The sequence below is a fragment of the Oreochromis niloticus genome, linkage group LG7 (assembly GCF_001858045.2).
Source record: "Oreochromis niloticus isolate F11D_XX linkage group LG7, O_niloticus_UMD_NMBU, whole genome shotgun sequence".
In the NCBI taxonomy this organism is placed as follows: Eukaryota; Metazoa; Chordata; class Actinopteri; order Cichliformes; family Cichlidae; genus Oreochromis; species Oreochromis niloticus.
This window is the reverse complement of record NC_031972.2, coordinates 10,771,446-10,887,964: the sequence shown is the minus strand read 5'-3', so window position 1 is coordinate 10,887,964 and position 116,519 is coordinate 10,771,446. Positions and strand designations below refer to the sequence as shown.

General features: G+C 41.5%; 4 protein-coding genes and 1 long non-coding RNA gene across 10 annotated transcripts in view; 4 read left to right on the top strand and 1 right to left on the bottom strand.

Moving 5' to 3' along the window:
• Positions 1-3,527: 3,527 nt before the first annotated feature.
• On the top strand, positions 3,528-5,005 carry LOC112847552 (uncharacterized). Its single transcript, XR_003221148.1, has 2 exons — positions 3,528-4,413; positions 4,602-5,005. It is a non-coding gene; the product is annotated as an uncharacterized LOC112847552 (long non-coding RNA).
• A 7,369-nt stretch (positions 5,006-12,374) lies between these two features.
• Positions 12,375-71,396, top strand: rasgrf2a (Ras protein-specific guanine nucleotide-releasing factor 2a). Of its 5 annotated transcripts, XM_005457897.4 has the most exons (29): positions 12,375-13,230; positions 29,965-30,071; positions 32,389-32,536; positions 32,778-32,867; positions 32,945-33,198; positions 35,245-35,324; positions 38,414-38,607; positions 39,297-39,406; positions 41,115-41,233; positions 41,323-41,486; positions 42,914-42,980; positions 43,085-43,212; positions 43,297-43,379; positions 45,343-45,591; positions 45,778-45,870; positions 45,954-46,462; positions 49,164-49,289; positions 49,949-50,038; positions 56,340-56,446; positions 64,110-64,222; positions 65,182-65,242; positions 65,340-65,369; positions 65,590-65,693; positions 66,974-67,058; positions 67,647-67,844; positions 67,932-68,011; positions 68,099-68,216; positions 68,731-68,799; positions 69,023-71,396. In XM_005457897.4, the coding sequence occupies exons 1-29, from the start codon at positions 12,952-12,954 to the stop codon at positions 69,116-69,118; spliced, it is 3,951 nt and encodes a 1,316-aa protein (XP_005457954.1). In that variant the 5' UTR covers positions 12,375-12,951; the 3' UTR covers positions 69,119-71,396. The 5 variants fall into 5 exon arrangements, with proteins under 5 accessions (XP_005457954.1, XP_005457957.1, XP_005457956.1 ...); XM_005457900.4 differs by lacking the exon at positions 45,778-45,870; XM_005457899.4 differs by lacking the exon at positions 49,949-50,038.
• Positions 71,397-72,591: 1,195 nt separating this feature from the next.
• On the top strand, positions 72,592-81,523 carry ckmt2a (creatine kinase, mitochondrial 2a (sarcomeric)). The gene is made up of 10 exons (XM_003452968.4): positions 72,592-72,688; positions 74,203-74,379; positions 76,921-77,119; positions 77,621-77,716; positions 77,811-78,032; positions 78,830-78,915; positions 79,167-79,290; positions 80,298-80,432; positions 80,922-81,047; positions 81,167-81,523. Exons 2-10 carry the CDS (start codon positions 74,237-74,239, stop codon positions 81,281-81,283), a joined length of 1,248 nt encoding a protein of 415 aa, XP_003453016.1. The 5' UTR covers positions 72,592-72,688; positions 74,203-74,236; the 3' UTR covers positions 81,284-81,523.
• Positions 81,524-82,700: 1,177 nt separating this feature from the next.
• Positions 82,701-87,449, bottom strand: ube2l3a (ubiquitin-conjugating enzyme E2L 3a). Its single transcript, XM_003452967.5, has 4 exons — positions 87,296-87,449; positions 84,361-84,456; positions 83,632-83,818; positions 82,701-83,528 (listed from the first exon to the last, which is right to left on the bottom strand). Exons 1-4 carry the CDS (start codon positions 87,320-87,322, stop codon positions 83,374-83,376), a joined length of 465 nt encoding a protein of 154 aa, XP_003453015.1. The 5' UTR covers positions 87,323-87,449; the 3' UTR covers positions 82,701-83,373.
• A 1,712-nt stretch (positions 87,450-89,161) lies between these two features.
• zfyve16 (zinc finger, FYVE domain containing 16) overlaps positions 89,162-116,519 on the top strand; it is a 38,616-nt gene continuing 11,258 nt past the window's right edge. For both annotated transcript variants that reach the window (XR_002062666.2, XM_019360719.2), the window contains exons 1-12: positions 89,162-89,406; positions 93,378-93,487; positions 96,490-98,624; positions 100,793-100,889; positions 111,757-111,933; positions 112,023-112,162; positions 112,744-112,960; positions 113,155-113,277; positions 114,879-115,034; positions 115,125-115,349; positions 115,909-115,991; positions 116,334-116,438. Coding sequence is in view for 1 of the 2 variants with exons in the window: in XM_019360719.2 (XP_019216264.1) it covers positions 93,418-93,487; positions 96,490-98,624; positions 100,793-100,889; positions 111,757-111,933; positions 112,023-112,162; positions 112,744-112,960; positions 113,155-113,277; positions 114,879-115,034; positions 115,125-115,349; positions 115,909-115,991; positions 116,334-116,438 (3,528 nt within the window). In the remaining variant the exon portion in view is untranslated. The remainder of the gene's footprint in view (positions 89,407-93,377; positions 93,488-96,489; positions 98,625-100,792; positions 100,890-111,756; positions 111,934-112,022; positions 112,163-112,743; positions 112,961-113,154; positions 113,278-114,878; positions 115,035-115,124; positions 115,350-115,908; positions 115,992-116,333; positions 116,439-116,519) is intronic.

Genomic DNA, 116,519 nt, shown 5'->3' with positions numbered 1-116,519 from the left:
TATGATCCAACTGCTATAGGCAGAACCTGGACTCATCGCTGAAAACATCCTTCAGATTCCAGTGCACAAGTTGTTGATGCCAGTCCAAACATTCTTGATTGTGAACGGCACTCATAGCAGGCCTAGCTATGCTATACTAGCAGTCCTGTGAGACTGGAGACTGGCTGTATGCAGTCTGTTCTGGATTGCCTGGGTACACAGCTAGGTTGGCTGTATCTGGGTGTCAGCAACTCAAAACAAGAGTGAATAACAGAATAAGTTGTTTGGCATTGGCAGGGAACAGTTGGCAATTTTTTCATGGGTACAAACCACCCTTCTGCTGCTCAATACACAAATGCATTTTCATTACAAATGTGGCACCATTTAAGGGAAAGTAAACAGGCTTTCCAACAGTATATGATTTATTGCCAAGAAGCACTGTTACAACACTTAATACACTGATCAAGCATAAATTTCCTAACTTTTGTGCTAAGTTTAGCTATGAAATAAGAAAACAGTAATGTACATTCTGCAAAACTGGAAGCTATTACACTTTTTGCCAATAACATATGATTCACATTATGGTCAGTAATGTTTAGAGATGTATAGTATATGTTTCAGGCATAGTGGTAGGCATGTAGTAAATAGTAATCCTCCTTAATCCTTTGCTGGCTATATCTACAGTTGTCAGATGGAGATCTACAGAGAGTATTAAAACTCTGTATGACCACCCACTATGCGCTGCTGCTTGCACAACAAATAAAACAAAACACAGTTTAAAATGCTAAAGTACTTCATTTATTTTACTGACTAAAATGTAAAACACATTTTACTTTGTTTTGACAGGCAGAAGGAAAGAAGGAATGGCACACAGAAAATTTATGGATATAGTGAAGGATGTGCATGCAGAGGGTCTTTATGGTGCTCTTGCAAAGTACAGTTTTGATGAAGGGAAAGCTGAAATTAAGAAATCATTTTGGCCACAAATGAGTCTACACGTGGCTCTGTATACATACTCAACAGTTTTCATCACTTCAAAACAGAAATTAAAAAGAGAGTTACTTGTGGTGAAGACTATTTTAACAGCACTTTAACTGCTTTATTTTTTTCTGTTTGTCATCATCATTATTCTTATCATCACTACAAAAACCCACCTCTGAACTCTAGACATCTGTTAGATGTGTGATAAAGTAGCTATTTTCTAACAATGAACAACTTCCATGCATAAACCCCCAAACAAAACAGCCATAATAAAAGTAAACAATTATTACTGTTTTATTATTTTAAGATAACACTGTAAAACCTTGTCTTTATGAGTACATAAATGCCTCTGTTTACATTGTACATGAACACAAAGAGACATGCAATGGATTATACAGTCTTGCTACCTGTTTCACTCTCCTTTGCTGATGGAAGGTGTAAACAATGTACAATATGAATTATCCAACAGCAGATGTTGTGTAAAGATAAAAGAACACTTTCAGTACATTTGTTAGTTATTAAGGTACACACAGTGCATAAAAATAATTTGTTAGCTTCTTCACATAGTCTTTGCTGTATAATGTTTAGCTTTTCATTCTAAATGATACAGGTTCTTAGGCATTTAGTAAAGGAAACGCTTCACTGATGTACATTCAAAATTGTGCATTTATTACAGCATACTGCTACGGTGTATAACAAAGGTGTGTGCTGACAGTTGGTGAGATGATTATACTGCTTTTAAGCTTACAAATTCTCAGAATAAGCAGCATTCCCCTCCAAGCTAAATACAATTGAAACTGAGCAACGTGTGTCTGACGGCAGGCGCTGATGCAACATGTGCGTGCCCTTGTCCTTTCCTTTAACCTCACAGGGTTTGTTTGTCTATTTGCTCCTCCCCTTGTAGCTCTGCTCATGATATTAAGCTGCAAAGGGACTTTTTCCCCCCAACTGTCACCATTGCCACTGTCTGCCTGTGGACACAGTTGTCAGATGTGGCCTTTTAATGCTCTGAAACTGATCAGACATGACAGGATGAGGTTAATCTACCTCAGGAGTTAATGGGCTAGCTCACCAGGACTTCATAGTAGGCTGTTTACAAAAGCAGGGATTATGTATGTGCAATATCAATGCCTTACTTTCAGTCTTAACACATTCATTAATTCTCACTTTTTACCTTTTTAGCGGAGAAAGAATGTGCTTACTAAAACACTTCAGCATTACCAGTTGATCATTATAAACTTAGATTTAAGGAAGAGTTAAAAGGCAATACAACTAGGAGAAATTACACACACACACACATACACACACAGGTGCAAATACATAGAAAATACTTTCTACAGTTTTTCCAATTACATTTCTCCCTTATTAGCTTCTCATTATTGGCTTCATTCAGAACTGCATTTACAATCCATCTCCTCACACACTATATCTTGAATAATCAGGACCCATCATATCTTAAAGACCTTGTAGTATCTTATTGTCCTAAAAGAGGACTTCATTCTCACATTGTATGCTTACTTGTGGTTACTAGAATTTTCAGAACCCTCACTCAGTTATGCTGCACTGAGCTTAGGCTGTTGGGGGGCCTCCCATGATATACTGTTTCTTTTTCATTCATTTCTTTTCGCTTCTATATATATATATTTATAAACCTCTACTATATTTAATCATAAATACTTATTAACCTCTGGCTATTTCTTCCATAGGTTAATCTGGCTCTGGCTATTTCTTCCATAGTGTGTCTTTTGTCCAGTTTCTTTCTGCCCTCTCTCTCTCTTTCCCCTCACCCCCAACTGGTTGTGGGGAATGGCCGCCCCTCCGTGAGGCTGCTTCTGCCTGAGATTTTTTCTCTGTTAAAAGGCAGTTTTTCATTCACTCTATTGCCAGTAGCTTGGTCGTGGGGTTCCGTGTGCTTGATGGAGTTTCTTTCTAATATTGTAAGGTCTTTGATTTATAATATAAAGCACCTTGAACAGAGTCTTGCTGACAGTTTATGTGGGTTGTATGTAATTTTAATAGAATAAATATGGATTAAATTTGATTTTTAATAAAAAATCAAACGATGGCAGTGTTTTTCTACTTTTCACACTCACATTCACACCTATGGACAATTTAGAATTATCAATTAACCTAACCCCACTAACTCTATGTCTTTGGACTGTGGGAGGAAGCTGGAGTACCCAGAGAGAACACGGGGACGAAGGGAGAACATGTTAACTCCACATAGAAAGTTCCTGATCTAATGGTAAAATTGAACTCAGGGCCTTGCTGTGGAGGCAACAGTGCTAACCATAGCTGCTCCATGAAGTTATTCAAATTTCTATTATTTTACAGTTCTATTTTGACCCCCAGCTCTCAGAATATAACCTTTTTTAACAGTTCAAAGCAGAGTGGAGTGAAGTTAGACTTCATCATGGTAAACTGATACACAGGAAAATGGAGAGAGTAATTTTTCCAAAGTTAACATTATTTTCCTCTAAAAGAGTCATTTTTACTCATTTTGGATTGTAATCATTTCAATTGGCTGCCAGAGTTGGAGCAAAAAAACAGAGGAATTTCCATTGGAGTAATATGACATGACCATGCCCACTATCCCGCAGTGGAACAGAGACAACTGTCAGCGGTGAGCCAGGTAAGTGAGTAAAGTGCTCAATAATGATTGAATTTAGGATAAAATGGGGAATTTCTGTTCATCTGAAAGGTCTGTAAGTAACATTACAGCATGAGAGTTTGTGGGTCTTACATGCTGCATAATTGGCAAGGTTGATGCTTACGTTAGCTTCTGCTAAATTAATGTCGTTAGACTACTCACAGACAGCATTAAGGTATATATCACTAAACTAAATTTAGCATTGCTCAATAGCTGCTTTAGGTAGTATAATTGACCAGGGTAGTGTGTTTTTAGCAAATCCAGTGCACTAATGTTTTATCCAAAAAAGGTCGTTGAGCACATGTGTTTTACTCCAAACTGAGTCATGAAAATGGACTTTTTTACCTGATGTTCTGTTAGTAAAATGTGTGTTTTATCGAGGATTGACGTTTGTGGATGTTTCACCTGTTCAGTTAGAAAGCAGGTGTGGTTTACTCTGAATTGAGACACATACACGACTGTTTTCGCCTGATCTTTGGTTAGGAGCATGTGTGTTTAATGGAGTGAATCTTGTATGTGTACTACTGTTAGTTTAGCAAGCACGTGTGTTTTACTCGAATTGAAAAGTATACATGGTTGCAGTGTGCACAAGTGTGCAGTTTTAGATGTTTCTTTTAAGCCCTATGTGTTTTGTGTGTGCCTCTGTTTTGTTCAATTTTGTAAGTATTTGTAGTAAATCTAATTATTTAAAAATATCCTTTTCATATCATGAAGGATGCAAGCTGTGCCTGTGAAGTGCAGAGAACAACAGAAGTACATCAGTTTTGAGGGCCAGCTGACCTACAGATCATTTTTGGAATGCGGTGAGTAAAAAACATCAACATTTCCTGCGTGTTTCAAAGTGTGAATCAGTCAAGCTTTGGGGATGATGTTATAATAGCTGCTATACCAACTGTTTAGGTTTATTTTGCTCAATTTATTTAATTTCACTTTCTTTGCCTTGTTCTGGTGTTTATTTCAAATGTATAATGCAATTTTATTATGTTCACAGTTGCCAAGAAGTTCAACATCCCAAACATATGGCTTCTCTAAGATACTTGATCCAATTGTGAAGAATATGAAAATCCTGGAGAGGGATGGAATTACGATTGCCTTGCATGATGACCCAGTACATGGAACTATTGTCCAAGTTACTACTGACAACCTTGATCTTCACTGTCTGTTTGGTTTTCTAGAGTCATTTAGTGCCAGATATTGTTGCCACTTTTGTCTTGCTGAAAAAGAGGACTTTCAGAAAGAGTTTACAGAGGATTCACCCAAGATAATCATGCGAACTCAAGCACTTCATACTGAACATTGCCAAAAAATGGAGGCAAATCCCAGACTGCCTTATGTGATGGGTGTTAAACAGTCTTGGATTCTAAACTCATTGCAGTACTTCAATACATGTGAAAATTTCTCTGTTGATATTATGCACAATATCTTGGAGGGAGTCGCACAATATGAAATAAAACTGATTATGTTACATGCAATAGATCAGTATACAACAAAGGAAGTGGACATGAGAATTAAGAGCTTTAACTATGGCTAAATGGAACAAAACAACAAACCACCTACAGTGAAGTTGGGAGAGGACTCAAATGACTTGGAGTTAAATGCCATCCAGTCCTGGTTTTTACATCGGCATCTACCACTCATCTTTGGAGACTTAGTTTGTCCAAACGATCAGCACTGGTATTTGCTACTGTGTTTCACTGTGCCTTTTGATAGAATAATATGTAATAACTGAAGGTAGACATAGATGATTGAACTAAAAACTAGCTGTGAAAAGTATATTAAATTCAACTTTAAACTAACAAACAAATCCAACAATGGCAGAGGTGGTGCAGTGTTTGGCACTTTTCCCTTACAGCAACTATGTCTTGGGTCCAAATTTACAATCTGGCTGGGGCCTTTCTTTCTTCCTTTTTTTTCCTGGGGGGCCTTTCTGCATGGAGTTTGCACGTTCTTTGTATGCCTGTGTGGGTTCTCTACAGGTACTGTGACTGCTCCCACAGTCCTGAGATATGCAGTTAGTGGAGTAAGGTAAATTTGTGATTTTAAATTGGGTTTAGGTATGAATGTGAGTGCGAATGGTTGTCTGTCTCTCTGTGTTAGCCCTCTGCAGGGTGTACCCTGCGTCTTGCCCCATGGCACCAGCACCCCTGAAACCAGAAGAAGATGGATGCAATAAAAATAAAAAGTAGACAAGAGCTAGCTGAAATTATGCAGTGTGCTTACAAAACTATCCTAAATAAAATAAAAAAAAATAAAATACAGGAACTGCTTTTATTTTTACTTTTTGTCAGTCTGACATAAAGAAGAGGTTTCCTAAGGGGTTTTGAACAGAGATCCACACAAAATCCATGTGAACATAGTGCAATTACCATTTTAAAATATAAATAAAATGGCGCAAGGCTTACATATGTATATATATATATATATATACACACATATACATACAGGGAGTGCAGAATTATTAGGCAAGCTGTATTTTTGACGAATAATTTTATTATTGAACAACAACCATGTTCTCAATGAACCCAAAAAACTCATTAATGTCAAAGCTGAATGTTTTTGGAAGTAGTTTTTAGTTTGTTTTTAGTTTTAGCTATTTTAGGGGGATATCTGTGTGTGCAGGTGACTATTACTGTGCATAATTATTAGGCAACTTAACAAAAAACAAATATATACCCATTTCAATTATTTATTTTTACCAGTGAAACCAATATAACATCTCCACATTCACAAATATACATTTCTGACATTCAAAAACAAAACAAAAACAAATCAGCGACCAATATAGCCACCTTTCTTTGCAAGGACACTCAAAAGCCTGCCATCCATGGATTCTGTCAGTGTTTTGGTCTGTTCACCATCAACATTGCGTGCAGCAGCAACCACAGCGTCCCAGGCACTGTTCAGAGAGGTGTACTGTTTTCCCTCCTTGTAAATCTCACATTTGATGATGGACCACAGGTTCTCAATGGGATTCAGATCAGGTGAACAAGGAGGCCATGTCATTAGTTTTTCTTCTTTTATACCCTTTCTTGCCAGCCACGCTGTGGAGTACTTGGACGCGTGTGATGGAGCATTGTCCTGCATGAAAATCATGTTTTTCTTGAAGGATGCAGACTTCTTCCTGTACCACTGTTTGAAGAAGGTGTCTTCCAGAAACTGGCAGTAGGACTGGGAGTTGAGCTTGACTCCATCCTCAACCCGAAAAGGCCCCACAAGCTCATCTTTGATTATACCAGCCCAAACCAGTACTCCACCTCCACCTTGCTGGCGTCTGAGTCGGACTGGAGCTCTCTGCCCTTTACCATCCATCTGGCCCATCAAGACTCACTCTCATTTCATCAGTCCATAAAACCTTAGAAAAATCAGTCTTGAGATATTTCTTGGCCCAGTCTTGACGTTTCAGCTTGTGTGTCTTGTTCAGTGGTGGTCGTCTTTCAGCCTTTCTTACCTTGGCCATGTCTCTGAGTATTGCACACCTTGTGCTTTTGGGCACTCCAGTGATGTTGCAGCTCTGAAATATGGCCAAACTGGTGGCAAGTGGCATCTTGGCAGCTGCACGCTTGACTTTTCTCAGTTCATGGGCAGTTATTTTGCGCCTTGGTTTTTCCACGCGCTTCTTGCGACCCTGTTGACTATTTTGAATGAAACACTTGATTGTTCGATGATCACGCTTCAGAAGCTTTGCAATTTTAAGACTGCTGCATCCCTCTGCAAGATATCTCACTATTTTTGACTTTTCTGAGCCTGTCAAGTCCTTCTTTTGACCCATTTTGCCAAAGGAAAGGAAGTTGCCTAATAATTATGCACACCTGATATAGGGTGTTGATGTCATTAGACCACACCCCTTCTCATTACAGAGATGCACATCACCTAATATGCTTAATTGGTAGTAGGCTTTCGAGCCTATACAGCTTGGAGTAAGACAACATGCATGAAGAGGATGATGTGGACAAAATACTCATTTGCCTAATAATTCTGCACTCCCTGTATATGTAGGTGTACATATATATATGTTCACCTACATATTGTAGCGGGTCAGGGCTGTTTGGGGTTTGACAGCTATGTTCTGTTGTTCTAGGCGGCAGCGTTATGTTGCCATGGTTACAGGTGATGCTCTCTCTCTGCGACTGTGTGTTTCTGGGTGGAGAGAGCGCCATTTTGTTGATGTTGTTTTTCGCTGTTGAATGATAATAAACGGCTGTGCTCCCTGGCTAGCTCGCAGGAAGCAAGACCAAACGATACCTCTGTCTCCTCCTTGTCTGAGCTCGCCACATTGGTGTCAGAAGTGGGATAGCTCACCCTCACCGGAATGGAGAGAGACACTCAGAGGCTGGAGCAAGCCGTCGAGGAGAGCATTTGCTGCTTGGGAAGCTGGCGATCGAAGAGAGAGGAAGCGAGTGGCCATATAAGTCCCCCGACGGGTCCCGACAGCACGAGCGCACCACGGCAGCGGCCCGTCGTGACAGACGCTAGGACAATGCTTCATGGGCTGCCTCTGTCGACCGACACGCTGAGCCCCCGACAGCGAGCAGTGATGCCTACAACGCCAGCTAAGGTACCGAAACACAACGGGCTATCCCCGCTAGAGCCCTACCTCTCACAAGTCCGGCTAGCCACGAGGCATGGGGGCTGGAGTGACGAAGAGGCTGCTACGCACTGCAGGTACTGCTTGACCTAGCCCCGGCAGAGCAGCATGAACTCCAGGCCCTCACCATGGCACTCGAGAGGTGATTTGGGTAGCGGCACTCCACTGATCAGAGCAGGAAGCAGCTGACCAACCGGAGCCATCGGGCAGGGGAGAGCCTGGGTGCCTTTGCAGCTGATGTGTTGCTATATGCTCGCCGTGGCTACCCAGAGTTCCCAGCAGCAGCCCATGAGGAGCTTAGCCTGCATGCTTTTTTGCGAGGACTCTTTCCAGAGCAACTGCGCCAACACGTCCGGCTGGCTATGCCTCAAACTCTCCGTGAGGCGCTCCTTGAGGCTGAAAGGGCCGAGCTGGTGCTCGCCTCGCGACCTAACCAGCAGGTGATCCCCCCAAACTACCCCCAAATCAGAGCCGCAGACTGCAACAGGGAGGGGGAGGTCCCGGAGATATGCCAGCTGCAGCCCTCGCTGCCCTGGAGGCGTCCCCGTCGACCGACCGCTGCTACTGGTGCGATGAGCCTGGTCACGTGGCGTGCAACTGCCTGGCGCCCGCCCCAAAGACCAGAACTATGTGGCCTCAGGGAAATGAGAGGGGGAGCGGTGTAGCGAGGGGACCACCGCTCCAGCTTCCTGCCCCCCTCCAAGAACGATGCACGGTGACGGGCCTAGTCGGGCACCTCAAGGGACTCTACCTGAGCTGCTGTGTGGAGGACCAGCCCTGCCAGGCCCTGGTGGACACAGGGTCTACCATTTCCCTAATACAACCTGGTGTGTTCCCTGGAACGTCCGGGCCGCTTGTGATGGGTTGGTCGCCCACCGACACCCAGCTGATGACGGTGACGGGGGAGAGAACTGACATACGGGGGAAGACACCGTTGTGGATCCGAGTGAAGGATCTGGAGCTGGTGTACAACTTCTGGCTTGCTGACATCCAAGACCAGTGCATCATCGGCCTTGATCTGCTGACCCGCTGGGGGGCCTGCGTTGACAGCGCGAAGCTGGCTATCACTCTTGGTACAGAGACTCTGGCCCTCCAGTGCGGTCAAAAGCAGTGAAAGGAGGGGACCAGAGGCAGACAAGCCAGGCTTCAGGCAGCTGCTGCTCAACAGACTTCGGACGCCGGTGGCTCTGGACCATCTCTACTTGCCTCAGCCCCAGCCTCTAGGCCCAACAAACCTCCCTCGACCGAGACAACCCAAGCGGTTGATGACCAGCGGCAGCGGTTGAGGTGCCTCCTGGACGGGAATGTGGACATCATTGCCACTAGTGATGAAGACTGCAGGCAGACGCGGCTGGTTCAGCACCCACACCGGCTGCCCCTCTCGAAACGACAGGAGGAGTGGGCCCAGGAGGCACTGGGCATGGCTACTGCTCAGGCCACAGCCAGCAGAGGGGAATGGCTCCCGTTGACCACGCAGCAGCTGAAGCGGAAGCAGGAGGCTGATGCGACATTGGTTCAGGTGGGGCCTGGCTGGAGGCGGCGCGACGCCCAGACTGGACAGGGGTGTCAGGACAGGGGCCCGAAGTGAAGGCCTACTACTCCCAGTACAACAATCTGGAGACCCACGACGGCCTCCTATACCAGAGATGGCGGGCCCCCGGTCAGGGCAGGGGTCTCCTGCAGCTGTTGGTGCCTCGGTTGCTGCAGTCCCAGGTGCTCAAGCTTGTCCACGCCTCGGTGGGGGCCGGCCACTATGGAAATGCCAAAACTCGGTTCTACTGGCCTGGTTGTCGATGGGATGTGGAACTTCATGTGAACTGCTGTGACACCTGCACGCCACGGAAGGGCCCCACTCAACGCTCCACTGCCCCCCTGCAGCAGCACCGGGTGGGGGCCCCGATGCAGAGAGTGGGAGTAGACGTCCTAGGGCCTTTCCCCGTCACCGAGTTAGGGAACTGGCACGTGTTGGTGGCCAGGGACTGCTGCAGGAGGTGGAGGGAGCGGCCGCGGGTGGTTCATAACTACACCCGCCAGGCCCAGGCCAGCGCCGGAGTACGACAAAAAAGAGCCTGCGACAACAGGTGCCGAGGGGGAGCTTTCATGCCTGGCGACAAGGTTTGGGTGTACTGCCCGGTTCGTAAGAGGGGAGTGTCCCCCAGGCTGTGCAGTCACTGGCAAGGGCCGGTGGAGGTCGTGGAGCGGCTAACAGAAGTGGTGTACCATATCCGCATGAACGGCCCGGGGCGCATGGTGGTGTTGCACCAGGACAGACTCTCACCGTACCGCCTGCCCGCTCCAGCAGCCGCCGGGGCAGGGGATGCTGGTGGCACCCCATGTTCTGATCCGAGTGACTCTTCCCCTGCTGGTTGAGATCAGCCTGTGTGCCGAAAGAAGATACCTGAGCATTTGTGGGACTTTGTGTTGGGTAATGGGGTTGTCGGGGACGACTGACCCCTTAGGTGGGGGCTATGTAGGGCTGTTTGGGGTTTGACAGCTATTTTCTGTTGTTCCAGGGGGCAGCGTTATGTTGCCATGGTTACAGGTGACGCTCTCTCTCTGCGACTGTGGGTTTCTGGGTGGAGAGAGCCCCATTTTGTTGTTGATGTTTTTCGCTGTTGAATGATAATAAACGACTGTGCTCCCTGGCTAGCTCGCGGGAAGCAAGACCAAACGATACCTCTGTCTCCTCCTTGTCTGAGCTCGCCGCAATATATATATCACAGTATATAAGCTGGTGACTCATTTACAGAGCATTATCTGCACACAAGTGAAATGCAAGTCTGTGGCAGCTTAGCTCCATCAGTCATTTGTCTCCGCATGTGTGCGACACATACAAACACTGACTACTAAAGCATTACAACATCTGTTTCAGGCTGGATGGGACTTTCAACAGCCATCTTTTGATGCAAATAACCACAAAAATAGAAACTTCTGCTTTTGTCCACCTTACAAATGTGTGTTAGAAACGGACACACAGAGACACACACACACTTATTAGTGCTGAAGGCATATCTACTCTAAAGAGAACAACCATAAGTGTGATAAACAATTTTTTTTGTTATATTTTAAGACTCCTTGAGAACACAAGTGCTCAAAGTGATATGTTGATTTTAAAGGTCAAATCTTGATACAAATACACTTATGCTTAGACATCACTTACCATAACAACTTATTTTGTAAAAGAAATAACCTGATTTAGGTGATTTGGAGTCTGAAATGTATACCAGTCAGACTATCAGTCAGACTTTTGAAAAGTCACAGCAATATTTGCTATTTCATGCATCAAATTTCACCAAATGTTTTGGAGGACTGCAATTAACATTACTCATAGAGCCACATGACTAAGTTGAAATAAATCACCAGAGTTGTTAAAGAAGGCCTATCATGCTATTGTGATTTGCACATATCCATTTCTCTGGCCACTTTGTTAGGTTTACCTATCAACTGCTCCCTAACATAAATATCAATCAGCCACACATGGCACTAGTTTAGGTAGGAACCACAGACATGGTCAGAACGAACTGAAGTTCAAACTGACATGGGTTTTTAACATGGGCTGTTTTGTCTCAAAAACCCCAACACAGCCTGGTTTGAAACTGTTGATCTGCTGGAAGTTTTCTGCACAACCAACTCTAGGGTTAGACCGAAAATGCTTTGCTGATTTCAGAGGTCAGGGAATAATGCCCATGTAAACATGTAACACAATTAGGTTGAAATTGCTGGTAATGGACCCCCACCTCCCCCCACACCACACACACACACACACACACACACACACACAATTAATAGCAATACACCTTACATATATTTTGTTCGCTTGGCATTTGGAGAAAAACGTAAAAGATTTATCCGGTTTAATCTGGCCAGTGTACAAACTGCTAAGTAAAAAAAAAAAAAAATTCCCCAAGTTTCCTCTAAACAACAAACCTGTCAGCTGATGTCAACAAATCTGCGAACATTTTATACCATGTAAGAAAACCACGAAAGGAGGCAGATTTCATGAAAAATATCACTATCCACCTCAGAGAACCAACAAACTGGACCTGAGCAAAGCGGGAACCAGCCCTCAGCAGAGACTTTTTTTTCCTTTTTTTCTTTTCTTTCTTTCTTTCTTTTCTTTTTTTTTTTTTTTTTTTTTTTACAGCGAAACGTATGCTGTGTAAAGCTGTGGGTGTGTAAACTTTGGTGCACGCGTTCTGCCGGCTCGGGGCGTTTTTGCGCTGCCTAAATTGAACTCCTGCGAGGCTCCGCGCTCAGAGAGCAGCTCGCGGGCTGCGGCGATCTGTCTCTTTAAGTTGGTGTCAAAGCCGATTAGCGCTGATGTCCGCCGTGATTCTGTTTTTACCGTCTGTTGACTGAGTCTATTTCTGTGTGCTGTTGTTGGCGGTACTACACACCGTCGTTTTCCTCATTTTTTTAACCACCTGGACAAAAACACACTGGCTTGCTAGGTCATGTCCGAACTTTGCAGCATGGAGATGTGTTGAAGCGGTGCTGCTTTTCAACGGTTCAGCTTGACGGGGCAGATCACACTGGAGCCTGTATTTGACAGTCTGGTAAGAGTGATGCACTCTCCAACTTTTTATGCCATGGCAAGCCTGGATTACCTTTTTCTGCAGATGAGATGTTAACCACTTTCTCTTCAGTATCCATCCGGTAAAGATAACGGTAGCGATATCGAGGATCCGTGATGTGATACATATGTTTGCTCTTTGAAGTTGGGATCAAAATAAGAACAGGACTCAGTGTAAACATAATGCAGAAGAGCGTGCGGTACAATGAGGGCCACGCTCTGTATCTGTCAGTGGTTGCGCGCAAAGAGGGGACCAAGCGCGGCTATCTGAGCAAGAAGACCACAGAGAACAGCCGCTGGGCTGAGAAGTACTTCGCCCTCTACCAGAATGTGCTCTTCTACTTCGAGAACGACCAGAGCGCAAGGCCCTCAGGTATATACCTGCTGGAGGGATGCACGTGCGAGAGGGCACCGGCGCCCAAAGTGTCCGCCATCAGCAAGGATGCCATTGAGAAGCAGCAGGTGCGTCCCACAGTAAACGCGCTTTTAGCGTAAAAAAAACCTCCATTTCCTTTGCTCTTTCATTTCTATCTTTCTTGAGTCCCTTTAAAAAGTCCTCACCCCACATACACGGTGTCATGAGTCTTGCTTAGCGTTTCTTTATTTTCCCTCCCAAAACTCTAGCTATCAGGAATTCAAAAGGTAATTAGACATCCTTCATGATACAACCTCTAACTTATGGTGGAATGTCCCACCACACTGTCCCAAGTGTTATGTCCTAATTATACTTAAAAAGTATTTTCATTCGAAATTGTGTCTCTTTTGTACTCAGTACATACACGTTTACATCCAAATATATATTAAAAAATTACTTAAAATAATTAGTTTTTGGTTTGTGTAAAAACTGGCAGTTGCTCAACTATACTTATAATAATATGCAACACTAGGAAATGGTGAGTATTTTTAGGTATGAAAAGTTACACCATCATTCACAAGAGTTACTTAGTAAAAGTTCGGAGAGTTAGTTATTAACTTTACTGACTAACTAACTAACTAAATAAATACAAACATTTACAGTGCTTATAAAAACTTACAAACCCTTAGTAAGAATTATGTATAGCAGTTTTAGTTAGTAAAATAATTCTGTCACTATTTAAACACAGAAATTACAGCAGAAATTTCAAGAGAAACCTATTAAACAGGTCACACAAAGGTAGTTGTGTTTATTGTTGTATTCTTTTGTAATTTAAAGTCTATATGTCAGGCATGTTTGGCACACAGCATATTTGAGTTTAGCATATTTGATCATAAATATAATATACCTACACTACCAGTCAAAAGTTTTAGAAAACCCCAATCTTTCCAGTTTTTATGCAGTTTAATGTCTCATTGCTCAATGAAAGCATTGGCGGTGTTTTATGGCCCAGGCAAACCTGTTTGTCTTATTCTGACATCTTAGCAATGGCTTTCTTGCTTTAACTCATTCTGTCAAACCTGCAGCTCGAAGTCTTCTCTTCACAGTTGAAACTGAGACTTGTTTACTACGACCACAATTAGGCTGTGCTTGAAGCTGTTCTTCTGTGAGCAGCTTATCATGCTAGCTGTTAACTCTCAGAAACTTGTCCTCAGATTCAGTTGTGGCTTTGGGTCTGCCAAACCTCTTCCTATCAGAGTTTGCTCGAGCTTCTGAGTGCCTTTTGATGGTGAAGGAAACTGTACTCACTCACACCTTGACTTTCTTAACAATTTATCTGTGGGAAAGACCTACGTTTTTAAGTATTATGACGGTCTGTCTCTCTTCCACTGTTAATTCCCTTTTTTCACCATTTTTGTAGCAACACACTACTTTCTGCAGTACAATACTGTTCAACTGATGCTCATGAGGCTATGGTACCACATTGTGTTCCAATACTGCTTTTATACAGACAGAGGGGTTGGAAGTAATCCAGAAAAGTTGGAACACCTGTAGGAATTAGTAGCACGAGCTTTCAAGGCTTGATCAGCCTCCATGGCTGTAGTACAGCTTTAAATTGTTAACTCATTCTGTGTTTGTGCTGAATAACTATTTCACAAAAGCAGAAATAAAAGTCAAAATAGACTATGCTGTATCATACACATCATTGTAATGAACTATTGATTAATTAAAACTAATGTTGCAGCTAGAAAATGTTTTAATTACTTATAGACAGCTGGGTAGATTGATCTATAATAACACTACCAGTCAAAAGTTTGGACACACCTTCTCATTTTATGGTTTTTCTTTATTTTCATGACTATTTACATTGTAGACTGAACACATATGTAATTATGTAGTAAACTAAAAAGTGTGAAATAACTTAAAACATGCTTTATAGTTTAGATTCTTCAAAATAGCCATCCTTTGCTTTGATTACTGCTTTGCACACTCTTGGCATTCTCTTGATGAGCTTCATGACATAGTCACCTGAAATGGTTTTCCAACAGTCTTGCAGGAGTTCCCAGAGATGCTCAACATTTGTTGGCCCTTTTGCCTTCACTCTGCGATCCATCTCATCCTGAACTATCTCGACTGGGTTTAGGTCAGGTGGCTATGGATGCCAGGCCATCTGGTGGAGCACTCCATCACTCTCCTTCTTGGTCAGATAGCCCTTACACAGCCTAGAGGTGTGTGTGGGGTCATTGTCATGTTGGAAAGTAAATGATGGTCTAACTAAATGTAAACTGGATGGGATGGCATGACAGGATGCTGTGGTAGCCATGCTGGTTCAGTGTGCCTTCAGTTTTGAATAAATCCCCAACAGTGTCACCAGCACAGCACCCCCATAGCACCCCCGCACCATCACACCTTCTCCTCCATGCTTCACAGTGGGAAAAATGCATGTAGAGACCATTTGTTCACCTTTTCTGTGTCATACAAAGACACGGCAGATGCAACCAAAGATCTCAAATTTGGACTCATCAGAACAAAGCACAGATTTCCACTGGTCTAATGTCCATTCCTTGTGTTTCTTGGCCCAAATAAATCTCTTCTGCTTGTTGCTTTTCTTTAATAGTGGTTTAGCAGTTGTTTGACCATAAAGGCCCAATTTGCATAGTCTCCTCTGAACAGTTGATTTAGAGATGTGTCTGCTACTGGAACTCTGTGTGGCATTTATCTGGCCTCTAATCTGAGGTGCTGTTAACTTGCAATTTCTGAGGCTGGTGACTGGGATGAATTTATCCTCAGCAGCAGAGGTGACTCTTGATCTTCTTTTCCTGGGGTGGTCGCCATGTGAGCCAGTTTCGTCGTAGCGCCTGATGGTTTTGTCATTTCTCTTTACTTAGCCGATTGGTTCTTGCCAGAATATGAATTCTAACAGGTGTGAAATAGGACATCAGCTGTGTACCAACCTCACTTCTGCATAACACAACTGATGGTCCCAACCCCATTAAGAACACCAGAAATTCCTGGTTGCTGGTTTAGCTCACTGGGATGAGCAGGCGACCATATGCTACAAGGATGAGAACAGCCGGCCCGGGTTTGAATCTGACCTGCAGCCCTTTGCTGCATGTCTTCCCTCTCTCTTTCCTGTCATTCTTCACTGTACCTTTTCAAAAAAAGGCAAAAAAAAAAGATTTAAAAAAACGACAACAATTCCACAAATGAACCCTGACAGGGCCACTTGTTCTATTGAAGGTCACATGCAGTGCCAGAATAACAGTAATTTCACACAGAGTCATAGGTGGGGTTGCATTGGGTGTAGGGTGGCGATTGGGCAATTACTGCTTAGTTTAAGGTGGTGTGTGCCACCCCAAGGCCTTCCTGTGGTCAGGCTCTTGTTATGAGCAATTCAGTGACAGTGACAACAAGATGTTTGCAACCTTTAAGTAATATAGGCTGGTAATATTGGCTTGGTCAGGCTTTACTTAATGTTCTTAGTATGTATAGTAACATTGTAGATTTTTCTTTTTTTTAATTTTATGTGAGCTGATGTTCTTACATGTTATAATGAGTGTTGCTAACTAAAGTTAGAGGGGTTTAGAATATTAAACTGACACATGGGGGACATTGACCATCCTTGGAGCCATGCTAGTTGCTAGTGAAACTAAAGTCATAAACATCACTTCGCAGAATCATTTAATAACTAGTTTTTTTTTAAGTTACTTATTTTTGTCTGAGTAACAGTTTCTAACTCAAATATTCAGTTTACCATACTGAAAAACAAAGGAGGAAAAATACGCTCTTAAGTTTTTATATGCTTTGGCATTTTAATTTTGTAAAAAAATAAAACACCCTCTGTACTTGGTATGAGTGACAAATGTGATAAAAATTAATAATTTATTAAGTAAATAAATGAAAGACATTAAATGTTCAATAAACTTTTAGAATAAGAATATATAACAAAAACCTCAGAAGATAAATAAATCCCATTAGAAGAGATTTCACAGCTTTGAAATGTTCTGCTTTACAAATTGTTTACTTGAGCAATTATATATTCAAAGCAAAGCTTTGTGGATTTTGTGAAATATTTTCAAGGTTGCTCGCAGAAGCAATTTTAGAAGTTTGGTTTTATATGTTTGTGGTCGCAACATACATGGCTGGAAGTATTTTCTTACCTGGCTGTCTGTTCGTCTGTCCAGTTATCACAAATAGAGGGAATTTTCTGGTCAAAGGTCAAGGCCCCTGTAACTTAAAAAAATATATTTTGGGCTGTAACTCAAAACTTTAAGAGGAACACACTCACAAAAAATGCTTAAATAATTATTTGATGATCAGAAACATTGCAGATTGTTATTTCAGACTTAATATTTGAAGCATTAGAAGCAATTAGAAGAACAAGTTGTAATGGCCTTCTTGCAATGTTGTAGTCTTTGAGACTGGAGTTGCTGTAGGGTCTACATCACAGTACTTGTTGCTGAGAGGTTTCAGAAAGTAACCTCATTCATGGCACTGTTTGATCTCCAACTAATCAAGACCACCTTGTGATCTGACAGAGGGCTGAATATAAGGGCAGAGATTTTTTGATGGAAGAACTTTAAAGTCAGACAAAACATCAGAGACCATCAAAGCCCTCTGGTACAATTGAAAACTCAGCTTCTTTGATGTCCTCTCTCTTCACCAATACTCTGGTAGCAACATTAATTATACAATCACCAGCATTATATCGTCTTGATGGATGCTCAATCATCCAGGTAAGTAAATCCCAAAAGGTTGATTCTGTTCATCTGGATGTAGTGTTTTCAGTGGGAGTAACGTCTCTGACTGCAGGTTTCCCCAACCTTATAACCAGTACATTTGTACAATGACTGAAACTAGCCCACTGAATGAACAATGGGCTGTGAGGTCAGTTCCCAGGATACACCGTGGATAGGTGGCCAGTCGGTTGCAGGGCTAACACAGAGAGACCATTCCCACTCATGGGCAATTTAGAATCACCAATTGATCTAACCCCGCTAATTTCATGTCTTTGGACTGTGAGAGGAACCTGAAGTACCCAGAGAGAACCCACACAGACACAGGGAGAACATTCAATACGGAAGAGGATTAGGGCCACTGGAAAAAAAAAGAATTCTGACTTTAATCTCAGAATTCTGACTTTTTTCTCAGAATTCTGACTTTAATCTCAGAACTCTGAGAAAAAAGTCAGAATTCTGAGAGTAAAGTCAGAATTCTGAGAAAAAAGTCAGAATTCTGAGAAAAAAGTCAGAATTCTGACTTTAATCTCAGAACTCTGAGAAAAAAGTCAGAATTCTGAGAGTAAAGTTAGAATTCTGAGAAAAAAGTCAGAATTCTGAGAATAAAGTCAGAATTCTGAGATTAAAGTCAGAATTCTTCTTTTTTTTTTTTCCAGTGGCCCTAATACTCTTCCGTAATTCAAACATGAGAAGATTAAACCAAAACGATAAATCAGAACAATGAGCTGAAAGAGGCTAAAATGAACTGTCAAGTAATATTAAAATAATTGTTAAAACCGTTTGTTTGGAAAATACAAAGCAACTAAAACATCTTATTTTTTTTCTTCCCCCTTCTCACCATGTTTAATGCTAATGCTGCTGCCCATTATAGGCTACTCACCCATGTGCCACTTGACTGATGCGTTTCCATGGTGATAAAGTTGGTAGTTGGTGAAATGGCACATACAGTAAGTTTGACGTTACACAATCAGAGATATGAAAATATGGACGTTTTCTTGAAAGGATATTTAACTGAGGCTAAATGTGATAAATCACATTAGTGTGCTTTTAAATAATGAAAATTGATTCTGCTGTGAATATGTAATACTTTCTGTTTGTGAGTATGTATCCGACATGTGGTACTGCTCTAGGATGATGTTGTGCTAGACTAAGAATAGCATCCTTGCTTGTTGTTTTGCCTGCAGTCACTGTCTGAATACCAAGTCAACACAACTGCATCTCACACATAGATGCTGCTACGCACTAGTGCTACCTGTGCTATTGGGAGACTACCTTTTACTGTACTGTGAATGGTCTCTTCAACTGCCTTTCTAAGAATATGGTACACGTGTAACAACAAAAACTCCAAAATAAGTTAAGTGAAAAAGTCCAAAACAATATACGTATTTTAAATACTGCACAGTCCTCCTTGGTATGTGTTTACACAGTGAAGTTGTGATGTAAATCCTGTGTTTGATCATAATGCTTGATCTGTAATGCTTATTTCTACCTCAATATTTTTATTCTTGGATTCTAGTAAGGTAGCTTTGGATGATTCAGAGTTCAAAATAACCAAAGCTTGGGTGCTGCCCCACAACTCTTCCCTTCCCCTTGCCTTTTTTGATTGGCTCCTTCTTAGAAATGGAAGGTGGGCCTTTTGTGCACTGTGTGGACCATTTTCGGGATATCCACTTATACTGACAGACATTCAGGAATAGAAAAACTGTTTGCAACTGAGCTTTAATAGAAAATCTATTTAATCTATTTCAATAGTAATTTTTTTAAATAAATTTACTGTTTTAAAATTACTGTTAAAATTACTCTTTTTTGAACCACTTTTGATTTGGCTTATGTGCCAAAAGTACTTTGGTTAGAAAAATACAGTGAAATGTTGAAAAGTAAGCAGTTAGGACCAGGGGTGACTGGATAGCTAGTAGGATGCTGTGGCACAACCATTCATCAGAAAAACAGTTTAGTTTGTGTGACATACTCAGTAAGTCAGGCGACTTACACTTTGTTCCTCTAAACTGAAGAAAAGCTGTATGCTATTGTATTTTATCCTGTTTGTCGATCAACAGGGCATTGAGCCACTGAGCAGCTTCCATCTGACTTAATGTGGGGCTAACTTTGTAATGCAGTATCCAGTTCTCTTTCATAGATCCATCTTCTCAATATGACCTTTTGGGGGGTAACAGAAACATCACCCTGTCAACAGTGTGTCCGTTTGCTTTGGCAGTATGCACATCACTTTGTAAAGTAATTTAGGCCATCTCGTCCAAACTAATATGAAAATGACAATCATCATGTCACTCAATGATGAATCATAGGTATTGCCGTCATCACTGGTTCAATTACTGAAGAAATACAAATATTGATTTGGTTTAATGTATCCAAATAGAGTTTAGATGAAAGTTTTGGTGAACAAGGGAAAGTGCTTCAGATTATGTGTGAATGTAAATACTGTGAACGATTTTTGATGTTGTATTTAATTGTTGCATTACTGAGTTCAGTAATCATACCTCCTATTTTTTAATGTTCATGTCAGTTTACGTTCAGAAACAAGCAAAATGTCACAAAAACACTATGTGTGTTTTATTTCTTAGAGTGTTTAAACACTGAGTTCGGTTTCCAGTTTATAACCACTTTAGCTGACTTATTATCAGGATTAGTGCTTATGAATCACTTTTCTAACTAACGAAGGCCTCTCTTCACAAACAGCAGCTACTTATTACAACCTGGGACAGCTGAAATGTTAGCCAAAAAATGAGACAAGAAGTTACCTTAGCTCAGATCAACTAAGTATGTGCTTTAATCTTCCATGTTTGACACAAGCACACTGCAACATCTTCATTTCAACACTTTTTTATGAATCGAGTGGGGTACATGTGAATTTCTCAGTCCCAAACGTGTTTTTGTAATTACTTTGACATTTTATTTAATTACACATTATTTATACTTGCTCCTGTCACAGATGATATTATCTTTAAAAACAGATTTTAATGACATCCTAATAATATGGCTAATGTCTATTATATTTTTTATATAATTTAAAGACAATGATTCAGTAATGAAAATAACCAGTAATGAAAACCACACAAATATGTATTGCATAGTATAAAAAGCACCCCAATTGGGCAAGTATATTCACTGCGCAGACGCAGCTTGTGTCCTCAGGGCTCTCTGTGAGTGAAAGAGAGATGAAGGAAGTAACACAGCACCATTGTCCTGCAGTTCAGGTTGTGTTGAGAGTGGTCCTGGCTGTAAGCGGGAGGTCTCATGTCTGCATCGGTGCATAGCAGACTGATGAAGTGATTTTTTGTGACTGAACGCAGTGATGCTCGATGCAGGGCAAGGCAGCTTACAGCTCCCCATTTCTCACTCTGTCTGTCTGTCTGTTCGTCTCACTTATTGTTATCCTTGTGCTTAAAGCAGGCTTGTGACCAGGGAAGCCGCATTAGCAATGCAAGGATGCTGCACAAGCCTTGATGATTATGTAACCCCCCACCCCACCCCCCGACGCACACAAACAAGCCCTTAAGCCTCTCTGGTCTGTAGCCAACACACGCTAGCAAGTGTCCCTCACCCGCTTTTTGTTACATCATTACTATACAGACCTGCTTGCTCTCTGTGGCACCCTTTTAGCAAACTATATTGTCAGACAGAGGAAAGGAAAAAACAGATATTCAGCAAGTAATTTATATGTTTATTTAACCCATATCTCATGGATCAGAGAGTTGCAACTTTGTTAAGGATTTAATGTTTGGCAAATACAGATTATATTCACTTAAATACAACTCAGTTTAGTAACATACCCAAGGATACTTCGACACATGGGCTGGAGGAGACAGAGATTCATCCCCTAACCTCCAGATTGGTAGATGACCCACTCTACTGCCTGACCTAAGAGAAAATCTATCCTATTTCTCTGAATTAATAAAATAGTAATTCCAGAGGGAAATTTTCCTGGAAAATTAGTGCATAACCATGTTAAAATTTTTGCAGTCGTATTGGGTTAAGTTGTCCTTGAGAAAAAACAACAATTTATTTTGAATTCATATTAATTTATGCAGTTTATATTTTCTACTTTTAACATACTGCCTATTGAAAGTTTGTGTCACTCCTGGATAATTTTTTTCTTAATGTGAATTTTGTTGCATTTTTTTCTCCTGAGCCCATAGGGTCCCTAACGTTTATGAACTTACCAGTCTGGAACCTTGGTAAGCCCATAAAATATAACGCAGGGGCGTGTGTTAAAGCTCAGTTTTATTTCTTTTTATGACAAATGCAACAACACAAGTTATTTTATGTGAAATGTTGAAATACAGGGTTTAGCTAAGGTAGCTAGAGACATGCTAAGGTTTTCAGGTTACGTTATTGTTGCGTGTCTTTTGCTTTTAAATGGATAAGTACTCCCAAAACTGCCATGCAAAGGAGTTTGGCCTATTATGAAATCCAAGTCTTGATGAACTGCTGTTCCTTGTTACACGTGCTAACCTCATCAGTATGGTTTAGCAAACAGCTGAAGGGATAATGATGTGACAAATGAAAAAAAGAAAGACTGAAACATGCATCGAGTTACTGGTGACTGCTGTTTGAGTATTTGATGATGGGCTCATTCCTGTCATATTTCAGTTAGTGCATTTTTTTTAAACCTGTAAATAAAATATGAAATTTGAAATTATTTGAAAATGTGATATGGGATGGATTTCCACTATGATTTAAAGGGATTAGAATCTCGTATTCATGCATAAAGTGAAACTCAGGAGTCAGGATTTGTATTTGTGTCTTTGCTAAATTATGTATAGCCTTGTCAAATGCCCCAGTGAACTTAAATATGATAAGTACTTGTAAAAAATAGATTTAGCCTGCAGTATGTATGAGTAGAAGTCCCTACTGAGCTTAAATATTACAGTATTTCCATAAGCTTACGAGTCAAAGGTGGTATTGTTGTCTTCAAAAACGACACAAAAAGAGAACAAATTGGCTTTAAAATGAGAAGTTAGGCAGTCTTTTACCGCAGAGGCAGCAGCAGTCTATATCAACTGGGGGGCCAACTAATGCGAATGTTAAAAAAAATCTGCAAAAACCCTATGCATAATTATACTCATACATCCAGATTATATTTATAAAAATGTGATCAGAGTTCTATCTTAGATTGCAGAGGCGAAGTGGGAGAAAATGTTCTCTAAATGCAGATGGGGCTCAGCGACCTCACAGGATAGTTGATCCTCAACAAATTTCTATTTATTTTTTAAATTTTCCAGTAAGACCATGCTGTAAAACTAGCTTCACAAACAAATGAATGACTGTGAACATGCACGGCAGACCCAGTTGTGTTCTGTACATTTTTATTTGTTTGTGCACATCAACACCACCAACCCAGTCAGGACCCAGTCCAATATTTAAGATGGCAGGGCATGATTGTGGATGCCGCGCAGGTGCGTCCGCCTTCCCTGCACGGCACCACAGGCCATGCCCCACCACATACCCCCATCGCCCGATTGAGGCCAGGGAGCCATCCGGCCGAACCTACTCCCCTCCCCTGGCGAGCGGGAGAGAGAATCGGCCCGGACCGTCGGCATCCCCAGCCCCAGGTCCAGCGACAGGGAGGTGTGAGTTCAGGCGGCCGCCGGCAAATCCAGCAGCGCTGGCGAAGCTGATCCGGAGGTCGGCCGCGTGGCAGGTGGTCACGGCTCATAGGCGGCTGTGCCAACGTAGGATTAACTGGCATGCCGGCCTCTGGTGGAGATGAGGCCAGTCTGGCGGCGGCGGGGTCGCCCAGGCCTGGAGCAGCGTCGCCATCTCCGCTATTCTCCTTAGGTGGCACTCGGTCTTGTCCCGCAGTTCTTCCTACCGACGCCTGCTCCCGCTGCGTGCCCTCCAGCTCGGCCACCATTCTTGCCAGCTTCTCCCTCTGCTGGCCCAGTCCTGAGTCTGCCGTGCCTCCCCTCCTGGGTTTCGGCACCACTGTGAACATGCACGGCAGACCCAGTTCTGTACATTTTTATTGTTCTGTGCACATCAACATCAACACCACCAACCCCCAGTCAGGACCCAGTCCCATATTTAATATGGCGGGGCATGATTGTGGATGCCCCGCAGGTGCGTCCGCCTTCCCTGCACGGCACCACAGGTCACGCCCCACCACAATGATCTTTTTTAAATTTTAAAGATACATGTCGCGTCCCAAAGTTTTACCTGCACAGGGCATCCTCTGAGTGTCCTCGGCAGTCATGCTGGCTGCCACAATCACTGCAGAGGCACTAAATAGCACTTAGTAAAATGACTAAAAACCAGAAGTTGAAGTGTGTTTATGATTACCTTGTTCAGCCTTGAAACGATTAAGCTTTACAACTTTTTACAACTTTATCTTTGCCTGGCTCTAGAAGTACAAGCCTTGTCAAGGCCTTTGTGTAAATCACATAATTGGAACATAGGCATCTAGTAAATGGATAAGAAATACTTTTGAAGTGTAGTTTTCTGTTGTGTGCAGCCATTCCTGTGTAGGTTTCTAGGGATTGTCTTCTTTGAGACTACAATTCCTGACTTTCTCAATCATTTGGTCGAGTCTTGGGAGTTGTTCTAAGGGTCTTAAGACACATTTCTCACTAGTTTTCTTTCTAGATTCTTTGCAATCTTTCACGCCAAACCTCTTCCAGGATAGTTCTGTACTGTGTGGCTTTCTCAAGTGACAACTCTTGCTGAAGTTTTACACTGTGTACGGGGATAACCAAGGTAAAGAACATCATTGCACAGAAAAGTTTTTCATGGGCTAAAAATGTAGACCCTAGTAATTTTTTTCTGAAACAATAGTAACAATAATAACAATAATAACAATAATAATGATAATAATGATAATGATAATGATAATAATAATAATAATTTAAAGAAAACTAGTATGTTTAGAATTGCCCTTGTTGAAAATTTTGACAAAACCTAGTAATACCCTCCTAGGACCTGGTATCCACATATGTGAACATCACATTTTGGGATGTCTAGACCAAAATACTTAATTTTTCTCTACAAGGGCCTGATATCCACTTACGAGGACATTATACTGCCACTGTTCTATCAAAATTTAAAATGAATGTCCTCATATGTAGATCTCATTTTTCTCAGAAACAAAATTTAGGTAAAAAAAAAAAAAGTGGTAATTCTTTGTTTTTACATTCATCAGGTCCCAATCAACCCAAATAGCAAAGACAAATTAAAAATGCATGCCATGAAAGAGTTCGGGTCTAAGGAGGATACTAATCATTTTGTCCTCATCTTTACAGATGTATGTATGTAAGTGCATCTTTATGTACTTCGTATTATTTGCACTAATTCTCATTTTGAAGTGGAGTCCTTGTACTCTTCCAATTATCACCTCCTCTCATGAGGTAGCAGGGCTGTTTTCTGTGTGCTATTTTAGTGTTACTTGTGCTCTTTGTGCTGTTACTTGGGGCAAGAACTCTGATGAGGAAGCTGAATATGAAAATGTGAACCAAGTGTGAACCTTAGGGCTGCAGCCAACAGTTATTTTCATTAGTCTGTGGATACAAGGTGTATAACAATTGGCATAAATTATGGAATTTATCACCACAGCTGGAGGATGTTCATTCATCTTTTCTATTTTGTAGCCAATAAACAAATAACAGACTTGACACAAAAATTCTTGCTTTTGAGACATACAAGGAAAGTGGCTTTTTGAGGCATTGCTTACTGATAAAAAATAATATTCAAGCTGGTTCTAGTTTTCTCTTTTGAGAGATCAGCTTTATAGGACTCTTGTCATAGACAATTTCTTTCGATTTCCACCATAAATTTTCAGCTGGATTGAAATCTGGATGGGGTGTCTCAGGTGGTAGAGTGGGTCACCTATTCACTGGAAGGTTGGTGGTTCGATCCCAGGCTCCTCCAGTCTACATGCCAAATATCCTTGGGCAAGATATCAACCCCATGTTGCCCTCCGATGCATCCATCGGAGTGTGAATGCGAGTGAATGTTAGATAGAAGCACTACAAACCTTAGATAAAGTGCTTGTTTGAATGGGTATGATTGGGTGAATGCACGAGTTGTATAAAGCACTTTGAGTGCTCAGTGAGAGTAGAAAAGCGCTATATAAGAACCAGTCCATTTACCATTCATCCATCCATCTTTTTCCGCTTATCCGGGGCTGGGTCACTGGGGCAGCCCAAGTAGAGAAGCCCAGATCTCCCTCTCCCCAGCCACCTTCTCCAGCTTGTCCCGGGGAACACCAAGGCATTCTCAGGCCAGCCAAGAGATATAATCTCTCCTGCGTGTCCTGGATCTGCCCCGGGGCCTCCACCCGGTGGGACATGCCCGGAATACCTCATCCAGGAGGCGCCCAGGAGGCATCCTTGTCAGATGCCCGAACCACCTCAACTAGCTCCTTTCAATGTGAAGGAGCAGCAGCTCTACTCTGAGCCCCTCTTGGATGGCCGACTTCTCACCCTATCTCTAAGGGAGAGGCTATCCACCCTTTGGAGGAAGCCCATTTCCGCACTCGTATCCGCGATCTCGTTCTTTCAGTCACTACCCTTAGCTCGTGACCATAGGTGAGGGTAGGGACATAGATTGACTGGTAAATTGAGAGCTTCGCTTTTACACTCAGCTCTCTCTTCACCAGAACAGACCGGTACAGCATCCGCATCACTGCGGCCGCAGCACTAATCCGTCTGTCAATCCCCCACTCCCTTCTCCTGTCACTCGTGAACAAGACCCCGAGATATTTAAACTCCTCCACTTGGGGCAAGAACTCGTCCCTGACCCAGAGTGGGCACTCCACTCTTTTCCGGCTGAGGACCATGGCCTCAGATTTGGAGGTGCTTATTCTCATTCCCACCGCTTCACACTCAGCTGCCAACCGTTCCAAGGCAAGCTGGAGGCCACCAACCGATGAAGCCAACAGAACCACATCATCCGCGAAAAGCAGAGATGAGATTCTGAGACCACCCAAGTGAAAGCCTTCCGCCACTTGGCTACGCCTAGAAATTGTGTCCATAAAAATTATAAATAGCAGATGGCCACCAGCCACCCCCCCACCGAGCCTGGTTCCTCTGGAGGTTTCTTCCTGTTAAAGAGGAGTTTTTCCTTCCCACTGTCGCCAAACTGCTTGCTTATAGGGGGTCATATCATTGTTGGGTTGTTTTCTCTGTATGTATTATTGTAGGGTCTACCTTACAATATAAAGCACCTTGGGCGACTGTTGTTGTGATTTGGCACTATATAAATAAAATTGAATTGAATTGAATCAAAGACCGAGACTGTGACAAAGGGCAGCCCTGGTGGAGCCAATCACCAACTAGGAACGAGTCCGACTTATTGCCGGCTATGCGGACAACTTTCTCAGTCGAAATCAGCAGTGCTCCACCCGCACTATACACAGTGCAGGTAGAACACTGTTTTCCACCTCCTGAGTCGCCTGGCGGTTTGCCAGAATCTCTTCAAGGCAGTCCAAAAGTCTTTTTCCATGGTCTCTCCGAACTCCTCCCACACTCGAGTTTCTGTTTCAGCCACTGCCTGCGCCGCCTTCCGCTTGGCCTGTCGGTACATATCAGCTGCCTCCGAAGTCCCACAGGCTAACCAAGCCCGATAGGACTCCTTCTTCAGCTTGGTGGCTTATCTCACCTCTGGTGTCCACCATTTGGTTTGGGGGTTACCACCACGACAGGCACCAACCGCCTTGCGGTCGCAGCTCAGTGCAGCGGCTTCGGCAATGGAGGTGCTGAACATGGGCCATTCGGACTCATTGTCCCCAGTCTCCCTCGGAGTGCTGTTGAAGCTCTACTGTAGGTGTGCGTTGAAGATCTCACGGACCAGGGCCTCTGCTAGGCGTCCCCAGCACACCCTCACTATATGTTTAGGTGCGCCAGGTCTGTCCAGCGTCCTCCCCTGCCATCTGATCCAACTCACCACCAGGTGGTGATCAGTTGACAGCTCAGCCCCTCTCTTTACTGAAGTGTCCAAAATATATGACTTGAGGTCTGGTGATACGATTACAAAATCGATCATCGACCTGTGGCCTAGAGCTTCCTGGTGCCAGTGCACTTATGGACACTCTTATGTTAAAACATGGTGTTCGTTATGGCCAAACTGTGGTTTGCACAGAAGTCCAATAACAAAACACTGCTCGGGTTCAGATCCGGGAGGCCATTCCTCACAATTATGTCCCTCCAGGTCTTGCTGTCATTGCCCACGTGAGCATTGAAGTCTCCCAGCAGGACAACAGGCGGAGCACCCTCCAGTACCGTACCCAGGGACTCCAAGAAGGCTGGGTACTCTGAACCGCCACTCGGTGCATAAGCGCAGACGATAGTCAGGACCCGTTCTGACCCAGAGGCGCATGGAACAAACCCTGTCGTCCACTGCGATAAACCCCAACGTACAGGCAGCAAACCGAGGGCATACCAAGATACCCACCCCAGCCCGCCACCTCTCACCAGGGGCAACTCTAGACTGAGACAGTGTCCAGCCCCTCTCCAGGAGACTGGTTCCAGAGCACAAGCCATGGGTTGAGGTGAGCCCGACTATATCTAGTCTGTACCTCTCGACTCCATGCATCAACTCAGGCTCTTTCCCCATCAGAGAGGTGACATTCCATGTCCCAATTGCCAGTCTTGGTAGCTGGAGATAGGTCCACCAGGACCTCCGCTCCTGGCCACCGCCCAGCTTACAATGCAGTCGACCCCTACGGGGCCTCCTGCGGGTGGGCCTGCAGGAAGAGGGGCCCATGTCCCTTTTTTAGGCCCCATCGACTAAGGCCCGGCCACCAGACGCTCGCCCTCGGGCACCCTCCCCAGGCCTGGCTCCAGGGCGGGGCCCCGGTAACCCTATCCCGGGCAAGGTGAACTCTTCCCTCGATGGTTTTGTCATAGGGATCTTCTGAATCGCTCTTTGTCTGGTCCCTCACCCAGGACCAATTTGCCATGGGAGACCCTACCAGGGGGCAAAAAGCCCCCATACAACATAGCCCCTGGGATCCCTGGGACACACAAACCCCTCCACCACGATAAGGTAGCGATTCGCGGAGGGGTCCTCTCCAATCACGGACTGCATAATTTTTCCATAATTTTTCATGATCTGGAAACAAATCTGCAATTGATTTAAAGGATTTGATTGCATATATTTGAGGTATGTTTCATGCAGTCCAAATGTTCATCTATTTAACAAAAAGTGTTTTGTGTCAGCTTTCTTTTATGTGCTATAAAGAGTTGTATAAAAATGATGAGAAAATTGTCCGTTATAATTTCTTTTGTGTCTTGTCCTGAAACAAAAGATGTTATTATCTCTGATATCTTACAGTGTATCACAGTCAGTTTGAAGAGTAAATATGGTAAATATACAGGAATTTCAAATTTTCTAATTTTTTCTCATTTTAATTTGTTTACCTTGTTAAAAAATGAATAAAATAAAGTGAACATAGGAACAAATAAAATAGTTTTGGACTGTTAGCAAAGTAGCTCAAAAGAAAAATACGCAAGTCATCTGCTAAAATTTTCATGTCTAATGTCACATCATTGAAAATAGAAACACATAATAAAGTCTTCGTGCAGCCATCTTCACCACTTGCAGAAATGTTTCCACTCACCTCATGGATACGCTTGCATCAAGCATGCCGCAACGAATTTTTGAAGCGATCAACAATAACACTGGAGCTACTCATTACTGAGTTCATGTTTGGAACTTGATTTCTATTTTGGGGGGTTTACAGGTTTTTTGGAGGAGAGGTCCTAAACTTTTGATCAGCTGTAAAACAGCCTCTTTCAGTTTAAGCGTCGTTTTCAATAAATTGCATGCTCAAAAAATGTTTTGTCTCACTCCCATTTCTTCTTGTTGCATGTTGAAGCTGTACTTGGAACCTTGTTAAGATCCAATCACGCAAAATATGATTTTTTGCCATTTTTCAAGTGGTCTTAATCTTTTGATTTGGACTATATGTTGCACACATACATTAATGTAGTTTCATTAAACTTGAGGTAAAAACATATAATAATTCTGTCATTGTCTAGATTGTAAGCCTGAATAAACCTGTTGAAAAAAATATTCTGACCTAAGATTAAAGATCTTTTTTTCTAAGCATGCAGTCACATTACTTTTTGTCTCTTTTCTTTCACATAGTACTACTTCATGGTCAATTTTGGCCACGATGGGCAGAAACCTCTAGAGATGCGAGCAGAGGATGAGTTGGACTGCAACGAATGGGTGGAGGGCATCCAGCAGGCCAGGTATGAAGTGACAAGAGTTTTCACTTTTTTACAATGTTATAAAATATTGTAATTTATGCATTTTCATCTGTATACAACTTGGTCTTTCTAATGGCTCCATAGTGCAGTGGTTTACATATTCCCTTGTACGTGAAAAGTTGTTAGTTTAATTTCAGCCAGTGATTAAAATTTCCCTTGGTTGCATCAGGAAGGGTGTGTAGCATAAAACTCTGAAAAATACCTCCTGTAGAGCAAGAGTGTGTTTATTTCCCATTTTTATGCCTGTCTTATTTGTTCTGTACAGTGTCCTTGGGTGTTTTGAAAGCCACTTTTAAATAAAATGTATTATTATTAAGAGATGGGAAAGCCATGCAGCAAAGGGCTGCAGGTCAGACTCAATACTGCACTGCTCTACTCAGGCCATGTAACATATGGTTGCCAGCTCAACCACTGAGCTAAACCAGCACCAGACAGCTTTAAACTTAAAACCATATGAAAGAGATTAGAGAGGTAAGAAAAATCCAATAAATTAATACACATTAATTTAGCAGTACTCCTCCCATAGTCGCATGACTTCCTCCCACAGTCCAAAGACATGCAGCTGGTGGGGTTAGGTTAATTGGTCATTCTAAATTGCCTGTAGGTATGAATGTGAATGGTTGTCTGTCACACTGCGTTGGACTTGTGACAGACTGGCGACCTGTCTAGGGTAGTTTTAGAGCCTCAATGTGAACCTTAAAGTAGATAACCCATAAGTAATGCGTAAAAAATTACATCTCACTAATTTAGAAGATCTTTATTTTCTGGAAAAAAGCTTTTGTTGCTCTATAAAAAAGCCGACTGTGAAGCTAAGACGCCGTACTACTCATCACTGATTGAAAAAAAATAAGAAAAACCTTAGGTTTCTCTCTAGCACTGTAGCCATGCTGGCCAAGAGTCAGAGCTCTGTTGAAACTTAACTAGTAATGATGTCATGAATTTCTTCAGAGGTTTTAACAGTTACGAAAGAAATTACTCATAAACATCACACATACTATCTATACTATTGATACTAATTTTGTTTCCGTCTGATTCTGAGTTAACTTCAGTAATCATTTCCTCCAAACCATCAACCATCAACGTGTCCAAACCATCCCACTCCTTCATTACTGCTCAAAGTCTTACCATTGATTATTGTTTTAATCTTACATATGATATTATATCCATGATGCAATATACTATAAGCCAAATGTAAGCACAAAAGTAGTGTAGGTATGGTTCTCCTTGAAAACTTTCACTAAAAGTATAAAATAACTGCTTAACACTTCAGTTTAACAACAACAACTGAAGAAACTTATCCTTGTAATTCATCAGCAACCTACATCCATCATGTAAGCACATAATTACTTTCTTTCCACCATTTACTCTTCCTGTTATGGAGGGCAGCTTAGTGAGCTCGAGTGAGATTCTGAGATCCTCACAAAGTAAAGTGTGCTGGTAGCACGATTCACTGGAATTCTGAGGTGTGCAGAATAAACAGGAATAGAGAGTGGACTGTCCCCTGTCTCTGTTCCTGAGAGAAATATTGTCTTTCTTTCTAGGTATTATTGTTTTGCGTTTTGGATCAAATGAAGGCATTTCAGGGATGAAGACATTTCTTATAATGTTAGGTGTAACATAATACTCCAGAAGTTACTCTTGATACTTCTGGTACATTTTGATGGTAAAACTGACAACACAGGGCCTTTATTTGTAATGAAATATGTATGTACATGATAATGCTGTTTGTTTCACTACCTTCCGCTACAATGAAAATCTTTTCCTTATTATTATCTTTATCTTGTAGTAAAATGTTCCAAAATTTCATCTTGTAGTCCCTACATTTTTTGTGAGAAAATGTGCTGTGCTGAAAAGTGCGACTCAAACTCTACCTTCTGCTCTTTCTGTGTGTTTATGCAGATTTGACACCACTACCTCATGTTGTTCCATATTTGTTTAACATGCCTGTGTGCATTTGTGTGCAAGTGTTTGTTCTTTCTGCTCGCAGCAGTTCACATTTAGGTCACACTGATGCTGTTGTGCTGCACTGGTTACATCACAGACTTGATCTCGTAACTCGACCTCTGTTTCTCACTGGTCTCACTTTCTGTGTCTTTCCTATTTTTAGTGTAACATTCAGTAGAAAGTATGCCTCTACTTGCCCACAGTGACATATTACTGCAGGTGTCAATAACATCAGGTTACTGCCTGATCATTCGTTTAAGTCTATAACTAAAACAAATTGCCACACAAAGCTCTCTGTACATGTTAAATTACCACACTAACCGACTTCAGTACTGTCCTCCTGTGCTCCTTTTAGCTACTCTGACATCATCATTGAACGTGACATCCTGATGCAGAAGTACATCCATCTGGTCCAGATCATGGAGACTGAGAAGGTTGCAGCCAATCAGCTTCGTACTCAGCTGGAGGACCAGGACACAGAGATTGAGAGGCTCAAAGCTGAGGTATGCATGAGTGCATCTGCATCTGTGTGGCTACATAAATGCACATACTGTCACACACAGGCATCCACATGCACTCTAAAATCAAAGCACGCAGATTCCTAAATTAAATCACAGCAGGACTCTGCTGATTCTGGGGCCTATTGTTTGGGATTTTTTTTTTACCTTTTAAAATGTTCCCATGAATGTTTTATATTTTGTTTGTGCATTTTTTCATATGGACGCTGTTGTTGTGTTGTTGCAGATTACAGTATTGAACAAAGCCAAGGAAAGGATGCAGCCATACCAGAACAACCAAGATGAGGAAGACCCTGATATTAAAAAAATTAAAATGGTAAAGAATTGTATCTGCATATTAAAATTTAGAGAGACAAGGTTGTGAGAGAAACTTAGTGTGCTATGGCTATACAGGTGCAGAGTTTCATGCGTGGCTGGCTGTGTCGGAGGAAGTGGAAAATCATTGTCCAGGACTATATCTGCTCCCCTCACGCTGAGAGCATGAGGAAGAGGAACCATATTGTGTTCAACATGGTGGAAGCAGAGACAGAATACGTGCACCAGCTTTCCATCCTGGTGAATTGCTTCCTTAGGCCGCTCCGCATGGCCGCCAGTTCCAAGAAACCTCCCATTCGCCATGATGATGTTAGCAGCATCTTCCTCAACAGGTGCAATTCTCTTTTTTTGTTTTGCGTGACTCTTCACACAAATCCTGTGTTTCAGCTGCCAGTTTGTAATAACCCATATACTAGATATAAAATACTGATGTCACACATCGATTTCTGAACAAATATGAGAGTGTAGTAAGTCATCAGCTAACACTTGCCAGCAGGGGCGATTCTAGGACCAGAGCTTTGGGGGGTGCTGAGCACCCAGAGAGCTGCCCAGCCAGGCAAGATAATCTTTACTCGTCACAATGAGACTTCTTCCCTGTCTCTGTCAGTCCCTGCATCCTTAAATGTCTCCAGTTGTACAGAGTTCCCTCTGACTGTCTCCTTGGTGCATTTAAACCCCTGTTCCTCCCTGTCCTCATCCTCTGTTGTCTTCATCTCCGTTATCAGTCATCATAATTTTACCATCTCTGTGCAAGTCTGCAAATTTCTTTATTAAATCATAAGATTCTTAAATTCATCAAGTCTCTCTGCCTGGGTCCTCATCACAAAACATGACATCATTGTTTTGTACATTTTAACACAATTTAATCCCAACATTAGTTAAAGAAAAGCAAAACACTTTTTTTAAAGTCTGTAACAAAACCATCAAATCTGATAAAGGTTATTTAAATGCTGCAAAAGAAGAATGGATTGGAATAAAAAAAAAAAACACATATTCTAACCTTAATTACTGGGGGAAAATTATGAATGATGATCATAGTGAGTAAGAAGTAAACTCCAAAAATAGTCTTTGAAATGTAAAAAAAATGTACAAAATACTGATCTTTACTGCAGATACTACTATGGCTCTGCAGATTTTTTCTTTTAACCTATGTGGCCTCACCTTGAGGTTGGCAAATCTGTCTATCACTTTTTGGTGGTCAACTCTCTCAAGCAGTTTAACGGTTTCAGTTTTGCCTGTCACTGTTCCCTGTCTGTTTTCTTACCTGGTTCTTCCTGACCTTGTACTTTCTCCTCACGTTCCCCTCTTTCCTCTCTCCCTCTTTGGACTGACAGTCATACACAAATAGGTTGTATTCAATTAGATGAAAAAAAAAAAAATAATCACATTAATATGAAAAAAAATACTGTTAAGATCACTAATAAAAAAAAAAGTCCTCTCTCTGTACTTTCAAACAAAAGGCAAATAACCAAACCACATGTACATCTAATAAAAGATATAAATATTGAAACACTGATCCAACATTATCCTTTATTGACGGATCATTTGTTCTTACACTTTTACCTGAATGTTGCTCCTGGGTTTAATATCGGCACATATGACAAAATAAGCAGCTTCTCTCATTCCATTTCAAACAGGACAGTGGTAACAACAGTAGGCTACGGACAATTTTAAGTTTTAGATTTTAAATAGGCTACATACATTTCAATGGGAACAACAGGGCGGTCAGATGTTGCTGATTTTACTACACGAGGACGGATTGTAGGGTAGCAAACATCGTCGGAAAACTTGTTTTCAACACTGCAGGTTACCTGGGTGTAATGTTTTTCAGCTAAAAAGAAACATGGCCTGACTCCTACCTAACTATATAAAGAGTAACTGAAGGCTAAATGCAGCCAACATGTCCTGTTTCAAGCCAGGCACTCACACCTCCGCTCCGCTGCGTCTCAGCCACCATCGCTCTGGCAGAAAGGACGCTAGAGCCAGAGTAGGGGAGAGGCGAGCTGGAACAAACCATTTGGGGGGGTTATCTATACTTCTGTTGTTAAAATGTTCCATCTCAATTAAGTACTGTATGCTTTTTATATTTTTAGTAGTGTGTCACACAAACAGCAAATATTGTCAAAAAAAAAGTAAGAAATCTTTGGGGGTGCTTTGATTCATTTTGGGGGTGCTTCAGCACCCCCTAAAATGGGCTAAAAATCACCCCTGCTTGCCAGCCTGGTTAGCAAACTGCTTCTATAAACTGTCTAGGTGTAACTCACCTACCTAGATAACGCACCAAACCTAGATCCTTTTTGTGGCCTTCCTATCCTTATAGTTATACTACTAAACTCATTCTTAGTGAATTGAACTCACTCTTCTCTCTCTCTATTAAGTGAGACCATCATGTTTCTGCATGAAATCTTCCATCAAGGCCTGAAGGCCCGAATTGCCAACTGGCCCACTCTAGTTCTGGGTGAGTGTTTCTAAGCTTACTTTTTTAACATAAGCTGTGGTCAGAAGGTTCTACTACTACTACTACTACTACTACTACTACTACTACTACTACTACTACTACTACATGTATAGAGAGAAAAAAAGAAAAAAAAAAAAAAAGAAAAAAAAAACCACACACACCTCTGATTTACATGTAGATCACCTCCTGTTCAAGCTCATCTCCTTGGGTATCAAAGCTTCCAGTGGAGCTTTCTGCCTGCTTGCATAGAACAGGGTGGTCTGTGGAAGTGGTGCATGGTAAATGATATGGTTCTTTTCTGCACTTCCTGAGTACTCAACACCCTGCCTCAAGCACTTTTTTAATGCAAGTGCTTTTTGTCTAACGTTCACACAGACATTCATACTCCAATGGATGCATTGAAGAGCAACTTAGGAATGGTATCTTGCCCAGGAATATTTGGCATACAGACTGCAGCAGTGTCAGGGATCGAACCACCAACCTCCTAATTAGTAGATGACTTACTCAACCTCCTGAGCTACAGCCACCCCAAGTTGCTGTCTGAAATCTTGATTGGAGTGTAAACATTAGATAGAAGGCACTTGGGTAGAAAAAGCATGGAAAAAATTTTCCATTTACCATGGTCATGACTAATGATGAGAACTGAGTTTCTGACAGCAAGACAGAAAACAGCAGTTTTAAATGAAAGTGTTTCAGTTTCGGAACATGAAGCCAACAGGAGCTTTGACCAGGAGTGTGTTAATGGTTTTTTTGTTAGATTCACCGGGTTGTTCACCATTAATGAATGCAAACTTCTACCATTACATCATAAGGCATCTGAGGAAGAGCTTTTGGTGCAAATGAACTAAAGTGCAGCATGTGTCATCAGGTGCCTGCTCATAGCATATCAAAATAGCAGGATTCTTTGCAAAGTTTTTTTTTTTTTTTTTTTTTTAAAAATGAGATTGTGTTTAATGGATTTTGTTTTGGCCTGGAGTTTGACACCCCTGTTGTAATGTGATGGGATGAACAGGGTTAGCAGTTTGAAGCAGTGTGTGAAGTGCATGCTGATGATGTAGTCAGTAATGTAACAGTAAAAACTTCTAGGAAAAAAAAAACAAATCCAAAAAATTGTATGTGTTCCTCATAAGGAAACTATGGAATAATTATTCAATACTTATAGATCAAAAAGAAATTAATTTAAAAGTTTGGGAGTAATATTTGGGCAAGGCAACCAAATCAACCTGTAATGTCAAGCAACAAACAAGCTTTAAAAACATTTAGAAACTAGTACAATTAGAATGATTTTAAATTTGTGATGTTTATATGTTAAGCTTTGATGGCTGTCTGGCTGTGTAATCTTTGGACTGCTATAAAATTGCTGTAGCCAAACCTGAGTTCCTGGATTGAATTAAGTTGACGTCTACTCTTCGTTATAGTCAGCTTTCAGCAGGCTTTAGGTGTCATGGTCTGTGTGCAGCAGGCAGGAGTAGAGGACCCAAAATGCTGATTTCGGGAAGCAAACGTGGAGGCACAGCAGAAAAAACAAAAAAACTAAACTGAGAAAACAAATAACTAACAGCCAGGCTGGCAGACACAACACATGGCAGAGAATGATGGAGATCGTGTGATGAGATTGTGTTTAATGGATTTTTGTTTTGGTCAGGATGGGACAAACAGGGATTGATCTGAAATTAGCAGGAGACATGGGATTGATGCAGGAATGGTTGAACAGATAACTTGAAAGGGAGATCAACCAAAAATATACTCCCACTGATTACTTTATTAGGTGTGCCTGTCTAGTTGTGGGTTGGACCTACGTTTGCCTTCGGAACTTCCTTAATTATTCATGGCAGTGATTCAACAAAGTGCTGGAATTCCTCTGATATTTTCACATTGACACAATAGCAGCATGCAGTTGGTTGCACATTTCCTATTTTCACCACATCCCGAAGGTGCTCTATTGGACTGAGATCTGGTGACTGTGGAGGCCATTTCGAGTACTTTGAACTAAACTTGTAATGTACAGGTGTCGGACTCCAGGCCTCGAGGGCCGGTGTCCTGCAGGTTTTAGATGTGTCCTTGAGCCAACACAGCTGATAGAAATTACTAAATTACCTCCTCAACATTCCTTGAAGTTCTCCAGAGGCCTGGTAATGAGCTAATCATTTGATTCAGGTGTGTTGGCCCAGGGTGTTATCTAAAACCTGCAGGACACCGGTCCTCGAGGCCTGGAGTTCGACACCCCTGTTGTAATGTGATGGGATGAACAGGGTTAGTAAAAGTACAAAAGCAGGCTGTGGTACTAAGGAGCCCACAGTGCACCAAGAAAACATCCCGAACACCACTATCACCAGCCTGAACATGGCACATGATAGATGGCAGGACAGATGGCCTGTTTGAATTGTGTGCTCACTTTCTTGTTGTTCGCTGACAAGACTAACACCCAGTGTTGTTTTCTGCTGCTGTAGATCATCTGCTTCAAGGTTTGATGTGTTGTGTGTTCAGATTGCAGAAATACCTTGTTTGTAGCATGGCGAGTTACTGTTGCCTTACCATCAGTTTGAAGCTGTCTGGCTATTCTATTCTGAAGTCATCAACAAGATATTTCTGCATTGTGTTCTCCTCTGACCATTTTCCATGAACCCTAGACATTGTTATGTAGAACAATATCAGTGCATCAGCAGTTTGTGAAATACTCAAAGCAGCCTGGTTGCAGACAATAATCATGACACGCATCAAGTCATTTAAATCTGCTTTCTTGCTTTTTCTGATACATGGTTTGAATTTAGCAGGTCTTCTTGACCATCGTCACATTGATAAATGCACTGAATGGCTGCAATATGATTTGTATTAAGTAGGTATCTTAATATGTGAGCCACAAATAAAGTGGCCCATTATTATAAATCACTTCTTTGTTTTTTTGCTTTTTATAGTAGAACAACTTTTTGATAATACATTGTGTAGTATGCAGGTTTGAGATTTAAATATAGATCTTGGATTTTCACATGTGATTTTTTTTTTTTAAGCTTAATAAAATCTAGAAAACTACTGTTTATCATCATCACCTTTGATGATGATGTCTTTTAAACTTCTTTTTCCACACCCAGCGGACCTGTTTGACATTCTACTGCCCATGCTGAACATTTACCAGGAGTTTGTGCGTAACCACCAGTACAGTCTTCAAGTGCTGGCAAACTGTAAACAGAACAGAGACTTTGACAAGCTGCTGAAACAGTATGAATCCAACGCAGCCTGTGAGGGTCGGATGCTGGAGACATTCCTCACTTATCCAATGCTCCAGGTACTTTTTACATTAAACAATGTAATCCATTAGCTGCTGTTATAAAAACTATGTAATATGCTTAACTGTAAGGCTTAATAATTTGCAACAAACACTGATGATACAATAAATAAAGACAGCATTATATAGTCAAAGTATAATATTTAGTCATATAACACGGTTACTTTTAAATGCCTTGACCTAATACACTTGTCCTCATATACTGATATACTGTGTATGAGCTCAAATGGCAGGGTAGTAAATTTATTTGCGTTAATCTAAATAACTTTGCTTTTTCATCATTCACAAAGACCTCTAATATCTTTGTTTCAGTCTGTGGTGGGGCGTGGTCTGCAGTGCCGCTGCAGGGGAGGCAGACGCACCTGAGCGGCATCCGCAATCACGCCTCGTCGGCTTAAAAGCTGAACTAGGTCCTGCAGTGTTGTTGTTGTTAGTGTGTGGCTGCGAGCTGCAGCCATCTGAAGTGTACAGCAACTGTATTAATAAAAGTAGATGCTGAAAAGCATGATTACACAGTTGGGTCTGTGGTGGATCTTTCACACAGTCTCTTATTTAAAAAGTTAATTTCCCATTTGCAACTTTTTTGGAATAACTTGGATGGGATTTCATTGTTTAACCATTTACAATAAATTCCTACAGAAGTGTCGTGTGTATTTCACAAATAGTCACGCGGGTTTTTTACATTTTAGATTCCCCGTTACATCAGAACTCTCCACGAGCTGCTGGCGCACACACCTCATGAGCATGTGGAGCGCAAGAGTCTGGAGTTTGCCAAATCCAAACTGGAGGAACTGTCAAAGTGAGTGTGTGCTTATGAATACAGTTTCAGAAAATGATTGTATTGATGAAAAAAATAATATGGTTAGCTGGAATCAGTTATGTGGTTTCTGAGGTTTATATGAACCAAATAAACATGAGAGTTAACAGTGTTCTGCTTAAAGTTGGCTTCACCTGCAGCACATAACTGCCTCAATAGCCCCAGTACTGATGTAGTAAATTAAAAGTGACAGTGCACTAGAGTGCAAAAAAAATAAAAAATAAAAACTGTGTTTGAAAAGCAGTGAAAGTACTTAAACTCTTCATTATATCATCATATAGAAACAATTATCATATTAGATGTCATATTAGAAACAAAGTGGCTATTGAAATGAGAATGGTAAAGATTTTACTTTATGTTGGTGAAAATGAAATGAAAGACAACACGCTAAGTTAAGCAATCTCTAGATGTTGGTAAAGTAGTAGGAGTACTGTGAGTCATGTTGTTGCTTTAAAAAGTTACATTTCTCATAACAAGAATGCTATTTTAAGACATTGTTTTAATCCTGAAAGCAGTGTATTAAAGGTAAAGGTTTGCTATTCTTTAAAAAAACAACAACAAAAAAACAAAAAAAACAAAACAAAACAAAACAAAAAAAACCAACAACCACTGCAAAATGGGAATCCCACAGGTTTAAATTTTGTGAGAGGAATCCTATATATTTATGATTTATCAGACACCTCCAAAGAAGCAGTGTGTGAAGTGCATGCTGATGATGTAGTCAGTAATGTAACAGTAAAAACTTCTAGGAAAAAAAAAAAAACAAATCCAAAAAAACTGTATGTGTTCCTCGTAAGGAAACTATGGAATAATTATTCAATACTTATAGATCAAAAAGAAACTAATTTAAAAGTTTGGGAGTAATATTTGGGCAAGGCAACCAAATCAACCTGTAATGTCAAGCAACAAACAAGCTTTAAAAACCAGTACAATTAGAATGATTTTAAATTTGTGATGTTTATATGTTAAGCTTTGATGGCTGTCTGGCTGTGTAATCTTTGGACTGCTATAAAATTGCTGTAGCCAAACCTGAGTTCCTGGATTGAATTAAGTTGACGTCTACTCTTCGTTATAGTCAGCTTTCAGCAGGCTTTAGGTGTCATGGTCTGTGTGCAGCAGGCAGGAGTAGAGGACCCAAAATGCTGATTTCGGGAAGCAAACGTGGAGGCACAGCAGAAAAAACAAAAAAAACTAAACTGAGAAAACAAATAACTAACAGCCAGGCTGGCAGACACAACACATGGCAGAGAACAATGTAGATCACAAGACAGACCAAGGAAAACACAGGGCTTAAATACACAGAGCGATAATGAGGGAATGAGACACAGGAGGAGAGCACAGCTGGGAGTAATCAAACATGACAAGACCAAGGGGAAGCAAAACTGAAAACATTAACATGGAACGCAGACTGTCAAAGTAAAACAGGAAACATAACACGGCAATGCAGACCTGACACTGAGATAGAGACATGAAAAAGGCATAACACTGAATAAAGGAAAGTCATATTAAACAAAACCTAAGACTGGAAATCAGGAGATACTAAAGAACTTAGGGCGCTAGAAATATAAACAAACAAAATAAAAACTAGAGCCAGGTACCCTAACATTAGCCATGAAGGAAAATATTTTTAAAGAGCATGACTAGCAGACCAGAACATCCATTGTCCATCCATCATTGTTTGTTTTGGCAGGATGATACATGATGAAGTCAGCGACACAGAGAACATCAGGAAGAATCTGGCCATTGAAAGGATGATTGTAGAGGGCTGTGACATCCTTTTAGACACAAGTCAAACTTTCGTCAGACAAGGTGAGCTTCTGTCTTTGTATTTCATGCTTTACCAAGTCATGTTATTCCAGTTCTTAATCAGTTTACTCATTCTAATTATTTCTGGGCAGGTTCTCTCATCCATTTACCATCCAGCAGTGAACGGGGTGTTCTCAGTAAGGTGCGCCTGGGCTCTCTCTCACTGAAGAAGGAAGGAGAGAGACAATGTTTTCTCTTCACCAAACACTTCCTCATCTGTACCCGAACATCGGGAGGGAAGCTTCACTTGCTCAAGGTCAGCTTCACCTGTTCACAACTTTGCATTTTATTTATTCAGTGGGCAGTACCCTTTGGTTTGAAAACTCTTTGCCAAGGTAGACCTAACCAGCACTGATGCATTAAAAGTTTTAAACCACTAAGCATAATATCAAAAATAAAACAATAGTAAAAGCCAACTGGTGGTCTTTAAAGGTTCAAAGATTATATCATTTTTCAAGGTTAAAATGAGCAAAACCAAAATTAAAACTAAAAAAGAGCCATCTTGGTTCCATTGTGGTTAGCATGTTCATGAATTTTATTTCCCATCAGAGCAGAAAACTTGAATGCCTTCCTTGCTCTGTGTTTGCACCAGCACACACAAAAGATAACAGTCTTGTGATTTAAGATAATAGGGAAAAAATATTAAAGGAGACATATGCTAATTCCCATCTCAATATTTTTATTATTGGAATCTTCCATGATTCATACTTCAAAATATTATTTTAACTTATTTACCTTACACCAGGCTTTGGTGCAGCCCCTCAGTTTGTTATCTGTCTGATACAAACCATATCTGTATGATACAAGCCACAGACTTCTCTGTTATTTGCAGAGAACATAAGGGTGTCTCTAAGTGCACATTGTACCACGACACATTAGTTTGCAGGTCTATGATTGATATTGTAATTGCATCATCAGATTTGCAGCTGCATGTTCTGGACACTTGGGTGAAGAGAGGAGCTGTGGTGGTGAGTTGGATCTGGTGGTGGGGGAGGATGCTGGACAGACCTGGCACACCCAAATGTATTGTGAGGGTGTGTTGGGAACGCCTGGCAGAGGCCCTGATCTGTGAGATCTATAACTCCCACTTCCTGCTGAACTTCAAAAGCATTCCAAGGGAGACTGGGGACATTGAGTCCAAATGGACATTGTTCAGCACCTCCATTGCTGAGGCTGTAGCAAGGAGCTGTGGCTGCAAGGTGGTTGGTGCCTGCCATGGTGATTTTGGCCAAACCAGTGATTTAGCTGGGAATACTGTCTGGAGATCTGGGGCGGCGTCTCTGATTTGGCAGGTGGTTCCTCTCTTTAAGATGGGAGACCAGAGGATCTGCTTCAACTATAGGGGATCACACTACTCAGCCTCTCTGGGAAGGTCTATGCCACCGTACTAGAGAAGAGAGGCTGTAGATTAGTTGAACTTTGAATACAGGAGGAACAATCCAGTTTTTGTCCTGGATGCATTACACTGGACCAGCTCTTTATCCTTTCAATGATATTGGAGGAATATTTGAGGAAATGTTAAAAATAGCCATCAGCTGTTTTTTTTATTTAGAAATTTTCATATTAAAAAATTAACGATTATTTTGAATTTCTACTTTGCTTTTCCCTCTTCCTTTGGGAAATATACTTTTAAATAAAAAGTGACATAACTAACTTAAGCTGTGTTTTTGCTTCCAATAACAGCAGGGAGGAATGTTGTCCCTGATCGAGTGTACTCTGATTGAGGAACTGGATGCCACTGATGAAGACCGTGAGTGTCTTTCTTCAGTCATTATTTTCTTTTTCCATGCATAATAGCTCAACTGAGGTGCGACTAATGTTTTGTTTTGTTCTGTGTTATTTCCGACAATGCAGCAAGTCAAGGATTTAACCATCTGGAGTTTAAAATTGTGGTTGAGCCTCCTGACGGTCAGTCCTTCTGCATTGTTCTCCTGGCTCCTTCCCGCCAGGAGAAAGCTGCCTGGACAAGTGATATCAGCCAGGTAAGAAGTCAATGGTAGAAAGATGGAATTGAATTTACCTACCTGTGACAAGGTTTCATGCTTTTTTTCTGCTTTGTGTTTTAGTGCATTGATAATATCCGATGCAACGGCCTGATGACAAGCGTGTTTGAGGAAAATTCCAAAGTTTCTGTGCCACACATGATCAAGTAAGAAAAGATGAGTGAAAAAGTGCAGTATAAATAACTACAGTTGTTGTTGGAAGTTTATATACTTGTCATGGTCATAAAAAGAAGAATTGGTTGTACAACTTTGAATTTATTTTGGGAGTTTAACAATGTTAGAACTACTTCAAAGAAAGTTTCACTAATGCTGGCTAACAGCAAAAACAGAAGCACTTGTCCGATAGAAAAGTTCAGGATATCCTCAACAATTCACCTCAGTATTGCTGCCATTGAATGGAAATGAATTTCACTGAGTCAATGACTCATATTGGACTTCTTTCACAAAGATTTACAGTCTGAGCCAGTTTTACAGGGGAAAAAAGCCTAAACTTTGTTGACTGCAGTTTGCAATCTTATAGAATCTAGCAGTGAGATGCTGTATCTTTAAATTAACAATACTGTGCTAAAGTTTTGAACCATTCCTGATTTCTTAAGATTTGCAATGAAAATTGAAACAGAATATGAAATAAACCAGACATGAAATGTAGTATATTATCCTAAGAGTTTTTTCGCTGTGGAGGACGTGAGTCTGAGTCTTCTATGTCAAGCATCTTTTGTGCAGTCTATATGATACCTACAAGGACATCCTCAAGAGGACATCCTGGGCTTTCTATTGATGCCACATTTGTGGGGGTTGGGGTACCAATGCACATGAACTTTGTTTTAACAAAAACAGGAATTGCAGTTTTTTTTAAGTGATCATTGTTTTCAGATATTGTGATTCTATTGCTAAAAATCTAATTGTTTCTTCAATTTGAGAGCCTAAACTTTGTTTTTGTAGGATTTCAGAAATAGGGTAATAGAGGAAAGGGTAAAATTGTGGTAGGAGACTCAGACCCAGAGCTGTCAAGAGATGTTGTGGAGGAAGGCCAGACATTAGAACTGGAAGGTGAAACACTCCGGGGAAGACCAGTTTTTGAGGCACCCAGTTTGCAGTCTAGGGCTCTGAAGGTTTTAGACATGTTTAGAAAGGGAAATAAGAACTTGTTCATTCTAATTCACACACACTCTTATCTTCCAAAGCTGTCCTTATCCATTATCAACCTAGGATGTTTTCATTTTGCCCAAGCTCACTGTCCTCAAAATCTGGCATGTCTTCCTCTGAACTTTCACCTCTGCTCTAATGTCTGGCCTTCCTTCACCTCATCTCCTGACAGCACTAAGTATGACTCCCCTTCGACTGTTCTACATAAAATCCTATGTGCCTGACTTAGTCCTCTGTTATACCATCCATGGTCATTGTCAGTGCCGTGGGTGACATGACCTAACAACCCAGGTTAAGGTGAATATTAGGTATGGAGTTTAATAAAAAAAAAAGGTTGACTATGAGGAGTTATTTGTTAAAATATATGTTTTAGTGTTCCGTTTTGTTTTCATCATCTAACTGTTTTAATATTCAGTGAATGGAAATTTTACCAGAAATGCAGGAGAACAGCCTGAAAACTACAAAAGATGCTGCATCTTTTGTAGTTTTCAAGAAGTCTGACACATGTCTCCTGAGCAATCCCAGCTTATTCTTCTTTGACAAATCTATCAAGCAGTTACAGATTTGATGGTCTCTCCTCTCCCTTCCTGTGCAGGGTTCTAGTGATTGTCTTCTTCAAAACTACAATTCCCAACTTGGCTAAGTTACTCACTAGTGTCTTGGCAGTTGTTATGGGGTCTTTAGACACATCTAAGTTTTCTTTCACTTCCAACTTCTGAACAAACAGAACAGCTTGTCATCTCTCAAAAGCAGCACATATATTATCAACTACAGATCCTATGAAAGATATTATATGGTTCAAGCTGCTGCTACATGCTGGGTGTTTTTCTGGTGGAAAAAGTCAGTCTGTGCAGCTGCATATGGGAGAACACCAGGGCTGCACAACACTATGGCTGATTAACACCCCACCCCACCCCCCAAAACATGCTGATTTAACCTGACTGTGGTATTTTCTTTCCGGAGGTCTGATGCTCGACTGCATAAAGACGATGTCGACATTTGCTTCTCGAAAACGCTCAACTCCTGCAAAGTCCCGCAAATCCGATACGCCAGTGTGGAGCGCTTGCTAGAGCGTCTGACAGACCTGCGCTTCCTCTCCATAGATTTCCTCAATACATTCCTCCACACTTATAGGATCTTCACCACAGCTACTGTGGTCATCGACAAGCTGGCTGACATCTATAAGAAGCCGTTCACCTCCATACCTGTAAGGTACATGTCATCATTTGTAACAGGCATCCAAATATTCATGAATCCTCTATGTATTTTCCTCCCTTCATGTTTAACACGTGTAGGTGCCTGCAGCATGTCTTTCCATTTCCACATTTTGTGTTGCTCCTTTCATCCTCCTCATTCCTTCCTTTTTCCATGCTCTTTTTGTTTTTGTCACTGGCCTAGGATTGAGCAACATTCATGTGACCGTCTGTCCATCATGTCACTCTGTCCTGACTACAGTCTGAAGATCACACAGCTTGCACTGGACCAGTCCAAGTAAAGACCCTCAGTAGGACTGGTGAATCAATTGAGTGTGTTCTTGTCAAGCACTGCACATCAGCTAGTTTCCTTTCTCTTAGATCCCTGGAGCTCTTCTTTGCAACCAACCAGGGCATGTGGGGAACTGACCCTTTGAACAACAAATCCCCAAGGCTGTGCCGCAAGTTTTCCTCTCCTCCTCCTCTATCCATCCCCTCTCGTACCGGTTCCCCTGTGCATTGCCGAAAGCTCTCCCTGAACTCCCCTATCAGTGTGAAAACAGGAGCCCTAGACCTGTCCACCACCCGTTCCTCTTCTGCAGCCAACTCCCCAACCTCTAGTCACAGCCCATCCATCGCCTCTCCTCCACCTGGCTCTACCAGGGCGCCCTCTGGCTTTTCCTCCCCTCCACCCACCGCCACAAGGTCTCCTAGCCTCCCCCAGGCCTCTGGGGTATCCTCGCCACCCCCTGTCTCCACCAAGGCACCGCTGGATCTCAGCCGTGGTCCTAGTTCCCCAGAGCTGAGTCCAGCTGCAGGGGAGGATGCCAGTGGAGAGCTGCCTCGCATTGATGCCTTCTGTGGGAAGCTGAGGCGCAGCTTCCGGAGGGGTGGGTATCTGCAATACAAAGACATATGATTCACACTCTGTGAGACCCCTATAAATATCAACACATTTGTAAGTACATGCCTGAGAGTCAACTAGTATAAAATAATACATTAAAAACAAGTATGTTTAAAAATTTGTATCATCTGTTTCAGAAGTAGTCTTACATTTGTCTCCTCTAAAAATCATTCATTTATTCCTGATAACACTTGCCCATCTAAACAGACTCAGTGAAAGACATAAATGGGTCACCATTACCCAACATAGGAATAATTGTGCTGTTACATCACCATCTGGCTACAGCTGACAGCCTGCTCACTATAAAAACAGCACTGAAGCACTAGATCAGAAAATCTCTAACAAACAACAAGGAAGAGAATGACAATAAGGAGATAAAGAGAGCTTCTTACTTTGCAATTGGACCTCTCCAAAGTCCAATAGCAGCCAGAAGAGCAGCTTGTAATCCACAAGTCCAAACATTCACATGAACACTCTGTCTGGTGTTCATTTGAAGGTTGCAATCTTTTCTGAACACATAGCTTAGTTATCTGTGGAGCCTTTTAGATTAAAAATAATAATAATTATAATGTTATAACTGTTGGAACGATTTTTTTAACTGTCACAAAATAATGTATAGAGCTATATAATTAAGGCAGACGTGTTTTTTTTCCTACCATCAAAGTGTTTTCCATGTAGACTTTTCTTGGGGGGGGGGGGGGGGGGGGGGTATATTAATGAATGCTAGGCATGTTTATAGCATTTTAGGGTTTTTTTGTTGTCTGAGACCATGATCAGTTTACTACTAGACAGTCCTCTCACTTATTTTTATAGCAAACCAGTAAGCCATGGGCCTTCTTATATCTAGTTTCCCTAGCAGCAGGCAGGTTGTTTTTTTGTCACAGCCAGGCGGATGCTGACTGTGTGTTGAGTGAATAATGGACCCAAATGCAGACAAAACGGAATGTGGAACGTGACTTGAATTAACAAAAGGCAAGCCGTTTATTGAGGCTAATAAAAAGGTGCAAACGAAGGGGCAAGCTAAACTGATCCAAAACTAAACATAAACCTAAACTGGGAAGAAACTATGACTAACTATGGCAGCAAAGAACATGAAACTGAACAGGAACATGTAACAATGAAACTATGATATAATCAAGAACATGAAATTGAATCTGTACAATGGAAGCAAAAACTCTATGTCGCAACGAGACTAGTCATGAAGACGAACAGTCGACCTGACGAGGAATGAATGAGAACACAGACTAAATACACACAAGGAGGTGATTAGGGGAAGTAGAAACACATGGGGAAAGAGCTGATTAGAATAATCATAATGACACCACAGGGGAAGTGAAACTAAATAGAATGAAGATGGGACACCACAACTCTTCAAAATAAAACAGGAACATAACCCGTTATATTCCTGTTTTATGACATGACATGACATGAGCTTGACAACATAGGACACGCAGACATGAAACACATGACAGGCTAAGACGCGGACTTAACATGGTGGACAGACAAGGAGCACAAACACTGTAAAAACATACAGAGGGAAAAGGGGACTGGAGATGACACAGGGACATAAGCACAAACAGAACAAGATGACTGGAGAGAAAACACATGACAGAAGGAATGGGTCACAAGGGGAAAACGTGTAAACAAGAGGAGGAGATGGGAGACAAAGACTGAAACACATGAATGGTTAGGGAGACTTAAACACAGGGGGTGAAGACACAAGGGGAACCTAATAAACAAAGAACTAACATGGCACCCTAAGCAAAATAGAATGAGCTTTAGATAAGTAAATGAGACTAAAACATAAACAACGAATATCAAAATACAAGGAAACTGAAAACACTGGGTCACACGGCAATTTTTTGGTGGTCTCTGATGTCACTGTACTGCCTCTACAGTCTCTTGACCCATGTTCCAGTGTCTTGGATTATAGGTGGCCATGACTGTCCTTGTTCTGCTCTGGGGTTTCACTGCAAACTGGAAGACCATTCTATCCTGAACCTGCAGCAGGCAGGGAACTGGTTTATATGCTGCCTCGAAAAGGTTACTAACACTGCAGAGCAGAACAAGGAGACAGTGAGATAATGGACTTAGGGACTAGGGACTATGAAACGTTTTGTATCAGAGACAACACAGACTTCGGTACTGTCACGCCTAGGTTCAAGCTGTTAATCCCCTCATTATCCCTGTTAATCAGAATATATAATATTTTTTGTTTTTCTTACATTGTTTTCCCCAGTCTTAGGAGTCAGGCAGCAAAGAAAAAAATCATTCTGATGCACATCATAAAGTACATTTTTTTCAAAAAAGTTTTTCCTAAATGTAGGTTTAGAGTACAGTTAGGGTTAGGGCCTTTGAGATCTATGTCATCATAGGTGGCCTATGATGACATAGATCTCAAAGGGTTAAGAGACTAGGTTACCAGTGTAACAGTAATTGGGGTTGTGTTTGGTCCGTGACACCTGGGATTGCTTGGCGGCTCAGTTAACTTGTTAATCTTAGATAGGAGATGGCTTATTTTCATCATGTGCTTGATATTTAGAGTCCCTAATAATATTTACTTTACTTTTGTTCTCTGTGTGTTTTACACTCCCACGTGATTGTTTTCTACCCTCAGTACTGTATACTCATTACAAAAATGCTCCAATACATGTTTGAGATGTTACATGCAGTATATTCCTTAACAGCTGTCCTGGAGTCAGTATCCTTGGACAAATTCATTCCTGAGTCACCAGCTACCAGTGAGCCAGGTGACACGTCCCCCTGCCGCTCGCCTTCAACACCGAGGCATCTCCGCTACCGTCAGTCGGGAGGTACCAAATATACACACACACACACACACACACACACACACACACACACACACACACACACACACACACACACACAATTTTCTAAAGGCCCTAGAGGCATGGAAAACAATGAGTACACTAAACATGGTTTTATTTTTTCATGGCATAGAAAATATATTTGTTTAAACTGATTCATTTTATTATTTCACGAAAAATATTCGCTTATCTTAAATTTTATGGCGGCAAGATGTTTCAAAAATGTTGGGATATGAGTATGGCAGCATGGCAGCTGAGGCAGACCCCTTTTAATGGTCAAGGTTGCTGACAATAGAAGTGTAACCCCTTACCAGTTACAGTAATTTTTCCTGATTTGAGGTTTGATCGCTCATTACACTGGTTGCTGGTGTACGCTGGTACTGTGTGTGAAGAGTTGTGGAAACCCCACAGGTACCTTCACAACACCACTTATTTTTGTTTAATAATTTCCTTTTTGGTGACTTTCTTTTTGGTCCCCATGCCAAACAAGTTTCACATGAGATGACTATGTAACCAGATTTATGTCCTCATAATATGATGATTACCAATAACACAAACTTATTTACACATTATTTATAACAGACTGTGTAAAGAGAGCAGGCTCTCTTTTTCTTGCTGTTTTTAATGTTTCTGACTCCTTGCAGTTACATCAGGGGAGACCTCTCGCTGCTCTATGTCACCAGCTTCAGCTTTTGCAATTGCCACTGCTGCTGCTGGGCATAGCAGCTCCCAGGGTGAGCATGTCAACTCATCAAGATCCAAAGATGCACACCAGACTAAGGGAACTGTTGCTTTGGTGTCATTTAAATTACTATTAAGAGGTTGATAGATGCAATGATGGGCTCAAATCATCTGCTGCAAAAATGTTAGTGCTTAGAAATTCACAGCTTCTACTCTGGTACTCAAAAATGTTATACAGAAGGTAAAAAAAACTTTGATTCAGAGGATATTGAAATTGTTGACCCTATTTATTTATTTGGGACTCCATCAGGATTTTAAAAACAGTAGCTTAAAGCTTATATTTATAAACTTTTATTAGTTAAAATGTATGCGCAGTCGCCCTGTTGTGATGTTTTGGTCTTTGATTGTAAAAGTCTCAAAGTTTCTAATGCTCTTCCATTTTTAATAGTACTATGCCTTTGTTTATTTTTTGACATTTATATACTGTTACAGTGGTGAATGCTCATATTACATTCCCAGGGTTCCAAATTATGAGGTAAATATCTGCGTAAAGAAACTCTGTGAGCCCAAAGCTCAGGCTACAAACTCAGGCATTTTGAGGGAGTTTTTTTCTACTCTGGCTCTTTATGATGTCATGGAAAGTAGAAACACTATCCTGCCAAAAATATTCACTGGTCTGACTTCACACCCTTATGAACTTCAGTGATATCCCATTCTGAATCCATAGGATTTAATATGATGTTGACCCATGTTTTGCAGCTATAGTAGCCTCAGCAATTATGGGATGGCTTCCCACAAGTGCATTTGTGAAGTCAGACACTGATGTGGTTGCCTAGTTTTCAAAACCTCTTTTTTTGGAGGCAGAAAATCAAAATAAACTGTTCCCTTTAGACCAAGGGTCTCAAACTTGTGGCCCACACCACCTCTGCTTGTGGTCCGTATATTGACATGAAGAAAAATAATGCAATTTGGCCCGTTACTTTTTGTTAGGGAGGATTGGTTTGTTGTTTGTTGAAATATTTGTGGGTGTTTTCTTTTTTTGTTTGTTTGGTTTTTTTGTACTACTTGAACAATAAATTGGCCCTTAGATGAGATGACAGTGCCAGCAGTGGCCCACAGCTCATTTAAGTTTGAGACCCCTGCTTTAGAAAGTTGAGGAGCTTCACGAAGGCCCAGTATAAGACAAATACGCATCAATAAATGAATTATGCAAAGCTACTCTATTACAGTCCAAGAAAAAAAATATATAACTGGAAATGTTGTTGTTGTTTTATTGGCTTATTATTAATTTCTTACAAGTGGCACCAGTATTAACCTTTGCACCTTGTAAACTTTAACAACACTTTATGATTTATTATCTTCTGCATTTTTTGTAAATAATTCTGCTGTTTTGGTGCGGATATAGCTGATTTAGTTGAATGGATCACTTATATGTTATAAGTCTACTTTCTGGACAGGTGCAGGTTCAACTCTGCTTTACTGTCAGTAAAAGCTAAGAGCCAAAAATAAATATTAATTAAAAAAATAATATCTATCTATCTATCTATCTATCTCTCTCTCTCTCTCTCTCTCTCTCTCTCTCTCTCTCTCTCTCTCTCTCCATATATATATATATATATATGTGTGTATATATATATGTATATGTGTGTATATATATATGTATATGTATATATATATATATATATATGTATATGTATATATATAGTCTCGAGCAGCTTCCGCTTCCTCGGTGTACATCTGGCTGAGGATCTTACGTGGTCAGTACACATAAACAAGACAGTGAAGAAGGCGCAGCAGCGCCTCTTCTTTCTCAGGAGACTGAAAAGATTCGGCATGAGCCCCCGCATCCTCAGGACCTTCTATCGCTGTGCCATTGAGAGCATCCTCACCGGATGCATCACCACCTGGTATGGCAACAGCACCGCTTACAACCGCAAAGCTCTCCAGAGAGTAGTGCGGTGTGCTGAACGGATAATTGGAGGTGAGCTTCCCTCCCTCCAAGACATCTACAGGAAGCGGTGCCTGAGGAAAGCGGGGAGGATCATCAAGGACTCCAGTCACCCCAGCCATAAACTCTTCAGACTACTTCCATCAGGAAGGAGGTTCTGCAGCATCCGGTCCCGAACCAGCAGACTGAGAGACAGCTTTTTCCACCAGGCCATCAGACTGCTGAACACGTCATAGACACCTCACCCTCACTACTGGAACTTCAACATTATGCACTCCATACTGTACATTAATGCCACTGTTTTGCACATACCAACCTCTGTATATTTTATATTTTATATATCTTATTTTATTGTTTACTCTATTTCATTTGTAAAACATGTATATACACACTCACACACACACACACACACACACGTAGAAAAACATATTTAGTACACACATTCAGTAATGTATATACCTTTATATATGGTACATATATTTATTACTTTTTAGATTAACCATTTTTATATTTTGCTTGTTGCACGTTATTGTATTTTGCACAACTCTGTTGCTTGTGAAGCTCGCACACAAGAATTTCACTCGCATGTACTGTACCAGTGTACCTGCACATGTGACGTGACAATAAAGGTGATTTGATTTGATTTGATTTTGATTTTTATATATATATATATATATAGGTGTTGAGGAACCAGGGCACCCTGACGAGAAGTGGGCTACTGGAACAAGAAGGCATCGGTGGGCAAGAGACGAAAACAGGGCGTTGTTGGAATGCTACTACGCAAGTAACCCTGGTGGAAGGGGTTACATGAATAGGATAAGGGACCTATGGATTCTTTGATACCCAACATCCACAATGATGGCGAAACAACTAGTAGCTCAGTGTTCCAACATTCGAAAGAAGGGACTGCTCTCACAGCTAGAGATTGACGAGGTACAACATAAATGCTACGGCAAAGGGGAGCCAGGACGCCAGGTCAGGGGAGAGATATCATCACCCCCACCCGAGATTGGGTACCAAGCCCCAAGTGCGATAGGAGAAGGATCGTTGAGTGCAAGAGGAACTGACCTGAATGATAGGATCATGGCCAAGCTTGAAACCTGGACCCCCCATAGCCGGTTACCAAGATTGCGTGAAGTACCCTCAGAAGGTCTGCTAGATGATGTTAATGCAGCACTACGGACGATACCTACAGCCACGATTACCGAGACTAACAAGCTGATCTACAATACGGCAGCAGTGATCAGTGAGATGCTTGGCTACAAGTTGAACAGCCACAAGGGGCAGTACCCTCCATGGAGAAGGAGGCTAGAGGCTAAGATCAAGGTAGCACAGAGGGAGGTCAGCCAACTATCGGAGTTGCAGAAAGGCACTATTAAGAAGGTGCCTAAGAAGTACAGGAAGCTGTCCATATCTGAGGCCTTGGAAACTGCCAAGCAACGACTCACAGCCTTGGCCAGCCGCTTGAGGAGGTACACCAGAGAGATAGAAGGCAGGAGAATAAACCAGCTGTTCTCCACGGAACCAGCCAAGGTGTACTCTCAGTGGCAGGGGAACAGTATGAGAACAGCACCACCAAGGCTGGAGACAGAACAATACTGGAAGAGCATATGGGAGAAGGACGCAACACATAACGGCAATGCTCAGTGGCTAGTGGATCTGAGGGCAGACCTCCCTGACCTCCCTGAACAGGGAACAGTAACCCTCACAGTGGCAGATATCCAAGAAAGGGTCTCCAGTATGAAGAGCTGGACAGCACCAGGCCCTGATATGGTTCACGCCTACTGGCTGAAGAAGCTGACTGCACTCCACGAGTGCCTGGCACACAAATGAACCAGCTGCTAGTTGACGAGAGACACCCAGAATGGCTAACCGAAGGCCAGACAGTCCTGATCCTCAAGGACCCCCAGAAGGGACCGGTCCCCTCCAACTACCGACCAATAACCTGCCTCAGCACCACGTGGAAGCTCCTGTCAGGCATCATAGCAGCTAAGATGAACAGCCACATGGGTCAATACACAAGCGGGGCACAGAAAGGGATGGGCAAGAACACCAGCTACTGGTAGACCGAGCAGTCAGCCGAGACTGCAAGACTGGACTGACCAACCTGTGCCCTGCCTGGATTGACTACAAGAAGGCCTATGACTCAGTGCCCCACACCTGGATCCTGGAATGCCTAGAATTGTACAAGATCAACAGGACCCTGAGAGCCTTCATCAGGAACTAAATGGGTATGTGGTGTACAACACTAGAGGCCAACTCCAAGCCCATAGCACAAGTCACCATCAAGTGCGGGATCTACCAAGGAGATGGCCTGTCCCCACTGCTGTTCTGCATAGGCCTTAACCCCCCTCAGTGCGATCATTGACAAGACTGGCTAAGGATACCGACTACAGAATGGAGCAGTTGTCAGCCACCTCCTGTATATGGATGACATCAAGCTGTATGCCAGACATCGCATACAGCTTGATGTCAGACATGAGTGAACGAGACATCGATTCACTGATCCACACCACCAGGATATACAGCAATGACATCGGAATGTCGTTCGGACTGGAGAAGTGTAGTCGGATGGTAACAAAGAGAGGGAAGGTAGTCAGAACTGAGGGGATCGAACTACCAGAAGGCAACATTGCAGACATAGAGGACAGTTACAAGTACCTGGGGATCCCGCAGGCGAATGGGAACCATGAAGAGGCCGTTAGGAAAGCTGCAACCACCAAGTACATGCAGAGGGTCAGGCAAGTCCTGAGGAGTCAGCTGAACGGTAAGAACAAGATCCAGGCTATCAACACCTACGCCCTGCCCGTGATCAGGTACCCTGCTGGGGTAATAGGCTGGCCAAAGGAGGAGATAGAAGCCACTGACATAAAGACAAGAAAGCTCCTTACCATGCATGGAGTCCAGCATCCTGAGGCTGTACGCTAAGTGGAAGGAAGGAGGCCGGGGACTGGTGAGTGTCAGCATCACAGTCCAGGATGAGACAAGGAACATCCACGAATACATCACGAAGATGGCACCAACTGACAGTGTGCTCAGTGAATACCTCAGGCAGCAGAAACCCAAGAAAGAGGAGGAAGGCGAGGAACCATCATGGAAGGACAGGCCCATCATGGAAGGACAGGCCCCTGCACGGTATGTACCATCGGCAGATAGCGGAAGTGGCTGATACCCAGAAATCCTACCAGTGGCTGGACAAAGCTGGACTGAAAGACAGCACGGAGGCACTAATCATGGCAGCACAGGAACAAGCACTGCGCACAAGATCCATAGAGGCTGGGGTCTATCACACCAGGCAAGCCCCAGGTGCAGGCTGTGTAAAGATGCCCCAGAGACAATCCAGCACATAACAGCAGGGTGCAAGATGCTAGCAGGCAAGGCATACATGGAACGCCATAACCAAGTGGCCGGCATAGTGTACAGGAACACCTGACGAGAAGTGAGCTACTGGAACAAGAAGGCATCGGTGGGCAAGAGACGAAAACAGGGCGTTGTTGGAATGCTACTACGCAAGTAACCCTGGTGGAAGGGGTTACATGAATAGGATGAGGGACCTATGGATTCTTCGATACCCAACATTCACAATGACGGCGAAACAACTAGTAGCTCAGTGTTCCAACATTCGAAAGAAGGGACTGCTCTCACAGCTAGAGATTGATGGGGTACAACATAAGTGCTACGGCAAGGGGGAGCCAGGACGCCAGGTCGGGGGGGAGATATCATCACCTGGAACATCTGTGCCGAGTATAACCTGGAAGTCCCGAGGTCAAAATGGGAGATGCCCCCAAGGGTGATGGAGAATGACCGAGCTAAGATCCTGTGGGACTTCCAGATACAGACGGACAAATTGGTGGCAGCTAACCAACTGGACATAGTAGTGGTAGACAAACAGAAGATGGTAGTAGTGATCGATGTAGCGGTTCCGAATGACAGCAACATCAGGAAGAAGGAACACAAGAAGCTCGAGAAATACCAAGGGCTCAGAGAAGAGCTCGAGAAGATGTGGAGGGTGAAGGTGACGGTGGTCCCAGTGGTAATCGGAGCACTAGGTGCAGTGACTCCCAAGCTAGGCGAGTGGCTCCAGCAGATCCCGGGAACAACATCGGAGATCTCTGTCCAGAAGAGTGCATTCCTAGGAACAGCTAAGATACTGCGCAGGACCCTCAAGCTCCCAGGCCTCTGGTAGAGGACCCGAGCTTGAAGGATTGACCGCCCACAGGGGCGAGCGGGGAATTTTTTTTTTTATATATACATATATTTATGAGTAGGTTGAGTAGTGCCAGTAACTTACAATTAAAGCCAAACCCTGAAAGGACAATAAAAATTCTCTTGATACCAAAATAATAAATGTTGCCTGACATCATATTATATCTTTATTGGCTATGATCTCTGTTTTGTCCTTCTAGGTTTTAACAGTTCTGAGAAAGCCTGTGACAAAGAATTCATCATCCGCAGAGCTGCTACTAACAGAGTTCTCAATGTGCTGCGCCACTGGGTTTCTAAGCATTCCCAGGTAAGTCCTCCAGTTAAGTTATAAATTCACCTATTTAAGGAACCTGGTGATTTTCTGTTTCAGTATAAATAGTTGTTCCTGTGTAATGTCACTGTAGGTGTATAGTTTAGAACTCTGGGTAGTAGAGACAGGAGTCCCCAGACAGCAGTCTTCTTGTCTTGCGTATATATTTAATATTTATGCGAACATATTTATGCAGCTGTACATGGGTAGTCTTTGATGGTGTCATTAGAACAAGCAAAAGCTAAATAACAAAAACTATGAGCATGTAAGTGACTACTAATGACAAGCTTTTTGTTTTTAATTAAGAGTAATGTGGTATTTTAAAATGCATTTTCATTAGCTGGAAACAGAGTTGCAAAACTCCTTGCATGCTTCACACTAGTTGAGAACATATGGTCCAACATACATTCTTGTTAAAACTAATTTTTAGGGAAAGGGGTTATGGAGATTTGATCTTCTGGAAATAGCTCCTTATCAGGAGCAGTGTATGTTTTGGGTTGTTAGCAATTTGCTAAAGCAACGACTCAGACCCAGTTTTGCTGCTGACTGCTGGAAGTTTTCTTTCAAAATCTTTACATATCCTTCTGTCTTCATGATTCCTTCCACACTGACAAGATTCCCATTTCCAGATGCACTGAAGCATCCCTACAGCATAATACTAGTGTGTTTCACTGTGGGAGTGAAACCTCTCTCTACTTTCTATAAATATGGCAGCATCTGTATGGGCAAAAAACGCAATAATTTCTTCTCATCTCACCTAAGAATGCACTTCCAGTATGCAAAATCTGTCTCCAGGTTGTCCTTCGCATACTGGCTTGAAGCTGTCTCTTCTGCAGACGTCTGCACCCTTATAGTCCACTCTTGTCCAGGGCTCTAGTGATTGTCTTCTTTGAGACTACAGTTGCTGAAGTTTTTATACTGTGTGTGAATTTTGAATTTGACAAAAATTAAAAATAGGGGGGAGGGGCTAATAATTTTGCCCCAATCTGTAAATTTGATATATATATATATAGATATATATATATATCTATATCTATATATATATATATATATAGATATATATATATACATAGAGTGTCACATTTGACCCTGGCTCTTTGTCTTTATTAACTGTTGATTGTGAGACTATTGTTAAACTAATGGTTGTTCTTTGTTCACCTTTAACAGCTGACTTCCCTCAGTTTGTTTTCTCTAGCTCTTCTTTTCATATTTTTGTGTTCATGAACAGTGATCTTGATGTTTATAGCTGTGCTATAACAGCAAGCCCTAGGGCATGGTGCAATGAACCACTTCTGCTTTATTTGTGAGGGGTGAAAGTGGTATTGGTCAGTTTTGTCCATTCTATTAAAGCTTCTTTGGAGGAAGAGACCTGCTGAATAAAGACGTTTTATTGCCACTGCCGAGAGAAGTGACACGGTAGACCATTGAATCATCAAGCATTTTGGACCCATCACAAAAGAAAGATTTTACCACATTAACAGAATGAAGAGCTGGACTTGTTCTCTATAAAGGGCTTGTGTTCTCTATAAAGCTAAGGTAGTAGAAATTGTTAGCAATTATACTGAAGTTAAATGTTGTCTTAAAAACTTCTTTATGGAGATGACAAGAGCCATGAAGCTCTTGTCATCTCCATAAAGAAGTTTTTAAAACAATGTTGTCTGTAGAAGCTACTTTTCAACCCAAAGTGAGAGGAACTTCAAAGTGGGCATCTAACCAATAATAATACTGTGCTTCTGCCTTGTATGTATCTAGTTGACAATAAAAAAGTCAGCCATGTAAGTAAATGTGACCTAAGTGATGACTCATTTGCTCTAGAAAGTTTATAAGAAACCTAGAGCTGGCTAACTGGACCGTTGCTCAGCCCACTTGAAAGAGTTTTGTCAAGAGATTTATTCTAAATGACACTTCTTCAGCTAAGAGTCTAAGAGGAGAAACACACACAGACGCTGCAGTTTTAACTTGCAAGGGCGTTTCACAGAGCGTTCACATCAGAGTGGGGGCCCTGTGAAGTGCGCGCTCTTGTTGTGTTTGTTTTGATTGTGTCTTTTCTCCCGTAACTTTTTTCCCTCGTGGAGGTACTTTTTGCTCTGCATGTCTTGTCTCCCACCCAGGAAGCATGGAGAAAGGTCATCATCTTCCCCAGGGTAGCGAAAAGATTATAATTTTCATTTTACATTACATAAGATGCTATTTTTGCAACTGAATATTTTAGCTTGGAAAGTAAACTTCTGTTGGTTGGTCCTAGGATAAGTGTTATGTGGCCATAACCTTTAATTTTTTTTAAATCATCCTACAAAAGTCAGTTCAGTTTGTGGCTTTTTACACTCTACTGCTGGCCTTATACTTTTGATGTAATTTTCTAGCCATTTTTATTAATTTTGTATGATGTTTTGCCACATCCAACTTATTATAACAACATATAATAACATTATATGTTACACTAACAGTGTAAAACTGCTACTTCTTCCTAAAAACATGGCCTTAATTGTTAACACTTATCTGCAAATTGCAGCTTTAACAGATAAAAAGCAGCCTAAAAAGTGCCACGGTACTTTTGGGGTTTGTTTTGTTGTTGCATTCCCAGGGCATCTGTGGTCACTATCATTTTCAAAGCGGGTGAAATTGATTCACAATGACTTATGCTTCATAACTGGAAAGATTATTGTCCTTGAAGTTGACTTTGTGTTATACTGTAATGATCAAGTGTTCTTTTTTTTTTTTTTTGAGAAATGTACTTTAGAGCCTCATGCTAACCATCCAGTAAGGTCTAAGGAATGTTCCAAGAATGGTGAGACAGAGAATTAATGGATCATAATTTCATTTCTTTTTTGGAACCTTACCTGCTCTGGAGGAAGTTAGGCCTGCAGTCTTTGTTATCATGGCAATGTACCCCAATGGGATGTAAAAGATGCTGGGAAATTTAAAAACAAATGAACACAGAAAAATAAAAAACCATTGGTAAAGTTTTCAAAAGTGCATGTTAGAGTTATAATGTCTCTAATTAGTAGGTATATCTGATATCCCTGTGTTGGTGTTGTTCCTGTGTCGTCATTGTAGGAGCCATTTATAGCAAGGTAGTTATATTCACCTGTTTACCATACCTGGTATTGACGACTATAAAGAGGTGAGCACGGGTCAGATAAAAGTACCAACAGCTGACTTGGACCTGTTATTTCTTTGGTGGCCCTGTGGCTCTCCCATGCAGATGTCAAGATGCTGACTCAGAACCCAACATTTTAGCCTTAAATCTAATCCATGCTCACTCTACCTTAATGTTCATCAACACCAGGTCAGTGACTGCTAGAATGCAGAATGGCAGTACAGATTTGGAGGCACCTCATTCCCTAGCTGTGCAAGTTTTGCTTTGGAGAAATGCACAGAGGATAACAGACAGCAATTCAGACTAGAGGTTGTAGTCACTCTTCTGTGTGGTTTTTATGTGGATGATTGTCTTGTCACTGTTGGTTCTGAAGAAGAGGCAGCTTCAAGCATTTGGTCCTCTCTGTGCTTAAGGAGGCTTTAAGTTCACCAACAAGCAACAGATTAGTAACACACGAGCTATGCTTGCTACCATACCTCAGCAGGAGAGATCAAAAGTTAAGGACTTGGATTTGGACAGTGAAAACTTGCCAGTAGAGAGAGCATTGAGTGTTTAACCTCCTAGGACCTGCCGTCCACATATGTGGACATCACATTTTTGGTTATTTTGACCAAAATACTCAATTTTGCTCTACATGGGCCTGATATCCACTTACGAGGACATTATACTGCTACTGTTCTATCAAAATTTTAAATGAATATCCTCATTTGTGGCTCTCATTTTTCTTAAAAACAAAAATAAGGAAAAAAAAAAAATCTGGAAATTCTTTGTTTTTACATTCATCGGGCCCCAATATGCCCAAATATCAAAGAGAAATTAAAAATGCATGTCGTGGAAGAGTTCGGGTCTTAGGAGGTTAAATAACATGTAAGAGCAAACATCTCACAAGGAGAGGGATATTATCCACTGTAAGTTCTCTCTATGACCCATTTAAGTTTTTGGGACCTGTTATGATATCTACTAACATCTGGGCTGGGATGACATGTTGCCACCCACTCTTGCACAAGCATGGACAATCTAGATGGATGACAGCTTGTACATTATAATACTGAGAGGTCCTTTAAATCTTCTAACTTTGAAGATGTTGCTTCTGCTTCTGCTCAGTGTAATTCCACTGAAACAAACTAGCATTCCTCACATGCCCTTGGACATGTACAGCTGATTTAGCTGCGAGTAGAATGGACAAGGTGTTTAGAAAGGAGTTGGAAAAGTTGATCCTGAAGTTAAGGCAGTGAGGCAAACTAATATTTGGACAAACTTTGGGGTTTTCATCATTTACTTTTCTTTCCTGATTGATCCGGGGGAGGGTTGCATGGCTAATTAGGTTCATTTGGAGCTTAGGAAGGAGACAGCTAAAAACAGCTTTGAATCTAGCCTAGGTCAGCTTGCCTGGCTTGAGGCAAGGCTTCAGAGTTAGTTGCTATTTGCTAATTCAGAAGAAGAAATATTCAGATGAGATCAGTGGTTTGCAGAAAGGGGAAAATATGAAGAAGAACAGTCACCTCAGTAGGCTTATTCTCAAGCTTATGGATGGCATTTTGAGAGTTGGGTTAGGCTTAGTAGAGCAGCTATACCAGAGGAGGCAAGGCATCAGGTTTTATTGGTTTGGGATCTTCACACTTCTGACCTTATGCTTCAACATGTACATCAAAAAACATGGCAGAGTGAACATTATCACATGCTTTCTCAGTTGCAGCAAAGCTTTTTGATTCCAGGTGCAAGTACTGCTACAGTATAAGGAGGATTTTAGCTAAATATAGACTTCAAGCAGCACTGGGACGTCAGCTGATGATCTTTCGAGATGAATGTCCATTTACTCCGATTAGAGTGGATAGCTTTGGGCCTTCTTAGGTTAAGTGTGAAAGTCGTCTTAGAGCGAGAGCTGTGCGTCTGGAGGTGCTGTCATCTTTGAACACAGACGCCTTTATTAATGGTCTTGGGGCAACTTATTTCAAGACATCAGAATTTGAGGTATGATAGGATAATATCAGTAATGAATGAGAACTGGAGTAACTGGAGGATGGAGTCGGGCACAAATACATAAAATTTAGAATTAGAATTAGAATTAGAATTCATGTCACAGGTACAGGGCAACGAAATGCAGTTTGCATCCATCCAGAAGTGCTTTAGTCATGATATAGATATATTACAATATATATTAGCAATAATATAGATATGTAAGTATATTACAGAAATGGGTCTATTATGGTATGTTATAATGTACACGGTATGAAGTATGTTATGAATATTCTATAACTATAAGTATGTACAGGCTGTAGTGAGTACAAGCTATGTACAGGCTATGAACAGGATATAAATATGAAAAACTATACAGAATATGAAATAAAAAACTATACAGAAATATGAGATATACAGTTATACAGAAATGTGAACTATGCAAGTTATGAACAGTTGTAGGATTAAAAATTATCGTATGTACAGAATGATTATTTACACAGAACTATACAGTAGTGCAGTTAAGATAAGTGAGATATGTGGATAATTTCTACAGAGGCTAGTGCTAGTGGTTGTGAGTGGTGGTTCAGTCCATGTTATTATTGTGTGTTTGAGGGTACAGTTGTCCATTGTGTGTGTGTGTGTAGGTGGTTGTGGGTGTGTGTATGTTCAGTCCATGAGTTTAACGTGGGTCAGATGAGTTCAGGAGTCTGACAGCTGTGGGGAAGAAGCTGTTCCGGTACCTGGTGGTCTTAGTCCGGAGGCTCCTGTAGCGCCTCCCAGAGGGCAGGAGGGTGAAGAGTCCATGTGATGGGTGACTGGGGTCTTTGATGATTTTCCCAGCCCTTTTCAGACACCGCTTCCTGTAGATGTCCTTTATGGCAGGAAGTGGTGCTCTGGCGATGCGCTGGGCAGTTTTCACGACCCTCTGCAACGCCTTCCGGTCCGAGGCAGAGCAGTTCCCGTATCAGACTGTTATACAGTTGGTCAGGATGCTCTCGATGGTGCAGCGATAGAAGTTCACCAGGATGTCTGAGGACAGGTGGTTCTTCCTCAGAGTCCTCAAGAAGAAGAGGCGCTGGTGAGCCTTCTTGACCAGCTTGGAGCAGTTGGTCGTCCAGATGAGATCCTCGGAGATGTGGACTCCCAGGAACTTGAAGCTGTTCACACGCTCCACAGCCATCCCCTTAATGTGGATGGGTGGATGTGGGTCAGCATTCCTCCTGTAGTCCACGATGAGCTCCTTAGTCTTCTCGGTGTTAAGCAGCAGGTTGTTTGTGTCGCACCACTCAGCCAGATGATCCACCTCCTCCCTGTAGGCGGTCTCATCGTTGTCACTGATGAGGCCAATCACCGTGGTGTCATCTGCAAACTTAATGATGGTGTTGGAACCATCAGCAGGTCTGCAGTCGTGGGTGAAGAGGGAGTAGAGGAAAGGGCTCATCACACAGCCTTGTGGTACACCGGTGTTCATTGTGATTGTAGATGAGCAGCGGTTATCCAGACGGACATGTTGGGGGCGGTTGGTCAGGAAGTCCAGTAACCATTTGCAGATGAGGGAACTGATGCCCAGGTCTGTCAGTTTCCTGATGAGTTGTGAGGGGTGGATTGTATTGAACGCTGAACTGAAGTCTATAAACAGCATTCTGGCGTAGGTGTTGTTGTTGTCCAGGTGTGAGAGGACAGAGTGCAGTGCGATGGAGACTGCATCCTCTGTGCTCCTGTTCTGGCGGTATGCGAATTGGTGGGGGTCCAGGGTGGGGGGGAGACATAATTTGAAGTGTGCTAAGACCAGCTGCTCTAAGCACTTAGTGATGATGGGGGTGAGTGCTACTGGGCGGTAGTCATTGAGGCTAGATGGGTTGGAGTTTTTGGGTATCGGGACGATGGAGGTGGATTTGAAGCAGGCCGGTACCACAGCGTGGGCCAAGGACAGATTGAATATGTCTGTGAGCACTCCTGCAAGCTCCCCAGAACACGCTCTGAGAACACGCCCGGGAATTTTTGCTAAGGTAAAGTTGTAGATAGGTTTTCAGTCCCCCCACTGGTTCACAGCATAGTGAATTGCTAATAGGGTTTGTTCCGTCTTGAAAATACAAAGTCTGGATGTGTCTGTCTCGCAGACCTGCATCTCTCCACCTGCTTCCTGCTCTCACTATAGATCACAATGTCATCTGCAAACATCATATTTCACAATGACTATGTCCTTGCATTTTTCAGCCTTTCAGATTCCACCTTCTGTGTAAGATGTAGTCCAGCTGTGTTCACTTTCCTCCATTCTTATGCTTCACCCCATGTTCCTCTTAAAGCACATGCTCACTAAAGTAATTTCCATTTTCTTCGCAAATTCTGGTTACCATCTGTCCCCTTCTATTTCTCTTCTTAACACCATATCTATCCAACACCTTTTCGTCACCTCTGTTCCCTTCACCTACAACCTCACCCTCTCCCCTTCCCACTGTCATATATGAGTGCAAGCCTAATTAGATGTTAAATACACAATAAACCACTGAAATGAATCTTTCTGTGAGTGCCCACTACTCTTATCTTAACTTCAAGTCTAAGCTTCCCTATAAATATATATGCATGTGTTGTTTCAATCAGGACTTTGAAATGAACAGTGAGCTGAAGGTGGCCGTGATCAGTCTACTGGAAGAGGTGTTGCGAGATCCAGATCTGCTGCCGCAAGAGAGGAAAGCTACAACAAACATATTAAGGTACAAAGGGATTGCTGTAAATATCATTGTGTGCTTCTTTTTATCTACACACTGTCCTAGAATTTTTTTCTACAATAGGCAAGGTGAAGCCATAGACTGTGCATACAAAATAGACTTAGTTACCATGTTGTCACCATTAGTTTGCAAGCGGAAACTTCAGTGTAAGTGTTTAAGACTCTATCTTGCTTTTTCTGTACTCAAAGTTTCCATATTTGGAAAAGAAGCTGGAGTGCTAAGATAGCACATTCTAGCGAGTTTGGTTATAGCTGTTATTGATAAACTGTAGGGGGGCAATGTGCAGACAAAGTTACATAGTGCAATTAGTAAATATCTGTAATTAGTAACAGACTTATCCAAGACAAGAATTTCAATCATCAAAACTGAAACATAAATTTCTTGTGATGGTCTATCCAAAACAGCTGCCTGTGTCTGTGCACCTGTCAATCCCAATCAGTTTAAGTCATACAAGTATAAATCTAGGATGAGTGAGTTAAACAGGGTTTTGAGTGCCGTTAACCTGGGCATTTTAACACTAGAATTTATGCGGACAAAGTCACATTTATAGCAGATTGCCTCTAGGATGAAGTAGGTATACAGCAGATTACATATAAAAAGAACTGATACTGCTAATTCAGCTCCCTCTGTTGTTAGCCTCATGACCCTGCTTTTGCAGGTCCCTTTCAATACCATAGACTTTATCTGAAAGATAGGCGTAGCTACCATGTTGTCACCCATTAGTTAGTGAAGACCCTTGTTGTTGTCGCCTAACTATGGATGAATTACTTTTTTAAAAATTCATGCAAATTTTAGATCATGATTTTGAAAGTTTAGTTGAGTTATTTTCTTTGCAACACAAAGTGTTGTAGAGGTTTACATAATGTTCATGAGTACAAATGCAGAACAGCCTTCATATGACTGGTACTGCATGTATGTAATGCTATTTCATTTTTGCTCTTCAGTGCACTTTCTCAAGAAGAACAAGATGATGCTCAGCTCAGAATGGAGGACATATTACAAATGGTCAGTACTGCTATTTAGCAGAACAGGTTTCATTAAAGATTTTCCTGACAAGTTTATAACTTATTTGTCAAAATCCTTTATCTCATGAATGATACAGAAGAGCTGCCCGCTTCTACACTTCATTGTGGTAAGAATAATGTCATGTAGACCTCCTTCCCTTGTGGAAAATAGCCGCTGTGGTTACTCTGTGTTGAGGAGAATTCTGTTACCTCCCTCCTCAAATATCCACAGGTCGTTTCCTTATATGTGGAATTAATTTGTGCTTGTGTGGTACTGTAGTCATCTGAAGAGCTTTGCAGTTTAGTACTGTTTTTTACACATGCAGTTTGTTTGTCTGTGTTTTCAAGGCGGAGAGTCCTAAATCAGAGTGTTTTGAGTCCCTCTCAGCCATAGAACTAGCAGAACAGATCACCCTGCTGGATCACATTGTATTCAGGAGTATTCCTTATGAGTAAGTATGTTATACAAGATATTCAAGCTCTCCTTGCATCACCCTGGAGTTATTTAATATGATCATCTCTTTAAAATCTCTTTGTACAGCGTATTTGCCTATATTGAGTCTAGTCGGGTATCTCAACGTGCCTTAAGAATACAGCTGCCCAGTTTATAGTAAGTTAGCAAGTTAACAAGTTATACAGTAATTTAATTCGGATTTATTGGCCTGGTAAAACACCTTAAATTAGATGTGTAGAGGACTATAAGCCTGGATCCCAGGCGGATTAGCTGATATCATTGTCAGCCTACATCTAGTTGATGTAGGCTGCCAATGATATCAGCTGATCTGCTGGGATCCAGGCTGAGTTTGATTTTATGGTCTACCTGAACTAACACTATCCTTGATTAATATGATTAGCATAAAACAAAGGCTACGTTCACACTGCAGGCGAAAGTGCATCAAATCCGACTTTTCTGACCCCATGCGACCCATATCCGATCATGGTATGACAGTGTGAACGGCACAAATCCGATATTTTCAAATCCGATCTGGGTCACTTTCGTATGTGGTACTGAATCCGATACATATCCGATGTTTTAGAAAGCGACTGCTGTTTGAACGGTCATGTTGCATTAAATCGGTCTTTTACGTCACTGACACAAGACAGACGCCAATTATCAGCGCCGGAGAAGCATCCGAGAAGACATCGCGAACGCTTCCTGGCCATCCAGTGTAGATGTCAGTGAAACTGTTGGGAAGACAACATTTTATTTGTACTGTATAATCTGCAGATTCTGACAGAAATCTGCAACTATCCTTTGAAGCACCGCTCCTCTCTAAAACAGCAATAAGGATAATTATTAGGTTATTTACATTATTATGTAAATAACAAAATAACTTAAAGCAAAAATTTGGAAACGTAAAGTCCGAAGTCAAACAATATTGTTTGCTCTGGGTCTAAACAGAGCGCGTTGTGTGTGACATCTTCTTTTGCGCATGTGGGCCGCTTTGAGCATTCACACTAGAGCGCATTTGCTGTCGCATTTTATTTGTAGTGTGAACAAGCAGACAAAAAAATCAGATTTGATCAAAAAATCGGAATTGAGCATTAAGACCTGCAGTGTGAACGTAGCCAAAATTACACTTAAAGAAATATAGTATTTGAGTCAAAGATAACTTCCCATAGGGGGCTAAAGAATTGGTGGGGTAAAGCTCAGAGACTGTAGGGAACAGATTATGACATGAGGACATACAGTATGTGTAACCTATGATTTTGGATATTTTCTGTCCTGCAGGGAGTTCCTAGGTCAGGGCTTTATGAAGCTGGATAAAACAGAGAGGACTCCATACATCATGAAGACCACCCAGCACTTTAATGATGTAAGACAGTGACTTTTTATCCTGAGCAGTGATGTAGTGGTGGTGCTTATAGGGAGTTTTATAAAAAGTCTGTGGTACAACAGTTGTCTCTCTTGTTCAGTCAGGGGCAAAAGCCAGACAGTTTCTTAAAAAGTGGCCAGTGACCACTACTTAGAGTACAGTACACTGGCATCTTGCCATGACATCCCTCTGTAAGCTAGAGGGAGACAGAACTGAAAAAGAGGATGCAACAGACTTAATAATACAAAAACATTCAGTAATCAGAAAGTGGAAATGGAAAAATACAAGTAAAAGCTGTGCCTTTAATTAAAATATATTTCTACATTTTAAATACTGGATTCTCACTGCTGAAGAATCAAAGGACAAGCTGCATTTAATAGCTGTCTTTCCTAAAATTTCAGTCTATAGCTATTAGCTATTAGCTTTCACAATCAAACTAAATATATATGATTATCCACATTAGATTGGTGGTGTATTCTTGTGCCTACTAAAGTATGCCAAGTAATATCAGTGACATAATTTGGCATATCATTGAAGGCAGACAAATTATTGGAAACATCTCTCATCTCTCTATACCTTGTTTCACAGATGAGTAACCTGGTAGCATCTCAGATAATGACCCATACTGATGTGGCCTCCAGAGCCAGCTCCATTGAGAAGTGGCTGGCAGTGGCTGACATCTGTCGCTGCCTCAATAACTACAACGGAGTACTGGAGATCAATGCTGCACTCGAAGGCAGTGCCATCTACAGGCTTAAAAAGACCTGGGCAAAAGTCTGCAAACAGGTTGATTCTCCTTCTTTCAGAGAGCTGCTGAAAATAATACCACATCTGTGTACTGAAAAAAAATACTCTTTTTTTCATTATTTTCAGACAAAGGGACTGAGGGACAGACTTCAGAAGATTGTGTCATCAGAGGGACGGTTCAAGAACCTCAGAGAGACACTGAAAAAGTAAATATAGCCAGCGAGCAGAGGAAAATAATGTACATGTCTCAAATCAGTTCATAAACACTGTATATTTCTGCTTTGTCTGCACAGCTGTAATCCGCCATGTGTCCCTTACCTGGGCATGTACCTCACCGACCTGGCCTGCATTGAGGAGGGGACACCCAACTTTACAGAGGAGGGCCTTGTTAACTTCTCTAAGATGAGGATGGTAAGGAATACACTTTCCTAAAACTGGAATTTGGCACAAAACTCACAATTCACTGTGCCTTAATGGTCTATATAGCAGAAAAAAATGTAAAAAAAAGATCATTTGAATCTGGATGTCAGTTATTGAGCTGCTTAAGTCAGTTTGAGGCACATATGCCATACTGTATTGAATACTGACTAATGGTCATATAGGACATGCTTATGATGATCTATTTAGACACTGAACATCTATGCACACAACCCCTGTTTTTGTCCATCTTTGTGATATGATACAACAATACCTAAAGAATTTTGGCTTAAATAATTTAATACTTGCACTGAATATCTACCTTTACTACTGCTGGAGGCCTAAACAACAGCATTGTACTGGCTCCCAAAAAGGCCTGTACTCTGTGCATCTTTTTTAATGAGCTTGTTTCAGATATTACAAGCACACACACACACACACACACACACACTCTAGAAAAAAACATCTTGTCTGAAGCATTCCAGTAACTATGTCCTTGGTATCTCAGATTTCTCATATCATCCGGGAGATCCGTCAGTTCCAGCAAACACCCTACAGGATAGAGCACCAACCAAAGGTGTGTCTAATGAGATGTTTTTAACATGTAATTATTGTTAACGATTTTTTAAGCAGATTTATATGAGCTTTTTACAGAATAAAAAAATATACTGAAGCCAGTTTAGCAGCAAAATGTGTTTAATAACAAACAATCAATATCAGAGTAAGTGTATAATTTTTCACTGTTTAACCTTCAAGATAATCCCAAATCTTTAAATTTAACCTATCTCATTCCATTCCAGGTGACTCAGTTCCTGCTGGATAAAAGCCTAGTGATTGATGAAGATACCCTTTATGAACTCTCACTCAAGATTGAACCCCGACTGCCACCTGGCTAATTGCATCTTATAAACAGACATATATATACAATTTCTAGCTCAGAGCAACACATTCATTCATTCATTACACAGCAGGGGTTGTTACATAGAATCCCATCAATAACTGCGCTTGGGAAACTCAGGAGAAAATGTGCCTTACTGAAGTGTATATTTAGTGAGCAGACTATAAAACAGTGGTAGAGTTCTGTTACCTATTCAAAGTAGCGTGGCGCTACAAAGTAACCAGTTGCTGCTATCATGCGGAAAATACAAAATAATCTGCCTCTGTAGTATTTTACATAAACATTTTAAGATGAGCTCTACATTATTTGCACTATCATGGCCAGATTTACTGCTTAGGAGGCCTGATTCAGCTGACCCCTGATTCACTAGCTCTCTGTGCATTATGTGTGTAGTAAGACCCCATGTTTTTGCTGTGGTAGTGTCCAAGGGTCCCCACAATTTACACAATTTGTAAAGAAACATTGTAGCTCCATATTTAAAAGCTGTTGAAGAGCAGCACTTAAACAGTTTAATTGCTTCATATCTCCACTGTTATAATAATAATAAGAAGAAGAACAATAATAATAATAATAATAACAATAATAGCAATAAAAAATTTAAATGTCTCTTCACTGGATCTAAGGGGCCCAGTAAATCACAACAGTTGCCTCAAGGTGCTTTATATTTTCGGGTAAGGACCCTACAATAATACAGAGAAAACCTCAACAATCAGACCCCCTATGAGCAAGCACTTTTGCGACAGTGGGAAGGAAAACCTCCCTTTAAACAGGAAGAAACCTCTGGTTTTGCCAGAGGTCAGGGAGGGGCAAATATCTGCAGTGCTGCAGCCAGAGGTTAATAACTAATGATTATCAATCTTCCACAGAACTTGACAGTTGACACATTGCAGTCAGCCAGGTAACGTTCTCCTGGAATTTGCCAAACCCAGACTAATCAGTCTGGCTCCCTGATTGAAAAGTTTCATTCTTCTTCCATAATTCTGTGATAATTATAGGGTCTTTATCATATAATATGTGATAGTGACTTGAGGTGACTGTTGTTGTGATTTGGTGCTGTGTAAGTAAAACCTAATTGAAAAGGGCCAAAACTAATTTTGGTTAAGCGTTTTTTTCTTTTCTTTTTTAATTTTATTAGTTTTTAAATTAATAGAATATATAAAAATGTAAGGAATCATACATATTTAGAATGTAAAATTATAAAGTTATAGTTAGGTTAACTTTAGGTTATAGTTAGTGCATTTTGGTATTGAAGGATACTGTTTCCTCAGTATCACCAGAAAAAAAATCTTAAGTCACTCATGCCTCACCATGTTGAATCAGTTGTCCTTACAACGTATCAGTTTTCTGTAACACAAATCAAATGAACACAAACTAGTTGCTACACAGTAAGTTTGGGGTTGTTGGGGACCCTGTAGCAAGTAATCAAGTAATTGCATAATTGAGTAACTGAGTAAGTCTCTGTGTGTGTGTGTGTGTGTGTGTGTGTGTGTGTGTGTGTGTGTGTGTGTGTGTAGACATACTGGGTTTCCTAAACAGCTGGAGTACATCACATATTTTATCTACTTTAATACTGTCTGTTTCACAGGAGACGTCATCTAACGCTTCACTTTTTATCTTTTTTTAATCTTACGCTATGATAAAAATGAAAAATGAAAGCTTTATGTTCTTACAGTTTCTCTTGCATGTCAGAGCAAAAATCCTTAAAGTTTAAACACATTGCAGGTTTTATGCTCATTACAGTTTTTAAGACATTTTTATTTCTCTTTACAATCAGATCCTGTCTTTTGAGTTTTTTAATGTTTATGATTTTGTACACAAAACTTTTTGAGCTTCACTTTTTGAGAGTTGGATTCAAGAGGTTCTTTCATGCTACAAAAGCATATTGCCACATATCAAGAATATGTGGCACTATTCTTAATAGTTCCCCTCAATGTGATCAATTTTTCATATTCATATTTCAAAGTCTATTGAGTGTATTAGTGAAATAGTAAGATCTTTGCACTATTAATTTATTATTAATTCAAAGATTTTCATTAGACTGTAATTTTGATTATAACATGAATATAGTGTGATTTCCCTTGTACTTTAAATTTTTTGCTTGTTTGATGTCTTTGGGATGGGGTGGGGATGGGTTATTGGGTCTGGGGGCGTATTTATTGCTATTTCAAAGGTCAGGAATCTGCTTTCTTACACTGCTGTATACTTTGAAGTTACAGTTTTGCTAATGTATTCATAAGCTTCAAAATAAAATAAAAAATAAACCATTCAAACTGTAATTCTGATGCACATTGTTATTTTAACAAGCAGAGAGAGCACACATAAAATCATCAAAAAGAAAAAAGTGAACACACATAGTGTTGCCAAAATAAAACTTGCACAGAGACTAATGCAAGTTCACTGAGAAGAGATCACTTGGAAGAATTGAGCATGATTTACTGAGATATAGAAAAATAATGGATTTCAAAATTAGACTCCGATGACCCATCATGGCAGACCGGAATCTCAGCAGTAACAGGATTTAGGACAGGACCCCCCCAAAGTCTAGATGCTGGTGGTTGGTGGTGAAGATGAAGACTGAGGGTCTGTGAGGTTTAGATGGGGAGCAGGTAAGTTGCATGAAGGAGAGCCTGAAAGGGAGAATGACTGAGAGCCCATATTTAAACCATGCAAGGCAGGGGTTGGTGCGAAAGTGTCAGTAAAGAACAGAAGGCAGCCCACCACCCAGGAAAGCAGGCAGATGACTGATTATAGAGCTTAACTGAACATAGGCATCGTAATATAAAATATATAAAAACCTCAAATGCAGATACATGGCACAAAAACAGAAAACCAAATAAAAGGTGGGTTGAAAATTGGGTTGCAGATATGCAGCAACTGTAAGGAAAGCAATTAATTCCCCTCTCGCCCTTGCAGGGGGTCTTTACCCCTACTTCAAGCTCGGGTCCTCTACCAGATTCCTGGGACCTTGAGGGTCCTGCAAAGTATCTTTGCTGTTCCAAAGACTGAATTCTTCTGGACAGAGAGTCTTCTGGGATCTGCTGGAGCTTAATCAAATAAAACAAGCTGTACTGAAGTTTACCCATACCCATGCAGCTTATTAGCTGGCAGTGCATTGGGAGGACAGTACTTGTATACAAAATTCTAGGGTTTATACTGGGAGATCTAGTTGGTATTGGCTAGAGTGAATCTAGTTTAACTACGTATCCACATAGGATTTTCCCACTAAATTTTATCCATGGGATTTTTGTAATGTGCAAATATTGAATGCTCTAACTCAGGGCATGGCTGCTGCTGTACATAGCTCTCATGGTCACAGAAGCGGAACAAGAGATCATTTTCAAATATCAAGGTCAAACTGGACAGTGATATTGGAGCCTTGGTGGTCATGGTTAATCATGGTTCAGCAGAAGCATACTGTACGTCCATTGGCTTATAATTATTTCTTTCTGAACTTTTGATTGGCTCCCACCTTTTAATCCCACATGACGGGGTGGAGCCTTGTGTAAGAGGAGAGTGAAAAGCTGTTTAACAAGAGACCCTGAGCAAGAAGGCAGCAGCTTTTCTACAGGTACTGTATCTCCTTTCTCTTATTTTTCCTACAGAAAGCTTCCATTTGCTTCCAATACTTAGGAAAATTATGGAGCTGGTTGTAGCGCTGGTATTAAAGATCCAGGCTGTATACAAAAAATTTGCATGCTTTTGACATTCAAAATTAATGTGACGAAGTTTAAAAGCTATGGACAAGGAAAGCGGGTGGAATATGAAGCAGGATTTGATGACAATTTCAAGGTGATATGTAGGCAAACAACAACAAGAAGTCTTAAAGAAATGTAGAAAATCAAGGAGAGTCTAAAAATTAAAACAGAGTAGGTGCTTTTTTTTTTTTTTTTTACATGTTTCCAGTTAAAAGGTCACAGCAACCAGGGGAGGGGACAGTGATCTTAGATCCCAGCCTGTAGTGTAATTGCGTGTAATCCCAACTGTAAGATCTCATCATTTTCAGTGTTGGTTAGTAGAGGTGGTTTCTCACAGGCTGATCTCTAGAAAGAACTCTTGCACTCTCTTTCCACCTGTTTTTCATCCTGATACATCAGCTCTCCTACACTTCACCTTCCATCTGCCTATCCCATTTCCTTATGAGGTTGTGGTCTTATGACCAGTTCAGAATGTCACCGTGTGAGCCAGTCATGGCTTGGATCTTGGCACTGAATCCTGGCAGTGCAACCGCCTTCCACCAATCTATAAATACTACGCCCATTGACCCACAGAGTGAACTGCCTTTAACCTACACAGTGAAAGGAAAAGCCTTAGAGTGGGACAAAAGGAGCTCATAAAAATCATGTGACTAACTGAGTGACTTTTAATTTCAGGTCTGATTCGGATTAATAGGACTAACAACGTCCTCACAGCTCCCCTCTATATAAAGACACACTCTCATGGACACAATCCACAGAGGATAAGCTAAAATATGACCTTCCAGGCCAGGTCCATGAAACTAAATGAATTGCTTTTGTGAGACATTTCGACTAAATTAACAAGAATGATTATAAAAGCCATTTCTTCTTGAATAAATGTCTCGTTTTTTTGTTAGCTTATGGCTGACTTCTATCTGTTAAATAGCAAAGCATTAGTGGTCATATGAAACCTGCTATTCATACTGTGATAATAACACCTCCCATGGTCTAAGCTTGATATATTATTGAATAAAAATTTTCATGGGTGAAAAGTCATTAGATAAGGGCAAGTTAGGCCTAGATTGTTCTGGGTATCCTACCCTAATCTTTAGAACTCTCACTACAATCACATCCCAATCCTCAGCACTAACCCTGACCTGATCCTTTTTTGGATTTTTTTCTCAGTGTACATCAGCAGTTTTATTCTACATCCCAAAACTATAACATCATGACAATGTGATTGCAATGCTAAATTTCCACCAACATTTATTATGATGATTCAGGAACACCACAACATGAGAATACTAGATACACATCAGGTGTCCATTTCCACTTTGCCTATACATGTATATGTTAGTACCATTCACAAGTCATCAACAAAATCTTGCTTTTGTGTTTTTATATGTAGTCCTTTTGCTACTGAAATCCCAACTAGCAGAAAGATGGCAAGCTCTTTCACACGCCTGATCTCCAAGCGCAATACAGCTGTGCTGTTGGCCGGCTTGGGTGCAGGAACTGCTGGATTCTTGTTGAGTGAAAACAGTTCTCTAGCTGCTGAGGCAAAGAAGAAGCTTTACCCTCCCAGGTAAGACAGGTCAACATTAGCACCACTAATGCCACCAAGGGGTGACCAGTTGTAAAAAGAACTTGGTTGGCTAGAAATCTGTTAGAAAATTACCATTTGGCTTCCTTGCTCTATGACCTTAGTAGTTTTTTATTTTTTGAAGAATTTATGATCTCAGTGCAACTAAAGCTTTATTTTGTAAAATATGACTAGAATTTAAAAAAGGAGGATAAAACCAGGCTTGCTCTAAGATTGAACCTACATTACCTTGTTATTGACAGGTTGTTACAGTATATTTACACATTGTTCAGTCACATCTGCCCCTCACTGGCTACATATGGCAGGGGTGTCCAACTTCAGGCCTCAATGGCCTGTGTCCTGCCAGTTTTAGATATCATTCTGGGTCAGCACACCTGAATTAAATGATTAGTTCATTACCAGGCCTCTGGAGAACCTTAAGACATGTTGAGGCCATTTATATAGCCCTATAAATCAGCTATGTTGGACCAAGGACACATCTAAAACCTCCAGGAAACCTGCTCTTGAGGCCTGGAGTTGGACACCCCTGACGAATGGTTTCAAAATACCAAGTGGCAAATGATACAATTCAACTAGTTAATCTATGGGCATGTCTGGAAGACATGAAGTTCCTGGATGACATTCCAAAGTTAGACAAAACTAAGGTTATTTTACTCTTTTTGAGTTTTTCTTTTTGAGACTCTTCTGAGCAGTGCTGATTTTCTAACACTGGAAAATAATATTCCAGTGTTAGAAAATCAGCACTGCTCAGTGTTAGTCATTGTTAATCTTCAAAACTGACTAGGTTACTTTTAAAAATATAACACTGTCAAAAGTGTTCATTTAACACTCAACAGTGTTATATTTAACACTCAGAGTGGACTCATAGACACTCTCTAGTGTCAATTTAACACTGGAGATTTTGCTGTGTAGGGTGTTTACCCTACAATATAAAGTGCCTTCAAGCATGAGTTGGTACTACACAAATAAAACTGAATTGAATAGAATGATGTCACAGTGGCTTTGTACATCTTTCATATACATTCTATGCTTAAGCAAGAAGAAAGACGGTGAAAAGTGAGGTGATGATGAGGTTACATCATAGGAACAGATGACAATAAGAGATGTGAGGATTGAGCAAAAAGTTCTTTCTGCAGTAGATAGATGACCTTGACCAGTCAGTGAGTAGGTATTAGACTGCAATTATCTCCCTTAAAAACAGACAGACCAACTACATGCCTCACATCACTTGCACATTTCATAAGAATGACTTACTACAAAATGTTTCCATAACAGAAATAAGCGGAAGGTGACATCACTAGACTATTTATGAACCGATTCATGTGTTCAAAGTAAAAGTACCCTGCATACTGTTTTGTATTTTCTATATAACTAGTTATTGTTTCACAGCAATTTCCCAACTTCTGAGATGAATAAGGGCTATCTGATGTCATCTTATGCACGGAGCCTGCAGCATTAATAAACATTAATGTGTGGATTGTGTCAGCACAGTCCAACTAAACATCTGAGAGTTTCAAAGAGTACACAAGGTCATGTCAGATAAGCTGGCGATGTCTTGCCAGATCAGCGACGCTCTCACATTTCATCTGGGTTACCTTTGGCTCACTCTCACTTACTCTTCACACTGTATTTTATGCTCTCCCCTTTTACTGCCTTTACCCACTCATCCTATACATACATACAGTACACTTGCTTCTCTGGTGGCTGAAGATAGATTTTTCTGATAGTGTGCTCATATTTAGGCTCCAGGATACATTTGGAATGATTAGATGCCTACTTAGTGCCACTGCATGCTGGATCAGAATCTAAAAGCACCTTAAGTTCCTAATGGTTTTACACAATATAAAGATTCAGAATTTAGCCACTGTATCCATATACTCTTTGTCCAATATTAGATTCCTGATATTGATGAACTCTCTGATTCCAGAGCTGTAGGTACACTTACCCCCTAAATGGCAGACAAGTTTAGCAGCTAGTTGAGGACAAATGGGAGCCAGCAGTAGCTGTTATCAACCTCTGGCTATCTTTCATTGCATGTCTTTTGTTTTGTCAAATGGCTGCCCCTCCCTGAACCTGGTTCTGCTGGGGATTTCTTCCGGTTAAAAGGGAGTTTTTCCTTTCTACTGTTGCCAAGTGCTTGCTTAGATAGGGTCATCTTATTGTTAGGGTTTTTCTCTATTATTGTATGGTCTTTACCTTATAATATAAAGTGTCTTGAGGTGACTGCTGTTGTGATTTGGTGCTATACAAATAAATAAATAAAAACCCCTAAGTTAGCAAAATAAAAGAACAACAATAACCCCAAACCAACAATGTACACATCAAATTGTCTATTTTCTTACAAATGAGATTTGTCCAGGTTAACCAGCTGGTATTCTGTACCACGGTTATATGCTAGATCAGCACTGAATACGTTGAAGGGAAAATTATGTTGTCCACATTAGCTAGAGTAAGAAGGAATATTAGACTGGGTGTAGTAACTCTCAAAACTTTTAAATTTCTCCAATCCTTCTTCTCTTGAAGCTCTGATTACCCTGACCTGAGGAAACACAACAACTGCATGGCCTCTGCTCTTACTCCAGCCATTTATGCCAAATTGAGGGACAAAGTCACCCCCAACAACTGGACCCTTGACCAGTGCATCCAAACGGGAGTCGACAACCCTGGACACCCTTTCATCAAGACAGTGGGTTGCGTGGCTGGTGACGAGGAGAGCTATGAGGTAAAACAAAGTAGGTTTTGTTTAAATTATCCACTGAATAACCCATGCTTATCTTAATAATAATCAGTATATTGATTAATTGTAAATCTGGTAATACGTGAGAACTAAAAAACTGAGGCAGTAAGGTTAAAAAAACATGCCTCATATCACTTGCACATTTCATAAGAATTACTCACTACAAAATGTTTCGACAACAGAAGAAAGCGGAAGACTTTTTACGAACTGATTCACATGTTCATAGCCTAAGTATCATGCATAGTGTCAGAAATGATGTGTCATTATACAGAGTGTAGTACCTGAATGAATGTATGGTTGGAACAGTCTCTTTTTTTTTTTCGTTAAGCCAGTAACTGATGATTCTTTGTCATACAGCTGATGATTGTCCTTATTGTAAAGGTGCAGTTCCACACCATCTATATCATAAGACATCAACTGTCAAAGTAAACTTCTGACTTCCTGAAACAAACCCACACTGCTGACTTTGTTTGCTGCTGCTTCCAGGTGTTTGCTGAGCTCTTTGACCCTGTCATCAAAGACAGACATAATGGCTATGACCCCAGAGTCATGAAACATCCTACTGACCTGGATGCCTCCAAGGTTAGACCATAGCTTCTTGCCACTATAATTTCAGTGCATCCATGTTCGATTTCTACACGTATGAAACACTTTTTTTTGCCTTTGTCCTTTCCAGATAACCCACGGCATGTTTGATGAGAATTATGTTCTGTCATCCCGGGTGCGTACTGGCCGTAGTATCCGCGGGCTTAGCCTCCCCCCAGCCTGTTCGAGGGCTGAACGCCGTGAGGTGGAGCGGGTGGCAGTGACAGCCCTAGCTGGCCTTAAAGGAGACCTGGCTGGACGCTACTACAGCCTAGGAGACATGACGGACAAGGAGCAGCAGCAACTTATTGATGTCAGTTAATCATTTCAGAGAAATGTATACTCTTTCCTTTACATTTAAACTTATGATTTAATGTTATTTTTAATTATTATTTTGTGTGAATGGTACATTTAAAATGGTAAATTTAGAGATTTGTGGGGTGAAAAAAAAGAGAGATTTATGGGGTGGATATTTCTTTGGCACCCAGCACTTTGTTGGGTATCAGTTTAGATTACTGGTTAAACAGGCACCATATGCCTTACAGCTGAAATGCAGTGGCTTCATTTCAGTCTAACCTGCAGCCCTTTGCTGTATGTCTTCTCCTTCTCTTTCTCGCCCTCTTTCCTGTCTACTCTTTCCTGCTGAACTGCCAGATAAGGACAAAAATAAATCTTAACAAAATACGTTGTTTAAATAGAGTTTAAAACTTTCCAAACTGAAATAAGGCTTTCAACAGAAGGTGAAGAAACAGCAGCTGTGGCTTTATGTTCAGGTCATCTGCAGGGATATCAACTGACACTGAAATGGGATAAGCTGTACTCTTGCATAATACCACTTTGAACCACAAGATGGTGCAGCAACCCCATGTAGCTTCTGTAAAGGCTGTTCATCTATATATATATTTTTTGAGAATATATTTTTTAAATCCATTTTTTAAAAACAAATCTCATTCCAGCCTCAACAATACCTATTAAAAAAGACCAATGCCCTTTTATATGACTCTGAAATATTTTCATCACCAAATTGTAAAGAAGTCTTTCTTCCCTTTAAAATCTAAAAATATCCCTCTGTTTCCTTCTTGATCCTCCCTTAACCATTCCCACCTGTAGGATCACTTCTTATTTGACAAGCCGGTCTCTCCACTGTTGACATGTGCCTTTATGGCCAGAGACTGGCCAGATGCCAGGGGGATCTGGTATGGTCTATTCAATTCTTGTGCATGTCTGCTGCTGTGTGACCATGTATGAGTTATTATTGTGCCTGTTCCTGGAAACTGAGCCACTAAAACAGCAGGAAGTTTGATGCTGTGTTTTCCATTTGGTGTGCATAGCTTTTTATAAACGCATGGTTTTGCACAGACGACAAGTGTGAATATCAAAGTGCCTCGTGTCATGAGTCATCAGCAGTAATGAAAGACGAGTAGTTTTCTTGTTTTCTTTTCCTCAGGCACAACAATGATAAGACCTTCCTGATCTGGGTGAATGAGGAGGACCACACCAGAGTTATCTCCATGGAGAAGGGCGGCAACATGAAGAGAGTGTTTGAGAGATTCTGCAATGGACTCAAACAGGTACAGTGGAGTGTGATGTCAAACAGAGTAAAGGGATATTATTTTGATAATTAGCCAGTCTTTTCTATGGATACTAATGTTGCTGAGTTGTATCAGACTGAAATATCTCAATAATTACTCGATGTATAAACATTCGTGTTTATACACGAATTGTGTCAAATTTCATATTTGACACATCTTCATTTCAGTCATCAAAAAGGATTATTTTTTGTGACACATTAAATCCACTGTGAGGTGCAAACTCAGCTGTTGTAACTCTGTTTGGCCACTGGTTTAAAAAAATAAATGCATCACACTCCCAAACTGTATATAAAAGATGGGCAAAGCCACCATGCCGTTCCCGACAGGTTTTGATAACGTTTCAGCATTTTAGTCATTGTCATGTTGTTTTTGGGGACCAAAAGAAACCATATTTGGACAAGAGGGTAGAACTTGATAGCTAGTACTACCTAGCTCGATTAGCAGGTTGGACCCATAAACTATTCAAAGAAATTAATTAAATTAATTAGCAGACTTATAAAATGCTAGAATTTCACTCACCAAAATTATGCGTATTGGCTTGATTATGAGCCAGGCTCCAGTGGCCACTAGAGGAACTGCATTTCACTTAATTTAGCTGTGTTACTTCACATGTCAGCGCTATCCAATTTTGGTCATTTGGGGCATCTGAAAACAAGTGTCATTATTCTGAGTCTTTGATCCAGCACTTTGAGTGTTTTTAAAATTCTGTTTATTAATAAATAATTTCTGTTTGATGACTAGTAGTTTACTTACAGTCTACATTTGAAAAAGGGAACAAATATTATATATATTATCTATCTTGACTCATAATAAAAGAAAACTGCATTTATTTCATTATGTACTTATTTTGTTAACATGAAAACTCCTCAAATTTCAAACTTCTCCTTCTCAGCTCTCAATTAAACCGCTGCGAAAAGTGATTATCTTGCTCAACTATTATGTATAGATAAAATGTGATTGGGCAACCATGAACATACTGTTTACAGGTGGAGCACCTGATCCAGGAGAGAGGGTGGGAATTCATGTGGAATGAACGTCTGGGATACATCCTCACGTGTCCGTCCAACCTGGGCACCGGCCTCAGGGCGGGTGTCCATGTACGCCTGCCAAAACTAAGCAAGGTAATATACTGACACTATAACATTAAGTTCCATTCACTGTTATTTAAATATTTTCAATTTACGACAACAGTTGTCTCATGGGGCTATTTTTGTGAATGAGTCATAGTTTGATTAGTTACATCTTCAGCAGCTTTACCTAGAGCCAGTGACAGAGCAGATTATTTTGGTGTTTTGGATCTGATAGTGATAAAAAAACAGATAAAGTCGGTTATCTACAGTGTGGTGTTTCAGTAGTTTCAATCTCCATTTTCAACACAAAAACAACACAAGAGAAAACACAAATCAAATATAGTGTGCTGAACACAGCACCAGCTGACAGAAGCTAATTTTTAAAGGTTTCTATAATCCAAATTCTTCCTCATGATCTCATGTAGAATTTTTTTAAAAAAACAAAAAAACCCCACTTCTATTCATGTTATTATTTCTGTTCTTGAAAAAGAAATCTTTTAATTAAAGTTTCAACATGTTATAAATGATTCCAACTTACAGGACCCACGTTTCAGCAAAATCCTTGACAACCTGCGGCTGCAGAAACGCGGCACAGGGGGAGTCGACACGGCCGCTACTGGTGATACCTTTGACATTTCCAACCTTGACCGTCTGGGCAAATCTGAGGTGAGGATATTCTTTTGTTGCCCTTTGCACAATTTCCTTTTTCATGCTAATAAGCTCACATGCATCAGTTCTATATAACGCCCTGTCTGAGCCACTATTCTGTTGCTGTGTGTTTCTAGGTGGAGCTGGTCCAGTTGGTGGTTGACGGCGTCAACTACCTGATTGAGTGTGAGAAACGCCTGGAAAAAGGCCAGGATATCAAAATCCCATCTCCCATTGTTCAGTTTAGGAAATGAAAACTGAACTCCTCAGTTTCCTAAAGAGGTCAGTGATCTGATCAGTCCTCCCTCTCAAACTGAGCCTGCTAGAGAACCTGAGAGCGACTCCCATCAGCAAGGAGAAAGCATTCTCTTTAAGTTTCCAAGACAGAGTGCATTTCTTTAAGATAAATCATCTTAGGCATGTTCTTTAGAGGAAAACTCTACCTCAAGAAAATTGTAACCCCAAGTTCAATGAATAAACACTATACAACATTTTATTGCTTTCTTTTTTTTTTTTTGCTGTTGTTGTTTTTCACTTTGGCTGAACAATAATGTGTAGAAAGTGGTTCAGCATTCTTTATCTGAAGTAAGAACAGTCTGTTATTTGTATGAAGATAATGTCAGTTTTGTAGTTATTAGATGGCAGTTTTATTTTCCTATCATCATCAGCCACTTTATTAGGTAAACTGTGCTAGTGCTGGGTTGGACACCCTTTTGTCTTCAGAACTGTCTTAATTATTAGTGGCAGAGATTCAAAACAGTGCTAGAAACATTCCTGAGATTTTGGTTCATACTGTCATGATAGCATCAACCAGTTGCTGCAGATTTTCCGGTTGCACGTGATGGTTATAAAGGAATGGACATGGTCAGCAATAATACTCAGGTAGGCTAATGGTGCCCAGTTGGTACTTACGGGTCCAAAATGTACCAAGAAAATACCCTGCACACCATTTCACCACCATGATCATCCTGAAGCACTGACACAGTATGGATCCATGCTTTCATGTTTATGCCAATTCTGACCCTACCATCTGAACATCACAGCAGAAATAAAGATTTTTCCTGTCCTCTGCTGGCCAATTTTGGTGAGCTTGTGCACATTGTAGCCTCAGTGTCCTCTTCTTAGCTGACAGGAGTGCCACCTGGTATGGTCTTCTAATCCTGTAGCCTATCAGCTTCAACGCTTCACATTCACAGTTGGTCTTGCTGTAAACAAGTAGTTACTTGAGCTACTGCCGCCTTTCTAGTGGCTCAAAGTAGCCTGGTCCCTTTCCTCCGACCTCTAAAAATCTATAAGTTAACGGAATATGCTCTCCTTTCCTAACCATTATGTAAACCCTAGAGATGGTTGTGCAGGAAAATCCCAGTAGATGTGCAGTTTTTGAAATACTTAGATGAGACCATCTATAGCATCAACAACCATGACATTATCAAAGTCATTTCAATCGCTTTTCTTTACCTCTCCAGAGCTGGACCCAGCTGTAAATCTGGTAAGGATTATGCCTAAAAATCCCACTACAGGAATAGGGAAGATCCTGCACATGCCTCTGTATTTCCTACTGGCTTCTCACATTTGTAAGCATCAGTAATTTTGTATTTTATTTTTACATCAGTAATAATGGATCTTTAATGTAATGTTCACTGACAACATGCACTTTACAAAGGGGCCAACAGAGGTGGAAGAAGTTTAATAATATTTCTAAAGATACAAAAATGATTCAATGACTTGAATGTTGTTGCATTTTCAGAGGTTTCTTTGCTCCCGCGTGAATTTTGCATGAGCAACAAATTTAAATTCTGATGTACTGCCACGGGTGATTTCACAGATTATGGTGTATCCTAGGGGGAAAACGATTGAAAGGAGTAGACGACAGATATAACCCACAGCATTAAATGCCGTTAAGATTTGAAACAATGCTTAAAAATCTGTAAACAGGTCTGCATAAGCTAATGATTAATCTAAGAACACATTCAGCATTAAAGTAAGCAGAACAGCACTTTTCAGAAAGTTCACTTTTGACAATGCCACCTCAGAAAATTTTATTTTTCTAAAAAGGAGAAAAAAAAAAAAAAAAAAAAAAAAAAAAAAAAAAATCAGTAGAAAGAAGTCAAAAACAACCAAAAGGTGACACTGAGGCCAGAGCCTGCCTGTGCACCAAAAAGTCCTGCTTTTCTTTTTGGCAAAGTGAAACAGCAACACAAGCCTCTATTAAAGAGTGGTTGGAGAGTGCTAAACAATGCAGGTTTGGAGAACAGGCCATCTCTGTGAAATAAGGGGATAAGAACAGAGAGTCAGGCTGGGTTCTTTGAACAGGAAACAAAAAGGAAGTCTAAGAGGCGGGTCGTCAGTCCACAGGTCGCTTTTCACTGTGTTTCTTTGTGAACTCCTCTGCGTTCTTCATGAATTTCACACGGTCTTTAGTGTACTCCTCTGCCAGGTCAGCCCTCAGTGGATGCTCTGGCTGAGGCATGTTCACCATCGCAACCAGACACTGAATCACTGGCAGACAGAGGGAATGAGAAAAGAACATTTGTGAGCATATTTGGTACTTTTTGGAACAGATATAAGACAGCAACAATAAGATGTTGATGTCCATTTTCACCTTGGCAGGTTTTCGTGGCTGGCTTCCAGTTCTCCACACTGATGATGGGCAGGCAGACCTGGCCCTTTTCATCAATGTTGGGGTGGTAGATTTTTGTCTTGAAGGTTATCTTAGGTGGCTTGAAAGGATACTCTGCAGGGAAGATGATCTCAATCCGAAATGCTCCTTTGTCATATGGAGGACAGTCCTTGAAGAAAATAAGAATGTGTTAATTTCAGTAAAATTGAAATATTTAGTCAACAATAATTACATAATTTAATTATTAATGCTCTTTGACTTTAAGATGACTTGGTGGGGGTTATTCTTATGTGCTCCTTTGATACTTTTAATAGTGAAAATTAAAAATGTTGCTAAAATGATTTCGGTGTTCTTCTCTAATGTTTTTCTTTTTTATACTTCTGAACATATTAAGGATGTCCTTCTCTAGAGCATTAAACAGAACCAAAACTTTTGTCTGACACTTACCAAAACAGAAATCTTTAAAAAAAAAAAAAAAAAAAAATCAAATAAGTGAACAAAAACCAAGTAAGCTGATAATGTACTGTTCACAATAGATATATAGACTATATAAAACAATATTTTTCATACAAGTCAACCCAAATTTCCACCAAAATGTTCTTCTCAAACTTCACAATGAGTGATCTGAAATCTGAGCCATTAGAGAAACAAAAGTGGGACAAATGTATAGTTAAGGAGTAAAATCCATTTTATCCCAGGGTCAATACTTACAGGAACAATAAGCCCTTGCCAGTTCAAAATATTAGATTCATCCACTTGAATGATTCGGAAATTCTTTATTCCAGAATCGCGAATGTCTTGAATCTCCTGAAACGAAACACAATTGATTGAACTTTGGTCCAAAATTATGCAGTGACAGAACAGGAAAAACAAACAGACAAATGCGTGAATGCATAACGTAGAGTAATCAGCCACAACATCTCCAAAGTGGAAGCCAGAACCTACTAAAAGTGATTCAAGGAAGGAGATGGTGACTCAGCAGCAGGTTCAGAAAGGGCAGTACTGGACCATGCGGTTTCAGCCCACAGAAAAACAGTCTTCAGCTGGCTATGACAAAAACGTGTTAACACACAAATTGCTGAGCATGACGCTGCACAAACGCAGGCTGTCAGAACCTACAATGACCACATGAACAACACAGTGCTGACTTGGTCCCCAAATTTCCAAGATCTCAACCCAGACAAGCATTGTTGGGACGGGCACACAAGGACACACACACTGACTTAAGGTGATGGCTTTTAGAATTGCGTTGGTACCTTTACAAGTCAGTTCTTTTGGTGACATTAGGGTGAGCGCCACATTATGAGGTTGTGGTTTTAAACTTGTGGCTGATTGATGTCGATAAAACCTCAGGAAAAGTCAAGAAACCAGCTAAGAAATACAATCTGCTGGGTGTAGGTGATTCACAGGAGCTGTGTAATATGGCCCTGATGGACCGAGTCCCGTCAGACAGTAAACAGTTACATCACTTCCTCCACAATGACTCACACCCGCTGTTCCTCGGTTCAGATTACTATTCACACAATGCATTTTTCCTTCCAGGCTGTTCACATAAATACTGCAAAAATTATTATGGTGTTTTAAATTTTTATTAACATTGGACAATGATGGCCTATGTGAGACCTTCAACTCCACTAATACAGTTTTGCATACTTACAGGGCAGCAGTCATTATAGATTCATACTAATTAACAATAAATAAAATAATGGGTTTCCAGACTGTGACCTTTGCAATGACATGTGTGTACGGCAAACAGACAGAGGTGGAGGACTCAGTTGTTTTTGCTATGAAGGCCTGTGATGTATAAAACACTCAAGGATTCATATAGACTAAGCTTTTTAACATAATCCTCAACAAATTATAGAAGAAAAACAAAAAACTGAAACAGTTTCAAATTTAAATGGGTATTGCATCATTAAAATGTGCGTGTGCGGCAACAATGGCTGAGGACAAATGGTTCCATGATGGTTACTTTTAGTTATTTAACGAAAAAAAGAATGTGTTTAGTTTGTAACTGCAGTAAAATATCCTTGTTAACCTCGTTTGCGGTTGACTGATTTCAGGTATAAAGCAAAGCAGTTGCAGAGAATATCAAGAAGCAGCCTTGTGATAACAGTCACCTTCAACCACCACAACCAGCTGTTAGCTGAACACTAGCACTAGCATTAGTTTAAAAAAAAAAAAAAAGGAAGCTTAAAAGCGTTACAAAACAAATCCATTTGGTTACTCAGATCAAATATTCTTCATCCATATGGTCAGAAAAGTCTGCCAGTATACATTTCAGAAGAACATGTAGGCGAGATAGACAAACAGGAGGGAGAAACTAGTAAATGTTATCAAACCGATGAGGTCCTACAGTTGCAAGTGATTGGCAGACAGAAACTGACAGTCAAAATATTTTATACAGATCAATTCAATAATGTTTCAGCAAAACTTCAAGAAATATGAAAATTATTTGGTGTTGAGGTTTATTCATCACAATGATTTCACTTCTATTTCTACTACAGTACTAAAGGATGCTGTTGACAACGCTGTCACTGTTTTCCAGCTGTACATGCCCTACAGTCCCAGTCATTTAGGATTATTATCTTGCAACAGTTTTAACTGAAAGCAAATGGTAGATCTTTTCTACTTCCCAGCGGAATTTGGAATTTACCTGAACTGTAAAACTGAACTATCAGGGGACTTCAGGAAGTCGTGACAGCACACTTCACCATTTTCTTTTTGGTATGAGGAAATTACTAACATACAACAAATCAAAATTAAAACGAGTCAGAACAAAATAAAGTATGAACGCCTGGCCAGCCACTACACTGTTTACAACATTAGCATACAATTCATTTTTTTTCTCTCTCTAAAAATATATAAATAAAAAAAAAATAAAAATCAGTGTCCACAATAGCCACATTTTTCTACTTACTCTTTTAACTTACAGGAACAATTCTTTCCAATTGTTAAACCTAATTCTTCATAATTTATTGACTACTCTATTTTGTTGCTGAAAAAAGCTGAAATAATAAAGGCATTACTCCTGTCTGTTTTATACTGCGTTTATGCTTACATGCAAGTACATGACCAAGTCAAAATAAATCAAAATAACTTCTTATATCGTTTTGCAATTAACTAACCCTTAATCCCCTAAACAAGAGAATAATATGTCTTGCTTATAGAAAAAGATAGGAATGGATAATATGTATGCATGTATGTATGTCATAAACGTTTAGCTAAACACTGTTTATTAGACGTATACGGCTCAGATGAGGTCTGACGTCACGTCCCAACCCCAAAGTCTCCATGTTTTCGCCTCCGCGGCTGCCTTCAGACGGCGACAGCGGTTAAAACGAGCTGCTACAGTTTCCACCATGCTTGCCTATTAAACACCAGCTTGCTTTCCGACTTAGAGCCGTAGATGACAGTTTTATCTTAAAACTTAATCACGCTCTGCTGGCATTTCAAACTAACTACTAAACCCCGAGTCACCGTCTGTCGGCCGTCATTATCCTTTCGTTTTGTCAGACACTTGAGCGAGAAACACCCGGACATTTTCTCTTTGCCCACGAATCTGTAGCTACACTCATAAAGCCGAAACCATTGTTTAAACCATGTCAAAGTAGCAGAAATCCAACAACTCAAGTGTTTTTCTTACCCTAGTTAGTCTCCTAGCCGAAGTCATTGTGGTACCGATTCTGTCTTCTCCTTCTTCCTTTTTCTTTCCGCTCTACCTCGACTTCTTTTCAGTTTGTTTTAAAGCGGATGACGGGCGGGATTCTGTTGCGTTACCGCCCTCTTTGGGCCCGGAGGGTTGCAGATTTTAACCAAATTTTTACCGCCTTGCTTTGGATATGTGTTCCTGCTTCCTTTTGTGTATCCCCATTTCTTTAAGACATCCTTTTTGAATAAAACTATTATATTTATCCATCTATTATGGTAAGCTAGTCCAGTATTTAGTTCCGTTTAATTTATTTAATAAATTCATTTAACCATGGCTCATTTAAAGGACATGTGGAAAATCGATGCAAAACCGTGATAAAAAAAATCAAGCACACATGAATTATTTTGAAATTAAAAGACAATTAAAGAAAAAAAGACAATTTCCCCAAATTTCACAGTGATGAAATGTCCTTTTTATCAAAAAGTCTTTCTGGATTTTTTTGAAAAGTGATTCTATTAAATTAAATATTTTGTCACCTGTTAGTGACAAGGTGTTAACAGACCTCTCTGCACTGAATCATTACTTGTTATTAATCTCTGCCTCTCTTCCACAACATGTACATTTTGTCCTGTCTTCCTCCCCTCACCATGAACCAGTTGTAGCAGATGGCCACCCCTCCCTGAGCGTGGTTCTGCTGGAGGTTTCTTCCTGTTAAAAGGGAGTTTTTTCTTCCCACTGTCACCACAGTTCTTGCTCATAGGGAGTCATATGATTGTTGGGCAGGCAATATAAATTGCCTTGAGGCGACTGTTGTTGTAATTTGGTGCTGTATAAATAAAACTGAATTTAATTGAATTGATGATACAATGACATAATAATGAAAATGCAAGAAAAAAATCACAGAGTCTAAGAACATCCTACCCTCACTGGCCGTCAGAAATGTTCTAATTTACTCATAATTCTCTAAATTACAACCTTTTAAGTGTGACTCACAGTGAGGAGCAGTTTTCTTTTCAGTCGCATCTTACGTCAGGTGACCTCAACCGTTCACATGATAGGGTGGGTTAAGGGATCACACTGATTTCACCTGAAACACTAGTGTTTTTTTCACACCTTATGTGATGAGTCACATGATTAATAGTGGGTCAATTACCCCCTCCTAAGGGACAGTACCAACTAAGGTTTAAATATCTGGGACTCTCCACTTTTTGGCCTTGGATGAGAGGTGAAATGTCTTCAACAAAATTAAAGAAGTCCAGCTGCCTTGTTGATGCTACAGGTCAAAAGAGAGTGGCCAGGCTGCTTTGAGTTCACAGGATGGACACAAAAATACAAATCCCAACTTGTTATAACATAAGTATGCAGCAGATGACTCTTGTTGTTTCACAGTAAGATCCACCATTGCTTGTCGTTGATGACTGTGAACAAACTCATCTGGAGCAATCACACATGACATGAAAGATGGCTATCGTGTTGCCATCTACTCATTTCTGAAGTCCCATTTTGAAACTTTGAGATGAGCCTTTCCAGCATCACAATCTCATTATTAAAAAGAGAAGAGGTGATGGGAAATGGAGTGGTTTTTATATAGCAAAATAATACAATAATAAATTGCTATTACACAAAAGCACAAGGCAGCCCTTGTTCAACTTCCAATTTTTTATTCTTTATTTTTTTAGAATAGAAAATTATATAAAAAAATAACAGAGAAATTTACAGTGATTACCTTTAAGAAACTCTAATGTTTCAGAACTTGACTGAGAAAGTTTTTGTCAAGTTTTTTTTTTTAAATTTCTCGTTTGTATGTAGCTCCCAGGAAGAACAAGTTTACTCACCACCACTTCTGCGCTGGTGAGTAAACTTGTATGCCAGCCTCGCGTTCTCCACAGCCTAAGCATATCCTGTGACCTCCCGACAGTCTGCCTGTTCAAGATGGCCGCTTAAGTGGAGAATTTACACCTCTCCAGTAAAACTAATCCAGCAGCTAGCTGGCCGAACAACTTTTACCGTGGAATTACCCTAAGATACCAGCAACGTTTTCTTCTGCGTTACATCTGAAGAGAAGCATAATTGTTGAGGTTCGAGACATGGAGTAAAACATACTGGTAAGAAATTCGTTAATCCCCCCCCCCCCCCCCCATAGTTTGGTAGCCACATTAGCCAGCTAGCCTGTTCAGTAACAACTAACGGGCTAATTTTAGCAACACCTGCCGTAATCGTGCTAATTTCAGTAGACGTACAACAGGCAGTCCAAAGGTGGCTCACCTTTAAACAGTTAGTCAGAGTTAGCTGTACACATAGGACTCTGGCTAACTGCTAAGTGGGTTTGTTAATGTGAAATGTAAGTGCTAATGTTACCTGCTAACGTTTCATATATGATGGGTTTGCTAGTTTTGTTTATCTTACTCGCTCTTATACTGGATTTTTGGTTTGTGAAAACTTTTAAATGAGAGCAAGAAAAATGTATATAGTATGTGTTGTTTACGCCACAACCGATATTTGTAACTTCAGCTCTAAACAGCCATAGTGAATGTGTTTTTACTTCTCGTTTCATATTATTTCTTATTGCATTTTGCCAGTCTCATAAGCAATGAGCAGCAGAACGACATGAATTTTAAATGACAGAATACTTGTCAAACCTCAGTTCAGCGGGTTGTTGAGGGTACTGTGACGATTGCTTGTAAGGTCACAGACTTCCTCCTTCCCTTAAATATTAAACCTTGATGGAAGCTAGTTACTGAATGACAGCAGCAAAAAGAGGCTCTCTAAATAAGAGCGGAAAAAGAAGTTCTTTCCACTTTGTGGGGAGCTTAGTGGAGTGAAAGAAAATTGTTCTTTTTTTCTAGCGTTCCAAACGTCAGCTTGTTACTGTAAAGGCTGGTGGAATTCCTTAATTAAACCACGGGTTCAGAAAGCTCCAACGTGAAGAAAAGAGAAATTAGTGTCTGCTCCTATCCACCACTGTTTAGTGAAAAATCTAGAGCAAAACTACAGAAGATAAAATAACATATGGAGACTGTTATCTTAGTCTGACAATGTTTAAAGCAGGGCATTCCTGGGGCTGGTTGGTTTGGACACTCAATTATTCTAAACATTAATTATTTTTGCACCATCGTCATGTCTGTTTTCTGCGACAGGAAAGGTTGCATAAAAGCACAGGGCTAAGCATAGTTCTGAGAATGTTGATATGTTCATTGCAGCCACCACATACTCATTTAAAAAGCTTACAGAAACACATACTCACTGATTTACTAGCATAGTTAAATGTACAGAGGCACAAACACATACACAAGAACGCACACCTAATCTTCCTCACAGAAGATACAGTACTTACAGACCTATTTTCAAAACATATAATATAGGGTATATAAATAAAGTGAACACGTTTAACTCTTTGGCAGATGTTGTATGAAGTTAAACTATTAAAAGCATTGCTATTTCTAAAAGGGAAACCAATGAGTAGTTCATTTTGAAAGACCAGTATTTTTTCTCTTTTATGTATTTGTTATTATTTCTTGTCCGATTACTTGGTTAATCATTGGCATAGTCAATTATTGAAATAATCAATAGCTGCAGCCCTATTTATTTCTTTTTCTTTGTTCATGGACCTTTACTTTAAGAACTATGTCGTGATAAAAAGCTTTATGAGTTAAGTTGAGACATTGAAGTTGTGGGAACTGCATTATAGTACCAGTCTGTACCTTAGCACTACTGTGAATCATTCATACACGTATCCTTCTTGTGGTGTTCCTGTTAAGTTACCCAAGGATTGTATATCACATAGTTCTCCTTTCATTTATCGCTTCCCTCTGGTAAAAGTACAGCTGAACTACTACAACTTCTACTACTACTCTTCAGCTATAGACTATTGCACTACACAAACGAGACATAGTTGTCATTAAGTAGTGTAAAAACCCTCAAATCACAATGAGTAATAGTTGAGTGACATCAGAACTCACATGGTTCATATCATGTGATGGCTGTGAAACTGGTTTGTGTGAGGGTGACAATTCATAGTTGATATGGGTTTGTATACACTCTCGGGTTTTTGAATTCATGTTGGACTAAATTCTAAGTAAGATGGAGGCTTGCTCTGAAAACAATGACTTGTGTACTAAGGTTTGGCGATTGGATGAATATATCAGCTATCGACAATAGGCTTTTCGCTGATCATTTTTTAAAAAGCAATTCATTTATTTATTTATTTGACCATGAATAAGTTTGCTAATAAAGTTGGTTGAAGCTAAGAGTCAACAGAAAAAATAATAGCACTGTTTTAACAGCACCCTCTTCCAGCAAATGCACCCTCCTCAGAGTGCACAGAAATGCAGCGATTCATTTACTCCAACTTATAACAGAAAGAAAGAAAGACAGTAGCCTATGTTAGAAAAAGAAACTTTAGGCCATGTGGTCTAAATTAAAAACTCCACAATGCTGGGGAGGGAAACAAAGAGAAATTGGCTTCTTTTTTTCACTATACAGGCTGTTCCAGTGTTTATCCGTCTTACACACTCCACCAAACAACAAATACAAAATTAAACAAAAAGTTAAAAATCTCCGATAAAATGTTAAGTCTTTTGGGCGATTTGGCACATCTCAAGGAAATTTTTTACATATCTCCCAACCTTATTTTGTTCATAATACAAGATGATTTGGTACAAGATTCAATGATGGTAAATGGCCAGTATTTGTATAGCGCTTTACTAGTCCCTAAGGACCCCAAAGCGCTTTACACATCCAGTCATGCACCCATTCACACACTGGTGATGGCATTGTACATACATTGTAGCCACAGCCACCCTGGGGCGCATTGACAGAGGCGAGGCTGCCGGACACTGGCGCCACCGGGCCCTCTGACCACCACCAGTAGGCTACGGGTGAAGTGTCTTGCCCAAGGACACAACGACCGAGACTGTCCGAGCCGGGGCTCAAACCGGCAACCTTCCGATTACAAGGTGAACTCCCAACTCTTGAGCCACGATTGCCCCTTTAGTACATTAATATCAATGTACTAATTGATATTAAGATGTCTATGTCAACAATGCTGTCTTTATCTCCTCCAGCTGACACTCAGCTCTACACAGTAATGCCCCATCTCCTCAGTAGTTTGCATTCAAGACACTGAACAACACTTTACGAGTGATCAGTAACCGCATTCAAGTGTTGAATTATCACACCCATTATCAAAAATATTAATCTGGTTGGCCCAGATGGTAAATAATGGACCTGAGTGTAATTATTAAACAGTTTGCACTTCCTTTTGAAATAAAGTCAACAAACAATAACAATGGAAGTGATGGCATCAGTAGATCACATGACTGCTATTTGTTTACTGTAACACAGAACTGTGTCCTTGTCCTTATTTCCTGCAGTAGTGGCTTCTGTTCTTTTTTTCTTTCTTTTTTATTCCTTAACTTTTAGTCCCTTTATTGCCTACTTAAACCATATGTCTGAATATTAATTGTTATGGTTTTCCATTGACTGCTTTGTGTTAATCTCTGGGTTCCTACTAATGTAGCTTCTACCATAGCCTCTTTTTCTGTTAGCCACTGATTCTTTTTCCTTATTTATACTTGCTTTTCTTTTTTTTATTTATAACCAGAGGGGATCTCTTAAAGAGGGATATCTAAATTTTCACTGCAACATAATTATGGAATTTTAGTGTTATATGAAACTGTGCTTATTTAACACTAATGGAACACATTTATTGCTGCGTCTTAAGCTGAGAAGATTGTAATGTCAGAGATTTCTGCTTCTTCACCTCCAAACAACAGCATTATCAGCTCATTTTAGCCACTTCAGACTATCGTCATGTCACTTTGTGCAGAGTACTGACAATCTACCACTAAATGGGATGATCCCTGCTAAAGATATTAATTTGCAGCTCAGCGTCATGTGCATTTGCACTTTTGTGCCGAGGTCCTTGACTGGTGTAGTAAATGTTTACTAAGCTGTGGTTGGCATGTTAAGTGGATTTTTACTCCACCACCCAAACACCAAAGAACTTGAAAAACAATCCAACATTTGAAGTAATCCTTTCTTCACCCAACAGACCTGTTTTTGTTTTTCTTTTCAGAAACTGTAGGGCATAAAAAGCCTCTTTCCTTTAGTGCAGCATGGACAGCTTCTTCAAGGCAGCTGTATGTGATCTGGACAAGCTGCTAGATGACTTTGAACTCAATAGTGGTAAGACCAGTCACACATCACATGGACAGTAACATCTGATAAGGGATAATCATGATTCATTGTTAATGGATTTATTAATTTTATGGTTTATCTCCTTAAAGATATAACAACTGATAACACAAGGGACAAAGAATGTGTATGGAGTTATTATATTATACTAGTATAAGTCACGTATGAGAAAAAACATAATCTGAGCAAATAATTTCATTTCACAGGTGCAATTAAATTCCGTGTTTAAATTCAATAACTCACATGCGGAGAACTTAGCAGCCATGCACAGAAAGAAGCCATTGCGAACACAAGAGTGTCTGCTTTGAGTCTGCTGCAGTTTCACACTCTCGTGGGTAGTTCTCGGCAGGATTGTACTGACTTTTGACTGTTTGGAGGCGGAGCCCAAAGGAAGTGGGTGTCCTATTCTGATTGGTAATTTTGATGCTCAGTTCCGGTTACTGCATTAAACTGAGTTACACTGTAGCAGCAACAGAAGCATTGTTTAAAACTGTACTTCTTTACAATTTGGAAAATAAAGTTTGCCAAATTAATTATCAACAGTTGTTGATTGCTGTGTAGCAGTAAAAATACTGACAACTGTCACTGAATTACTTTGATGCTAAAGAAAATCCTTTAAACCAGAGGATTAAGGAAGTTCTGAAGCTACGGCAGTGCTGTCGTCCCAATGTGTTGTACAGTACTGCATAGCTTTTATGATTTAAAAACAACAACAGCAAAAAAAACCCCAACTTGTAACGAGAACCAGGAAAGGGAGTGAGAAATTAGAACTTTGGCTAAAATACAGACATTTAAATCTGTCAACAAAAAGTTGATCAATCTGCAGCCAACACATGTAACCTTACATACCATAACTTGGAGTGCTTCAAAATGTGCCCTAGATTTCTGCGGTTTTAGCAGGTTTTTTTCCCCCAGTATTAAAGTGGGGGAAAGGCAGTGATTAAAAAGTCAACAAATCCTCAATACAGATGTGTATCAAAGATCAAGTCTTTCATACTGATTTTTGATTTATTATAACACAAGGAACTGAAGTTTTTTTTGTTTTTGTTTATCATACCGCAGATTAATGGGACAGCAGTGCAGAGACTTGCCTTAAAAATTTCTACAGCATTAAAGTAATTCAGTGACAGTTTTCAGTATTTTCACTGCTATAGAGCAACCAACTTTTGTTTTTGTGAGCACTGCTCAGAAGCGGTGAAAAAGAGTAAATCAGACAATCTTTACATCTTGGGAAACAAGGTATTTAAAAGAGATTATGTTAAAAAAACACTACATTTCGTGCAACTTCTTGGTCTGTGTTACAAAACTAGCAACCTTTGTCACACCAAGTTAACATGCATACGTTATACACACACATATCTATATCTACACACAGACACACAACGCTGCATGGACAAAAAAAAGTCACCACTTAGATTTAACTAAACAAATAGGTACAAGTCACCTATTGGACAATTACTGCATGGGCGATTATCTTTCAGCTGGCAACAAGTTATTTAACCCCAACTGGTGCAATGAGTTGCTTCTCATTTCATAAACACCAATGTCAAAAGATACATCTCGTGGTCGTGGAAAAGATGTTAGTGTGTTTCAGAAGGGTCAACTCATTGGAATGCATCAAGCAGAGAAAACATCTAAGGATATTGCAGAAACTACAAAAATTGGATTAAGAAATGGTCAGTGCATTATTAAAAAGTGGAAGGATAGTGGGGACCCATCGTCTTCGAGGATGAAATGTGGCCAGAAAAAATCCTGAATGATCGTGATCGGCGATCACTGAAACGTTTGGTGAAATCAAATTGAAGAAAATCAGTTGTTTAATAGTGTTTAATAGTGAAAGTAAGAGCACAATGCGAAGGGAACTGAAGGGATTGGGACTAAGCAGCTGTGCAGCCGTAACAAAACCACTAATCAGTGAAGTAAACCGGAAAAAAGATTCAATTTGCTAGGGAGCATAAAGACTGAACTCTGGAGCAGTGGAAGAAGGCCATGTGGTCTGATAAGTCCAGATTTACCCTGTTCCAGAGGGATGGGCGTATCAGGGTAAGAAGAGAGGCAGATGAAGTGAAGCACCTATCGTGCCCCAGTGCCTACTGTACAAGCACCACGTTATTCCATCAATGGGTTTTTTCTTCCCTGATGGCATGGGCATATACCAAGGTGACAATGTCAGAATTCATCAGGCTCAAATTGTGAATTAGTGGTTCTGGGAGCATAAGACATCATTTTCACACATGGATTGGCCACCACAGAGTCCAGACCTTAACCCTTTGGGATGTGCTGGAGAACGTTTTGCGTAGTGGTCAGACTCTACTATCATCAGTGCTTGGTGAAAAATTAATGCAACACTGGATGGAAATAAATCTTGCAACATTGCAGAAGCTTATCGAAACAATGCCACAGCGAATGTGTTCCGTAATCAAAGCTAAAGGCGGTCCCACGAAATATTAGTGTGTGTGACCTTTTTTTTTTGGTGGCAACTTTTCTTTTGGCCAGGCAGTGCATATAGCAGAATCTCTGTCAGGCCTGGAAGCCAGGAAGGAAGAGTCTCACTCAAGGGAAGCCGTGTCCTATCCGGAGACACCGGATTTTATACTCAAACCTGTGATTCAATGATACTTTGTCAAACATCCAAGGTTTAGCCAAAAATGACATTTCTTCTAGAACTAATAACAACTGCAGTGTGTTTATACTCTTAGCACATTTAAATAAGTTTTACACATTTGTCTTTATGAAGTCTGTTTACTGGAGGGACACATGATGCCTAAGAACCAAATTACTTTGTTAGAACTTAGCATTTTTTGCAGTTAGTAAATATAACCATGTATTTGTATTTTAGCACTCATGGTTAGGATAGCAGCACGACTATGACCCCAGAACCACATTACCAGATGGGGGAAAAAAAATCTAGCAAAACAGAATTGACGGTGCCAGTGTATCAAGTACAGCTGAAGTGTAATTGAATTAACTGTTTTCCTTTTTTTGGATTGCAGAGGAACACGAAGGCAGGCCTGTTTCTCTGAAGCCCTCTGTGTACCCCTTCTCCTCACTTGGCCCTCAGTGTTCACCCACAGAGCTGTCCCCAATTCCACCAAGCCTCCCGGACCTTAATTCTCTTCATTATGGATTGACACCCAGCTGTCCTGATGGTTCTGCCAGTCATAACCATAACCGCAGCACTGATAGAGAGGTCAAAGGTCAGCCTCTCACAGGTGTGGACCTTCTGTTGTCTGTGGATCGCAGGTCAGCCAAAAGCTCTACCCCTCCCTGTCCAGACAGAGCTTTGAAACCTGTCTGCGACCTTGTGAATGACACAAGCTCAGCCATTCTGGTCAGGTCCAGTAGCCATGATGCCTTCAGTAAGCTGGACATGGTGGAAAAGCAAATGGAGGAAGAGGAGGCACTGCTTGTGGATTTTAACAGCCCTGAAGTAGGACAAGAGCAAGAGGGTGCACGCCATAGTCGAGACACCCAAAAAGAGCAAACCATTGTTGGTAATGGAGATGTACTGTTGAGTCTAGATTTACATGAGCAGAGTGGTGGATACTCTGCCTCACTCAGTCTGCTTGATGTCATTCTCCCTGCAGCAGTGGAAAGGAGCTGTGATCCCACAGATCATTCACTATCTTCAATAGCTACTGACTTAACTAATAAAGAGGAGGGGGACAGTGAAGGGGGGGATATCTCTGACCAAGTAGTTGAGAACGCTGTGGAGCAGAGTGATCTGGATCCTGTTGATGGTGTTAAAGAAACTAGAACAATTAAAGTTAGTAAAGAGAATGAGTCTCATGAAGTCTTGGATGAATGTGAAGCAGAGCGTCTTCCAGGTCAGGAATCTGAAGCCTCACACAGTGAGCCGGTAGCCCTATCATGTTTGCCCATAGCTGTGTCCATGTGCGGCGCTCTTGTGAACCCAAAGACCACAGAAGATGATTCAGGGGAAGCTGAGCCATGCATTGATGCAGATGTATCTGAGAGCACAGAGGCAGAATCCCTGTCAGGCCTGGAAGCCAAGGAGGAAGAGTCCCGTTCAGAGGAAGCCGCGTCCCATCCGGAGGCACCCGCTTCACATCCGGAGGCACCCGCTTCACATCCGGAGGCACCCGCTTCACATCCGGAGGCACCCGCTTCACATCCGGAGGCACCCGCTTCACATCCGGAGGCACCCGCTTCACATCCGGAGGAACCTGCTTTACCTGCTTTTATGGCCCAGGAGGTTGCAGAGGGCAGACAGTCTCCAGAGGGGCAACAACAGATTTTTCTTGAAGCTTCTACAGATCTTACCTCCACCAATTGTTCAGAAACCAGCCTAGTAGATCCTCCAGAGTTTGGTTTCGAGTACCTGCCTGAGAGCGACCAGGCTGAGCTGCTGGTTACAGATGAGGAGTTGGATGCTTTCCTGCAAGCACATGCTGAAGCAGAACAGGGTGTTTCTTATCCTGAATCTCTCCCAGAATCAAACAGGGCTCCAGAGGACAGGCTTGTAAAACAGGACTTAGGTCTACCTTTTCCAGAAAGTGCTCAAGCAATATGTGTATCTGCAGAGGGGAGCATTAACCCTGGTGCTCTATCAGTATCAGAGGACTCTTGCAGACCTTGGCAAGACTATTCTTCTGGGGTAAGCTATTCTCTGACCAGCAACACTTTCCAGTCCCAGCACAGCAGTAGCCCTGATCTACAACCCTCCTATGGAGGTGCAAGACCTAAACAGCTGCACTGCCAAACTGCAATATCTCCAGCAGCAGGAGAAGAGGAGGAGGAGGAGCTGGCTCAGACGTTAAGTGCTTCTACAACAGTGCCAAGTACTGCAGAGGATGGAAAACGTTCACCAATAAACCCCAGTATTACAGATGAGCATTCCAATTTTAGGGATTCTAACCCTTCATATGCAACTCAGGAGGATCAGGATTACAGTGTGGTGTATGATGAACTGTCAGAACCCCCACCTTACCCTGGGGAGTTTACCACAGACAGTACCAAGGCAGTGAGCTGGAAAAGGGAGGGAGTGGAGGAGCTAGGGAACAGACAGCCTGCTTGGGTCCCAGACTCTGAAGCTCCCAACTGTATGAAATGCAATCAGAAGTTCACTTTTACCAAGAGGCGGCATCACTGTCGTGCCTGTGGGAAGGTATGTTAGTCACTGAATAGAATGTATTTTACACTCAAATATTAGACTGTGTCAGCATCCTGGTCAGCTGTAAATACAGTGTGGCTGCAATTAATGGTTGTTGTCAAATGGCTTTTTTTCTCTGGATGGCCGTTAAAAAAAAATCCAGTGGCTTTCAGTGACAAAGAGTCAGATTCATTAAGTTAGAGCCACATAAATTCTGTGGGGTGTGGGGTTTTTTTTTTGTTTTGTTTTGTTGTTTTTTGGGGGGGCCAACACAAGTCATTCCTTTTTTGCCCGTTAAGGCCCTTGGCCTAATCTGATTTCAAGTGCAACTTTATCCTTTATTATGAGTTTTACCAGAGTTTTGTGTTAATTATACCAATAACCACAGTCAGCCTTAACAATTCCATATGGGTTGATCCCTAATGTATAACCAACTGTTACTTTCCACAATAACAGCAGCTCCATAGTGTTAACACCAGTGCTTAGCATGCGAAGGTATCACTTTCAAAACTGGGAGGTGATGCAAATCCCTGGAAGGGTTGTGTCAGGAAGGGCATTTGGCCTAAAATGTATGCAAGTTCAAACATGCAGATCTATTCACTGTGGCAACCCCTTGCAAATAGCACCTGAAAGAAGCCAGCTTCTACAGTAATAGCCAAGAAAAGTGTAATTAGTCAGCTACTAGCCACACAGCATTTACTTGACTTCGGTAGCTTTGTTAAATGGAAGTGTTCAGGTAGACAAAGAGTGCTACATAATAAAGCAATACAGCTGTTGTTTCACATAATTATTATTCCTTTATTTATCCAGGTAAATATCTCATTGAGATTAAAAATTTCATTTCTAAGAGAAACTTAAACAGTTTAATGCCGTTAAGCTGGGCATACACTGCGATTTTTTTTCAGTCGCGTTATTCAGCTCCTGCTCAAACTGTACAATTGAATCGCAGGGGTTAGAAGTTCGTCAGTCACGATGCAGGGTCTCACACTATACAGCCCGATGCTTTGATGCGACCTGAGTGCTCACACTGTGCGTCCATAACATGAAGCTTATAACACAAAATCTGTCTCTTGCTCTCCCTCTCTGTCTTTCAATCACACAGACACGCACACCACCACCATCAACTTTGCTAAATTGCTAATGAAAAACATTGACCAGGCGGCTGCAATTGAGCAGCAATGTCCATCCAACTCTTTTCACGGTTGGTGCGGTCATGATAAATTTGTGAGGCCACATCGAAAAGGCTCGGATGAGCTTGCCAAAGTTCTACAAGTTGTGCCTCTATCGCTTGTGTCCAGATCACACTCTGCACTGCCGTGCTACTCCGTCTTTCCACTTCCTTTTCTGTTTGCATGTGTGCAATGTGAGAGGCTGCGTTGACACCCTCACAAGGGCCAACAGGATTTCAAACAGGTTTGATGTTCTTGCGACCATACAATTGATGGTCGGGAGCTATTCGTGAGGTGTTAATCGCTTCTCGTTACCCCATGTCTACTCCACGATGCACGACACACGATTAAGGCGAAACTCGGGCCGAACCCCAAAACGGTCGCATGACTGAAAAATATGCTCAAAATGGGCCAAAAATCACACAGTGTATGCCCAGCTTTACACTTAAACAGTTAGTTGACTCAGAAGTGCAGAGGTCACTGTTGAATAATCTGATTTTTCCTGATTACTTTATACAAAAAAATTCTGAAAATTGTGAAAAGCATCCATCATAAAAATCTTACAGATTTCACCATAGAAATTATTACCTTATGAGCTTCTTATAAATACCTGTTTTGCTTTGCCTGTTTTTTCTTCTTGTGTAATTCAAGGTATTTCTGGAAGTTTTTAGCATGTAAGGGTAAAGTTTCTGATGAAGTGAGGACCAAATATAGCACAGTGAATTGATGTAAGCAGAGAGCATGAGTCAGCAGTTTTTTTTTTGGTTTTTTTTCTCAGCTCTTCTATAGATCTGTGCTGAGTTAAGTCCCTTAAAGGCCTCTTATTAAATCAGACATGATTAGGCTCTGCTATTGTTTATAGAACAATCTTATGCTGTTTGAAGGACCAGATAGACAAACACGTTTCAACATCGTGTTAATTGTTGTCTTCTTCCAGACCTGAATTTATTGTCCATGCAGATTGCTGTGTAGCGTATCTGTGTCGTCAATGTCATCCTCTCTCCTCTGTGGCAGGTTTACTGTGCTGTGTGCTGCAACAGGAAGTGTAAACTGAAATACCTGGAGAAAGAGGCTCGTGTATGTGTCCTCTGCTTTGACACCATTCACAGAGGTAAGGTTATTGTTTGGTTTATTTGTATGCTTTTATTAAGGTCCCCATGTGTTGTACCATTATAAAATACATGATTTTATAGTGAGCCAAACAGGTGGTGGGCTGGGTGCAAGGGGTCACCTGTGATGGCCCTGGTGAGAAATTGAGACAGAAGGAGTTGGCAATGGCCTCCAGGGGTGGCAGGGGGCAGTAAATGATTTAACTGCTCATCCAAACATGAGTGACTAATGAAATTAAACTGTATTATGAAAACAAAGAAAGTTAATAAAAAAACAATAAATAAAGACAATAAAAATATTTGTCCTTTTGTGAGGACCAGTTTCAGAGCATGAGAAAGTTGGAGCATTTGAGCTGGCCTTTATATTTTCCTCACATTTCTTTAAATGCCTGTTTTGGAGTCAAAACTTTTAGAGTTAAAGTTGAAATCAAGTTTGAATGTGCTTAAATCTAACATTGTTTGTATTTTAACAATGGGTTGTGTTTCTTACATTAGTAGAAGGGAAAATGAGTTCTGATGGTTTTGTAGATTTGGTGTGTGTGTTTTTTTGCATGTGTGTCTGTGTGTTTAACTATGCTAATGAATGAGTGAGTTTGTCTGTTAATGTTTAAAGCAGGGGTCCCCAATCCCAGTCCACGAGGGCCGGTGTCCCTGCAGGTTTTAGATGTGTCCTTGATCCATCACAGCTGATTTAAATGGATAAATTACCTTCTCAACATGTCTTGAAGTTCTCCAGAGGCCTGGTAATGAAGTAATCATGTGATTCAGGTGTGTTGACCCAGGGTGAGATTTAAAACCTGCAGGGACACCGGCCCTCGTGGACTGGGATTGGGGACCCCTGGTTTAAAGGAATATGTGGTGGCTGCATTGAAGAAAAACAAAGTTTTCCTCTGACAAGAAAGCCTAATTTCTGCTGTTCAATACTGGAGAAATTTAAACTTTTACAAATTATTGCTTAGCTGTGTCTCTAATAAAACCTCTGTAACTTTGCTCTGCTTCACTTCAGCAGCATCAGGTAATGTTCTTATGTTGATTCATGGTTTTCTTCAGTTTTTGATCTACTGCAGTATATTTTTAAGGTGGTTATCTGGTATAAAAAGCCAGGCCAGGAAAATCTCCTTCATGTTTTGTGTTTTGTCCTCAGTTACTTTAACACAAAGGCAGTGCAATAGAGAGTGGTATAGCTGCCGCGGTCAGCCTTCAACAGGCTACCTAATTTAAACATCAGACTAAGTTAACAGTTCATTTTTCGCTGTGTAAAACAAACAACGGTGGATTGGAACAGTTACAAAGTTAGCATTTCCTCATGCCGGAGCTTGTTGATCAGGTAGTTTGGTTTACTTTTTCCAGTAAAGGTTTAATGGTGATTACAGGATTAAGTGATGCTGTTTTGGAGACTGGGAAAAACATTTTCTTTAACTCTCCCTGAGCTCACCATCTTGGTAACAATAACAGACATGGAAATAGGCGCCTTTTTTTTTAGCTGGACTGCAGCAGTGATATGGAGAGATGGAAGATCGGAGTTGAATGCAGAGGAAAGTGATAACAGGACACTATTACTTGTCCTTGAGCTTGTGAGTCTATGTAGTACACGACCACCGAGTGCAGTGGACATGTGATGCTCACATGCTGTCTAAATTAAGGAGGAGATGGTCCACTTTAGTGGCTTTTGGATGCTCGGGCAGTGTGTTGCAATCCTTCTCTTCTCTCCCTCACGCAGCTCCTCCCCTCTCTTGCTTTCCTCTCCCTCACTGACATCAGTATACGAGGCATACTGCATACACCTCAGCCTACAGCTAATAGCCTGTTATTATTTACAAGAGGAGTCGCTTCAGAAAAGCTATGAGGACTGGTCTGATGTCAGTTGGCGAGAGAGATTTGTAATAATGTGGATTAATTGTGTTTTAGTTGAGGAGGAGATGATGAGGTAAGATGCTTCTTACTTGTAATGAATAAAATGTTGGTAACTTTGTACTGCTGCTGTGCTGGATTGTTTGAGTTTAGAATGTGTGCCTATATTGCAAATCAGTGTTTTTTCTCCATTTTAAGTAATATATTTGGTTATGTTACATTTGCACTGAAAATGGGGTCAGTAAATAGCCTTAAGCCTTGGTTGACTTTTTTTCTGCCATGTCATCCTTTCCTTGCACAGCAAGGTGAATAACTGTTCTTGTATTGATACTAATTGAATTACTTAAAAGAAAATATAGAAACAAGGTTCTAAATAAACATATCTTTGTAATGTTTCAATCTGCTGTGGTTGCATTCCTGTGTTTTTGAAAGCGACATTGTTGTTGCTGTCATTACATACTGGATAAGTAAAGCTATATGATACTTAATCAATATAATATGACATAATTGCTCGATCAGCAGCGCTGAGAAAAGCTGCTCTGAAAGCCTCTCCATTATAGCCAGTTTTCCTGAAAGTAATAACTCATCTTATAGCAATGTTGGGGACTAAACCAATATCCAACTGGAACCGCTTTAGAAAAGCTGTTGTTATGCTGATGTAGGCTACAGTCCTACACTCCAACACTGAAATTTATGAATACAGAAACTTGATAACAAGGCAAGAAGGAGTTTCAAATTTATACGTGTGTATATATAAGTGTACCTACTAAAAATTGACCTCAAGATCAAGGATAAAGGTCATTTTGTGAACGTCTTGTGAATGTTATAATTTGAGAACGTAGGATTTTGAAACTGATACCATCGGTGTATCGCCGTAAGGGTACCACTGGCTGCCACCAGTATTATTCTTTTGATTGATTGATTGATTGATTGATTGATTGATTATACTTTATTCATCCCGAGGGAAATTGGGTTAAGGCTGCCAGCTGTGCCAGCGCCGTCTTACCCATCCGACCATACATACATTACACAAACATCACATGGGGAAGACAGGTCAGAGGGGTATAACATGGAAAAGCACAACATGAGGAAAGATAAGGAGAAAAAAATAACTCCCCCCAGACTGAGCTCCAACAGGGAGATCAGTTTGAGAACAGAAAAAAACGAATAGTTATGTCTATAACTTCTGTTCCCTGAAGGAGAGGAACGAGGTACAACACATAAGTATGGGATATCACGCCCTCGCGTGTCCTGGCTGAAGAAACCTTTATTCACGCCTTTAAGGCAGATGACGTGTGATGACACGCGCACGGCCCCGCCTGCACATATAGCCGCTGTCATCACAGTCATCCCTCAGTTCGATAGCCGCTCTTCACCGAGCCAACTGCTCAGTGGGGCCACCTTGTGTTGTACCTCGTTCCTCTCCTTCAGGGAACAGAAGTTATAGACATAACTATTCGTTCCCTTTCAGTCGATTCACTCGGTACAACACATAAGTATGGGACATATATACACGCCCCGCAGAGCAGCCACCGAACCGGAATCGGACTACCACATCCTTAGTGAGTGGTAGACCCAGCAGAAAGGACAGCATGAGCCACCGAAGGGGCTGTAACGTCCAACCGATAAAACCGCACAAAAGTGTGCGGTGATGCCCAACTAGCTGCCGCACAATGTAGGTGCGTAGCACACGCACTGGACAAAGAGAATGCATCCTCCTCTGCTCCTCAGATGCAAAAGGAGGGGAGCAAAAGCTCAGCAACTCAAACTCCATTGAGCTATAAGATGCAGGCATGATCTTGGGAAAATAGGCAGCATTTGGACGCAATACGACCTTGTGGCCATCAGAAGAGAACTGTGTGCAGGAGGGATGCACAGACAGCGCATGAAGGTCACCCACTCGCTTTGTCAAAGCCAAAGCGAGAAGTAATGTAGTCTTATATGAAAGAAATTTCATATTCACAGACTCAATGGGTTCAAACGGGGGGCTACAAAGGGCCTCCAGCACCAAAGACAAGTCCCAAGCAGGGACACTGGACTTAAGCACAGGCCTCAGCCGGCGAACTCCTTTCAGAAAACGTATGGCGAGGGGATGTGCACCTGGTGTCACCCCGTCAAAGCCAATATGACAAGCAGATATAGCTGCTAAATAAACCTTAATTGTCGAAAATGAAAGGCCCTTATCCAGCAGCTCCTGCAGGAATGTCAAAACATCCACAATAGAGCACTGAAATGGGAGAGTGTGGCGGTCCTGGCACCATTGCTCGAAGGCTCGCCATTTGTAAGTGTACAAGCCTCTAGTAGATGAGGCCCTAGCGCTCTGAATTGTCGCGATAACACTAGGTGGCAAACCCTTAGCAATCAAGTTTAACCTCTCAGCAGGTAAGCATGAAGGCGCCATAGATCTGGGCGCGGATGAAACACTTCTCCTCCCGCCTGAGAGAGGAGATCCCTGCGGAGAGGAAGCTGCCAAGGACTCGCTGCTAGCAGAATGATTATCTCTGCATACCACGACCCTGTGGGCCACCAAGGGGCCACTAGAATCAGAGAGAGGGAATGCTGACGCACTCGCTCTGGAACTGGAGATATCATTTCCACTGGGGGAAATGCATACAGGAGCACGTCTGGCCATTGGTGCGCTAGCGCGTCCAAGCCCAAGGGTGCATCGTGGTCGATTATGGAGAAGAACAGGGGGCAGTGAGTATTTACCCTGGAAGCAAAAAGATCTATTTGCGCCTTGCCAAATAGATCCCAAATCTGAGCCACTATTAAAGGGTGTAACCTCCATTCTCTCACCAGAGGACCCCCCTGGAGAGAAGGTCCGGCCCCAGGTTCGGGTGGCCCAGGACATGGGTGGCTCTCAGAGACAGAAAATGAACACTGCACCATAGCAGCAGCGAGCGAGACTGCTTCAACAGGGGAAGAGAGCGTGTTCCTCCCTGCCTGTTTATGTAAGACACCACTGTTGAATTGTCCGTCCTGACTAAGACCTGCTGGCCCTCCAGGACTGGACGGAAATGCTTTAGAGCTAAGAACACTGCTAACAGCTCTAAGTGGTTGATGTGCAGCTGGCGCTGAGCTGCGGACCAGATCCCTCTCACTGATGCACCCTCGCACAGCGCTCCCCATCCTCTTAGGGAAGCATCTGTGGACACCACCTTGCGAAACAACACCCTCCCAATCCGAGAGCCCTGATGCAGCAGCCTGGGCTCCCTCCAAGGACGGAGAGCTAGCATGCAAGACGCGGTTACCGGCAGCCTCCTCCGGAGGTGACGCGATGCACACAAACGGTGAGAGAGAGTCCAGCGTTGAAACGCTCTCATTTTTAACAGTCCAAGTGGCACTACAGCGATCATAGACGCCATCATGCCCAACAAGCTTAATATCGTCTGGAAACGCAGTCTGCGTCCCAGCTGAAACTGAGCGAGGCAGCGATGAAACGCGGCCACTCTGTGCTCCGACAAACGTGCGCGGCTGGAAAGCGAGCATATTTCCAAACCGAGGAAAGAAATCTGCTGACTCGGGATGAGCGAGCTCTTTTGAAAGTTCACAGAGAACCCCAGTGTCTGAATGTGTGACAGAACCAGTGACAGCTGTGTCTCCGCCTGCTCTCTGGAGCAAGCTACGAGAGCCCAGTCGTCTAGGTAGGCTAAGATGCGGATGCCTCTCTCTCTGAGGGGCGCTAGCGCTGCCTCGGCACATTTCGTAAAGGTGCGAGGAGCGAGCGACAGCCCGAACGGCAGCACAAGGTATTCGTAGGCTACGCCCTCGAATGCAAACCTCAGAAACTGCCTGTGTTTCGGGTGTATAGCCACATGAAAATAAGCATCTGTTAGATCGATTGTCGCGAACCAATCTCCCGGGCCGACTGCACTCAAGAGCTGTCTGAGTGTTAGCATCTTGAACCTGTACGTTCGTAGACACGTGTTCAAGACTCGCAGGTCGAGGATGGGACGAAGCCCTCCCCCTTTTTTCGGAACAACAAAATAACGGCTGTACCAACCTTTGTCTGTCTCCGAAGCGGGGACCACTCGTATTGCTCTTTTCTGCAATAGCGCCTTTATTTCCTCTCTGAGTATCATGGCCGCCTCGGTGTTGACAGTCGTGTTTACGACGGCGGCTTGACCCGGAACTGCAACCGGTAACCCATGGCAACGGTTCGCAGCACCCACGGAGAGGGGGCGCAAGCGCGCCACTGAGGGAAGTGAGCAGCCAGCCGGCTGACCTGCAGCACCGTCGGCGGGGCGTTGTCGCCCCCCAGTGTGTCTGCAGGGGACTGCATCACCTGCCTGACCTGGCTCATTCTGCCTGCAGGCTGAGCATTTGTGATTGTTTGAGAATAAACAACACTCTTTATTGATTGTAACATGGAAACATGTACATTCATACATTTTGTTGGAGGCACCTTTTCTGGGGCACAACAATGAAAAACAGCGGGAACACTCGATGTGGTCACCTGAACATTTAACACACCTGAACAGGGAGTCACCTGAGGCATTTTGTGTGCAGGGGTTTTGTGCTTGGGAGACAGTGTTAGGAAAGTGCAGCGCCTTCTGGGGCTGACAACCTGAACAGAACTTAAGCGGCACCTCTTGTGCGGCAACAGAGGGGTAAAAGCAGCGTCTCCCTGCTGCTGGACCCCTTCTCCACTCGAAACCACAGCTAGGAGGGCTGAGGCTTCTTCCTCCTGGGCGTCGGGTCCCGCCGGGGGCCCGAGGGTGGGCCTTTGCTCCAGGCCGACTGGCGTGGAGCTCGGGCCGGAGGATGTGCTCTCACTGGCGGCACACCCACTTCAGCAGTGGGCGCCGGTCTCTTGCCAGTCGGCAGAGGAGCGGCGGGCCTGTGAGAGCTAGCTGCGGGCTTGGGCTTGGGCTGACGTCTGGGGATGATGTCGCGCAGAGCTTCCGTCTGCTTCTTCCTCAGATCGAATCTAGCCTGAATGGCTTCAAGTGAATGTCCGAATAACCCAGCCGCAGACACTGGTGCGTCCAGATATACAGCTCTGTCCCTATCCGGGACGTCAGAGAGGGTCAGCCACAGGTGCCTCTGCGCCACTACTGTCGAAGCCGTCCCTCTGCCCAGGGAGAGCGCTGCACAGCGAGACGCACGGAGGATGTAATCTGTGGCGACTCTGACCTCGTTAAGAAGAGGTGCCAGCGGGCTGTCATCAGGAACCAGCGATCCGAGCTCCGCCAGGCACATTGCCTGGTACGTCTGGAGCATGGTGACGGAGCTCATGGCGCGAGCAGTGCCGGCCTGAGCCCGATAAATCTTCTCCAGCTGCGAAGCAGAGAATCTGCAGTGCTTGGACGGCAGAGTTGCGGGGCCGCCGACACCATGGTTATGGGACGGGGCCAGATAAGCAGCCAGAGACGGCTCCATAGGGGGTGGGTTAGCTAAGCCAGCCCCCTCGGCGCCGTCCAATTCCATGTACTGTCCATAGCCGGGCACAGTGACGCGGGTAGACAGAGGTTTGTCCCATGATGCTGTTAGCTCGCAGAGAAAGTCTGGGAACATGGGAAGGCAGTTTTTGGCCGTTGCGGGCTCCGGTGGGAGGAAAAAACCCGCGAACCGCGACGGCTTCTGAGCTGGCGGAGGAGAGGGCCAGTCCACCTGCAGCTTCTCAGCAGCACGGCGAAACAGGGAGAAAAGAGAGGTGTCATCGTGGCCGACCGGCGCAGCAGCGGCGGCACATTGGCCCGACAATGAGCTCTCCTGCTCATCCTCCGACAAACCATGGATGTCCAGGCCGATGTCCAGCACGTCATCGTCTTCCTGGGGAGCGCTGGCGGGCTTCAACCCAGGCTGAAGCCCGTCAGCGCTCCTGCATGGTTCCGGCTCGTCATCGGCTAACCCGTCAACATATTCCATGTGGTCAGCCCAGCTAATTGCGGGGACATCGACCGGAAAATCCTCGTCTTCGGACTCGGACGAAGCCGGGGCTCCAGACTCAGAAAGGAGAGGGTCATGCCGTGCGACAGCCGAGCGTCCCAGCACTTTTTCCACAAACGTCACCCGTCTTTCCAGGGTCGAGCGCCGGAGCTGGCGACAAAACGCACAGGCTTCGGGCTCCGTCAACGCTCTCCTAGCGTGGACGATCCCCAGGCAGACAGGGCAGGCATCGTGCTGGTCGCTGTCGTGCAAACAGAAACCACATCCCTGAGGACAGGGGCGAACCGAAGATTTCTGCTTTGCTCGCTTCGGTTTGGAGTCCATTCCAAAACGCAAAGCGAAACGCTGCACAGGAAAAACTTGAAATTAGCGCTCCGCGGGCAGCCTACACACCAACTGGGCGGTGGAGGCTAACACCAACAGGGGCAGTTAAGCTAAGTTCAAGTCGGCAGACAACGGCGCTAACTAGCAGCAGCTAGCTAGCCCAACTCAGCAGAGGTGTTCTCAGCGAGGTGAAGAGCGTAAGAACTGAGGGATGACTGTGATGACAGCGGCTATATGTGCAGGCGGGGCCGTGCGCGTGTCATCACACGTCATCTGCCTTAAAGGCGTGAATAAAGGTTTCTTCAGCCAGGACACGCGAGGGCGTGATATCCCATACTTATGTGTTGTACCGAGTGAATCGACTGAAAGGGAACACCTCTGCACATAGCACATGAAAAAAACCTCTTAATACACCAAAGAAACACATGACAAGCAACAGGGATGGGTAAAGGGTAAGAGACATCCAATGTAGACAGTACATCCGGGCCTGCAGCCTATGCGCTGGTCTCCATGATCCACCGTCGGCATCGGAAGGGAATAAGCATCGAAGGGGTTTGGAAGGGGAGGGGGGATGAGTGTATATCTGCATGTGTATATGTCTGTGTGCGTGTGTGTGTGTATGTCCAGAGTTCAGCTGAGACAGTGTCCTTCGCCCTGCCAGGCTAAGTAAACAGTCTTCCAGCCAACCCAGGTGGCCTTGCATAGAATGGGAAGAACAGTCTAAACACAGTCTGTAATCAGGGTGTTGTTGTACAGCTCCAGCCTTGAGACCGCAGCTGGCGCCTAAGGGGTCTCCGCATGAAATGATGATGGTTTTTACTTTAGTGCGAACAACTCATAAGAATTTCAAAGCTGTTCTAACAGTCCAACACTGGTCTCTCAATCCCCCGTTGGAGAGCCGTGAGCTTTCTATGATGTTATCCAAACTTACGTTCCGTGGTGTTGTCATTCTTGTGGTCAAAGAGCCGATTCTGAGAACTCACGACCGCGGTGCGCTTCCCAAGATGTGATCAATTTGTGCCCAGAGGTGTTATTCCGAGCGAGCCCCTCCAGATGTAATCAGTTTGCACTCAGAGGTCTTGTTCTGAGTATTCACGGCAGCCGTGCGGTTCTCCAAGATCTCATCCGTGCTGCACTCAATGACAGATTTTGAGAAACTCACGCCTTGTCCTATCGTTTCAATCCCAGCGGGCAGCCTTTGAACAGCCAGTTCCGCTTCCTTAATTCTTCGATAAGCCAGGGCCAAGCCAGCTCCGATCAGCAAGAACCCTGTTATCATGGTTCCGAATAGGTAGATATCTTTAGCACTCAGGCTCACCCGAGCCCAGACTTCTCGTTGAAGGGGTGTCAATCGCATTCAGAGACCAGTTGATCAAATCCATAATTCCTCTTTTAGGTTTTAGAGAACAGACTGTGAGAGAGTGTTCCAGGGAAAAGTAATACAAAAAACACGAGACTAGACAAGGACACAAGAGGCTAAGCAGGGAAGCTAAGGGAGAAGAGAGGAGGAGGAAAAAAAAGTGCGACCGCCTTCGCCAAGAGCAAGAGAAGAGATCAGTCAGTGAGCTAGAGGAAACATGTAGCGGCACTCTTCTGTATCATTCACCTGCTTCTGCTGCATTAAGAGGGACTCCAACTCCACCATCTTGGACTGCAGCTGATAATGATAGCTAGAGAGCCACGCTAAAGGGAATGTGGAGCAGGTGGAGAGTGGTTCATGTTCCATGTTCCATAACGACAGAATCACCGAGGCAGCAGAACAGAATGAGGGCTACCAGCTGCAGTCCAGGACAATGGAGTCGGTGTCCATCTGTAAGAGAACTAATTTGTTATTTGTCAGAAATTTTTTTTAAATTAAAAATCCTGCAGTGGAAGTCTGTGTGAATATCATATACATGACAAATTCAATATTTAAACGCATTTAGATATATGTCTGTGTTAGTCCATTATTGGTCAGATACTGCTAATATACTGTCCAGCTTTGTTTCAACAGGCTTCTCTGAAGAAACTTACTTAGAGACTTACTTAGAGATGCTTGTCTATTTTTTTTGTCCTTCTCCAGTGTCCTCACTTATTTTCCAAATCTGTAACAGAACCGCAGAAAGTGGAAGTCCTTTTTAATTAAACCAATGAAATATAGCTATAATAATATGTTGCAGTGCTCTCCTTTGTTCTCCACCACTAGCACTTTCTAAACACAACTTATTAATTACAGGAAAATTATTCACAATCTTGTAGCCATTGCAATAGACATGTCCCCCCTTTTATCTTCTGTATGTTTTTTTTATGTTGTTTTAATTTTTGTAACAACCATTAACTAACAATTGTAGATTTTTTTTTAAAGGAAAAAGAAATACCCTGGTTCTTAGTAGCAGGGGACAAATTTAGGCAGAGTGGGCCTTATAGGCCTTAGTCACACAAACCTGTAGACACTTGGGGAAAAATGTATGCTCCAACTGCAAGCAGTTGCTGGATTGCATTTAAAAGAAAAGTTGTGCCTTACTACTAAAACCAGCATGTTTCAAAAGGCACAAAATTTAATTAGTTCTCCAGAAATACAATAAACTTTAATAACGAAAAATCATTTGACCACTGAAGTTTAGTTTACTCTGAAGAGGACTTGAAAATCTAAATAAAGCCTCAGATTAGATTGCCACCATTTCACAGACATTTTTCAGACATTCATATTCAAGAAACTAGTCTCTACATGTAAATGAGTCAGGTAACTAGCTTTTTAGACTCGAGTTAACACCTTTAAAAAAACCAAATGAACATGCTTCTAACTGCATCCTTCTGTTGTAGCCCAGGCTCTGGAACGGATGATGAGTCCTACAGGTCCTAGCCCAAACCCAAATGTCCCATCTGAATACTGCAGCACAATCCCCCCTTTACAGCAGGCCCGTGCTGCTGGTACTCTAAACTCCCCACCACCTACTGTCATGGTGCCTGTGTCTGTTCTTAAACACCCAAGCAATGACGGTAAGATTATTCTTACACAGTCTGCTTTACCTTTCACTTGTTTTCCTTAACTGTACCCCTGAAGACACTCCCTTTTTCTGTGTTATCAGGTTGTCCTCGTGAGCAAAAGCGCGTGTGGTTTGCTGATGGTATCTTACCCAATGGAGAGGTGGCAGACACCGCCAAGCTGTCTGTGATGAGCCGCAGGAGCTCCCAAGAGTTCAGTGGTGTCACCCCAGATGAGACAACAGTAAGGCAATCATCCTCATAGCTCATCTATCAGGGTCCCACCTTTTTAAAACTTTATAACTCAACAAATGCCTCAAATTACTGATCCCTTGTTTTTTATCAAAAACGCTTTTAAGGTAATTACCAGGCTTCACCAGGCTTGGTATAAATACATTGTAAATACCTACACTCATTTAACAGTCAGTATAATAGTCAACATGTCTATCTGTCTTGAAAGTTCAGTCACTACTGACCAACTAGTCCCGGATAACTTGCGTTTCTCATTCTGTGGTCCGACAGACTCCAATCCCAATGTATTGAACTACAGCTAAGGTCGCTGGCACTGCTCCATATATCCATGTCAAATATCAGGGCCAGAGGTCCTAGAAACTCTTTCATAAAGTGAAAACAAGTGCTGCCAGCTGCAGTCCAACATGGTTGAGTTGAAGTTCATACACATGATGAGAAACTGTTGAGAAGCAGCTGATTTATGTGCCACTTGGCAACCTGGCATTTTCTAGTACTGCTACACTAAAATAGACAATTACAATAAAAATGAGTCCATTGAAGATGGTATTACATGAAGTGACATTCTTATTTCAGCCTGGCTTACCTGGGGCAGAGACCGGAGTTAATAGTGCATCTTCCCCTGAGGCTGCTGTGGCAGCAGAGGTAGTTTGCCGCCCAGTGTCTGGACCCTGGGATTTTGCGTTGCTTTGTGGAATTGGTTCTTCAGTGAACAGTTTTCCCAGTCTGCTGCCAGACAATGAAGACGAGCTGCCTCCACTGCTCATTGCCACTGGAGAGGACGAAGGAGGAGGTGTGTTTTAGACATGAATCTCTTGGTTTATTTTTGCACATTTGGAACAGGGACTTGAGGTTGAAATCTCATTTTGTTAAAGCTAGTCTCTGCTTATGCTTTCCTGTTGTGCTTGGATCAGAGTCAAATGTAAGTCTCACACTGGCTTTTATGTGAAATACTTTAATAATCGCTCTGCTGTGTTTTCTGTTTAGATGTTTTAGTTGAGGAGAATCCTGCTCCATGTCAGATTCTGCACTTACTAGAAGAAGGCGGACCACGTCCTCTGACATTTATTCTTAATGCCAACCTGCTAGTCAATGTCAAACTGGTGACATGTAAGTGAAATATGAATGAACAAATATGGAATTATGTAGTATTCATCTCGATTCATCTCTGAATCGAGGAGGGGGCCTAAGGGTACATCTTTCGCCATCTTACAATGCTGTGATTGCAGCCTTTCCCCAACTCTCTGTGAATGGTACTCATGGCCATTGATCAGTGTTCTGTTAATCAGTGGGTTTTGGTCAGTGATTGTTGATCAATGGTCATGGGAATTTGCATAATTATGATTAAGGAACTGACCTCACAGCCCATTGTTCCTTCAGTGGGCTGGTTTCAGTCATTATGCAAATGTACTGTTTATAAGGTTTGGGGAAACCTGCAGTCAGCTGAGACTGAAGAAGTCACTTGGATGAGTGACGAAACGTTTCTCCCACAAAACGCTACGTCCAGATGAACAGATTCAACTTTTGGAGAATTATGTAGTAAACTACAAAGTGTGAAATAACTCAAAACATGTTTTATATTTTAGATTCTTCAAAATAGTCATCCTTTGCTCTGATTACTGTTTTGCACAGTCTTGGCATTCTCTCCATGAGTTTCATGAGGTAGTCACCTGAAATGGTTTTATGCAGTCTTGAAGGAGTTCCCAGAGATGCTCAGCACTTGTTGGCCCTTTTCCCTTCACTCTGTGATCCATCTCATCCCAAACCATCTCCATTGGGTTCAGATCAGGTGACTGTGGAGGCCAGGCCATCTGTCGCAGCACTCCATAACTCTCCTTCTTGGTCAGATAGCCCTTACACAGCTTGGAGGTGTGTTTGAACGTTATCTGGGCTCTAATCTGAGGTTCTGTTAACTTGCAATTTCTGAGGCTGGTGACTCGGATGAATTTATCCACAGCAGTAGAGGTGACTCTTGGTCTTCCTTTCTTGGGGCGGTCGTCATGTGAGCTAGTTTCGTTGTAGAGCTGGATGTTTTTTGGGACTGGAATTGGGGACAGATTTAAAGTTTTATCCCAAATGGTTGATTCTGTTCATCTGAACGTAGAAAATTATACGTCCAGATGAACAAAATCAACCTTTGGGGATCTACTTACCTGGATGATTGAGCATGCGTCAAGACATTCAAAGTTTTAGCCATTTTCCAAACTGTAATGATGGACTGTCGTTTCTCTTTACTTAGCTGACTGGTTCATGCCATAATATAAATTGTCAAATAGGACTGTCGGCTGTGCACTAACCCCATTAAGAAGGCAAGAAATTCCACAAACGAACCTGACAAGGCACACCTTTGAAGTGAAAACCATTTCAGGTGACTACATCATGAAACTCATTGAGAGAAGGCCAAGGATTTGCAGCGCTGTCAACAAAGCAAAGTGTGGCTATTCTCAGGAATGTAAAATATAAAACATATTTAGAGTTATTTATCCTTTTTTTATTATTATTTTTTGCTACAAAATTTATCTTCCGTCATATATTTGATGTCTTTAGTATGTATGTAATGTAGAAAACAGTAGAAATAAAGAAAAAAACCATTAAACAAGAATGTGTGTTCAAACTTTTGAGTGGTAGTGTATCTCATATTTCATCTTTCAAATATTTTGAACCCTCACATGCCTTCCAATGTATTAACTCTTATGTGTTTTATCTTCCAGACTCTGGCAGGGAATGCTGGTGTTTTGGCTCTAATGGGCTGCAGGCTCTGGGACAGAAAGAGTTAGTATTTCTGTTGGAGTGTTTGCCTCAAGAAAAAACTCTTCCCAAAGACCTTTTTACCATATATCTCAGCATTTACCAGGATGCCCAAAAAGGTAATACCTGCCTTCAGCCTGCCTTTGCAACTTTTAATAACTACATCTTTCACTTATAAAGGATAACAGAATCATCATCTTGTGTTACAGGCAGGTTTGTGGAGGAGCTGGATAATGTGACTTTTACAAGTAGTTTCTTGGGCAGTAAGGATCATGCTGGGATGGTATTCTTCTCTCCCACCTGCCAGTCTCTAGACGGCCTCACTCTCCCTTCACAGCCATTCTTGTTTGGCCTGCTCATTCAGAAACTGGAGGTGCCCTGGGCCAAAGTCTTTCCACTGAGACTGCTTTTGCGTCTTGGAGCTGAATACAACTGTATGTAAATCTTTGTTGCTCATGACAACACTGAGTGTTATTTTATATTAAAACATAGTAATCTTAAACTTTGATTTGTTGAAAATGAAAAAACCTGCTCTTCTGAAACATTACGGTTATTAGTTTATTATTATTGTTAAGATGATTAGTTTCAGCAGTTAGCTGAGTAAATAAAAATACCCCAGTTCCACCTTCTCATTTGTAAAGAGCTTATTTTATCTTTAACTTTTTGCCAGTATACCTGATAGTAAGTTTAATTTATTTAGATTTTGGACTTTTGGACAAAACTGTATTTGTAAATGGTGATATATTCGTTTATAGATTATACTTTTTAGTTCAGTTCAATTCGATTCAGTTTTATTTATATAGCTCAAATCACAAAAGCAGTCACACTAAGACATTTTATACTGTAAGGTAAACCCCTCTACAAGTTAAATTAGTAAACCATTGTAAATTACTGTCTGTAAGCATATAGGCTGCTCTAGGAGAAAGACACGGGGACAAGCGATACATATCGTGCATTTATGGTTTATTTACATATAATGTTTTTGTTTTTCAGCGTATCCCACCACACCGATAAGTATCCGTTTTCGGGAGTCAGTGTATCGAGAGACAGGACACACCATTATGAATTTATTGGCTGTAAGTAGTGGAAAATAAGATTTTGCAATAAAGAAAATAAGATTTATTTATAATTGTGAAGCTTGGCAAAGTTTTGTTAGAGCTAAAACTACACATAATTCTTAACTCCACTCAAGCCACATTTTAAGTAATGCAGATTTCACAGGTCTCTTTTTGATTTTGATGATTGACAGTTTAAAATTAATTTGTTTTATATTGGGCTTTTGGTGAAAGGTTTTTAAACAAAAACTTTATTAGGACAACAGTCATAGACACTTTTGTGACGCCGATTAATGGCAGAATTGAAAAAAATTGATTAGAACACTTTGATAAGTTCAGATTCTATAAACTGTTCTCATCCAGGATCTAAGGAACTACCAGTATAGCCTGTCAGTGGTGGAGGGCCTGAGGATCCACATGGAAATGGGCCACAGCTACATTGACATTCCCAAAAGTAGCTTCAGTGAGGTAAGAGTTCCTTTAAGGAATATTTTTGTAAAATAAACTTGTTCAGATTCTGGTTAGGATTTAGATAAACATTGATAATGC

Excerpts from the sequence above, each read along its gene's own strand:
- rasgrf2a (XM_005457897.4), top strand. The coding sequence starts at position 12,952 with ATGCAGAAGAGCGTGCGGTACAATGAGGGCCACGCTCTGTATCTGTCA. Across the intron at positions 41,234-41,322 it reads TCAAACTTTCGTCAGACAAG|GTTCTCTCATCCATTTACCA; the intron begins GTGAGCTTCTGT and ends ATTTCTGGGCAG. Across the intron at positions 65,694-66,973 it reads TTCAGGAGTATTCCTTATGA|GGAGTTCCTAGGTCAGGGCT; the intron begins GTAAGTATGTTA and ends TCTGTCCTGCAG.
- ckmt2a (XM_003452968.4), top strand. The coding sequence starts at position 74,237 with ATGGCAAGCTCTTTCACACGCCTGATCTCCAAGCGCAATACAGCTGTG. Across the intron at positions 74,380-76,920 it reads AAGAAGCTTTACCCTCCCAG|CTCTGATTACCCTGACCTGA; the intron begins GTAAGACAGGTC and ends CTTCTCTTGAAG. Across the intron at positions 80,433-80,921 it reads GCCTGCCAAAACTAAGCAAG|GACCCACGTTTCAGCAAAAT; the intron begins GTAATATACTGA and ends TCCAACTTACAG.
- ube2l3a (XM_003452967.5), bottom strand. The coding sequence starts at position 87,322 with ATGACTTCGGCTAGGAGACTAACTAGG. Across the intron at positions 84,457-87,295 it reads CGGCTAGGAGACTAACTAGG|GAGATTCAAGACATTCGCGA; the intron begins GTAAGAAAAACA and ends GTTTCGTTTCAG. Across the intron at positions 83,819-84,360 it reads GGCAAGGGCTTATTGTTCCT|GACTGTCCTCCATATGACAA; the intron begins GTAAGTATTGAC and ends ATTTTCTTCAAG.